The sequence below is a fragment of the Sylvia atricapilla genome, chromosome 7, assembly GCF_009819655.1.
Source record: "Sylvia atricapilla isolate bSylAtr1 chromosome 7, bSylAtr1.pri, whole genome shotgun sequence".
Taxonomy (NCBI): Eukaryota; Metazoa; Chordata; class Aves; order Passeriformes; family Sylviidae; genus Sylvia; species Sylvia atricapilla.
The window spans coordinates 805,778-929,569 of NC_089146.1; the positions used below are offsets into that span (position 1 = coordinate 805,778).

The 123,792-nt window shown below is 47.0% G+C and overlaps 5 protein-coding genes across 5 annotated transcripts; 2 read left to right on the forward strand and 3 right to left on the reverse strand.

The window, feature by feature from the left end:
* Positions 1–24,610: 24,610 nt before the first annotated feature.
* ASB1 (ankyrin repeat and SOCS box containing 1) lies at positions 24,611–32,116 on the reverse strand. Its single transcript, XM_066322351.1, has 5 exons — positions 32,045–32,116; positions 31,819–31,965; positions 29,869–30,171; positions 26,422–26,807; positions 24,611–24,995 (listed from the first exon to the last, which is right to left on the reverse strand). The coding sequence occupies exons 1-5, from the start codon at positions 32,077–32,079 to the stop codon at positions 24,862–24,864; spliced, it is 1,005 nt and encodes a 334-aa protein (XP_066178448.1). The 5' UTR covers positions 32,080–32,116; the 3' UTR covers positions 24,611–24,861.
* A 19,021-nt stretch (positions 32,117–51,137) lies between these two features.
* On the reverse strand, positions 51,138–77,245 carry TRAF3IP1 (TRAF3 interacting protein 1). The gene is made up of 15 exons (XM_066322359.1): positions 77,096–77,245; positions 76,482–76,550; positions 74,999–75,160; positions 74,027–74,167; positions 73,443–73,895; positions 72,706–72,783; positions 68,167–68,242; positions 66,130–66,225; positions 64,379–64,460; positions 64,056–64,139; positions 63,624–63,735; positions 63,091–63,127; positions 62,487–62,563; positions 52,939–53,162; positions 51,138–51,546 (listed from the first exon to the last, which is right to left on the reverse strand). Exons 1-15 carry the CDS (start codon positions 77,216–77,218, stop codon positions 51,381–51,383), a joined length of 1,980 nt encoding a protein of 659 aa, XP_066178456.1. The 5' UTR covers positions 77,219–77,245; the 3' UTR covers positions 51,138–51,380.
* A 2,028-nt stretch (positions 77,246–79,273) lies between these two features.
* USP40 (ubiquitin specific peptidase 40) lies at positions 79,274–103,832 on the reverse strand. Its single transcript, XM_066322352.1, has 32 exons — positions 103,778–103,832; positions 101,713–101,929; positions 101,423–101,490; positions 100,544–100,657; positions 99,665–99,829; positions 99,096–99,242; positions 97,701–97,844; positions 96,633–96,761; positions 96,283–96,381; positions 95,614–95,721; positions 94,761–95,082; positions 94,254–94,335; positions 93,239–93,410; positions 92,680–92,764; positions 91,846–91,916; positions 90,677–90,996; positions 89,771–89,897; positions 89,374–89,431; positions 89,042–89,095; positions 88,567–88,655; positions 88,085–88,171; positions 87,574–87,610; positions 87,031–87,095; positions 86,860–86,934; positions 86,325–86,451; positions 85,150–85,244; positions 83,899–84,017; positions 83,351–83,416; positions 82,913–83,123; positions 82,694–82,789; positions 81,806–81,900; positions 79,274–81,308 (listed from the first exon to the last, which is right to left on the reverse strand). The coding sequence occupies exons 2-32, from the start codon at positions 101,909–101,911 to the stop codon at positions 81,203–81,205; spliced, it is 3,732 nt and encodes a 1,243-aa protein (XP_066178449.1). The 5' UTR covers positions 101,912–101,929; positions 103,778–103,832; the 3' UTR covers positions 79,274–81,202.
* Positions 103,833–106,675: 2,843 nt separating this feature from the next.
* Positions 106,676–110,280, forward strand: LOC136363784 (UDP-glucuronosyltransferase 1A9-like). The gene is made up of 2 exons (XM_066323266.1): positions 106,676–107,585; positions 110,212–110,280. The coding sequence occupies exons 1-2, from the start codon at positions 106,737–106,739 to the stop codon at positions 110,278–110,280; spliced, it is 918 nt and encodes a 305-aa protein (XP_066179363.1). The 5' UTR covers positions 106,676–106,736.
* A 9,221-nt stretch (positions 110,281–119,501) lies between these two features.
* LOC136363785 (UDP-glucuronosyltransferase 1A1-like) lies at positions 119,502–121,336 on the forward strand. Its single transcript, XM_066323267.1, has 2 exons — positions 119,502–120,341; positions 121,325–121,336. The coding sequence occupies exons 1-2, from the start codon at positions 119,502–119,504 to the stop codon at positions 121,334–121,336; spliced, it is 852 nt and encodes a 283-aa protein (XP_066179364.1).
* The last annotated feature ends 2,456 nt before the right edge of the window (positions 121,337–123,792 follow it).

The window sequence follows — 123,792 nt, forward strand, 5'->3', positions numbered from 1 at the left end:
TTCCGGCGCTCCCGTCGGAATCACGGCCTGGCTGTGTCATGTGGTTTCCACAGCAGGATGAGGTGGTGGAGCTGGGATAACTGCCTCGGGATGAGGCAGCAGATAACAACTCAAGGGCTGCAGTGGGAAGTCAACCCAAATATTCCAGCTGGTACCACCTGATCTGGATTTTTCCTTCCTTATCTTGGGCTTTTGCCATTTTTAAGGCAAGCTTCTTTCCCCCTACCAGGAAGCCCTCAGACTCTGGGGTAACGTCAGGTTCCTGCAAGTGCCTGAGATCTTCCTGGTGGCCTGGAGCTCCCAGCCAGCCCCCACCCACACTCGTGGTGCCTTTGAACTACTTATAAATAGCTCCTGCTCCATGTGCAACCTCAGATCCTGGCACAGAGGACAGGCTCTGGTGTCACCCCAGCCATCCATCACTGCTCGGGCCCTTATGAAATCCAGAAGAGATCCTGACATGCGATTTTCCCACTCCATCACGGGGGGCTGGGAGATTTTTTTCTTTTTTTTTCTTTTTTTTTTTTTTTTCTCTCCTTAGGAAAGCAGGCGAGCGAGCGAACTGGCAGAGCTCCTGCCACAAGGAATGAATTTGCACACACACTTTGATCCCTTTTATGATTTTTTTATTTGTGTTAGCCACATCCTCTTCGCTGCACCACTCAGCAAAAGATGCTTTAAATTAGATTGGGCTTGGAAAACACTCTCCCCATGGCTGCCTCCCCCCTTGCCTCGCCTGCCCCCGAGGCCTCGGATTGGTCTGGTAGCCAGAGCCTTGCCTAACATGAGGCTGGCACCAGCCAAAAGGCGGATAAATAAACGTCCAGGAATCTTGTTTGTCATATTTAATCCATCACATTTCCCAAACAGCCCGCTCCAAAAATGCTGCAGCAGTGTTTACATCATCCCGATTGAAGGCTACATCCGTGCATGCAAATGTCCTTGCTGGATGTAGCTCCAGTTTCACACGAAGGCAGCCCCAACCAGAGCAAAAAATGTTTTGCATTTCTTCTGTCTCTCATTCCTGCCCAATCCAACCATCCAGCATTTGCACATTCTTTTTTTTTTTTTTTTTTTTTTTTTTTTTCCCTCAACTTTTCTGGTGAGTGTTACCTGATTCTGTGATTTCTTGCTAAATGAGCAAGTGGAATTCACCCGGGGGCCATGAGAAGAGGGTTGATCCCTGTGCCAGGGAAAGTGGCACAGTGCAGGTGCTCAGACAAAGCAGCCTGAGAGGGTTTGGCATTGCCACCATCCATGCCAGGGGCACTGGGGCTGGGAGCATCAACCTCCCAAGTGGGGAAAACCACGGGAATCCACCTCAGGCCACTGCAAATGGGAGATCCTGACAGGTAGGTGTGAAGGGAAGAGGGAAAAAGCTCTTTTAGCTCCAAGTCAAGAAGTAGGAAATGGTCACTGAATCCACATGAAGGCAATCAACCCAGGCAAGAGATCATTTCAGCAGCTGGACTGGTGGAAGGTCTCCCTGCCCACAGCAGGGGGGTTGGAATGAAACAAGCTTTACAGTGCCCTCCAACTCAAAAAATTCTGGGATTTTCCTGTTCTGTGGTGGTGGAGCTCAGAAAGGACCACAGAGGGTCCAACACGCCACATGCCACTCCATGAAACACCTCCTGACAGTTCCAGCTCTTCAACAGATTGAACAGCTAAGAAGAAACAAAATTAAAAATAAAATAAAATGGCATTTAACCTGCTTGGGATCAGACAGCAGTTTGTCTCATCTAAAATTACATTTTGTATTTGTTTCATGAGCTTTCCATGCGAAAAGGAAGACAATCAAAACTGTCATTTTCCATTCTCACCTTCTCCTCCATCACCTTTTTTTCGTCCCATGCCCAGAATCACTCATTGCACAGGATGCAATTCATCCACTGCAAACCACATTTTGCCATGGGAAATGTCACCCTGTGCTGCCTCCAGTGCTGTCCAGAGGCTGGATTTCTAAAAGGACTGGAGACAGACAATGTAGAAGGGCTCTGATTTGGATGTCCACTTGGATTTGGGGATGGCTTTTGAACCCTCATCGTTGAAAATCTCCAGCCCCAAAGGAAACAGCACCTGTTTCATCCAGCCAAACAGCAGAGACATTTCCCAGGTGGCTCCTTGCACTCCTTGGAATAAAAATAAGACTGTCAGGTGATGTATCACGGAAAGATCAGTATTCTGCCTGTCAGAAAATACCCACCCCTTTATTTGTAAGTGCTTAGCACCCCTAACTCTGAAATTAGGGCCTTGCAGCAGACTGGGACAGACACCACTCTCTCAAGCAACAGCAACCCATACAAATTGATAAAAAAGCTTTTCATCCCTGTAAAAAAAAAAAAAAAAAAAAAAAAAAAGAGCCTGTAAACCCACTTTTCCCCTTCCTCCTTCACCTTCTGCCTGCTCCGAAGCAGGAGCTGCTTCTGGCCTCCAGATGTCAAAACCCACTAGCTTTTCCCCTTTTTTGCTATTTTTGCCTTGCGCTTTGATCTTTAGCAACAGCTACCCCAGGAGGAGGAGGAGAGGCACGTGGGGTTTGGGGGCTGGTTTGGGTTTTGGGGTTTTGGTGCTGCTGTGCCCCCTCCAAGGCTTCACCCCCTCACTTCCCTTTGTCTTCCAGAGGGAAATCCACCCACTCCCAGAAAAAAAATACAAAAAGATAGGGTGGAAAGTGAGGGAATGGCAGGGCTGGGAGGATGGGATGAGGGCAGGGTGATGGGCAGGGAAGGATGTGGGTGGGCATGGCTGGGCAGAAGGGGGGCAGGAGGGCACCTCCTGGGGGTTCAGCACTGAGGCCTGAGTGGGGATGGGTCCTGCGTGGGGTGAGAAGGAGTTTGATCCATTATTTTGGGCCAAAACAGGATGCAAGCTTGATGGCAACCTCACCTTGAGCCACAGGGGAGCTGGAGGTGCAGAAGGCAACAGCCCTCTGCCACCTCCTGCCCCAGTCAATCTCTCCTGCTTCAGGGACCTCCAGGCATCTCTAAAAACCGTGGAATTCCCTTCCAAAGGCAGCTGAGTCATGCCCAGAGCACCATTTCTGTTATAATCCACTGTCTGATCAATGGGCTGCATCACCCCATGCTGTCTTAGCCCCACTAACACTTTGCAACTCACCCTCCCTCCCATTAAAATGAACAAATAAATCTGTTTCATGCCATAATGCACCAGGAAAATGAAACTATATTGCCAGTGAGATTCAGCCCTGGAGCAAAGGAAGCAATCTTACAGCTGGAGAGTCAATGTCCAGTTGGAGAGTTGTGAATATCTTCTTTTTGCTTCCCTGCCAATTTTTTATTGTTGTGGTGGGTAGTATCAGGAAGCTCACACAGCACAGCTCAGCCTCACTCAGCAGCTGCAGGCTGGCAAAATATTTCCCAGAGGATCGTGTGGCTCAATGCTTTATTGCCAAAACCCCCAAAACAAAACACCAAAACGCGCGCACACACACACACGCACGCACACAAAAAAAAAAAAAAAAAAAAAAAAAAAAAAAAAAAAAAAACCCTGAAGGAAAAATTGACAAATTTAAAAAACTGTGGGGACAGGAGGTGGAAATTAATGTCTGTGACCAAAACAAAACAAATCCCATCAGGTATTTTGCGCAAGTTCTGCATCCCGTGTACTGCTGGATGAGAGCTTGGGAGCTTGGGGGCGAGGAACTGTCCATATTCCAGAGGATGCCTGGGCATGGCACTCAGTGCTCTGGGCTGGTGCCCAAGTGGGGATCAGTCACAGGCTGGGCTCAATGGCTCTGGAGAGCTTTTCCAACCTCAGCCATCCTGGGATTTTATAAAACGGGTGCCTTGGGATAACACTTGTGATGGACGCCCCAGCACAACGTCCCCTGGCTTCAAGGGATGTGTTACAAGGAAAAACACTTGAGTTTGTGTCGTTTCCTTTCCCTCTGCTCCCCAGCACCCACCTGGCTCCTGGTTATCCCCCAGCCCTTCCCTGCTCCTCCCACCCCGCTCCCAGACACCGTCACCTCGTTGCTCATCCTGGTGACACAGGGGTCACACAGCAGAGTTTGGGCACACTCAGAGCCCCCTCAGCTACCTCCTCGTGCCCAGAGGAACTCACCTTCACCTGGAGAGCAAAGTGCCACACCTTGGGAACGCTGCCAACCTCCATCTACCCTTCTGCTGGACATTCTGGGGCCTAAAAACCTAAACCCAGTGTCAACAGCAGGAAAACAGGTGTTTCCTCTCTGTGTACACATAAACAAATGCATATTCCTGGTGTGGCACCGAACCTGCTGGCTGCTTTCTGTTTAAAAGCTTTGCTTCTGCCCCGAGGTGCTTGCAAGAACAAGGCCACGACGCACATTATGGACAGAAATCTCCTTTCCTGCAGCTGCAGCGCCTCTGTCCCTTGAAAATGGATCAAAACTCGCTGCCTCCAAACGAATTCCTGCATCCCCATGAGCTGCATAGTTGTGGCTGTTTAGTATTCCCAATTTAGGCATTGGCAGAAACAAAGAGTGAGTGAGTCTAAGAACACATTTGCTGAGAAAGGCAGTGCTGAAGGGTATCCCACCCCCCATTTAAACGGGAGAACTAAAATATCTGTCTCTGTGTGTGTGTGTGTGAGTGTGTATGTGTGTGGAGAGACACAGGCACAGCATTTACTTCTCCCGTGCCCCATTTGGAAAAGTGTTAATGCCTTCTGGGAAATATGGAGAAAACATAAATATCTGGTTCCGAAGCAATGCAGTTTGTCACTGTGCTTTTCTGACTTCCCTGCTGCAAAACAACGAGGGAAAGAACACCAAATTCTCCTGCTGCCTCCTGGTCCAAACTTGTTCTGTCCCTTTGGAGCAGATTCTTTCCACACGGGATTATTTTTATGCTTTACAAATCACAGAATTGCAGACTGGTTTAGGGGCCTTAAAGCTCACCCAGTTCCACCCCTCACCATGGACAGGAACACCTCCCACTATCCCAGGTTGCTCCAAGCCCCAGTGTCCAATCTGTACTAGGACACTTCCAGGGATCCAGGGGCAGCCACAGCTTCTCTGGGCACCTTGTGCCAGGGCCTGCCCACCCTCACAGCGAAGATAATTTTCTTCTCACCAAAATTTCCCCTCTTTCAGTGTGAATTTCCTTTCTTTCAGTGTGGATTTCCACCCTTTTGGTTTGAATTTCTCCTCTTTTGGTCTGAATCATTGATTTCTCAATTGAATCACCAAACGGTGTTGCCTTGGGGTAAAATAACCTCTGCCCCAGGCGATTTCCAGGGAAAGGGCTCTAGATGTAAGAATTGGCCTCAAATCCTCTCATTTCTTGGCTGATACTCAGACCATGAGGGGTGGCATGGTTCCTATTCCAGAATGAGCCAGTTCAGGACAGGTGTCCCTCCTCTTGAGGAGCACCAAGGACACCAGAGGGACAGCCTCTGTGACCCCACACTGCAAATGACTCAGCAGGTGAGGAGATGGAGAAATGCTCTGTGCCTCCATCTTCAGGGAGAAGCTGATGGTTTCTCCATGGAGAAACACAGCTCTGGAGGGTGAATTTCATCAAAACACCAGGGCAGCCCAAAAACCCCCTAAAGTTTTGCCATGGAAATGCACATGGAGATGATGGAATCAGACCAGGTACAAAACACTTTATTAACGTGCATATAATTAATTAACAGCTTCCCACCACACTGCCCCTTATGGGACCCACCTGTATTATGTGTTTGCCAAAAGTTCTTGTTCCCAAAAGGTTGTTAGTCCCTCAGTGGCTCTCTCCAAGTGCTGGGGCTGTAAAAGGAGATATCCCAGCAAGGGCAAGCAGGAGGGCATCAGTTTCTCCTGGTTTGGTTGGGTTTTGTTTTTTTTTTTTCCTTGCTGGCTCCAGCTGGTGGCACTTGTGACCTGAGGATCTGATGTGTCACACAGAGGTTTAAAAGGAAATGAGCCACGAGCAACAGGTTTGGGAGAGGTGGGAAATGGAGGCATGAATTTTTGCTGTGAGGGAAGATCTGAGCCTGAAAGGCAGGATCCCTGCTCCTGGTGGTTGGGATGGAAGTCTCCAGTAGGAAAGGATTGCTGACTACCTCCTGCAGCCCCTGGGCTCCCTCTTCCAGCTGCCTCTGCTCAAGGTGTTTGCACAGGAGCACGGCAGATGAGGCACAGATGACCAAAAAAAGAGACTCTGTGTAAACATTCACCCCAAACACGCTTTTTCCCAGAGATTTCTCTCCTCTCTAGGTGGAGGTGACACCCAGTGTGGTTGCTTGCCACAGCCTTTGGAGCCAGCATGATGGGGCAGGGTGGCTTCTCTGGGACAGCCAGCAATCCCTCGGGATGAGGCCAAGGAGGGTGAAAACGCACAGGGGAATATTTGCCCTGAATTTATGGACACCAATAAAACTGCAAGGGGGGGGAAAGACAATCAGGGCAAACCGAGAAGTGTTCCAGCATTCACATTCCTCCACCTTCCACCCCAGGGGCGGGGAGACGCTCTCCCTCATGTCCTGCCAGGAAAAGAGATGGCTGTAAAACTGCTGAGATCATTTGCAGTTCCCCCCCAACCACTTCCAATCTGCAAACCTCATCCCTGCTCCCCTCTCAGAGACTACGAAACGGTTTGGGCTAAATTAGCATGGAAGCTGGAAAGCCTGGGATTGGAATCATTTCCCCGCTAGCCTTCCAGGGGCTCCGATGGGAAAAGCCCCCAGGCACAACTGGAGTACAAGATCTCCTGCCAGATCTTCTCCTGCTTACACCTCCCCATGCTCCACCTCTGGGATCTGCTTTAGTGCTTAGGTGGTGGGGCAGTGTGGGGGGAGAAGGTTATTTTTCTTCCCTTCAGTCTTTGCAAATGGACTTCCAGATCCCAAAAAAAAAAAAAAAAAAAAAAAAAACCAAAAAAAAAAAAAAAACAACACAAAAAACTTGGCTCTGCCAAATGCAGGAGCTGAAAGGCATCTCTTGGCAGGTGGAGGTGTCGCTTCTCCCATCACTCCTTTGGTTTTTAATTGCAAATGCAGCCTCCTCCTGAAGGGAATGGTGAAATGCTGAATGGCAGATGGAGAGAGACTTTGGACAAGGACAAAACAAGGGGAAATGGCTTCCCACTGCCAGAGGGCAGGGAGAGATGGGATATTGGGAAGGAATTCTTCCCTGGGAGGGTAGGGAGACCCTGGCACAGGGTGCCCAGAGAAGCTGTGGCTGCCCCTGGATCCCTGGAAGTGTCCAAGACCAGGCTGGATGGGGCTTGAAGCAGCCTGGGATAGTGGAAAGTGTCCCTGCCCATGGCAGGGGGTGGAATGAGATAAGCTTTAACTCTCTCTTCCAATCCAAACCGTTCCATGATTTTATGATTCTGTGTACTCCTGGCCTCCAGGATTATTATCTGAAAGATGGTGGCACAACCCATCCTGCATGTTTTGGGGTCGAATATGCTCCAAACAGGCTTGGGAACCACAGAGGAACCAAAGAGTGCTGACTAGGTGCAGTTATGCTTCAAAATGCAGCTGAAGGTTTCCCAAAATCACCTGTGAGGATCCATTCCTGTGTGGGTGGGGACTTTGCTCCCCCAGAGCCCAGGAAAATGCCCTTCTCCCCACCTTTCAGGACTACCTCACTCTCTGGAGCTGACGCAGGAGCCTGCAGCAGAGGTGGGTGTAGGACCCAGACTCCAGCAGTTCCAGCTCTGCCTGTTAATCCTTAAACCAGCCTTCCCTCACAATGAATAGGAGGCAATTCCAGCGCTCTGGCAAAGCCACTTGGGGAGAGGTGATGGAGCCCTAAGGCTACTCCTAAATCTGTCACACAGCACGTGCTCCTTCCCTCAGCACTTACATATTGATATTGCTGGGGGAGAAAAAAAAAAAAAAAAACACAACCCACAAAAAAAAAAAAAAAAAAAAAAGCACAGCCCTGGCTGTCCCTGCGGATCCCAGAGGAAACGGTTTTATGGGACTCTGGTGGATGCAGAAAATAACTTCCACCTAATGGCAGGCGCTGGCTCAGCATTTGCTGGCCCGAGACAGATCAAACACTTCAGAGCAATTCCCAAGTTATTGGTCCTCCAGCTCAGGGGTTCCCAGCCAAACCTTTATCCTCTGCTCCTAAAAGCTGGTTTTACTTTAATATTCGGGAATAATATCCCTTAAAACACACATTTATGAATGAGCAATACTTTCCTCACCTCTGCAAAAGCCCGGCACCAGGCTGGAGTCCAGGATGCAGCAGCAGCATCTCCTGCAACAAAGGTGCTGAGTGGTGGTGTCCAGACCCCTCAAGAGTTTTGGGAATCAGATCCAGCCTGCCACTGGTACCTTTGCAAGCTGAGCGTGGGGAAAATCACCCCCAGCCATGATGTTTGGTTAATGAGCATCTGTGCAATGCTTTCAGTCATTGTGCAAGGACATTTTTAGTCCTTGTGGCCCTTCATCCCTCATTAGCCAACCAGCCTGTAGGGATGAGACTTGGTTCCCCAGGCCAACCAGGCTTTTGAATGGACACTGCAATTCCTGAGTGCAGCTTGGGTGGACTCTGGATGTTTGAAAAATGAAACGGCACCCAAGCTGGATGAACCTTGGCGGCCAAAACCTTTGTGCTTTGGGAAAGAGCATGTGCAGCTCAGGGAAAGAAAAACAGCACAAGGTAAATGGAAAACTCTCACCCAGGGCTTTGCTAATCAGCACCAGCTGGTGCTCTGCTAATATTTTGATAAAGTCCTGTTTTCTCTCCAGAACAGAAACTTTACAGAGAAATTTTTTTTTCCCGTCCCCCCCGCCTTCCCTGCTCTTTCCTTCTGTCAGAGTTCTGGCATGGTGTAAAGGGGAACATGTGTAGCAGAGAGAAATGCTGGATGAAAGGAGAGAAAAAATGAGGAGGGTAAGAAATCCCTCAGCTCCATCAGTACATCAAAATGCAGGCTGTACTGACACAGTCCTCTTCTCCCTCCATCCCCACCCCAGGCTCCCACAGCCTCCCCCTCTCAGCACTAAAGAGGAGCAGAGCCCACACAAACGGTGGAAGATTCTCCTTAAAAATCTGAGGAACCAGTTCATTCTATATCCTCTGCTAGATTCCTCTTCCCAGCCAATGGCTAGAGAAGCTCTGGAAAAGTTGCTGGGCTTGGTCATCTCAAAATCCAAGGGAGGAAGATTTCAGGTGTCAGACCCAAGGGAGATTTCAGGAATAAGCCAGTTTTATGCTGAATGAATGTGTGAGAAAAGGGGGAGGAAAAAAGAAATTATGTCAATGTCAACAGATTGGATTTTGTGATCTTGGAGGTCTTTTCCAGCCTGAAGAATCCCATGATTCCAGTGACCCTCCCAGGGAGCATGGGGGGTTTTGTTTTATTTTATTTAGCCTGCTGTTGGATAATAAGACAGATGTCCACACTGTGTCTTACTTTACATAGATCTAAACCAGAAACAAATGTTTAAATGGGATGAATGAATGTGTGGAGTGCACCTTGATCCAGGATGTCTGATTAAGGCAAGAAAGAGTCCCTGACTCTTTCAGGTTTTGTTTTTTGTTTTGGTTTGGTTTTTGGGTTTTTTTTTTTTGTTGTTTGTTTGTTTGTATGTTTGGGTTTTTTTTTTTTAATAAACCCATTTTATCATTTGAGGGAGCTGCTTTCTAGATGGAAAGTGGGAGTACCCACACAAAGGAGGGATTCTTGGAACACTCTTGGAATACAATACCCTTCTTGTAGGGGAGAGTAAACCATAGGTGAGAGAATATAGCTGAAAACAGGGAAAATGCCGGAAAATGCCGGAAAATGCAGGAAAATGCAGGAAAATGCAGGAAAGGTGTTGGCTCTGCCTCCTAGTTTGGTCCCCAGGGGGATGCAGAAAAGAAAAGCCTCCTGGGGAATGCTGAGTGTCTGGAGGAAAGAGAAATGCTCAGATGCCTGTGAAAATTCCAAGCGATAATTCCAAGGTGGAACAGAGCTCAGACTCACCTCGGGATAGAAAAGGGAGAAAACAAACATGGAGTGAAGCGGAGCAGCAGAGGCTGCTCGGGTGAAGATCAAAGGAGAAGGGTGGGTCCAGGGAAGGAGCCACCTCTGGAGCCAGGGATGTCTCTGGCTGCCCTGGCCTTCTCTGCGCAGGTGTCCCCCTGTTTGGACAGCTGTCCCTCCTCTGGCTGCTCCTGGGAAGCTCCTGGGGTTCTCCAGGGCAGCCCAGAGCCTGTGTGTGGTCAGGGCACTGCCTTCCTTCCCTCCCAGAGCCAGGCATTACACAGAGCACAGCTGAGGAACTCAAAATGCTCCAGAAGGAGGAGAAATGGGAGCTGGGAATTCGGCACTGCGGCTGCCCGAGGCACCACCGTCAGTCAGGAGGGTTTATTTTCATTTTTAAAGCAGATATTAAGGATGTATATGTACTTAATGCCTGTCCCAAAAGTCTTCATCCTTTCTGAAGCTGAAACGGCAACCAGAGCAGCCCAGATGGCCCCAGCTCACTCCAGAGCAGCAAAAGCAGGAGAGAAGAGCCATCATTCCACGGGAGTGAAGAGTTTATCCCCGCATTTGTCACCTCTGGCAGGCAGGGCTGGGGCTGCCATCTTAGGACAAACAACTCATACTGGCTGCTCATCTTCCTCAAGGCCAGAGTCACCTTCTGGTCCTCCTGAGCCCAGAGAGCAGCTCAGCTCATGAGGCCACAGTGTCACCCTCAGCAAGGTCCTGCCTGAGACTCCTCTCGCCCTTTTAATTTCCCTCAGCACATTGCCCTGCCCTCAAATCTTTACTTCACTTGTTGGGTTTGGCATGTCTTTTGTACTATTTTTGGAGGAGTTCAGGACATGTTTCTGACTTTGGCCATCTTCTTCCTGTAATTATTAGTAATATTTTTCCTTCCAGACACTGGCCTCATTCCCATGTTGGCTGCAAAGCTTCAATCATCATTTAATTCAGTCTTCCTCTCTTTCCAGGAGCACCTTCTCACAACACTGTTAGTGCGGTAAATCCATGGAAAATGAAAACTTGGGTAACCAGGGGTTGGGACTTACAGAAAGCACCTTGAAATACATCCCTGGGTGTGTTTTGTCTCAGAAATGCTTCCTCTCCCTCTTCCACGAGGCCTGATAGGACTTTCATGTGCCTGACAGGACACAGGGAGACCCCTAGGTGCCCCAGAAGGCTTAAAATGCAACTTTTTTCTCCCTCAGAAGTTGGGATCTGGCAGCTTCCTGCAGTGGGGATATGCATGTTTGAACACAAGGGATCTCTTGACTGGATAACACCTCCCACATTTGGGACCAGCCAAGGGCTCACGTTCCGAGCCCCAGGAACCAAGACAGGTCCCGAGGTTCCAGCAAGGAAACAAGAGGGGACCTCATAAAACACAGGGAAATCCCGCCCCCCCGCCCCCCACCCCAGCATCTTAGAAGGATTAAAATACATTTCTTGCTTCCTGAAAAGCTGGGATCTGGCAGCCTCTAGAGTGGGATATCCTTGTTAGAGCAGAAAGGATCCCCTGAACAAGCCTCCCCCATTTGGGACCCGACAAAGGGTACTGTTTGGGAGTCCCAGGAAGCAAGGGAAGACCTGAGGTCCCAGGAAGGAAAAAAAAAAGATAATCTAGTAGAAGCAAGAGGTATTCCTGAGCCTGACAAATATTCTTTCTCCTCTGTGGTACTGGCAATCTGTCTGCTCTCCTTTAACCCTGAGACTGTGCAACATTCCCAACACACATCCCTCTCTGTGTTCCTCAGAACTCCCCACCTCTCCTGCTCCTACACCTCCACCTTTTCTCCTGCCTCTGTGTGTGTCCTTACAAAAAATTAGCAAGCAGCATCTTGGGGAGAACCCTAAAGCCATTTTAATGGGATTGACGGGAAAACAATGTCCTTGCCAAAGGAGCACAAGCCAAGTGATGTTATTCCCAACAGGCTTCCCAGGGGCAGGGGAGTGCTTTCAGCAATGAAATAACACAGCCTGTGTTGGGACCCCCACCCGCCTTCTCTGGATTGAGAGCATGATGATATCCTAAGGCACCACTGGGTTTTGCAGTAATAAAACAAGGGAAACCTTCATTTTCCTGGGCATCTGGGGTCTGACCCAAGGCAGGCTCCTGCCTCCATATAAGGGCAGCACAGTGCAACTGGGAGAAAATTCCTTCATTTGTTTGACTTTGATATTCCTGTCTGCTCTGCCAGAAGCTTTCCTTGCCCTCCACGGTCTTGCATTGCACAGCAGGTGGTGTTACATAGGATGTCAATTAAAATATCCAAGGGGATTTATCCCACTCAGTGAAAACAAGATGAAATTCAGGGGTTTTCCCATTTGAGCTTGAAACGAAGCAAATTTTGCCTTCTCTTTGAGGTGAAACTGAACCACAAAGAAAAACCGGGGTGGGGAGCAAGGTAAAGAAAACCAGGTAAGCAGGGTGGGATTTTCCCTGAACTCACGTGACCCCAAACCACATAAACCAAACACTGAACTCGGAGCTGAGCTTCAACATGGCTTCAACCACATGCAATTATCCCAATTAAAGGAATTTTTTTAAGGCCCTGTTAGGTCCTGCCAGCATTTTAAGTGTGAGCAAACTTGATTTGCCAGCAGATGTTGCCACTTTTGCAGTGGGGCTGGAGTTTGGGGCCACGTTCTCGGAAAAGTTGCGTGCTCAGGCTGTGAGGAAAGGCAGGGAAAAGGTTCCCTGTCAAGATGAAATACATTAAAAGAAGCTCACATGCTCCCTGATCGTGCTGTGCCAAGCATCAGGGAATGTGACCAGCTGAAATTGCCTCCCAAAAAATAAAAGCAAGGGGCTGGTGGGACTGCTGGAACCCAGGATTATTGAAAAAGAAAACAAAACCTGGAAACGTTTGCCGAACGAAACCAGATTTTGGTGATTATTTTGTAATTATTCATGGTTGGAGGGACAGGAAAAAAACTCAGGATTTAAATGGCTTATTTGTTTGTTTGCTTGAGTCCAAATGCTAATGGTGATGATTAATGGAAATTAAAAAAAAAAAAAAAAAAAAAAAGGGACAAAATGTGTATAACTGGCATGTAGTACATTAGTTCCCAAGTCAACCAGCAAAATTGGTCTTACCACTGAGGGCCCTGTGTGGATTTTATTCCTAAACCTGTCTTTCACATCCTGGGTGCTGTCCAGGAACTACTCCAATAAAAAAAATAAAATTAAAAGATATCCTGAAGGTTTAGGAAATACATTTCCCTGTACGCCATACTCCATCAATGATGCTGGCATGGAAAACAAGGGAAAAAAACCCATTTTTTCTCATTTTTTGGTAAGTAAGTAGATTTAAGGATCTAATTCTAGGCCGCTCTGAAATTGCTCTGTGCCCCTTGGAAGTTCTGCCTTTAATCTGAAAGTGATCTCAGGAGTCCAGGAGTGCTGGTGAGCAACAGAACTGGTGGCTTGACAAGCCCAAGGTAGGATGTGAGGATTCAAGGTTCCCCTCATGCTCCCTGGAATCCTTGTCTGCTGTTTGTGAATATCCAAGGACAATTATTCTGCAGGCTTCCCAGATAGGAAAGGATGCTGCTGCCCTGCAGGACAAACCAGCAGGACAGCACACACCAAACACAGAATCCCAGAGTGGTTTGGGATGCAAGCCCTAAAGCTTATCCCATTCCACCCCTGCCATGGGCAGGGACAACTTCCACCGGCAGGGACACCTTCCACTATCCCAGGCTGCTCCAAGCCCTGTCCAACCAGGCGTTGGACACTTCCAGGGATCCAGGGGCAGCCACAGCTTCTCTGGGCACCCTGTGCCAGGGTCTGCCCACCCTCACAGGGAACAATTCCTTCCCAATATCCCATCTATCCCTGCCCTCTGGCAGTGGGAAGCCATTCCCTGTGTCCTGTCCCTCCGTCCCTTGTCCAAAGCCCTCTTCCATGGTCAACAACAAAACAACTAGCTCAGACAATTGTCCTGATAGCCTGGGAGGAGACAAGTCTTCCCAACGTCCATCAGTGATTTACTAACGCACATTCCCCTGACACCTCAGACATTTCAGTGCCTCTGAAAGTGCCTAAGCAGGAATGGAAAAGCCCAAACTCTGCTTCTCAGAGCATGGCCTTGCACTGACTCAGACCGAGACCTCACAAGGTCCCAGATGTGATGTCCCAGACATCCTGAATGGTGGCACAGCCATTCCTGACCTCTCTTGACTCCTGGAAGAGCAGCCACTGCCTGAGGCTGTTCCTGTTTCCTGTTGGAAGCAGCCCTAGCCATGAACAAACACCATGGGTGGGCACTGAAACTTCCAAGCTGAGACTTTTTGGGTTCCTTCTTAAAGATGGGAGCGCTGTGCATGGAGCTGCCCCTGGTTACTCCAGACAGATGTGCCAGAGGCCCCAGATCCTTCTGGAGCAGTGCTGGGAGACTTGGCAGCCCAGCTCACCAGGCCTAAAGTGGCAACATCTTTGAGCAATTCACTCCAGTCCGGGATGTCTGAAGCATTTTTTCCATCCAAAGACCTCATCCTGGCCCCTGCGGATGAAACACTTGGAGAGGGCTGTGTCCTGCTCCTGCAGCGTGGCATGAGGGAGAGCTGGGAGTGCAGCCACGGGCCAGAAAGAAGGGACAATTCCCTGTGAGGAAGGACAAACAGGTACAGGGATTCATTTTCTGGAGACATGGCCAAAAAATCCTCCTTCCTAAGAAAAGATGGAAAAGGACAGTTTTGGGGGAAAGGCTGAAGGAGCCTCATGGGATGGCAGGTGCTGACCACAGGAGCAGCAGCCTTCTCTTTTGTCCCTACCCAGGGGACAGGGCTTGCCTGCCGCCCCAGGGACGCTCCGTTCTTTCAGAGGGATCCAGAGCCACCTGGTGATCCTGGCTGGTGGGAAAGATCCTGTTCAGGCCCACTGACAGGGGCACTTTAACAAACCCCACCTTGCAGCTGCCAACAGGCACTGGCATTAGCTGGATTTATAACCAAGCTTTATCTGTTGCCTGGAATTCTAATTTGTGGCTCATAGGCCATAAAATTCCAAGTTTTCCAGGCAGCGGGAAAAAAAAAAAAAAAGTGATGATTGACTGTTACTGCTGCCTCTTTTTTTTATTATTATTTTTTTTCCACTGGAGCTGTTCCTTATGCAGTTGTAACCAAATGGTAACCAAATAGATTCTCTAATGGCCAGAGCTGTTTATTCCAAAACAGTATGGATTTTCCATTTGTGATTCAAAAACCATAGGGTGTCACTTTCCCTGCTTGGCATGAAGCAAGGTCAAGCTTTGGGGATGCGGAAGGGATTCTGAGGAAAACTCTCCCTGCCTGAAGGAGGATCCCTGAGAATTAAAGTGCATTTCACTGTGGGCGAATGATGGGTTTTTAAAAAGCATCTCCAGCCTAAGCTGCAAACCAGCCACTTGTTTCCCAAAGTGAGTATTTATTAGACTCTGCACAGCTCAATGATTTTTATTCCCACTTCAAAATCCATTTTTCTTGGTCAAGCTTCCATTTACACTGGAAACTGGATTTTGAAAAGAACTTCATCAATAGTGCCCAGCCTACCACATGCCAGGGATGCTTCCTCTGTCATTCCCACATGGAATGACAGAGCTATGCTGAGTTCCACCTGCTTCCATCCTGCAATTTGGGGGCTACGGAGCAAAGTTCCTCTCCCTCTTGATCCAGGAGAAAATTTGGCAGCATCTTAGAACTCCAAAAACAGTTGCAAAGCTGCAGGAACCCAAAGGAAGATGGGTGGGGGGAAACGCAGCAGCTCAGAAAAACGGGGTTTGTCAGGTGGGGGATTTTCCACATTCCCATGAATTCTGAAAGCCTGGAAAATGCTGGCATGTTTACCTTGCAGAGTGGTGGAAAGCATCCAGGCTCTGGTGTGTTATTCAGTGCAGGTAAGATCAGGGATTTGGGGTTGGATTTCCAGGAAGGTGTAGAGCGATGCAAATGAAGGCTCGTGAGAAAAGAGCCAGGTCGGATCAATTCCTACCCTCACAAATTGGGAAAGACTCAGCAAAAAAGAACAACCTCGGTAAGTGCAAAGGAGATTTGGGGAAGCTCTTTTGTGAGGAGCACCAAGAACTGGAATAAAATGCACGGGAAGAGGGTGGGGCTCCTGAGAAGGAGGCTCAGTGCACATCCCTGGGAATAGGTTAGACCAGGAACACGGCGAGCGTGCAGGAGAGCGCTGGGCTGGGCTGGGCAGAAGAACAGAGTCCAGCCCAGGCACAGCTCAAGGGACCACAAAGCATTTTGGCAAGCAGAGCCTTCCCGGGAGCCAAAGGGCAGAGCAGGGAAGCTCCCTTGCAGGCCAACTACCTCGGCAGGAATCTAAAAGATATTCCCATTGCCTGCAAAGCCGTGCGCCAAGTCTGGTGTTTGTTTGTGTCTGTGTTTATTTCTCAGAGCATTTCTTTCCCTGCACCCCAGGGAACTGGCTGGATGCAAGCTCTGGCCTTCTCATGGAATAAGAATTAACTCCTGGATCTTGGCAGCGCCGGCAAGAGACCGGCTCCTGCTGAATTGCAGCCTGACGCAAGTCCCATGAGCCACAACATACCCAAAAATCAAATTCTGCCTGTGCCTCATCTGCCTGAAGACCCAAAAAGCTCAGGGCCCCTCTGTCCTCTGGTTCTGTGCTGCAGCCTGGGGCTCTCAGCACTGCTTGAGCACCTGCTGTGTCCAGGCCACTCAGAACTTGAAGTGCCCACAGTCCACGGCTCTTTGTCAATTTTACAGGTGAACAGAGGGGCAAAAATCAAGAGTGAAAGGTGCAGCACTGCCTCACACAGCAAAATAAAGTTTGCACAAGTCCAGTTTCTCACTGGGCTTTGGAAGTCCTGAACCAATTAAAATCTTCTGGTACAAACTGGTTTTGCTTCTCCAGTGGGCGACGTCACCTTGCGTGAAGGGAGGCTCTGACCCATCCTTTGAGCAGCTACTTCTGCTGTTAGGAGAGGGTGACTAAGAGCTGAAACATGTAGGGACTTCAGCATTTGGGGCCATTTGGTGAAAAAAATCCTCTCTCCCTGTCCCCAGTGGGGCTAAACCAACGTCAGTGCTCGGCAGTTGCAGGGAAATGAATCGCTGGGTTGGACTTCCCGCATGCCGGCGGTGAATCACAGCCACCAGATGTGGCACTCATCCATGGCAACCAGCTTGCACTCAGGGAGTCTGGGCACAGAGATGTGATGGAAAAACCCTGAATACAAGGAAAAAATGGGCCTGGCTGCACCCAGGCTTAGATGATCCCATGGGATCCAAGCCATGTTGAGCCAGGGAGTTCACTGCTCGATTCCCTTTGTGGTTGCTGGATGCAGAGGAGGCCAAGAGGCAGCTTCAGACACTGGGAAGGCAAAATGCTGATGCACTTATGGAGTCACCTGCACAGGAACACAGGGAATCCTGTCAGGAGGAGGGAGCTGTGGGCCTGACCCCTGAGCAGCATCCCGAGCTGTGGAACCAGCTCCATCTGGGAGCCCGTGCATGCCTCGTTTTACAGGGAGGTGGTCTCAGAAAGCACGAGATCCATCTGATTTGTAATCTAATCCTCGGGTGACATTCATGGCATGGGAACTGTTTTCCATGGAAACCAATCTGCAGGAGGACATCCATGCCAGATGCCTTGATTTAATCAGCCCATGTAATATCCTCAGTTATGTTCAAACATCTGACCTCTGCTAACCAGATCGGGCACTTCAAAGCTGGGTGAACTGTTTTTTCATGCCGGAGAAAAGAACCATGGAATCTCCAGAGCTGGAAGGGTCCCACATGAATCACCAAGTCCAGCTCCTGGCCCTGCCCAACAATGGTACCCTGTGCATCCCTGAGAGCATTGTCCAAATACTCCTGGAGCTCTGGAAGCCCTAGGGCTGTGCCCATTCCCTGGGGAGCCTGGGCAGTGCCCGGCACCCTCTGAGGGAAGAGCTTTTCCTTTAACTGGATGGACACCACAACTGGGAACCAAAGTGAAAGCCCAGCCAAGGCTTTCCAGTGAATTCTATGCTGGTTCAGAGTTGGCATGATGCATTTTCACCATGACTCTGTGGCATTTGGAATGATCTCTTGTGGGAAGCAGGCACAAACCTGCAGCTGTTCACAGCAGCACAAAGCTCAGAGAAGTCTGAATGCACAAATAATCTCTAATTCTCCCATTTTTTGTCTATGGATAACACAGAACTATGGGATTTATGTTTACCTGCACCTTTTGGCCTCTCTTGATGCACAGACACATCCACAGAGAGAAGAGGAACAAGATTCCCAGCAATAGGAACTGTAAAACTTCCTGGCCTTGTTTGCGTTGGCACAACAGCTTCTGCTGACATCTTTGCATCCTTCACGGTCCACGATGCATGAAATATCCCGGGTTATCACTGAGCTGAAAGTTTATGGATCCAGCCCAAAGTTCACTGAACACCCAGCAAGAACCACTCCCAGCAAGAGGGACCAGACATTGTCTCAGGCTGCTGAGTTAAAAATAGCTCTCAACTGTCAGGTCTCACAGCTGGCCCCCAGCTCTATTTGAGCGACAGCCCATGGCAAGGGGTGACCTTTCAGCCCAAATCCCTCTGGGATTCCATAATGCTTCAGCTTGAAGAAAGTTTGCACTAATGGAGGTTGGTAATTAAAGGACCTGATACTAAATGGAACTTAGAGGACAGGAAATTCTGTTTGCTTAATGGTATTTATAGGATTTATTGATATAGGCAAAGCCTTGAACACCTTCAGACAACAGTCTTACAATCTATTTATTATAAAGCCAAGTTCTTTTCCAGCCCAGTAAGATGGACCTGGAGGTGAATGTCCAGGTGCCATGGGCACCTTCCACTACCCCAGGGTGCTCCAAGCCTTGTCCAACCTGGCTTTGGACACTTCCAGTGATTCAGGGGCAGCCATAGATTCTCTGAGCAACCTCAGGGCCTCCCCACCCTCATATGGAAGAATTCCTTCCCAATACCCCATCTATCCCTGCTCTCTGGCAGGGGGAAGCCATCCCCACCTTTCCTGGAACTCCAAGCCCCTGTAAACACTCCTTATCTAAAGATAGGATCAAAAGGAAAAAACTTACAGAAGCTGCTCCCACACTGCTATAAAATGCTCAATTGCTAAAATTATGAAAAAAAATTTTTGGGGGGTAAAAACTGCATTTTGTGGGAAGTGAAACAAGGGGTGAACCCATTAATACATTCCAACTGCAAACAAAAGCAGGCTCAGAAACACCCACCAAACAATCCAGCGCACTCCCTGTGCCTCCTAAATCTCCTGTGCCTCCAACGGGTACCGCAGGCTAACAATGATACCACAACATGGGGCTAAAAGCACTCAGTGCTATTAAAACTGTTTCTTAATTTAACTTCCAATTTATGGAGGCATTTTACCATCCTTCAACTCTCATTTTCTCTGAGGAAACGCAGGCCCCGCTTTGCGAAACGTTAAAATAAATGGATGTCGCCAAATTATTAAAATGAAAGGCAAGTGCAGGGTTGGCCAAGCAGATCATGGCTGGAGCCCAACTTCCCAAATTCCCTGAGTAGCTTTCAGCTGATTGTGGAAAGGCGCCATCAGCGGGAATGCCGTGTCTGCAAGCATCACCTCACCCTGGTATGTTTGGAAAGCTCATGGACAGCCTGTGCCACAGGGAGGGGAGCGTGCATGGATCGTCCATCATCCTGATGCCTTGAGGGGAATGGCTGGAGCCATAAATCAACAATGCTGTCCTGCTCCATCCTACCCACCCTGCCTTTATTTATCTCTCCGTGCTGGATCATGGAATTGCAGAGCACTTTGGGTCGGAAAAATCCTAAAACTCGTCCTGTTCCACGCCCTGCCACGAGCAGGGGCACCTTCCTCGAGGCTGCTCCAAGGGTTGTCTCAGTCTGGAGTTTTTAGACCCTTTTTAGGAGCAAGGCTGTGGTGGCACACGTGGACTCCTGGCCGGGCATGCTCGGGCTGGCTGAGTTCCTGCTGGAAAGCTCCATGTGCCTCTCACGAACAGCAGATGCTCCAGGCCAGGGAAACAAAGAGCACTTTCCTGTAAACAACAGCACACTGCAGCCCTCTCCCAGGCACGAACAATGGGAACCAACAAAACCAGTGAAAAGAGGTGGAAAACAGAACAGTGCACGTGTGTGGGGAGGGGGAGAAGTGCTGGATGCAGGTGGGAGAATGGGAGAAGTGCTGGATGCAGAGGGAAGAATGGGAAAAGTGCTGGATGCAGGTGGGAGAATGAGCTCCGTGGGGGCTGCAGCCTCCTGTCACTGTGCAGGACGGGTGGGGCACAAGGCTTGGGCAGCCACTGCCCAGCATCTCCATGAAATTTCAGAAAGTTTGGGTGGGAAGGAACCTTAAAGCCCATCTCATCCTACCCCTGCCATGAGCAGGGACAACTTTCACTATCCCAGGCTGCTCCAAGCCTTGTCTAACCTGGCCTGGAATACTTCCAGGTATGGGGCAGCCAGAACCTTTTCCTTCTTTTTCTTCCACGACCCTTTTCTTTCTTTTCGTTCACAGTTGCAACTGGCAGGGATCACAAAGAGCTCCTTTGGGAAGGAAGACAAGGGTGGAGGAGCTGATGGGGAACAACAACAACAAGTTAAATAACTTGGGGCTTCCCCAGCAGCGCCTGGGGAGTGGGAACAACAAATCCTAGAGGAAATGCTCTGAGAGTGCCAGAGATTTGGTCAGTTCTCATAGCTCAGAGAGGATATTTGGGCATCACACAGCGTAAGAAGAAATATTTTCCTTGCTGCTGCAGATCTTAGTACGAGATTAACGAGCGTGAGTAATAAGGAACATGTTGCAACACTGTTATATAAAGTAAGGATGAGCTCTCAGGTGAGTCTGTCACATAGTAAATTCAGAGAGAGGAGACCAGAAATCCCAGCTTGTCTGTACTGGAGGGGACAGGTAAATAACACGAAATTCCTTTAAACAATTCCACATTTATTGTCCCCACACTGGCAGCTCGGACACACAGATCTCTCCCGTTTGAGGATAAATCTCCAGTTCCAAGCTGCTGCACAGAGATGTTATCACTAACTCATGGGTACCAATTCAGGGTGGCATGGGGGGAGATGCACGGGGAGGCAGGAGGGAGACACTCCAAATTAGAAGAATATCAAGGCTGGAAGTGTTCAAATTTAAGATTAGGGCTTGTTCGGCTTTGTTTTTCATCACCATAATTCCGGACCATTTGATCACTTTCTTCCAATTTAGGAAAAACTCTGGTTTTGCTGTCAGAGGAGATGCTGGCACCAGATCAGACAAGCATCTCCTGAATGAAAAAAGCAGGAATCCTAAAAAAGAGACTGTGCCCTTGCCTGGAGGCAGCTGCAGGGATTAAATCCTGAGGTGCACCTGCTAATCCTCAGGAAAAACAGAGCAACTAGTGAAAAGTCCTGCTGCTCAAGCTTATAGGGAGTTTTCCAGTGAAAACGCCACAAAATAAAAAAGCTGAATTTTAAGAATCAAAATATTTAGAGGAATTACATCTACTTGCATGCCAAGACAAACTGAGGAGCTGCATTTCCAGAGCTACCAAGACAGCAGGAGCAGAAATGAGAGGTTTAAAGAGCCCTCTTCAGTCTGACGTGAGGGTGGAAAATATTCAGGATGCCCTGAAAATCGCCCAGGATGAGCAAGGCAGGAGGTGGCATCGGCGCTGTCGCTGTGACCCCCGTGCAGGGACAGCTGGTCTCCGGCCCCCTCCAGTGGCTGCAGGACCGGGAGAGGTCGGCAGGATCCGGCTTTCTCAAACCCAGAGCCATCCTCCTCCTCCTCCGTGCTCTTCACTGGGCTGCACATGGACCCAGGCTCACCACAGGTATCTCCCACCTGCCCTCAGGTCTGATCCTGCTGCTGTCCCAAACCATTCTGAGCCTGGGAAAAGCCAACAGGCACTCAGGGGCACTGCTGGAAGTGGAATTTTGTCCCCTCTGTTGTGTCCTGCCACGGTTTTCTTCACTGGAAGAGGTACTGTGTAACTTAAGGGCTGGTTTGGGGCAAAAAGGGCTTTACTTGACTTTGGGGACTAAAAACCAACAACAAAAAACACCCCCTCCAAAACCAACCAAAAAACCACTTCAACCCAACAGATGCCTTTCCCCCACCTTTTGCAAAATGAGCAGGAAATTATATTTGGATCCCAGCTAACAGCATCCCATGCCCTGGAAATCCTCCCCTAGCAGCAAAGACAAGAAAGCCAAAGACAGCTTTGGAGCAGCTTTGTCTGATTCTAGATCTGGTTTGGTTCTTCAAGCATTTTCCAAAGCTTCTTATCCTGTCCCATTCAAGCCTCCAGCAGGGCCATGCCATGCACACTTTATATATTCTGCAGAAATATAGTGGGCATTTTTCAATGGATGGGATGTACACTGCAGGAATGTTTAATTTCCCCCCCAACTACACAAAACTCGACTTTTACTCACATTATCTGAGCATGCCCCATGGACAACACGGATAAAAACACCTTTACAAAAGGGAATGCTTTGCTACAGAGGAGGGAATGGTGAAGTTGAAGCCAAGGAAAGACAAGTGCTGTTCATACAGTATGAAAGGATAGAAATGCATGAATTGTTGAGATTTCATGCTGGAAGACTATTGTTTCCTGGGTTTAAAAGGACAGGGTAAGTCAGAGGATGTAGGGTTTGGCCCCACAGGACAAGACAATGAAGTCTATGAATATCCTGAATCTAATTCAAGATTATTATCTCTCTACAGTGCAAATTCCAAATTCACTGTGTAGTCTCTGTGTAAATTCTCTGTGTATTCCAAATTCTCTGTGTACGGTTTAAGTAGCCACAGCAACCAATCTCCACAGGGACTTCATTCCAACAGAATCCTGTTCTCTTACAGATTAATTTTCTGCAAGTTGTCCCCAAGCTGGACTCATTCCAGGCCCTCAAGCCAAAGGTTTGGCCTTTTCCAGAGGCAAAGACCCTCAGTGAAGATGGAAGTTGGATGGATGATCCAAGCACTCCAAAGCTTTGATTCTGCACAACTCCAAGTCATTGATGAACCTCAGGCTGGTTTGCTACTGGGCTGGGAGAACCATCCTTAGATCCATGCTCAGGGGACTCCTTTGGATGGGATCTCTAATTAACATTGTAAACAGACTCCGCTTTAATTAGAGAGCAGACTTACATCAAGCACCGAGTTGAGTTGACTCTCTCAATTCCTTTGGGCCACCCTCTGTCCCACTGAGGCATTTCACTGCAGGTGAAACCACCATCCAGAGGGTGGTTGAGCACAGGAACCCCAATGGTCGCAACCCCAAGGCTGCCAGAGCTTCAGGAGCATTTGTACAACACTTTCAGGGATGCACAAGGTGGGATTGTTGGGATGCAAGGCCAGGCCTTGGATTCCATGATCCTTGTAGGTCCTTCCAGCTCTTCCCACATCCATCCTACCACCTTCACCCCAATGGGGGTCCCACTTACAAACCAAGTAAAAATCCTTAGGGAAAAACCAACCCCAAAAGCTGCTCCCCATGGCATTTTCTCAAGACAGCCCATTTCATTTTTTGCCTCTCCATACTGGAGCTCGGGAGCATGGTGAGCTCCTGCAAACCATTATGGATCCCCCAGCAAGGTGCCAAGAGGCTTTACAACCTGTTTGCATCTCCCAGGCATGTTCACACCTCTATAAAGCCAGTGTACAACTCGCTGCCAGCACCAGGAAAACCGAAACCAGCTGCAGGCTGGGAAGGGAACGGTGCAGAACTCCTCACCTGCCCACAGCTCCATATGCATCGCATCTCACCTGGAGAAGGTCTGGAAATATCCTCCATTTCGGTTTGCTATTGCATTTATTTAAGCCTCTGGGAAAGGAACATTTTGGAAGCAGTGTTGAGGCCTATGGGGTGAATCCATAGGGGCCAGGGGATAGGGCTTGGAGCAACTTACGATAGTGGAAGGTGTCCTTGCCTATGGCAGGGGCTTGGACCTAAGTGAGCTTTAAGGTCTCTTGCAAGCCAAACCAGGCTGGGATCATCTGATCTTTAAGGCCACATCTAGAAAATTACCTTTGCCAGCTGGATGAGCATAGGAAGAAGAGCTAGCAAAGAAAATAATTTTAAAAAACATCCAAAACAACAACAACAACAACAAAAAACAAACCCAAAAAAACCCAAACCAAAAAACTTATAACACAGTGACTTTACTTAAATCAGCAAAGTTAAAGCAAAGTCCAATCATCACCTGAGATTTTTCCCAAGATCTTGAGGCACCATCATCTCTATCCGACTAAAGTTGCTGTTTTGACAAGTCCTCTGCACTGACCACGTCACTGGCTGACCCTGAGAACCCAACAAAAGGCTGCTGACTCCCTGCACAATGACTCTTCTGGGAGTTTGTGGCATGAAGAGGCACTGGAAATCAAAGAAGCCCAGGCTGCTGGACGCGACACTGTGATTAGAAGCACAAAATCTCCAATTCCTCAAAAAAAAAAAAATAAAAAGAAAAAAAACCAACAACAAACAACTCAAAAAAACCACCTTTTTCTCCCTTTTTAACAATGCAAACAAAACAGACATGTTATGTGGATCTGGGTGGGTTTTCTCTGGTCTGACCATGGGATATGGAATAAAAATGTAGGTAGGAACTTCTGGTTTTATGTGCTGTGATGGGAAAAATAGTTAAGTAGAGACACCTTCCCCACACTGAAATGCCACAGACCCCAGGCGTGTGTGTGACACAGATCAGTAACAGAGGTTACACATTTGCCAACAGCTACAGGATATATTGTATTTACTCCAGCAGCACCCACACACCTTTAGCAGCCCCTCCCCAGGGAGATAAGACACACAGAACTGCTGCACCCTAAACCTGGAGGGGGAAAAAAATCCACAGGAGCAGGGAATTATGCGCACTCCATGAGGTGGAAAGAGGCAGGATTGACATCTGACTCCATCAGGGCACTCATTTACCAAGGCACACCGTCCCCAAAAGCAGCCAGTCGCCCTTTAACTGTGTTCGTGGAGTAAAAATTGTTTAATGGGGTCAGGGATTGGGAGGCTGCGGATCAGATCCAGGCGGGATTTGCCAAGGACTCTCCGTACAGTTATGCGGCACAGAGACAAGAGGCTCCGGGTGCGGCCTGCAACGAAAAACACAGGGAAGGATTACTGGGGAAAAAGAGAGGGAGAACAGCAACACCGAGGCGGGGCAAGGAAGCCAAGCGCGCACAAATCCTGCCTCATGAGGAGGCCAAACCTCCTGGATTTGGAGCAGCTTCCACATGGGCAGGTTGGAAGGGGCAGCTGGAGGCTGGATGCACTGGTGAGCACGGAGGCCATCACTGCCCAGCCCGCAGCTGGAGCTGTGTCAGGGGGTTTAAGTTGGATATTACATAAAGGTTCTTTCCCTAGAGGGTCCTGGGGCACGGCCCCAAGGCTGCCAGACCTCCAGGGTGCTTGGACAACACTCAGGGATGCACAGGGTGGGATTGTCGGGGCGCCTGTGCAGGGCCATGGGTGCTGGACTTTGATCCTTGTGGATCCCTTCCAACTCCATGGTTCTATTTGGATCATTTTAGAATTATGTAGATGGCTTTTTTTTTTTTTTTCCTCACCCATCCCCTGGGAAACAACAGCACTGACAGCCAGCTCAGGCTTTATCCCAACTTTCCTTTGAGTCCATGGAGAGGTCCTCCAGCACAGGGACAAGAGGATGGTGGTGCCCATGTTGATTCAAGAACTCGACCTCCACGGCATCACTCCATTATCCCATATGATCCACCTGAGTACCATCTGCCTCCTAAACCCAGGCCTAGTGGAAGTCCAACTTATGTCAGCCTCCTTCAGCAGAAGCCCAGGCGGGTTTGAAAACCAGGCCCATGCAGAACTGAGTAACCTGGGGATGTGAGTTGTATCCCACAGCCTGAATCCCTTTGGAATTTCTCTGGAGTTCAAGAAAGAACTTCCAGTCACTTCCCATTTCCACCCCTGGTGCAAAGCTGTGGCCTCCACTAGGTGGGTTTCCAAGGTGCTGCACTTTTCTCCACCTTTTTTCACCTCCATCCTGCCCCTTTTTACCACCATTGGTGGCTTTCCTTCCCAAGCAATCGGTCCAGATCAAACTCCCTCTTGCATCCAGAGCCCAGGCTCACAAAGGGAGAGCTGGGACACACTTGTGTGGCTCTGGAGGACTGGATGTCACTGGTGATCCACAGCTCCAAAGCCCAGCTCGGATAGGACCCCTAAGCCTTGCCTACATGAGTAGGCAATGGAAAAGAGCTGGGAGAGATGAAAACGGTGGAGTAACAGACAGAGGTTGGGCTGCTGAAGGACTCAAGAGGGGAAAACACCGTGTGAAGGTACAAAACGCAACAGGGCAAAAGCAGGGAGCGGAGAAGTCATTAATGCTTTGCTTGTCAGCTTGTTGGACCCCATTATCTAACTGCTGAAGAAGTAAGGACAGCAACACCCGCCCCACCACCTCAGCAGCACCTTCCCTTCCAAACAACCCCTCCAAAGAGCTCTCCCGCATCCGCGGGGCCGCCCCAGGGACCCAACCCCACTCACCCCTCGCTTCCTTGAACACCTCCAGCGCCTCGGCGTTCACCTTGACCCTCCCCGTGGCCTCGACTCCCAAGGCCTCCACCTTGACGAGGTTGAGATCCGCTCCAAAGTCAATGAGGAGGCGGACGAAGGCGGGCTCGCAGCCGTGCCGCAGGACGGCGTCCAGCACGCACACGGGCGAGCCCCGGGAGAAGCCCTGCACGTTGATGGGCCCGCAGCAGTTAAAATCCGGGTTGGCTCCCGCCTGGAGCAGCAGGCGGAAGCAGGGCAGGTTGTGGTAGGCAGCGCTGATGTACAGGGGACACACCACCAGCGTGGTCAGCGGCCGCAGCGCCTGCCCTGGCCCGCGAGAGGCCAGCTGGTGGTTCACGTCCACGTCCGCGCCGTACCTGCTCCGGGGAGAGGGAGGGAAGGTTGGGAATGGCAAGGCGTGAGGCCGAAGGACTCGTGCAGAGTGAGAACTTCCAGAACCCACCCATCCCTGCCCTCAGATGGGCCTGGCAGCGCTTCTGAGCAGGGACAAGGCAGCCAGCACAGTACGATCTCCTAGAAGCAGAGCTCACGACAGCCCGGGATTTGGAGAGAGGAGGAACAGCAGCATCCTTGCCTTCCTGATGGATTGGGTTTGCATGGCCAGGTTTTGGTAAGTGGGAGGGCAACAGGGGTGGCTTCTTTCAGAAGCTTCCCCCTTGCTGGATGAGGAGGAACAGGTAGAGCTTGGGGGAAGGTGTTTTTTAAGATTTATTTAAGATTTATTCCATTTCTCATTACCCTGCCCTGGTTTTATTAGGAATAAATTAAACTGATAGCCCCAAGCTGAGTCTCTTTTGCCCGTGATGGCATTTAATGAGTGATATCTCCCCTTCCTTTATCTCTCCCCTCCCTTATCTCGACCCAGGAACCTTTAGTTGAATTTTCTCTCCTCTCGTGTCTTGGCACCAGGGATGGCTCAGCCTCGCCCCAGCACCACGTAATGCTGGATGCTAAAGAGCTGCCTGGGGAGCAGGGATGTTTCCAGATGACTCCACTGAAAAGGGATACTGAAATAACTTCCCTACCAGGATAAAACGGGCTAAAAAGGCAACACAGACACTCAATCCCAAACAGCAGGGAAATGGAAACAGGAATCTGCACTCCACAGTGAAACATCCCTGATGAACTCCTGCTCCCAAAGGAGCTGGAGGGGCTGGAATCTGCTGGGAATTCCTGCAGGCAGTGGGGACAGTAATTCCATGTTCCTCCCATGCATCTCGGATGGGAAGAAGGAGAAAGTCAACACAATCTCTAAGGAGTAGCTGGTTCTAATCGCAAAACTGTGTTCATTTTACCTACAGAGGGAGAAATGGTTCCTTCACCCACCAGTCCCCATCCCCAAACTGCAAACTGAGCACTCAGAGAACCGGGTTTTTCCTAGATAGCATTATATTCCTTTCAAGAGTTCATAAAACTAAGGACAATACCCGGGAAAAATCCTACCTCAAAGCAGGCACAGTTCTCCCTGAAACCAGCAGGGACTGCTCCCTGTCTGGCAAATATATAACAAAATTCTTCAGTTTTGAGCATGGGAAGAGTCTCATTTAAATTAAGCACACCCAGAGCAAGGGTTGAGAGAGTCCTCTAAGAGCCACAAATGGCACAAAGTGTATTTTTCTCCCTTAAAATCAGATCACACAAGCATTTGGACAGAGCTCTCAGTGCTGCTGTGGGATTTCCATAGGGCCGTTGCAAGGCCATTGCCTCCTGAGCAGACAACAGATCTCCCTTCATTTCAGTCCTTTCTTCCCCCATTATCACCACCAAAATTCTCAGTGGAAGCCCTCAATTCAAAGCAAAGCCCCAAATTCTACTTTTAGCAGGGTCAGGCATGCACCTGAGGGATGGGGGTGATCTGGCAGCTCTCTTTTTCCCAGTTTTAGCCTGGCAAAAGGATCCTCTCATCCTTGCTACCCTCAGTTCCATTGCAGGTAGCAGTGGATTCCACTACAGCATGACCCCAAGTTATGAGGAATGTCATTTATACTCTGGCATTAGAGTCCTAAATATTTCCAGCAGCCTCCCAGTGAAATGGATCTCCGTTCTATAGCCACGTGTGGATTTATTATTCATGGATGGGATTTCACCTCTTGCTTGGTTCAGCACTTGTAGGAATGCTCAGGGATCCCAACGGTGCTGCCATGGGACTTTCAAACCAGGTGATGTTTAGACACCTGCAGCACACCTGACTGGGTTCAGGTTCCCTCAAAATATTCCCTCCTGTCTCAGGAAAAGTGTCCTCCTCATTGCACTCCCACTGCCAAATCCTGTAGATCCAGCATTTTAAAAATCCCTGCAACATAAAGGCCGCATTTTTCACTAAGTAACTCTGCACAGATCTGTGAAATCCCTACTCCGAGATATTTGAAATTTTGGGCAATCTGACAATTTGGTATTAGCTTAGCAGCCTTGGGAGAGACATTGCCTAATAAAAAGAGATTGGACAAACTCCAGTTAATTTTTAATCCTGAAAGTTGTCCAAAATCTTGCTTTTAATATTACTGGTGAGGTATCCCAAGGAGCAGACACATAAATCAAGGCATCAGCTCTCCCTGTGCTGCTGAAATACCATTTGCTACATTTCACCCTGCCTGGGTGGAGAGAGCAGGGGAGATTTTTGGGAATACAGCGAGTTGAACCCTGTATCAACAAGCCCGTGCTGATGGGAACATTCTCCTCTCAGCTTGTTGGGAAAGGAGCAAGGAGGGGGGGATTATCTTCCCTTCTTCCTCAAAGCTGTACTTGTACAAAAATTCAAAAAAAGGAAGAAAGCCCCCAAGGGTTTTGAATCTTTTCCTATTCAAATCCTTTTGTTAATTTCTAACATTTGAGGTCATCAAGGTGATTCCTTCAACTTTCTTCTCTTTCTCTATTTCTCCCTACAACCTACATGTTCCCATTATGATCCCCCTTATTATTTGGCATCCATGGCCCACACAGCTGTCCAGCACGATCCCTTGGACAGAAACCTTCCATTTTAAAAAGAAGGAATAATCACGGCACGCCACAGAAGAAGCAATTTGAGTTCCCACAGCCTCCTGCTACACCCTGAGCCCTGCTGGTGCTGCCAGGGGAGTCTCCTGAGGGAAGACCCAGCTCCCGGAGAGGTTTTTTTGGGGAATCCACCTCCCTCCTAACTCCAGTCTGGAGCATGGTGGAAGTAGGGGGGGATGGTAAGGTTTGGATCTGACTGGATGGTGGGCTCAAAACCAGAGACTCCTCTCTTGGGCTTGGACTGGAACGGGTGGGAATAGACCCACTGCCAAGGCCAAGCGACAGGAAATCTCTTTGGGCACCTCTCCACCCGCTCCTCTCCAGTTCAAGACGTGTGGAGGCTGTGACCAGTGAGGAGGGAAGGGATCCCAAAGGGAGAAGGAAAAGGGAGATGCAGCCCTGGGCCCGGCCCCGAGCTCTGACCTGATGAGCTCCCGCAGGATGTCTGCGCGCCCCACCCGTGCCGCGTGGTACACCGGGGTGCTGCGGTGGTGCCGGCTCCCGTTGGGATCAGCGCCGGCCTCCAGCAGGATCTTGGCACACTCCAGGTGCCCGTTGACCACGGCCACGTAGAGGGCTGTCTGCCCCTTGACGTCCACGAGGTCGATCTCGGCTCCCTTGCGCAGCAGGAAGTCAACGCAGGGGCCGTGGCCGGCGGTAGCCGCGATGCGCAGCGGCGTGCAGGGCAGCCACCCGCAGCACCACACCGACTTCTCGTTGATCCGGCTGCAGGGGGGGGAACACGCCGTCAGAGGGGCCCCCGTTCCCTCCAGGAGGGTGCCCCATGAATGCTTGGGCACTGAAACAGGCTTCCCAGGGAACGGGCCCGGCCCCGAGGCTGCCAGAGCTCCAGAAGCGTTTGGACAGTGCTCTCAGGGACGCACAGGGTGGAGTTCTGGGGGTGTCTGCACCCCTGGTGTGTAGGGCCAGGGGTTGGACTGGATGATCCTTGTGGGTCCCTTCCACTCAGGATACGATTCTCTGATTTCTGGCACTTTTAGCAGCCACAAAAAGCTCCCGTCAATCACCTGACAAATGCTGCCCGGACGGATAAAGAAGACCAGTGCTTGGATGGTGGGCTTTAATTGTGCCAGGGGCTGCACACCTGCACAAACCCTGCCTCAAAAATTGCCCATTAATAAAAACCCAAAACTAACCTCTCCCTTTTGTCCTTTTTTAAAGGGAGATGTCTCAAACTGGTAGCCCAGAGAAGCTGGTACCTGCTCCGTTCCTAGAAGTGCCCAAATCCAGGCTGGACAGGGCTGGAGCTACCTGGTCCAGTGGAAGACGTCCCTGAGCATGGCAAGGGTGAGATGGGATGAGCTCTGAGGTCCGTATCTACCTCCAGATTCAAAGACCACTTCTCTGCCCATTCCTCACCTGTGGAATGGAGCTGTGCGTCCTACCCTCCTCTTCCTGTCAAACTCTGCTTTTTCCTACAAAAACCCCTCAGCCCAAGGGACCCCAAGAGCCTCAGCTGCACAGGTAGCAGAATAGAAGGGCTGGTTCATTCTTGTTTTTTGCTGAAATAACACCTTTTTTGAGGCTGGGAAACATTTAGCACTCTAAGCAGATTTCTCCGTGATGCAGGAAAATTAATTAACCATCCCCGCAGTCACAGGGTTAGCACTGGGCAGATTTTGTAACATGGGGTGTTTCAAGTTTATAGTTGATTGTAATCCCTTTTGTATGTTTTTCCCATTATCTGTAGGCTCCTGTTTTCCTGGTATCACATTCCTATCCTGATCTGAAAAGAGTTCATGCACAGCTGCCACAGCCTCATGAGCTGCTGCGAGATTTGCCTCCTGGGAAACCAGTGGAATGATCTGGGGGAAAGGAGAGCATCCTCCCACCCTGACACCTGTCTCATAAAAACCCCCATCCCTGGAATTGTCCAACTGGACAGGACTCGGAGCAACCTGGGATAGTGGAAGATGTCCCTGCCCATGGCAGGGGGTGGGATAAGATGGGCTTTAAGGTCCCTTCCAACCCACACCATGCTATGAAAAAAACGGATGAGAGGGTGGGTCAGCAGAAGGAGCAGGCTGTGGGGACAGCAAGATCATCCAAGGAAACACCTCTCCCCAAAAACAGTGGGCGGGATGGGAGCCCCCAAAAGGCGCGGCTGCGGGGATGACGAGCTAAGCATCCTCCCTGACACCTCTCCCAAAAAAAAAAAACCCCGTCCCTGGCAGTGCCCAGGGCCAGGTCGGAGGGGGCTTGGAGACACCTGGGATAGTGGCAGGTGTCCCTGCCCGTGGCAGGGGTGGGACCGGATGGGCTTTAAGGCCCGTGGGAAGCGGGTGGGAAGCGGGTGGGCTGCGGGGGGAGCAGGCAGGTGGCGGGGCCGTGTCCCCAGGGCTGCATGCCCACCTCTGGAAGCTCTCGTCCTGCAGCAGGCTGCGCAGGGTGGGCAGGTCCCCCACGAAGGCCGCGTCGTGCAGCCGGGTGTCCTCGCAGTGCTCCAGAGGGTGGTCGCAGAACTGCTCCCGCAGCCATTCCTTCAGGTTGCGACCTGCGCTGGAGAGAGGCACACGGCGGGATGAGGAAGGGCCGGGCACGGGCGGCTTCACCCCGCCGAGCCCCCTGCCCACGGTACCTGCCCGGGGCGGGCCCGTCCCCGCCCTCCGCCATCGCGCCCCGCCGGCCGCGCTCGCCCTCCCTCAGGCCTGCCCCGGCTCCTCCCTCGCTCCCTCCTTCCCGGCCTCGCTTCCCGGCCTGATTGGCCCCGCTTCGCTTCCTGCTCCCGTTAAGGTGGATTCCCCCCGCGCCGCCGCCTTGTTTTCCTCAGGGAGCTGCGGCTCCTTGCTGCCGCTGAGGGCGCCGGCGGAGCTCGGGCGGCTGCGGTGGGCATCGGGCAGTTCCCCGCAGCTTTTGTGGGCTCCTGTTGTTCTGCCCGTTTCTGGTCGTTTTACTGATTGTTGTCTCGGTTTTTCCCGCAGCTCGGCTTGCGGGATCTTCACTTGGAAGGGATCCACGAGTATCATCCAGTGCAGCCCTGCCCAGGATGGCCCGACAATCCCACCCTGGGCATCCCTGAGAGCCGCTTGGGCTCTCTCAGCCTGAGGCTGTGCCCATTCTTCGCTCTCTGAGGGAAGAGCCTTTTCCTGATCTCCAGCCTCAACCTGCTCTGGCACAGCTCCAGGAATTCACTTGGGTGCTGTCCCTGGTCACAGAGAGCAGAGATGGGAGCTGTTCTTCGGGAGAAAGATGTAGGCTGTGCTGAGATCTCCCTCTCTCTCCTCCTCCTCCTCCTCCTCAGCTGAACAAGCCCAGTGCCCTCAGCTGTTCCTCATCCCTTCACCATCTTCATTCTCTCTATTCCCTTCACCGTCTTTGTGACCTTTCTTTGAGCACTCTCTAATAGCTTTAGATCCTTATTATTGCTCTCCAAGCATTTAAAACACACCCTCAGCTTCTGAGTGCACATTTTCGAGTCTCCAGTGGCAGCAGGGAAGGGTGGTCATCCCTCCATCCCTCCATCCCTCCATCCCTCCATCCCTCCATCCCTCCATCCCTCCATCCCTCCATCCCTCCATCCCTCCATCCCTCCCCACTCCTGCTGCTCTGTGACAGGATATCCCTCCAGGCTCTTGCTGCAAACCCGGCTTCCTGTAACTGTTGTAATTTGGGCTCGAGGAACAGGAGAGAGGCACAATCTGCAAATCAAACCCACTCCCTTTGCCTGCTGGAAGATCAGAAGGGGGTGGGATTGATGGGAATTTCAAATCCACTGATGCTGCCACCATACCCTGCCTGCAGCCCTTAGGCCACTGGATGAGGCACACCCGGGCCAGGAATTTCTTGGCCCCAATTCACAGCTGCATCTGGAGGCTCTGTGTGCCCCACTCCGTGTCGTCTCCCAGGCAGGGGAGCAGCCATACACATCCCAGTTCCCTGCTGCATCCCTTACACATTTAATGGGAATACATTTAATAAGCTGCTCCAGCTCCAGTGGAACAATGGAGCTCCTCCAGAGGAAAAACCATGTTGGTCCATGGGCTTTTTTTTTTTCTTTTTTTTTTTTAACTTGGAGCTGATTCTTCTCCTGCAGGGAAAGTGTGGACAGGTGAGAAGGGGGAGCAGAGGATGCAGCAATATTTATTTGCTATATATCCATGTGGGCAAAGCAGAGCCCTAGAGGGGAATAAAGAAATGGGTAAACAGGACAGACAAAGCTGGAGTTGCTCATGGTTCGAGGTTCTTTCAGTTTTTGCTGCAATGAAGACAGAAACTTCTTACATACCATATCCCACTAGATTTTCCAGCAGTTTAGCTCCTGAACCAGGCTTTTATTCTCTCCTCTTTTCTTTTCCCTCACTTTTCCTTAAATGCACGTGAAAAGCAGCCCATCCCAAAATGGGCTGGTGAGTTCTTGTACAGCGGTGGTGAGAGGGAGTGACTGTGCAGACTCAGTCTCCAGCTTTGGGAATCAATAGGTGTTCCAGAGAAATCCCATGGGGAAATGCACAAAACTCTGCCAATTTATATCGCTCTAAGTGGCTGCAGCAGGGAAGTGGAAATTTGCAAACGGCTCACCATTTGGTGAAGACCTAGGAAATGCTTTCTCCGAGTCTGGAGAAATCGTTTTGTCCAGCATATCCTGACTGCTCCTGCCAGATGTACCAAGCTGAGGGCACAGGCTGCTGGCAATCCACACAGAAACTGGAGCCTCCAGGAGGAGGCTTCCAGGGTCTCAAAATAGCCACTTACCCAACACATGCTGGCTCACCCACTAGGCAAGACCTGTTCTCCAGCTCCTAACTCTGAAGCAATGTAAAAAAAAAGAAAACAAACCACCAAAATTAATTAACTAATTAAGTAAATAAATGAAGCAAGTAAAACTCCTTCTGCTGCTCCAGAGGACCCCCTCAACCACCCCCTCCACACTCACTAAGATTTCCCACTGCCCCTCCTGAGCAGACACATCCTCCCACTCCCCATCCTCATACTCCAAGCAAAACAACGAGTTCACCATCCTGCTCCTGGAAATAGGATCAGGAAAGGAACCAGCCCATCCATGGGCCCCTGCCAGAGTCCTTATTCCACAGGACCTTGGTCCTGTCCTTCCTTCCTTCCTTCCTTCCTTCCGTCTCCCACACTACTGGAGAAACTCTGCCTCACCTGAACGTGGCCAAGGGGAAAAGAAGGGGCAGGGGTGAACTCCTGTCAATCCACAGCTTTTACTCCCTGGAATAAAGCCAGTGGTTGCATTTAGTGCCAGACTAAGAAGAAAATGCACCTCCCTCCCTCCTTCTCATTCCTGGATAAACATGGACATCTTGGGAGCCTGAAAAGGACAATGATTTATACCTGGTGCTAAAACCAGTGGTTAGTCTCGCCACCACCACCACTTCCAACGCCCTTTTCCAGGGGCACCACACCTTTTAAATCCACCCAGGCTCCTCCCAGACCTTCCAAGCAGCAGGAAAAAAGCTGCATTATGAAATAGTTTGCAATTGCAACTGTTTCGATGCCAGGGTCACAGCGAAGTAAAAGAAAGAAAGGAAGGGAAAAAAAATAAAATGCCGTGACCAGAAGTGTAATTCACGCTTAGCTCAGTCCATAAAACTTCTCCCTGCCTGGATCTAAGCCATCGGCTTGGATTTGTAGTGAACTCTCAAGTGAAGTTGCCCTAGTGATAAATAGATCTGTGGGGAAAGAGGTGAAGGGGGAAAAAATCCCTCATCCCCCTGTTTTTAGTGCAGCCTGAATGTTTTTTCTGGGGAGTTGGTGTAGTTCCTGAAGTGGACATGAAGGTGTGCATTAACAACAGAAAACAGGAATGAGAGATGGGAGGAGAATTGAATTCCAGCATCCAGGATGTCATTAGGACTGGGGCTGGAAGCACAAAGATGACAACAGAAAAGCTGCTTGGAGTCCAGGAAGTTAATTCTGCTGCAAATGGGCCTAAATACCGCTGTCCTGAGGGGAAGCAGGCAGCACTGATGCATCAGCCAGCTGAATTTTAACCTTCCATCAGGTGTCCAGCACTTTGATCCTTCAATCCTGACCGAGAGAAAGTGGAGGGTGTGGAGTGGAGATTATACTGCAACACCACAGAAAGTTAGGGACTAGAAAATCCCACCCATCATCATCATCCATCATCATCATCAGACAGAGCTGAACAGTCACCCCGCTGCTCCCAAAGAAACTGAGACAATTCGTCCTGACAGTGAGAAGGCTAAAATTGAGGGAAGAACTGCCAGGATTGACACCATTAAGGAAAAATGGCCCCCAAAAGGGGGGGAGTGTTCCCTACTGGTTGTGCCCAGAGAGGTGTGGGTCACACCACCGCTGATCCTTGGAATTTTGGTTAGGATTTTCAGCCTTGCCCAGAGGGTGCCTGTTGATAAGGAAACAGGGCAGTGATTGTCCTATGTGCCCCTTTCATTTCTCCCAATTAAATTATGGGATTCCCTGCTTTTCTCTCATTCTTTTCCTATCATTTATTTCTGTTAAGGGTGTGAAAGGCTCTGGGAATCCTTGTGCACTGTGCAGGAACACCTCAGGAGTGCAAAGAACTCAAATCCATCAGCCCAGTGTCTCCATGTCTCCAGCAGGATCCAACCACAGGTTGATCCCAGCTCATGGATCAAGCACAGTTGCAGATATTTTTTCTCTAGGACCATCATCATGAACAAGTTTGAGGCAGGGAAGGAAAATGCCGATGGAGTTTTTATCATCTTTTTCCAGGAGAAACAGCCATCCTTTGATGGCAGATGTGGGAATATCAAGAGAAGCAGGCGCCTCCTTTACCTCAGTCCACAAGGGAAACACCTCCTTACAGGCAGGTTAGAAAATCCAGAAAATCTTCTGAGGACAAGTTTCCATGCACGGCAAAGGGCTGCCCAGGAATGAGTCACTCAGGAACGTTTCAGCCCAACTCCCACTAGGGGATTTGCAGACAAAAAGGATCTATTTGTATTTTTAGCAGTTTTTTGGGTTTTTTTTTTTCCCCCGTCTTCAAAAAATATTCACATTTTGTTGGGAAAATAAGAATGGAAAGGGTTTGTTTCACACCCTCCCCCCCTCTGATTTTTTTGCCACTTCAACTTCTTTCAGCACCCCTGTGGAATTGTCAGAAGAAATAGCTCAAGGAAAACATGAGTGAGGGGGGAAAAAAAGAGCTGGAGAGGAGAAAAGCTCATTTCCAACATGCACAGGAGCTGGACCTTTATGATCCTTGTGGGTCCCTTCCAACTCAGTGATTCTGTGATTCCACATCCCTCCCTCTTCCCTGAGTGTCGCCACTGTCCACTTCATCCCAAACCAGCATTTCTGACACACAGAGAGGTCCAAGAGTGAATGTTTCACAGAAATCATTGAGTGGTTTGGGCTGGAAGGGACTTTAAAGGTGATCCAGTCCAATCCATGAAGACATTCCAGGCAGTCCAGATCCATTCCCAAGGGATGCAGCTCCCTTGGGAGTGAGGTTTTAAACGAGGTCTGCTGCAAAATTTGTTGTGATCAGCACCGAGTAACCCTGTCAGAAACCTGCAGTAGTGACAAAAGGCTCATCAAGAACCCCACAGCAGCATCTCCATCTCCACACTCCCTCAGAGGAGCTGGTTTGTGAGGTGCTTCCATCTAGGAACAGGCATCAGGAGCTGCACAGCTTTGATGTCTACGGAGAAAGCACAAAGGTGACAAATTCTGTCGGAAAGGAGAATATACAGCAAGCAGGAGACTGTGCAAAATAGGAGACATAAACAGATGAATTAAGCTGGCTCTCCAGGCAGCTCTGGCCTTGCAAGTGCTTGACTTTCCCACCTTAACACCATGCTCTCAGCACACTTATTTCGCCCCCGAAATTCCTTGAAAATACAGCTGCCCACCCGCCTGCTCTGCAGCTAGAGAATCCCAGTGGTGAGTGAGCGCAGGCACTTAGGGCTGCCCCAGGCACAAGGGTCTCTTTATGGAGCGGCTCTCCAGGCACACAGGACCTGGAGCAGCCTCGCTGAACCAGCAGAGAAAAATAAACATCCTTCTCTTGGAAGTGCCTCGCACAATTTCATTAAGCCGGGCTGCAGCGGATGTGTATTTATTGAATGGAGCCCTTGGAGAAACAAAAAGGGGGAAAAGAAGCCCCTGGGCTGTTCTGCTGAGGGGAGATTTAATGAAACCCAACAAAGCAAGAACCACCTCCGCCCTACTCGAAGCCCAGCACTAAAAAAAGAACCCCCAAAGTCATTTTTAGCCGTGATTTCCGCGAGTGTGCTGCGGGCTCCAAACCATTCCCTGAGGAAGGAAAGAAAGGTGTCTTTGGGAAGGAGGGGCACAGGAATTCCAAGCGGGATTCCAGGCAGCAGCATTCCTGCCTGTTTTCCAGCAGGCCCTGGATGCTGGCCCACCTCCGAGGTGGGGTGTGAACACAGAACACTTCCCCCGTTGTTTGCCCGCTCCCATCCCAGCCTGGCTGCCACTCGCTAATTAAGAAATTGAAATTAACCCTCAGCTCCACACGTTCCCTCCCAGGGAAGGGATTTCTCTTTCAAGGTATTCCAAGTCGTTTTTCTCTGCTTATATTGTCACTTTTTTTTTTAAAATGGGACGTGGCTCCAGGGGTGCTACTTAAAATGTTTCAGTTACCAAAATTCAGCTCCCAGTCTTGTTGCTCGGAGAAGCTGTGGCTGCTCCTGGATCTCTAGAAGTGTTCAATGCCAGCTTGGACAGGGCTTGAAACAACCTGGGATAGTGGAAGGTGTCCCTGCCCATTGATTGGGATGGGCTTTAAGGTCCTTCCAACCCAAATTCCATGATTCTGTGAAAAAAATAACTGCGATGATCCTTTTTGCAGCATCTCTCCCACCGGTGATGCAACATTTCTTTTAACAAATGACCCCAAGTTCCTGTTTCTCCTCTCAAAAAGAGGTCATGCAGCAGAGATACATTAGAAATGTCACCCTGCTGTGCTTGAGAGACACAGAAAACACAGCCAGCAATGCCTGAAGGACATAAAAATGTTTTGCTTGAGATCAGGGCGGCAATACAGCAATAAAAACTTTAAATGCTGCTAGAAAGGTGTGATTTTAGCTTTCAAAATCACAGAATGCTTTATTTCTGCACTCAGAAAGGTTTGCGAAGGGAAGTGAGCAGTTTTGCTACACATGGCTGGGCTGGGCCAGAGGAGCAGAGATAATCATTATCCCTAATTAGGGATCCCTACAAACCTATTAAGGCTTTGTTCCTCAAGGAGTGAAAGTTAAACTCTAATACAACACAGTTCACTCTTAATTTTGTTTGTTTAATTAAAGCTAAACCTAAAGAAAATAGCAAAAAAAGAAAAAGGAAAAGAAACAAAAAAACCCACCCCAGTCACCAGCACCTCGTTATTGCCAGAATCCAAGGGTATGCAATCTGACTCCAATTGCCTTCATCAGCTCAGGATTTGACAAATCAAAGATTATTTAGATTTTTCAGGGCCTTATAACAGCACAGACAAGCCAAAAGCTGAGCACTCCAGCCTCAGCCTTATTAGCATCCATTTTCACAGCCATAAACCAAGAGAACAATGTCTCATTTTCTAATTAATGCAGATTGTCATTAATAGATCCCAACAAAGCTGCCTTTCATTCCTTTCCTCGCTGGTGCATTTGGTGAAGCACTTAAAGGGGGCCAGCCCAGTGCACGCACAGAACTGTTTTAATTACATCCTGTGAATTTATTTTTCCAGGGAGAAATATTTCTCAGGGAAAACATCTATAAAAGTAACTTTAGAAGGAAAGTAATTTTGTGTGTGTTTCCTATAGGAAATCTGTTTAGTTTAAGTCCCAGGTTCTAACACTCTCTTTCTGCAGCAGCGTAACCTGAAGAATGCTGCTGACAGCCACGGTAAAATCCTGGTATCTCCTTCTGAAATGAAATTCCTTATGGATCTGGGAGCTATGTCTTGATGGGATCTGGCCTCCTCCCCTCTGACTGGATTTTCCTCACACGGGGTGGGGGTCACAGACACGCCCCCCAAAAGGGGCACCTCACCTTCAGGGCTGCTCCAGGTGTGGGTGCTTGTGAGTTTACTGTCATTTGTTTAACCAAGGGGTTGATTGGAGTCTCCCTGCTCCAAGGAGAAGAACTTTATGGGTTTTCCAGCCATCAAAGTGAGAGTTCCCAGGAAATGTATCCTCCAGGAGGGGCTTTGCTCAGGTTTCAGTGTTTATTTCTTTCCCTTAGGAAGCGACAAAGCTGGAAACTCCAGCGCACGGCCCCTTTGTCACCTTTCAACTCTACCTTTCTGTGTTCTGCTATTGTTCCACCTTCCAGCTTCATCCTGATCCTCCAGGAGCTGCACCGGGAGCAGCTTCCCTCACCTGAGGAAAAGGGCCTGGCTTCCAAAGAGAGGCAAAAGAAGATTTTCATCTAGATAACAACAAGGATTTGGACACTCCAGAGTGTCCAGTGTGCGCCCTGCCTGGTGAGGAAATTCGTGTGACCAGGCTGGCCTTCCCAGACTGGAAAATCAGCCTGGGTTTGTGCATGGAAGAATGGAATTGCTTAGTCTAGAAAGGCCCTCTAAGACCATCAAGTTCAGTCATTTCCCAGCACCACCAAGCCCACCACTAACCATGTCCCCAAGTGCCACATCTACACGGCCTTTAAGTCCATGGATAAAAGCCCATTTCAGGCATAAGTCAAAAGACTGAAAGAAAAACCAGGGAATTTAGCAATTCCATCTGCAGAGCACAGAGGAACAGCTTTGCCAGCTACAAAACCCTCTCCTGGTTCCTTCCTCATTGCGGTGATGGAATGTTTCCACTTCTCACTCCAGACAGTGCATTAGTGGTACCACAAATGAGTCTGTAAGGACCAGTTTTAATTTGGGGAAAGCCAGTCTTTCAGTGCCACAAAATGTGCTGCCACATTTCCACTGCCAAACACACGTGGGAAATGTGCAGGGAGTGCTGGAGGCCAATAATGCAGGAGAACCGTGGAATCATGGAGGGATTTGGGTTGGAAGGGAGCTTAAAACTCATCCAGTTCCACTATGGCCACGGGCAAGGACACCTTCCACTATCCCAGGTGGCTCCAAGCCCTATCCAGCCCTACCCTGGACACTTCCAGGGATCCAGGGGCAGCCACAGCTTCTCTGGGCACCCTGTGCCAGGGTCTCCCCACCCTCACAGGGAACAATTCCTGCCCGATATCTGAAATAAACCCACTCCCTTTCAGTTTGAAGCCATTCCCCTGGAAGAAGTTATGGCTACAGGAAGGATCAACACATCTGAATAGCTCCTAAAACTCCAGGAGAGTGGAAGGTGCTGTGTTGAACTGAGGGGACACGGAACAGCAAGGCTGGCACTTCCTAAACGCTTTCCAGATGGATTGGTCTGAAGGAAAAGGCTGATCTTGGGCCCAAATCCTGGCGATCTCCAGATGGATGAGAAGTCCAAGGCTGGACCATCCCATCCTTCTGCAGGAGATTCATGCTGACTCCAGGGGACACCTCAGGTTTGTGCATTGAATCAACTTGCCCTGTAGACAGTGAAAAGATTTAGTGCCTCATGTGAGAAGAAATCATGGAAAACCCTAGGATGCACAGCAGGCTGCAGCTCTCGTCTTTGGCCGAGGCCTTCTTTGAAGGCTTCCATGCACCAGAGGGTTCAAACGACTTTTTCCATGGCTGATACTTCCCAGTTGGCTCTCCTGGCAAAGTTAGGGCATCCAGCTGCTCTGTGGCAGGGGACAGAGGAGGTGTTCTGGCTTTATGTTCCATCTCCTAGGCTTCTCCCTGGGTAAGAACCACCTGGTGAGAGAGCTGGGATTTCAGTCATTTCCTCCTTCCTTCTCTCCGGGGGTTTTAATTAGCATTGCCATTGCACTCCTTAATTTGACCACACTCCTTGCTTCCAGTTTAACCTCCCCTTTCATTTTTTTTCCCCTTGTTCTGATCCCGTTAAGACTCAGCTGTAAAACTCCGCAGACCTTGTGTCATAACACTTCATAATCACACTTTCACTGTGAGTAACCCGACAGAAATCAGCTTGTTCCTGGTGATCCAGGGGGATTGGGAGCAGCATCTCATTCCTGGCTGCTGGATGCTTCCCACTTGCAGGTTTTCTTGGCAGGGCTCTGTGGCAACCAGTGGGTTGAGCTGAGGCACCTTGTGCAGGGTCCTGCATTTCTCTGGAGAAGGGTAAGACAGAAAGGGAAAAACAAGATTCTTTTTGTGTCGTGAGTGCCTAGGAAAGCAATCTGTGCGTGAAGGGAAGCAGGAAAATGATCTGTGTGTGAAGACAAAAGCCTGCCAGTGCAGAAAATGGAGTCATGAATCCTTTGGAGCACAAACACACACATGTGGGCACATTCATCCACCAAAACTGGCCTTTCACTCACAGGTCACGAAATCCTGGAATGGTTTGGGTTGGCAGGGCTCATACAGATCATGCCATTCCACCCCCTGCCATGGGCAGGGACACCTTCCAGTATCCCAAGCTGCTCCAAGCCTCAGTGTCCAACCTGGCCTGGGACACTTCCAGGGGCAGCCACAGCTCACAGGGAAGGATTTCTTCCCAATATCCAATCTAAACCTCATCTCTTCCAGTTTAAAGCCATTCCCCCTTGCCCTCTCACCGATCATTCCCTTCCTCCACCCTGCAACGTGCTGCAGCCCTGTCCTTGCACATTTTTCCTCCTGGCTGCACTTTTCAGGCACCGATCCAGCCCTCTGAGGAGCTTTCCATCGGCTTGAGCAGCTCTTGGATCAGGTGCCTCCAGTGAAATCTGTCCCAGCCAGATCCCATCACGGGGGTGTCATTTGGGAGCCTCGGTTGTAAGCCTGGGCTTGGCTCCCTCACTGACCTCTGCACAAACCTCTCCTCGTTTTCCTTGGCTTCTCCCGCGGCTCTGCAGCCGCCTGTGGGTTCGGTGGTGGCTCAGGTTACTCAGTGATGGCCCGTTCTCCTACCTCTGCCTTTCAGGAAGGGTTCACTCCAGGATTTATAACGGGTTCTTGGTAGCACCCTCTGTACTTCAATCTGTGAAACCATTTCAGTTTAACCACCTGTTTTCACACGCTCATAATTTCACAAAGCATCCACCTTTTGGGATAAAATTTTCCATGCTTCAGCTCTTGCCCGAGGTGCTAGTTTGTTGGGTTGTTGGTTTTTTTGTTGTTGGTGTTTTTTTTTTTTTTTAACTTTAAATAAAATTCCAAAAGAAAAATTAAGTTTGATCCAAATCCATTCCACATTTCTGTGCTTGGCCTCAGGCAAGAAACTTTCCCCATGAAAAAAAAAAAAAAAAAAAAAAAAAAAAAAAAAAAAAAAAAAAAAGAAGAAGAAAAAAATTCTAACCACACTTCTTGTTGTGGAGCTCAAAGGAAAAAAACATCTGCTAGGGAGCTGCCACAAACACTGTAGGAAAGGTATTGGAGCCCAGCCATGGGCTGAAAACCCTGATCCACCCCAAAGACTTGAAAATGAGGTGCTTCTCCTTGCCTTGCTCTCAGGCTGTGGGTGGTACAAGGCCTGTGGTTCCTCTGACACCAGAGCCCACGGTCAGGCCCTGCCCCAGCCTCTCCTGGAGCCAGTGGGAGCTTTTCCATAAAAATTGATTTTTGTTTTTTTTTCTCATGCTGGCAAGTCCATCATTAATTATGGGAGGCCTCAGAGGGCCCTGAGGTCACGGGGAGCTTCCCAGTGACATCGGCCACTGGGCAGGTTCAAGGGGCTGCTGGGGTCTGGGGGAGAAGCTGGCACTGGTTGTAAAATATATCTCAAATTTTTCCTTGGATTTTTCACTCAGGGCACCTTGGGAAACAGAACACAAAGAAGTAACAGCAGGCTGTGAGATCAAGCAGTTAAAGTAACGAGGAAATGGTTTTTAAAAGCTTTCCATTGCTCCAGAAATAATGTCTCAGCTTCCCTGAGACGTTTGTGTTCTCCCTGGTGTTGACAAACACATTACCTGTCCTATTTGAGCCTGTCCTCATCCCTGTAACCAGAGCATGCTGTCCCAAGCCACCGCAGAGCCCCAGACAGGGCAAACAGAACAGTCCTGAGCCCAAAACAGGGCTCTGGCTGCCCCCAACACAGTTTTTCTCCTCCTGCCTTGGGGAGTTGTCCCACTAATTGCCTCCATGGATTAATTCACCGGCCTTCACTCTGTACTCCAGCTTGAAAATCCATAACCTGGAAGTGTCCAAAGCCACGCTGGACAGGGCTTGGAGCACCCTGGGATAGTATAAGGTGTCTCTACCCATGGCAGGGGTGGGACTGGATGGGCTTTTAAGGTCCCTTCCAAGCCAAACCACTCCGGGATTCTGTGATTCTTGGAGTGCAGAGCCACAGTTCAGCCCTGGCTGGATATTTTTTCCCAATATCCAATCAAAAGGAGTGGGAGATGACCACAACATGTCCACATTGATTAATCCCTGCTGGGAGCACAGGGAGTGTGTGAAGGTGTGGAGGTCACCTAGCACAAGTAAAACTGTGCTTTACTATTTGATTTAACAAAGGGCACTTTGCACTTGAACGAAATAAGGACAAATTTTCTGGCCAGGCACTGGGAATGAGCTGGAAGTGAAACCCAGTGGGCATCAGACACTTTCACACAAACCCTTGGCAAATTTCAGGGTTAATTGGACACTAAAATCTGCCCTTGATAACCCAACATTTCCCCAAAAGTTCAACAGAACCTCCTGCCCACCAGCTCCTTTCCCACAGGCACTGCATGGCTGTCGCTCCGTGAATTTGGGAAGGGCTTCCTGCCTTCTGGAGAGGCTCCAAGCACACTTTTCTCCACGGGGGAGCCATCCCACAGTGGCTCCCCACAAAGCCCAGCCTGATGCTGAGGGCAGCAGTGGAAGCTCCCACACATTCCCCACCTCTGGAAGCAGCTGGATGCCTTGGGGTGGTCCCGTGCTCCCGGAGCTCTGGGCAGTCACACATGGAGAGCAAACACAGCCCCTGACACCTGAGAAAGTGACACTGGAACAAAATCCCACGTTCTCAGCGTGTTCCCGCACGGCTCCCGGTGGCTCCACTGGCAGGTTTGGAGCCAGCACAATAGAGCAGTATTTGGGTGTGAGGGACCAGGGGCTCCCACCTTGCTCTAAAGACAAGGATCCCATTAATGGGAACTCCCAGCTCACAGCCCAGCGGGGTTAAACATAAAACCAGCCCTTTCTTGACACTTCACTGGAATGCCAGGAGCTCAGGAGTGCTGAAACTGGAGGAGAACACCTTCCCTTCCTGCCAGGTTACCTGAGCAGCACAAAGCTACGGTGGGTGGCCTGGAATTCTTCCAGGCTGCAGGGCTGGTCCCCTGCAGGAATGCTGAGACCATCTCTTGCTCTCCTCTCCTCATCCCATGTGTGGGGACAGGCACAGTTCTCACACTGAAAACCTGTCGCTGTTGGGAACTCTCCACTGGCTCTTCTGCTCAGCAGCTTCTCCCTCTCCAGGTTGCTCAGGATCATGGTTGGATGGGGTTTGGAGCAACCTGGTCCAGTGGAAGGTGTCCCTGCCCATGGCACAAGATTATCTTCAAGGTCCTTCCCAACCCAAACCATTCTGGGATTCTGTGCTCACTTTAAATCCAGGTCTCTTGGAGCACCCTCCAGAACTGATATCCCTTATCTCTCCTCTCAGAACATTTGTGTTTGGACCCAAACTGATGGGACTTTTGTTCAGCTGCCGCCCTGCCAGGGGCAACAAGAAGCAGGAATAAATCTCTTAGTGAGACTAGAACAAATAAACCTTCCTGTACATTGAGCTGAACAGCCCACAAAGGGCTCTGCATCTTTGTACAACCTAAATAACGCTGCCTCTCCTTGAAGGCCTCTCCTCCACGTGCAGCTGCCAGGGAAGAAAACCCCACAGCAGAGCAGGGAGATGCCCAAAGGAACCTCTGGCCCCATGGGAAGCTTGTGCTGGAGCAGGGTCCTGGCAGGATGTGTGACCCCATGGATAAAGGGACCCACACTGGAGCAGTTCCTGCAGGACTGACCCCACGGATAAAGGGACCCACACTGGAGCAGTTCCTGCAGGACTGACAGGACTGACCCCATGGATAAAGGGACCCACACTGGAGCAGTTCCTGCAGGACTGACCCCACGGATAAAGGGATCCACACTGGAGCAGGGAAGAGAGTGAGGAGTCCTCCCCTGAGGAGGAAGCTGCAGCACAGCCCACAAGTGAGGAGTTACCACAGCCCCCATTTTCTGTCCCCCTCTTCCATTGGAGGAGAGTAGAGAAAACCAGGAGTGAAGTTGAGGCTGAGAAGTTGAGGCTGAGGGGTGTGCAGAAGGTGTTTTTAAATTTTGGGTTTATTTCCTGCCCTACTCTGATGGGACTGATAATAAATAAATCTAGTTCCCCAAGTTTTACCCGTGACAGTGATTGGTGAGTGATGTCTCCCAGCCCTTAGCCCAATCCTTGAGTCTTTCCTTACATTTTTCTTTCCTGTCTAGTCGAGGAAGGGAATGATCAAGTGGCTTTGGCGGGCACTTGGAATTCTGGGCAGCCACGGTTAGCCCACCACAGATGGCCAGGGGAGTAACTTGGGTGTTGTAGAGAGGAGCATCTCTTTCTCTTCCCACTGCCACCTCTCCAGTTAAAATAAAATAAAGCAAAATAAAATCAAACAGCATTGTGGAAGTGGTTAAGGGCTGTTTGTCTTTAGCAGGATGTGAGGAGACAAAGCTATTGACACAGGGTGCCCAGAGAAGCTGTGGCTGCCCCTGGATCCCTGGAAGTGTTCCAGGCCAGGTTAGATGGAGCTTGGAGCAACCTGGAATAGTGGAAGGTGTCCCTGCCCATGGCAGAGGTGGAATGGGATGATCTTTAAGGCCCCTTCCAGCGCAAATCCCTCTGGGATTCCATGGAAGCCCAGGTCTCTGTGTTCCGGTCATCAGTGTCACTTGTGGTTGTTTCTGTCCCCTCCTGTGCTCCAGCCCCCAATGCTGACCCAGGCCCCACCTCAGGTTCACTCCAGTTTCCAGCCCTGTAACGTGCACTGGAAGTTCTGCCGAGATTATTTGAATTGGACAGGGAAACTTCCTTTCTCCCTCCCGAGGTTAAAGCCAGAGCAGCTTGGAACCTCCAGCTCAGAGCAACTTATCCAAACAGCTTCTCCTTCCCAGACGTGGATCCCCAGCTCCTCCCAAGCTCAGCTGACACTTGGGCTCCAGCAGCAGAAGATGCTGTTCCAAAAAGTAGAGAAAATCTGAAAGCACAGGAGAAATGAAGCACCTCTTGCCACGGAGCTAATCCTAGGGAAAGCTGCTGGCCAGGAAACAATCCCTGTGGCTGGGCTGCCAGCCCAGGAACGAGGAGGCACTGGGCAGCTCCCGCCCCACTTCCCATCCCTTTCCTTCTAGATCCACTTAATCCTCTGTTAGTTACCAAAGCTCTCTGCTGAACTTCGAGGTTTGTTTAGAATAGTCGGATAGAGGTGGGATGCTGTCGTTTTTTCCTGGATGCAAGAAAATCTTTTCAGTTCAATGTAAGTAAAGGAACCCACACTGGAGCAGTTTCTGAAGGAGTGACCCCTTCAGAGAGGGTCAGAGGTCCACTTCTTCAGAGAGGGGTCAGGTCCTGTTATGCCCTGGCCATGCAAGATCTGCTGCCCTTCCCAGGGAAAGGAAATTTCCTCCTGTTTGTGTCTGTATTTGGGCTGGATCTGTTACTTCAGGTATTTTAATATTTTGTCCTTTTCCTTCTCTGCCAGATCCTGCACAGGGCAGAGTGAGCCCATTGCCTTCTGTCTGATGCTCCTCAGTAGCAAAAGAATGCCCGAAAGGTGGAAACAGCTGGAAGGGCAAAGCCCACCTTGCACATTCACTACAGACCTGAACACATCCAGCCAGGAGCCTCAGTGACCCCGGCAGCACCTGAGCACACAAGCAGCCTGAAAAAAGCAGCCAAACCCATCCATTCCCTGCCCATTCCTGGGCACACAACAAAGCCAAGCCTGTGGGAGCCAGCAGGGCATAAAACAAGGCCGACCTGAGCAACCCCTGCCTCACAAGTCATAAATCTGGAGGGAGAATTCCTCTCCCTTTTCTCCTGGGAAGCGTTTCCCTCCTGTGGTTCACTCTCAACTTGTGGATTTGGGTAGGAGGGGGTGGGAGCTAATCCTTTTTTCATCACATTAAATTAAACTATAAACCATACCTCTTAATTCCTTTTAATTAAATTTCTCCCTGGAAAACGGAAATGTTATTTTGCCATGTTTTTTCACAAAACAGGGCAGGGAAGAGACAGGCCTTGGTGTTGCAGGGAGTTTTCCAAGGAGTTGTGGGGGGTGCCTGGGGCTCTCCAAGAGCTCAAGGCTCTCTCTCCATGGCTGGCAGATCCCAAATCCATCCCTTGTGCTAGACCAGCTCACCTCTGCAAGGGTAAATCTGGGAGGAGGGAAGAGCACAAATTCATCTGAGGCAGAGTCCAGCCATTTTAGGTAGTAAAGTCGTAGTGCCAACCCATCCCTTTGGATTCTCCTGCTGGAGAAAGGACACACTCCCAAAAATCCTTGAAACACTTCTACACAGCCACAGTCCTGCCTTTCTCTCCTACGGCGTCAGCCTGTGGTGGTTGCTTCCCCAGTGGGTGGATCCAAGGGTGCTTTGTGGGAAAAAAAATTTTAAAAAATCACTGTAATATTTCATATTTCAAGCAAAACTGTTGGAGCAAGACCAGCAAGAGCAAGCACCAGCTCAAGCAAGTGCAAAACCCAGACTGGACTTAGGGACATCATGGCTGAGTTAGAGGTGGGGTGTTCCACACATCGGAAATTTCTGATGTCAAGGCAAAAATAGCAATGCTCATGAGGATAATGAGACTGGAGCAGAGGTAGCACTCTTTTCCCAGGTCAGCAGACAGCCTGGAGCCACAGCCTGGGAAGACACAAAGCCCTCAGCGTTCACCTCTAAGGCCAAAGCTTCCACACCACTCCACACGTGTTAGTTCCACAGCCTCACATTTCCCAGCAGGACCGTGTCCCAGCAGGGCCACAGCAAGAGTGAGCCCTGTCCCCACTGGGGACACTGCAGGGCACCAGGGGAGTGGGAGTTTGGGGGTAAGGGCGTCCAGAGTTCAAAGGACCCACAAGGATCATTGATCCATCCCCTGGCCCTGCCCAGAGCCCCCAACAAACCCAGCCTGTGCACCCCTGGCAGTGCTGTCCAAAGGCTCCTGGAGCTGTGGCAGCCTCAGGGCTGTGCCCATTCCCTGGGGAGCCTGGGCAGTGCCCAGCACCTCTGGGGGAAGAAGCTTTTCCTGATCTTCAGCCTGACTCTCCCCTGGCACAGCTTCAGCCATTCCCTCAGGTCCTGGTGCTCAAGAAATCAGCTGGATGTGGAAGCAGCTCAGATGAGCAGCGCAGCTGGACTCGGGACACTGGGCACTGGTGTCTCTGGTTAGGTCCCAGGTGAGCAGAGGGTCCTCACAACCCCACCTGGACCCTCTTGTACCTAAATTCCATCCAAATCCCATGTCACACACTTCAGCCCTCCAGCCTTCCCTTCCCTTGCACTCCTGAACACAAAATTAAACCTCTGCCATTCCCACCCTGAGGAGCAGCTCCAACACCCAGAGCACTCACAGGTGTCTGAGTTCCAATGGAGATGTCTGAGCTCACCACTGTCCCCTTCCTTCCAGCCTCCTGTCCCCGAGTCCTCCTGGCCTGGGGAGGTCCTGTCACCCCGCAGTGTCCCCCCCTGCCCAGCCATGGCGCTTTGGGATCCTGCCACCAGCTGCACCTTTCCAGCTGAGACACATTCCCGGCCCGAAGGCAGAGGCGCTGGCAGCCCCCTCCCGACCTGCTACACGGCACAGGAATGTCAGGCACGTCGTGAAACACAAATCCTGCTTCCCAGAACTGTCAGGCTCCATTAGCGCCGCAGGGGCTGACAATGAGAAGGGCTTTCAATCCCAAACCACCGCTCCGGCGAAGTTTCCTTTGCTAATGAACCACCCACAGGCTGAAATACAACTCCCGGGCCCTGGGTGTGCACACACACGTCCCCTGTCCCCTCCTCCAGGCACAGCTGCTCCGTTCGCTTTTTTGGTGCTGCATCCTCAACCTGCCTCAGCTCCCGGGCTTTGTTCCATCCCTGGAAGACAGAACAAATCCAGAAGGTTAAGGCTGCGTGATGTTAAAATGCCATTAAACCTCAATACCAACCAGTTCCTGTTTGAAGTAATAGTTGGTCAGCAAGCACAAGAAAATGGGCTCATAAAAGGAGCCCAAAGTCATCCCTGAGTTCTCCCAGGCCTCCAAGCCCAAGCTCCCCACTCGGAAGAGGGACAAGCACTTCTAACACCAAGGACAGATGGACACGAGGGTCATGTCACCGGGCAAAGACCAGTCAGAGCCCACCAGCAGGGACACAGTGAGGGGAGGATGAAGGGAATGTCGTGGAGCAGCTGAGGGAAAGGAAAAATCATGACTGAAATCCTGTTTAACCCAGAAATCCCTCTGTGTCTCTGGGGAACACCTGCTGGTGCTCCCATTCTGTTTTCCTGCCAATCCTAGGCTCCAGCAGCACCACCCTACATTTTGTGCAAGAAGAGAGGTGTGGGAGGGCACCAAGGGGTGACAAAGGTGACAGAGGGGGCAGGTGAAAAATCTCTCTGTGCCCTTTAGGGGTGGCTTGGAGCAGTGGGAAGCTCATGGGGGCAAACACCACCTGAGCAGGAGTCTGAGCAATCCCACCAAACCCTGTATTGTACAATCCAAGTATTTAATGGGAAAAGGCTTTCAGCAATGGTTCTGGGCTCTGGGGGTGCTGCTGGACATCCTGAACCCCTTTTCTTTCACGTGATGAGACCCAGGATGCAGTTCAGGTATTGGAAAAGGGCCATGCAAACACAAAGAGCTCAGTGTTGCAGGCTGTTGTTACCAGACATCAAAAAATTTCTCCTCTTCCTTCCCAAGCCCCCAAATACTTCTCCACCCCCTCCAAAACCCCACACAGCAAAGCCTCCCAGCCTTCCAAACATCTGTATTTAACACCCTAAACACTCAGGTTATGCTGATGATCCTTTGATAGATTTTTAGCTCCAGACACCAGATAAAGAAACCATGAAGGAAAAAACCCAACAACCCCAAAAAACCATAGATACACCAATCAAAGAAGGAAAAACAAGGCCACTAACACTTCATCCACAACCCAAACAACACCATAAAATCCTTGGCAACAGCCTTGCAGGGGACTAAAGCCTCTGCACCCAGCACAGAATCACACAGTTCTGTCTGCACTAATACTCTTTGCAGATTTAGGAACCACTAACGCTGGACTCTCATGGGCAGAACACTCCAAGGGTCATTAGGAAAATGCTCCAGACATCTGCAGTTCACTAAAGAAAAATCAGTGGAATTATTCCCCTAGAAAAAGCTACGAAGACATGCATTGGGGAGGAAACAGGTACTTAAATTAATCCTTTCCAAATGAACATATGCAATAAAAATGGAATTAACACCTGTGCAGATAAAACACTTCAGCTCCCTTATGTGGTGATGCTCGAATTGCATTTTCACTTGGTTCTAATCAGATTCCTGATAGCTCTGAACAGGATTCAGGAACCTTTTGACCTGCAGGAGTTTGGAACATTTAACGGGGGAAAAGAGTTCTTTAATACCCATTTATCAGGACACCGTGTTCAGAGGGAATTTCAGAGGAGATACGGAGAAGGAGAGGAAGGGAGAAGTGGCCGGGGAGGGAAAGGGAAGTGAGAAACAGCAGCTCATAGTTAAACAAACAAGTTCTTTTAATAGCTCTGCAACCTGAGCTTTCAAGTGAATATAATTTTATCCTCCATAATATCAACATCTAGAAATCAATGCAATAATAGGGTTTTGTATATAATTTTTAGGGTTCTGGTCCCTAAACATTTTATATCTGAACAAGGCATATCTGCTACTTGGGTTTTGGTTTTTTGGTAGCAATGTCAGTCAGTGAGTCCCAAGGCTCTTTCATTTCTTTTCCCTCGTCTTCACCTTCTTGAAGACAAGTTTATGCTAAGAACCATCCTCTGGATTTTTTCTTCATTACTTAAAATATTTGCTTTTACAGCACAGATCTTGTCTTGCTGGTCTTTAATCAGCTGCTCCAGTTCAGCCAGGTCAGCTTTTAGTGGTTCCACAGCACTGTCTGTGATGCTGGAAGAGACACAAGGAGAATGAAGATGTTGTTGGAAACTTTCAGGCTGCTTCAGGTTATGTAACCCTCCAAGAAAGTACATTTTAATACCTGACAGGCTGCAAAGCATTTAATGGAATCACAGAAACCCAGGACCCAGGATGGTTTGGGCTGGAAGGGACCTTGAAGCCCATCCAGTCCCACCCCCTGTCCTGGGCAGGGACACCTTCCCCTATCCCAGGGTGCTTCAAGCCCCCTCCAGCCTGGCCTTTAAGTTGTTCCCACCCTTCCTGAAAGAAAGTTTGGAATAAGAAGCACAAAGAGAAAGCTAGTAACATGGATAGAGGGGAATATTGTTCAGAGGAGATCACCCATAATTCAACAGTAAAAATCACTTGGCTCATCTGGTTCTTCTGCTAAACTCTGAAAGAAAGGACAGAGAAGCTGTGGCTGCCCCTGGATCCCTGAAAGTGCTCAGAACAGGGCTGGACAGGGCTTGGAGCACCCTGGGATAGTGGAAGGTGTCCCTGCCCATGGTGGAGGTGGGACTGGATGAGCTTTAAAGTCCCCTCCAACCCAAACTATGCCATGATTCAGTGATGTAGAAAAGGAGCCATCAGGAGCTGCTGACAAGGACAGGCAATGCCACACTAGCAGAAAATTTCATAAATCCTACACAAGTTGCATCTTAATAATAATTTCCATAATTTTGCTTATCTTCAGGAACACTGCACAGCCAGGAAATGCCAGTCTGCAGGAGCCTGCTGTCATTATGAATTACCCAGTCACTTGAGGGCTCACCACCTAAAGTTCAGATCTCCAAATCCTTTGGTTTTCCCCTCCTTTCCACCACAGAAATCACCAACCAAATCACTAGGAATCACATGGGTATTCGCTCACTGGGATCCTGCAAGTGTTCCCCAGCGAACAGGGATGAACTTCTCAATCCCAGGACATGTGGAAGCATTGTCTTCTCCACAGCTGCTGCTCTGTAATCCTGTCCTGAAGGATTGGAAGTGCCTCACTGCGCTGTACCAGCAGAGAACTCAGCTAAGAATCCCCCTATGCTGCTTCTGCACACAGATTCGGGGAGCAGCAAATCTCTTTGGGCTGAATATGGCTCCAAAAATATCGATCTCTACCTCATGTTTAAGAACACAGCACACACAGCTGGAAGGCAAGTTCTGTTTTCAAGGAGTGTACAAACACAGAGGTGAGACAAGTAAGGCCAAAGAAGCTGTTTCAACCACTGTCATTGACACCGGAACACGAGGAACCCATGGCACAAAGAGCAGGCTGGGATTTAGGAATCCACTCCTGCTCTGGGTTCAATGTTTATGTTGTTTGTAAGTTTTAAGGGCCCCTAAAATCTGTCTCAAGAGACAAGCCCAGCTGGCCCTGGCCACACTCACCTCTGCTCCCTCTGCAAAGCCTCCGCGTGCTCCCTGTTCTCCTGGCGCCACGTGTGCAGCTCGTTCCTCATGGCATCCATGTCCTCCTGGATGTAATCCACGATTCTGCCCAGCCTGAAGGCATTCTGGCACACACTCTGAATGGACACCTGGAACTTCTCAATTTCTTTGGCTACCAAGTCTCTCTCCCTCTTCCTGGATGCTTCTGAGACAACTGGCATCTCCTAACAAGAGGGATGAAGAGGGAAAGCATCAGAATTAGGGAAAACTGTTGCTGCAGGCTGAATGAAAGATGTTTGGAGACTGCAAACTGAGAAGTAGCTGGAGAAGTGTTTACGACAGCCTGAAATGGAAGAGAAGAATCGTGGAACCATAGAATGGTTTGGGTTGGGAGGGATCCTAGAGCTCATCCCATCCCACCCCCTGCCATGGGCAGGGACACCTCCCGCTATCCCAGGCTGCTCCAAGCCCCAGTGTCCAACCTGGCCTGGGACACTTCCAGGGATACAGGGGCAGCCACACTTTCCTGGGCAAGCTCTGAAAGCAGCAGCAAGTTCTGCTGCTGTGTGGGAGCTCCAGGGCACAGCCCTCTCTGAGTTATCTACATCAGCCCCTTCAAGATGCTTCTCTCCCTTCACTGTCCATATCTGGGTTTCCAGCTCCTAATGCTGCTCCTAACAAGAGCACTTCAGAGCTAGAACAGCCCATGCTTATTCCCTGCCTTGCACTCCTGTTCACGGCTGTTAAGCCATGCAGGCTGCAGGTGTGGCCTCCATGAACTCCACTGCTCCAAATGAATTTGGGTTTGTGCTGCTTCCCTCATGTGCAGCCAGCAGAGTCTCTGTGGTGCAGCTCCTGAGGCCTCTCAGCTCACTGCAAGTCAAACTCAGAGTTTGCTCCAGAGGTAAAGCCAGCAGGAGCAAAAGGATGCTGTAAAAAGAGCAAAGTGATGCCACGCTGCTAATACACTGGAATAATCTTATTCCAGCAAAGCCATTAAGGAAAAGCCCACAGCGATTTTCTCCCCAATGAAGAGAAAACAACCTCCTTTTTATTTCTTTCCAACACTCCTGCAGGTCAAATTCCCAAACCCAGACACACAGAGCTTGAAGCAGAGTTTATTTAAAGCCATTTTGGTTGTTTATTATATGCCAGACAACTAGAAAGGCCTTTCTCTGCCAGCCCAACCTGAGGGTGATCCAATTCCTAGGCACAATTCCTGCTAAACACAGAGGTGGCAGTGCTGGGACAGGGAATCCATCCTGCTGTCCCCTCCTGCCCTCCTCCCAACTGCCTGGCTTCCTGTGAAGCTGGGGGCTGCTTGCTCAGCTGGCTTTTTGGAGGCTGCAGGGCCTCCTGCCAAGCACATTTCAGCAGCCCCGGGCTGGCCAGAGGACTCGGGGACACGGAGAGATGTGTTTGAGCAAAACACTCTGCCGAAGATCCGAAGGCTGAGCCTCGCTCGGGGCTGCTGCCCGTGCTCTGCCACACACGTGGAGCAGGAAATCGCCGGATTTCTGACTTCACTGGGAGTTCACCTTGGAGTGGTTTAATTAGGAACTGGGCTGAGGTGACAAACGCTCCTGAACCCATGCCCTTCGCTGCCAAAGTCACTTCAGGAGCGCTGGCTGAGCTGTTAAAAACAACAAGGCCCCAAATTCCCTCCTGTTCAGGCTGTGCCTCCCTTGCAGCAGCAGGTGTTTCATTACACCACACCACACCAACCACAGGAGTCAGCGCTTTCCCGGAGCCATCCATGCATTTGCTGTCCTTTAGGATGGAAGAGCTGCAATCTCACAGCTTTCCAAACCCTTCTCTCTCTATGCTGAGTCTTTTCCCACTCCTTTTGCTACTCTGTGCTCCACCAAAGCCAAAGGGAAGGTTTAATCCACAGCATGGGATTTTCCACATGGGGCTGGGAAGTGAACTATGCACACAAGCACCTCCAGTCCATCAGCACAGTTGTATCAGGTCCAACAGCTTCCCAGGAAAAAAAATCCCACTCCCTTGTTTTTCCTCTCCTAAGTGCCCCAAATCCTCAGCACTCTCCTCCGCGCCATCCATTATCCAAAGGCTCAGGCAAGAAATAAGGAATTTCACATACAGCACTCTCAGAAGGGAAAACAGCCATTATCTGAGGGTTGGTGTGTGAAAACCTGCTTCATTTCTATTTTCCAAATGCCAAGTTTTGGAACGCTTCCCAAGGCATTCTGCTGGAAAAGCTAGCAGTCCATGGTTTGGATAAGTGCACTCTTCATGGGATAAAAACTGGCTGATGGCCTGGCCCAGAGCAGGGTGGGAAATGGGGCCACATCCAGCTGGGATTGGTCACCAGTGGGGTTCCCCAGGGGTTGGAGATCTTTTCCAACCAAAAGGATTCTGTGATTCCATTTCCCATCCTTGTAATGGTGGCATGACCTCTCCCACACCTAGGCAGACCAAGCAGCCACACTTCCCTCCACAGGGAATTACAGGATCAAAATAAAAAATAAAAGAGAATTGGAAATCCCACAATTCAGTAAAGAAGCAAACCAGAATTGTATGCTTTAGATACAGAATATATCTATGTACAGATCTATAAATACATAGCTCTGTAAACACAGGTCCAGCTCACAATTTGAAACATTCCAGGCTAAAATACACAGTTGCTTGAAAAGCTCAAGTGAAAACAAAAAAATTTGGAATATTTTTGATGAATCAGTTATTTAAAGTGTATTAGTAAATACTGAAAATTAATTCTAGTGTCCCTGTAATTCCAGTTCTTTGTGCAGTTGAATACTTCAAAAGTGAGATTAAAAGGAGAAAATAATATCCCATCCAAAGTCAGTCATGGAATTACAGGATTGTCAAAGTTGGAGAACACTTTTAGGATCATCAAGGCCAAGTGGCATTGCAAGAACTGAAACATAACACCACTAAAATCTATTACATACGATTTGAAATAAAAATCCAGTAAATACTATTCATAGAGGTTCATCAATACGCTTGTTTAAAAATGAAAACAACAACAAAAAAAAAGAACTTGATAACTGTCTTTGAAACACTTATATAATATTAAAGTGGTGTAAGAACTCCCAAGTTTCAAGAAAAATCCAAGAAAAATTTCCTCCCAAGAAGGATTTCCCAACCTGAAGGCTGCTCAAGGGGCACCTTGTGTCCCTCATCCCACAGGTTAGAAAAATCACCATCCATTCTTTCTTTGTCTCATTAACACCTGTGCTACCAAGATCTCAGAATCCCAGAGTGGTTTGGGTGGGAAGGAACCTCAAAGCCCATCCAGTACCAAGCCATGCCATGGGCAGGGACATCTTCCACCATCCCACGTTGCTCCAAGCCCATCCAAGCTGCCCGTGGACATTCCAGGGATGGGACAGCCACGATTCCACATCCTGCGGCTCAAGGCTCACAATTGTCACCATGACACTCTCAAGCTTTGCCAACTCATGCTGATTTTAAATAATTAAGGAGCGAGAAAGCCATTAGTGCCTGTTCCCAGCTGCACAGTTGCAGCTATGGGTTAAAATCCCAGGAGTGATGGCAGATGGTTTCCCACATGCAGCGACGTGGGCGGTACGAGCCCTGAGTGCCACCTCTGCTCACTCTGCACAAATGCGTAACAGGAGATTTTCAGCCAGGAGGAAAATGCCAGAATCCGAATTGTTCCAGGCTTCTTCATTCGGCCCTACACCTCAACGAACTCCCCTTTCACAACAGCCCAGAATCAATAAATTATCCCCGTATAAAAGGCTGGATCACTTCTGTAGGCCCAACACGTTTCCTTTCCTTCATGCTTTTCATAAGGCACCAAGATAAATGTTTACTTTGGATTCCTGGAAAAAAGGCTGCTTTTCCCATTACCTCAATAGGAGCAGAACACAATGTGGACTTGGGTGCAGGGACCTGAGAAATCTGAAAGCAGGAATTTTCTTTTTTAATCAAGAAGGGGGAAATGATCGACAAGGCTCCAGAAACCACCAGAATTTCAAGAAACAGCATTTGCTTACTTTTATATACCCTCCCTTTGTTTCTTTTTTTTTTCATTAACGGTTTTTTAAATATGAATCAAATTAGTACAAGCATCTATCAAGCATTTTAATAGTTTCTACAGCCCCTTTTAACTCTATTATTATGTCCCAATAGGAAAACAGACCCAAGTAATCACAGTTTTATTGAGCTCCACCATTTCCCCTACCTCTTTCTACAGGACAGGGTAGAAACTTCATTTTGGACAAGTAACTGGGATATATCCAGTGCAAAACCAACAAGGTGGGGTGCTTTTTTATTGTATAAAATATATTTTTTGATCATAAAAGGGTGTTTTCTTTTCCTGGTTTTTACAGAGTCTGTGTTTTAAGTAGATTGTAACTATCCACCAGGGATCCCCATAAGAAACTCTTTCACAGAACCAGGGGGGAAACAGCAAATGTTAAAGCATTTCAAATGAACAGGATGCTTTTTCTGCTCATGCCAGGTATGGGGTTCAGGCACAGGCCAAGCAGTTGGAGACACAATGTTCTTTATCACTGCATTTCCCAGAGTCAGTCTGACCTGCTCCTGAGCTGGAAGGCTCCACCAGAAAATAAAAGAATGGCTCTTTCAAGAGAGCTTTTTCAATCTCCTTTTTCTTTTTTTTTTTTTTTTTTTTTTTTTTTTTTTGGAGGGTGGTGGTTTTTCCTTCAGTTCATATTCAATCCTTCCAAAAAGAGCTGGGCTTTTCACCCACCCCAGCCCACATACCCACCATGCTTTCCTGGTGAGAAGTCAGTTCCCAAAATCTGCTGTATTTGGGGCAATATTCAGCACACAAAGCAAAATCGAGGAATGGTCTGACTTGTAAGGGACCTCAAAGCCCATCCCATTCCACCCCCTGCCATGGGCAGGGACACCTTCCACTGTCCCAGGTTGCTCCAAGCCCCAATGTCTATCCTGGCCTTGGACACTTCCAGGGATCCAGGGGCAGCCACAGCTTCTCTGGGCACCCTGTGCCAGGGCCTGCCCACCCTCACAGGGAACAATTCCTTCCCAATATCCCATCTCTTCCTGGCCTCCTGCACTGGGAAGCCATTCCCTGTGCCCTGTCCCTCCATCCCTTGTCCCCAGCCCCTCTCCATCTCTCCTGGAGCCCCTTTAGGCACTGGAAGGGGCTCTGAGGTGTCCCTGGTACCTTCTCCTCTCCAGGTGAGCAGCCCCAGCTCTTCCAGCCTGGCTTCAGGGCAGAGGGGCTACAGCTCTGTGAATCCTGAGCCAGAGGAGACAAGCCAGGAGATGATTCCAGGTGTAATTAGTGGCAGCAGAGACCATTAATTCACCCACAATGCCACACTGGTGCCAGCTCTGCCCAGCATTCCCTTTCTCCTCACACTCCCTGTGTCCAGAACTCCTTCCTCCTGAAAGAGCAGCACCTTTCCTGGTGAAAAAGGACTTGGAATAAACCTGTTCCTTGTGTTAAACAACTTCCCTCTCCCCAGGCCATGCCCCAGCACCTTGAAATACGTGACAGGCCCCTGTGCTGTGTCCTTTACACACTGCACCCTCTCTCAGGGGGCTACCATAACTACCTCAACACTTTTACAGATCCCTTGTGTCCACAGATCCATCTGCTGTCTCACTTGGATTTATACTGGACGCACAGGACACGAATGCCGTGGTCTGGGGCACAAAGGAGCCCTGACACCAGGATTATCCCGAGTGGCCCTGTTCCTGTGTTCACAGCTTGTAGCACGACTTGGGGGACACATTTTTGCTCCCTGAGAGATGGGAGCACTGGAAGGACCCTGGAGCACACAGTCTCCATTTGAGCTCCTGTGCTGCTCAGCTGCTGAGTTAAAAACCCTGTTTTTGAGGAACTGTGTGCTTGCACCAGAGATTTCCCACTGAATTAGTGTCACCTCACCATCAACAGAGATGTCAAGAGAGGTGAAAACCCTTCCATAGGTAATTGTCAGCATTCCTGAGAACACACCAAGCTGGCAGGATGCTGTGGTGGGAATAATGAGCCTCCTCCAAACACCTGAATGATGGGATTTCTGACTCCAGCTGCTTAACACAGCACATTAATTGCACGGACTGGAAGGGCACAGCCAGAGCTGTAATGTAAAAATGTAATTTTTTAATGTAAACATCAATAACCTGCAGCTCTTCAAACAAACAGAATCAGCATTGATTGGATCTGTCCTGAGCTCTGAAGTGCATAATGTACCCCACTGGTAATTCAAGTTAATATTGCCCAGGTGCTGAGCTATTCAATACCACTTGTTCCTCCCAGAAGCCTCCAAGCTGCTGCTTTTCTGAAGCCCTTTTGGTAGTGCAAAGATGGGAATTCTGTTATCCCACTTGCTTCAGCTGTTTAATAACCTGCCTACGTTTTTCCACACGTCAAATAAATGAAGTGGAATACAAAATGGAACATCTGTTTCTTTCTCTGGTTAACATTAGAGGCTTAGATTCTAAACAAATACATTTAGGAAGTTTTTTAAGGAATTTGTTAGGCTGAACACAGCTAATCAAGGCAGTAAAAATCTTGTGTATTTCCAGAATGACCTCTTTGTTTGACCTCAAAATTGTGTATATTATTTTAAGTTTCTGCACATGCAAAACCTAGATGATGAAAGTCCCACTTTTCTTTCCTTCTCCCTTCTTTTCCTTTATTAAAACTCCTTAAAAAGCAAATGCATGTTTGGGAAACACAGCACAGAAAGGGTTTTGGAGGAACGTTTTTAACATAAATAAATGTTCCCCAGCCATCAGCAGCTGGAAGGTGTGAAACATCCCTGAGAGGGCACCACTGTTACATTTGGATTAAGTATTAATCCACCAGCTTCACCTCATTTCTGGTTGATTAATCTGCAATAAATCAGGTAGATCCACTGATTTTTAATTTTTTTTCTGAATACTGGAGTTAATAATGTATCAACAAAAGTTCCAGCACTCAGCCTGCTATTTTTTTCCCCTCTTAATTTTCCCAACTGGCAGAAGATCAAGGCTTTAAAGACTAATGAATAGAAGTGGGAAAATATTTAATTTCTTTTGGATGAATTGAATAGTTTAATCAAATGAGGGAAGATCAACATTCTAGTGATAGAGGGAAGATGGAATTTCCCAAAGCAAGTTTTCTGTCAAGTATTCCCTGGATTTTTGGATAACTTACTCCAAAAATATGGCAGTACCCTTAATTTTACTCTGTGATGCACAACACAGTTTGGAATACAGTTGTATCCTGATGCAGAAGATATTTCTCCTGGAGAATTTGATGGAAAACAAATTAAATAGACAGAAATATTCCCAGAGGCAAGGCCACATTGAGAAATTTGTGTTTTTTTACTTTTACTGTCACAGCAACTCTATTCTCTAAAATCATTTCCCACGATTCAATTGTGTACCTAGCTCTTGTTTTCTGAACTGTCAAGTGCCTGTCACACACCGCAAGCATTTTTCACCATCTCTTCCATTCAACTCTGCTGCCAGGAAAACCACACTCCTGTCTGGATCACAGTTCCAGGAAAACCACACTTCTCTGTGGATCACAATTTCAGGAGAACCACACTTCTCTGCAGATCACAATTTCAGGATAACTAGCCTCCTCTCTGGATCTTCCATACCATAATCTGAAAAGCAGTAGCAGCAGAGGAACCTCCTGCAGTAGCAGCCAGCTGCTTGGACAGGCGATCCCATGGTGTTCCAGGAGCTTGGGCAGGTTTCCACGTGATGGACTAGGAAGTCAGCAGGTTTTTTTCCAGAACTAGTTGTCTATTCTCGGCACTGCTATTGCAGAGCAGGGCTTCAAAAGTGCAACAAAAGCCAAACAAGCACTGAATTAATGTTTCAGGGGCTGAAAACCAGCAGTGGGACTCAATGGTGATTGTAGAGGATCACAATTGGCCATTTAAAAATATTTAAGGGGTTAAAAAGGGACTGGATTAGTTACCCTCAGTCAGGGAAAAGAGCCAACCAGAAAATTTAGCACTGACACCAGAGGAAGCTTCCTGAGCTTGAAATCCACGTGATTGTGTGAATCCTCACCCATTATCCTGTTCTATGCCCAGTGCTGGACAGGAGACACCACCACAGTGAGGGAGTGCTGAGAGACAGCATTAATGAATTCCTAATGCTCTTCCCAAACGGAGCCTGGGAATTGACGATCCAACAGCACCATCTAGTTATAAACCCGGGAAAAGGAACAGCTGCATGGCTGGGGCTCAAGTGCCAGCTCAGGAATGAGCTTTGGAGCTGCTGCACAAACAGCAGAATCAACCTAGAACCCTTCTTTGTCTCCAAACAATTCTCTAAAGGCAGAATTTTGGCAAGCAAGCAAATTTTCCCATTGGATAAACTCATGCCAAGCAGCCACAGGTGTTTCAGTGACCACAGAGACCACAAGAAGCATATTTCTAACAAATGGATGTAATTCAGCAAGTTGGGTAAAGCTAAAACCACTCCTAACAGATTATGGACAGCAATCTAAAGGTGTATTCCTCATTTTAGAAGGATTTGGTTTCTGAAGTTATAGAATCATCCCAGAGGAATTTGGGCTGGAAAGGACCTTAAAGTCCATCCAGTCCCACCCACTTCCAATGGGCAAGGACACTTTCCACTGTCCCAGGCTGCTCCAAGCTCTGTCCAACCTGGCCTTGGACACTTCCAGGGATCAAGGGGCAGCCACAGCTTCTCTGGGCACCCTGTGCCAGGGTCCCCTCATCCTCACAGGGCAGAATTCCTTCCCAGTATCCCATCTAACCCTACCTGGGCTCATCAACCACAGTCCTTGCAATACATGAAAGGAATTTTCTTCTTCTCAAACTTCAGAGGGGAGGATATTCCCCCAAGAGTCAGATCTGCCATCCCAACTGGAAAAGAAAGGAAAGCCAAATGAGGCAGACAGGAGTCTGCCTCAAGAGTCACCACTGATTTCACAGAGCTCCATCAATAGCTGGTCTCAAACCCTACAGACCATCCCTGAAAAGAATACAGGTAGGAAAACCTGCTTTTCTTTTACATTAGTGAATTAAGATTAAAATAAATGTGATTGGAAGATATAAAGCTCACGAAATGCATTCACCGCCCCAAAACATCACTTGTCTAATTTTATAAGACTTTTATCACAGCAGTGCCTCAATGCCTCTCCCCAGCACACCAAAATGGATTTAAAAACCTTCCATGGGGCCAAGGGATCAGCAGAGTCTATCTCAGTGTCTTGCCTTTGCTGCCTCTCACACCAGGAGCTCTGCAAGGCAGACAAAGCCAGAGCTCTCCGTTGTAACAGAAAGACACTCAAATATGGGGGGTTCAAGCTCTTGCTTCTGGTTTGTGATCACTGCTAGATCTCTCCCACACACTTTCTAAGTGATCAAAATGGCAAAAAAACCCTACGAAATCTAGCAAAAAAAAACCTACCCTCCCTTTCTCAACTGTGGAAAAAATCACTTAAGCAAGACAAGACATGACAGAGAAAAGTTTGATCATAAATGGAACTAAACATGTTTAAAGCAAAGGAAAAGGTCACAATTACAACATTTAATCTCCCAGTTCTTTGAAGGCCATGGCCAGCTCACCCTGTTTGTGGTCTGTGATGATTTCTGTGATGCCTCATAATCCTTCTTTGTTTCTAGGATTCTTTTCACCAGCCCACCTGTTGAAAAACAGCGATTTCTCTAAGCATTGATGGACACTAAACACTTTCAAACATTCAGACAATAAAATAAAACCCAACCGTTTTGGTTTTTAATGCAGACGATTTTTAGAGCAACATAAACAGCATTTTATTCTGTATTTTAAAGACTGACACACAAGGTATTTGTTATGTGACCTTTTTTCTCCTAAGCTTTTCTAGAACTTGTCTTTAAATCCAACCTCGTATCTCAGAGCTGACAAGCTGTACCTGATGCTTGAAGAAACATTAATTTATGAGCTTTATGCAGAATTTTAAATCCTGCTGACATTGAGTATGCATAGAAAATGTGTCCTTAACAAAGCTGAAAATCCAGCTGCACAGGAAAACAAGCCTGGGTAAATAAGTTGGTTTTCCTGCAAACGTTGCAAACCCCTTCCCCCAGGAGGGATTTAACTGCTCTGTTCAGCATTTTAAGTGTTCAGCATTTGGTTTAAACCCAGGGGTTGATTCTAGATCTGTATAAATATAGATAAAAGCAAACGTACCATGCTTTTGATCTTCAACCAGCTCCACTTCTGGCTCCTACACATGCAGGAAGAGAGCTTTAGTTGCAAAAAGTTGGCATTGCTGTCATATGGAACTATTCAAAAACATTCAGCTGGAGGATAGTTCAACAAGTCAGGGAATCATGGAATGGTTTGGTTGGGAAGGGACCTCAAAGGCCATCCCATTCCAACACCTGCCATGGGCAGGGACACCTGCCACTGTCCCAGGTTGCTCCAAGCCCCAGTGTCCACCCTGACCTTGGACACTGCCAGGGATCCAGGGGCAGCCACAGCTTCTCCGGGAATTCAGCCTAGGCAGGAATTCCTTCCCAGTATTCCATCCAGCCCTGCCCTCTGGCAGTGGGAAGCCATTCCCTGTGTCCTGTCCCTCCATCCCTTGTCCCCAGTCCCTCTCCAGCTCTTCTGGAGCCCCTTTAGGCCCTGGAAGGTCTCCCTGGAGCCTTCTCTTCTCCAGGCTGGACATTCCAAATGAAATATGGAAAAAGGTTCAGTAAGATGCATCAGGAACAGACCTTTGACATCACTGGCAGGGGCACTGCTGCCTCCACCACGAACTGCTCATCCTCCTCATCAGAAAGCTGCTGCTCCCTGATCACGTTTGGGGCTGTTTTAGCGCTGCCACTCCTGTCAGGGACACAAGGAAAAGGGGAATGAATGGAAATACTGAGAGACCTATCGAGAATAAACAAAACTCAACTAAAAGCCATCAAAAGGTCACAGAATCCCAGAATCAGTGAGGCTGGAAATGCTCTCCAAGTCCAATCTGTGAGCATTCCCCACTCACAGCATGTGGACTGCCACGTCCAGGCCTTCCTTGGACACTCCAGGGGTGGGAACTCCACATGTCCCCACCATGAGGTGACCACCCCAAACTGGTGATGCCAGAGGAGCTGGGAAGGGTGTGCTCCAAGGAACACCCACTCTGCATCTCCCTCATCCCTCACCTTTCTGGGATTAGGAGCTCGGTGCTCTCCTGATGTTTCACTCGTGGAGGTGCCGGCCTCGCGCTGCCAGGACGAGGAATCCTTCTGGAATAACAGTGGGAATGGGGAAAAATCATTTTCACAAGTGACACAGCAACACAAGCCTTTGCTGAGCAAAAAGGAAAAAAAAATCAAACTTTCAAATTAAAAACCAAGTTCACCTTATCCATAACACCATTGCTATGGAATGCACAGAGGAAATGCAATGTTCTCCTCATAAACTTAACTAACATTCCATGAAAGCAGTTTATGGATAAAGAACAGAATAAAGGATGGAAACACACCTTTGGGCAGGCTGAGGTGGGACATCAGGAGGTGCTTCCCTATTTTCATGCTTTTCAGGATCCATGTTTTCCGCTTCTCTTTCTATTAAACAAAACAACATGAAACTGGGGTTTAGTTGGGCTAGGAAAACGTAATTTTTTTATGACAGCATTTGGAATCTTAGCACTGCATTGAAAAAAAAAATCAGATAAATTTCTTTATTTTTCTAAGTTTCTCAGTATTGTGAAATTCCTCCCTTTGTGAAAATGACATCATCTCACTTAATGCTTTTGTTTCCTTTAAACTTTTATCTTCCCCTACTGGGATTCTTGGTTGAGGTGGTGGCTATTCCTTGAGTCTACTCAAAGCATCTGAGCTCAGCCCAAAACTAAAAGCAATAGAGAATGGCTTGATTTATTAAAAAGCCCTTTTTTCCATTAAAAGTTCTCAGTTATATTTGATGCTGCTCTTTTGTCATTGGAATGCTACTGAGTCTCTGGCAAATTGACCTGTAAATGACAAATATGCTGATTTTTCAGGATTGTGCTTATTCTGCAATCTGATCAAGTTAATTAGGCATGAAGCACACAACAGGAATTCCACCCAGAACCTGGAACTACTCCCAGGGCCAGCAAAATTGGGATACAGAGCCTCAGTGCTCTGCAACAAAACATAACTGAAGCAGACAGAAACAGTGCTCTAAAGCATCCAGGAAAATCAGTTTATTTCAGCTAATAAACAATGTTTTATAATCCTGGGCTCATGGAATGGCTTGGATTTGGGATGTTAAAGGTCCTGAACCTAAAAAATGAAGGGTTTACAGTGCCTTGGTGAATAAACCTGAAAATCAAGATCAGTCAATAAAATAACAGTTGAACTCAATGATACAGGCTGGACTTGATGATTCTGAAGATCTATTCCAACTTTCATTATTCTTCTGATTCGGAATATTTGGTTCTTACACCACCAGAGGATCCAATCCAAATCAATAATGAACCTGGGGATACTGCTCTTACATCCATCCCAAATATAACATAAACTTATTTTCTATCCCAGATGCATTACAAAGGACAAGACACCTTCAAGGGATGAAAGGGAATTCACATGGAAGTTCTCCCAGCTGGGGAAGGTCACAGAAATGTCTTGGCTATCCATCCATATTTCATTAGGCTGCCACAGCCACGAGGCCCTGGAGGACAAAGGTGGGCTGGGAACACCTCCCACATCCATGGGATCCATCCTCCCAACCAGCTCAAGCATGTGGATTTGGAGGGGGAAAAAATGCAGCTTTTTGATGCAATTCCAGCTCCTCCTCCTGCATTTTACTTCCATGGCTCCATGCGTGTTGTAGCTGGATACAAATCCATGTCTTGGGAGCTATAGGCAGCTTGGGGAAGAAATGGAGAAGTAAGAATGCAGGGATGGAATTTTCCTCTGGAATCCTGTAAAATGCAAACACTGAGACTCCCAAATAGTTGCACAAAAAGGCAGTATGCAAAGATTCACTTCTTAGTGAGAACAAGTCACCAAGGGATTCAGGTGCAGCATCTGCCTTTTGGAAAACAGAAGAATAGGAAAAAGAAAATAAAAGTAATTGCTTTATCAGAAGATGGACATTTTTCAAGGCAAAATATGAATCAGATGTGATTAAAACACACAGCAGCAGTTGGATTAAGTGTAAACCACCCTCTTTACATCATTTAGCTGCATGGATTTGACCCAAACACTCCAGCTGGGCTTTCCATGGCAGTCACACTTTAACTCTCCCTACCTTTCTGTTTTTCTGCAAGGCCTGGTTCATTTTTCTCCTGCAGCTCAGCAGCACCATCCTCTGAAATCCCATCTGCCACACTCGTGTCCACAGCTCCTGTAACAAACCAGTTTATAGTCAAATGAAACCCAAGAGCCAATAAAAATTCAAAATAAAAAGCCATGCTAAATACCTGCTAGGATTGCTTTAAGGGCTACCCTACTTTAATAAACCCTCTTCTGTGTCAATAAATCACATTCAAGGTGCACAAAGACTTTTTAAATAAGTGCTGACTGAACTCCTGAAAGCTGAAATATCCAGTATAAACCTCTATGATTTATCTGCCCACAGAGAAGAGACATTCCCTTCTGTTGTACATTGATTCATTTCCAATTAATAGAAGATAAAATAGAAAGCTCGGATCATCATCACTTGTGTGCAACATGCATCAGCACAGCTCCAAAAAGTTTTCCTACCCTCTGGATTATTCACCTATGGCAGTCCCACTGTGTCAGAAAAAAAAAAAAGGGGGGTAATGCCCCAAAATATTCCTGGCTCTGGTAAACAAAAATTTAAGTGCTGCATCAGGGAAAGAGAGATGTTTCAAAATATTCACCCTAAAGTCATCCCCTGTATTAAACTTATCAGGAAAACTGGATTCTGGTTTTAAAGGGACAGTCCCATAAATGGGGTGTGTCTGGTCCTTGCAGTTTAGGGTCATATAAAACAAATATCAAAATCCTGGGAAATAAAAGAAGTTATAGGATCAGCTAAAGATCACTGAGTAGTAAAATAAGGCTGCAGTTTTAATGGAATCCAGACAGGGGATTTTTCCAGCTGCCAAATTATTCAGACTTCACAGCACAGGAGATGTGACATAAAAATTTCAGTTTTCTAGCACTGACTTGAATGAGGCTCCTAAATTAACACACATTCAGATCCCAAGTGCCATGGTTTTTCCAAAGTATTTATGGTGCCCAAACAGGGCTATTCATTATCCTGAAAGCAAGACTGATTTAACTCCAGTATTTTGCCTCAGACCCACAGAAACCTAAACCAGAAATCCAAAGAAAACCCCATGGGTGATTGGGAAGACACCCAGCAAAGCATGATCTCTTTATACAAATTATTAATAATGAGATTGGCAAATGAAATGTATGAAGATCTTCATCAGATTAAACAGCACCAAGTTTTAACCAGAACTGGCTGTTTTTAGCAGGCATCAATTCACAGGTGTCACTGAATCTTCTGAACAGATACATTAAAGTGATTTATGTACAGTGACTTCTTTAGGATTAAAATGCCAGGGGCACAAAGCTCTGAAAGGAAATTAGGAACAATCACCGAAATAAGAGGAAGGGGAAAGGCACTGAAATACAGACAGAGATTGCAGTTCTACTGCTGCTCTCTGAGCTCTGGGTACCAGCCACTTTTATTCCTTATCCAAGAGTTTCTCCAGGCTCTTCCTCTTGGTTTCCTACACAAAGGGATGGCAGTGCTAAGCTAAGTTTTTTTTCTTCCCAATGTGCAATATTTGGGATATTCTGAAGATAATACACTTTCCAGTCAGTCTGTAAATACAATATTTAGAGACTGAACTACAAAAATTGGTGACATAATTGCAAGGAAGCACCTCCACAGAGAAATAATTTATTTGGAAAGCCTGGCCCAACTGCCTATTAAACCCAATAAAAATCATTTCAAGACTCAAGCCTTCACTGCGCTCTGCTGTAAACACTTAACAAATGTTAAATGTCAGAAATAGTTGCAGACAAGTCCAAATGCTCATTTAGAGAGTAATTACACAGAAATTACCAAAAGCAGGCTGAATTTTTATCTGCAACTGTGCATGGGGAACAAGCGCAAACTGAACTGAGTCTTGCTTCCTGTATCCCAAATCCAGGCAGGAAAATTGCCTCTTGGATTCACAAATGCAAGCTGGGAGTACAAACCAAACCCTGACAATAATAAACAGGGATATTTAAGTATTTCTGTTATTCCTACTCAATAACCCTCCTGCACATTTGATAGAAATAACAATATCCTCCCTGTGGTTACCTTCTCCTCCGGGCTTGGAGCGATGCCTTGATCCTTTTGCTGAAGGCTGCTTTGATATCCTTGCAGGAGTTTCCTTCTGGAAAAAAACCAAACCAAACCAAACCAAACCATACAAAAAACAAAAAAACAAAAAACAAAACAAAACAAAACAAAAAAAATTAAAAAAAGAAAAAAAAAGAAAAAAATTTATATAACAGAAGATTAAAAAATTATATCATTATATCTAAAATTTACTTCCTTGTGTTGCTTTTTTAAGTATTACACAGAGCAAATATGGACCACACATTTATGCTGAATTTATTTCCCTCAAAGCCTGTGGATATTTTTTCCTGGGTAAGTGCAGCTATTTTCTTTCACAAGAATTTATTTGATGGAAAAATAATTTCCAAATGAGAACTAAGAGTATCCAAACTCATGGAATAAAATGGCTATAAAAATGAGGAAGATTCCTACAATCACCTCTGTGTTTCAGCTGCATCAGATACACGGCTCCTCTTCAACCTACTGCAAATTCTTTTAGATTTCATTCCAAAACAGAAGCAAGGATTTAAAAAATTGTACCAGGCTTGCACAGTCCATTACTGAAATGGCAACTTCCCTGGATAAAAATCCTGCCTGTTAGCTAAAATCCTGAAATGTGATCAGCACCTCCCGGGATCTTCTTCCTTATGTGCTTTTTTGTCTTGCAGTTTTCATACAAGATTTTGTGTCAGCCCTGCTGATCATCATTAGGTTGGAAAAGACTTCCAGTGTCCATACTGATAACCTGAGAATCACAATTTTTGCCATTTTTATGCCATCAAAGAATGGTTTGAGTACAAGGGACATTAAAGCTTAAAGCTCATCCCCTTCCACCCCCTGCCCTGGGCAGGGACACCTTCCACCAAAGGAAGTGTTTTTCCTCTTTAGGAAATTCTAGCATGTTCTAAGGAAATAACAGACAGGATTCCAATTTTCAAGTGGTTCATCTTAATTTTAATTTTTCATAATTACCTCCACAAGCCCAACACTATGGAAGGAGGGAAAAGAAAGCTCCTACCCCATCAGGAGCACATCTGGCACACTCCAGCCCCAGCAGCTCTCTGGGTGAGGTCATTATTAGCACAGGTGGGGAGGGAGCTGGGAATAGGTGCTGAGGCTGCTGCAAAAGGGGACTGGGGCATTTATTTATGTGGCTACAAACAGAACTTTTATGGAGCCACATGTACAGCCTGGCAGCAGGTACAGGGTGAAAGCTGACGTTGACTCACTATGGCAGCACACAAAAACAGAAAACCCCCAATATTTATGATTGAGGGACTTTCCAAAGGGAGATAAAAGAGGTTATTCCTCTTCAAGACTTTGAAAAGCAGCCACTGGAGCCATTAAAGGGAAATCTTGCACTTCATCTCACACCATCCTGGAAAAAACACATTACAGTGGAATCCTTGATGGATGCATGCACGCTTCCCAGTCCTGGGTAATTATGTTTCCACATGGAGAGAATCCAGAGCCTTCTGCAAACCATCCAGGCTGCTGCTTTGTCCTCATTATTAACCTTTAAAGAGGCCGAATTTCACTTCAAGACAGAAGAAAATGTTTGCTGGTGTTTCAGAGCTCATTATAAAATAAGCCACTGTGACTTCCCCCTGTAATTCATCAGCTCTACTGACGGTTCTCTAATAATAAATAAGAGTTAAGTCTATGAACAGCAATTTCATTCCATCAACCCTCCACAGTACTCTTCTTTAATTAAATCCATAGTGTCAGGAGGTATCTTTCCATCTCTACAATAAAATAAAATGTGTAGGTATAATTTTATATAAATAAAACCACATAAAATGAAAGATCTCCACTTGCTAAGGCAAATTTGAGTGCTGTGCCAATAAGACTTATTAGGAAAATATCCATCAATTATCTTCTCCTCACCTAAAGTCTTGCAAGATGATGTTCTGTTGGTATTAGATTCTGCAAATTAAAACTTCTCAAACACAAATAGATGAGGAAAATCTCTGTTTTTAAAGCAGTTTAAATGCTGGATTTCTGATGTAGTGACACCAAAGAGATAGGGACATTCCAGCTCCAGAACTAAAATATTTGAGCCACGTCCTGAAGATTTCCATGGAATGATCATCTCTGCTGTCCTTTTTTTTTTTTTTTTTTTTTTTTTTAATTCCACAGTTTCATTACATAACCTAAATAAGTTCCAAGAGGAACAGAAGTTCATTAGGTAGGACTTGGAGGCTGCTTCAAGTGGCCACTTCCAGAGCAATAGAGCTTGCAGGGCAAAAATCAAACCCATTCTGCAAGTGGCCAGAAGTGACAGGATATTACAGAAAGCTTTAGCCAAGAGTTCCAGCTGCCATAGGAAACATGGAAGAGACTTTTCCAAGGTGTTTGGCCTCGGGGGGAAATGATTTACCTGTTCTGCAGCCACTTCCAGCACCAGATGCTCGGTGATCCCCGCCCACCTCTTGTCAAATCTAAATAATAATAATCTTCACTATTTAGAAGGTCCAAAAGGCCATTTTAAATCTGATTTTTCCCTGAGATGGATTGAGAGTGAACAGAATACGACTCAACCCTGATCCCAAACTGTGGGATGCAAGAGCCAGCCTTGAGGCAGCTTTAGATTGCCATGTGGTAGCCAAATGTTTCTTAATTCCTACTTATTCCTCCTTTCTTCTAGCTCCAGAAAATTATGGATACCCATGTGATGACTACTGCACACTGGGTAACACAAAGAATTTCTTTAGCAACAGAAAATACATTTAAATTACTAAAAGGAGTCAGCCTTAAGTAGATTTGAAAGCTGGCGTTGATAATTAGCAGCAAGAAAAACTGAACTTTGCATGAATAGAGAAAATCTCATTAAGCAAAGCCAGGGACTAAACCTTAAGTGACAGCTTTGCTGTACATGTAGAATATTAAAAAAAAACCCAACAAACAACCAACTAAACTGATCTGTTCTCTAAAGTAAATGCAGTAAGAAGTTAAAGATGTTAATCCTAAAGGAAAAAAAAAAAAAAAACAGTGGCTGACTTGTTGGGCATTGCCTCAGACCATTTCACTTCTATTATGGTGAATATATATATTCTGCAACTATCTATAGAAAAAACACATATAAAAAGCTAAAGAGAGATGCTGAAGATTTATTAATTCTGCAGCAGAGACCACAAAATATGATTCAATATCCTTCATGTGCACAGAAAGTTGTTTGCCTTCTTTTGAATACATTTGTTTCCCTGCCACGTGACTCTAGTGGAACCACTGGTTAAAGTGGGGTAAATCCCTGGAAATAAAGGTTGGGAAAGTCTTGAGAGGATCAGAAGATCAACCTCAATCCAGGAGGTGCAATTTCCAATGACTTCCTGCTGGAATTCCCTCGAAATCACTTTGTGCAGCTATCTCAGCTCTCAAAATTCACTGGGCATGTTTTCATGTCATCTCTCCCTTCCACAGCTTTAAAACAATGACATTTGCCATGCTCTGCTCTAAAGTTTGTGTTTTCATCACCTCAGAAGTGAGCAGCCTCCACTGTTACGCAAGCAGGCAGAGGCAGGAATGTCATTTAGATTTCAGGTAATAATTCCAAAGCTTTGGAATCCCTCCCAAAAGCACTTAGGAGGGGAAATGAAACTTTACTGCTCCACGGCATTATTGTGGTGCCCAAGAGCACGACAAGAGTTTGAGATGAGGCTCAGAATTTCCATTAGAGACCAAATTTGCAGGAAGTTTGACTTGGCCATGAACACTGGCTGGAGGCTACAAAAACACCCCCTCTTTTATAAGCTCTCCCTCCCAGTGCCAATAACTTAAAGAGTTTGGTTGGATTGGAGTCAAGGAGAGCCATAAATTTGTCATCTCATGGGGAAGACACGATAATGTCAGTGGGCCCAGACTCCTGCTAGACTTGGGATCCTGCCTGGTTTTTCCTCAGTTTGTGCTGCTCTAGGTTCATTTACTGAAGCCTCCCTCTTTAAACATTTGGCCACATGGCTCTGTAATTCCCCAAATTGCCTCAGGTCATCAGGAAGAAGCAGATGGAGGCACAACAGTGTGTCACGAGCAGCAGCTTCTGTGCAGAGGCACTGAGCTGCTCTTCCAGCTGCAAAACATGGACCCTGAAACAACACTGGACTCATTTTCTTTCCAAAATAGTAACTTCTGCTAAAATTCAAAAATAAATACAAAACCTCTATCAGCTTTCCAGGAAAGATTCTGAGGAATAAAGAAAATTCATGGCAGGGGGTTAGAAGAGATGAGCTCTAAAGTTCCTCCCAACCAAAACCAGTCTGTGATCCTAAGAAGTGTCCAAATATGAATATACAGAAATAAAACCTGCAAAATGAAATAAATTGAGTATACTTTTTCTTGGCTCAAAGCTCAGAGAAATTTTTAATAAATAAACAACCAAAAAACCCAGGGAAGCATCTGTTTCATTTATTTCCCAGCCCTAAAACTTGCCATTTACCTGCCTTTCAATCCCACATTGTTTTTGAGCAGATACCCAAATCAAAATGCAACACTTTGAATATTCCTGCCTCCTCCACTACTGACCTCAGTGTCCGGCTGGCACTTGCTGTCTTTAGTTGGCCTCTGTGGTTTTCTAAGTGCGGATTCTTCGGGATCTGAGAGCTGGAAAGAAATGAACTGGTTTAGATTCAAGAGACGCATTTTGGTGCCCATCAATCCTGAATTTCTAACAACAGAACAGAACAGCAGAATAGGAAATATTTAGAGAGGGAGGAAATAGAAGAATAACAAAATGAAAAGCGATGAAAAAATGGCACTCAAGGGAGTTTAGGACTTAAAATCCTTAGAATATCCAGGAATCCCAGACTGGTTTGGTTTGGAAGGGACCTTAGAGACCATTCAGCTCCAACTATGAGAAAGCCCTCTAGTACCTGAAGAGAGCCAACAAGAAAGACAGAGAGGGACTTGGATAAGGACCTGGAGTGACAGAACACAAGGAATGGCTTCCCATTTCCAGAGGGCAGGGTTACATGGAATACTGGGAAGGAGCTGTTCCCTGGGAGGGTGGGGAGGCCCTGGCACAGGGCGTCCAGAGAAGTTGTGGCTGCCCCTGGATCCCTCAAAGTGTCCAAGGCCAGGATGGATGGGGCTTGGAGCAACCTGGGACAGTAGAACGTGTCCCTGCCCATGGCAGGGACTGGGGAAAAGGTCCCTTCCTACTGAATGAGCAGGAACACAAACACGGAAGACCACTGGAACAAACACACTAAGTCCCAACTGCAGCGTGGGGAGAGTTCTTCCCAAAATAACATTTCAATTACCTTTTTCTCTGCTTTCTCCTTTCCATGTTCCCTGAAATGCTCTCCATCTTTTTCTCTGCCCCGATCTCTTCCTCTCTCTCTGTCTTTCTCTCCTTCTCTGTCCCTGCCCTTATCCTTGTCTCTTCCTTTCAGCCTGTCCTTTTCTCTTCCTCCTTCATGTCTTCTCTCTCTTTCCTGTCCTTTATCATACCCAGGGTCATCTCCTCGCTCTGGGTCTCCTTTTCCTTTGTTTTTTTCTTTTTCTCTTCCTTGCTTGCTTGGTCTGCTTTTGCTTCTTTCCCGCTCTTGTTTTTCTCCTTCCTTCGAGGTGTCTCTTTCAGGTTCTTTGTGCCTCTCTTCATTATTCTTCTGTTTATCCCTCTCTTTTTCTCTTTCTCTGCTCTCTTTCAAATCTCCTTTGGTTTTTCTGTCTCTGCTGGAGCTTCTGTCTTTAATTTCAGTGTCTCTCCTGCTCTAAAAAGAAAGCAAACACTAAAAATTAATTCCAACACACAGTGACTCTAGAAACACAAAAATGCTAAAAAAACCCCAAGAAAGTAAATCATGCTACACCAGTGTCCACCCCCCAAAAATGCAAATGCTACCTCTTTATCTCTATGGCTTTTTTGTTCTTCTGCTTTGGGCTCTCTGCTTTCTTTGTCTCGAGGTTTAGAGGGTGGAGGTTTCCCTTTAACATCAGCTTTTTCCCCAGCCAAGACCCTTTTTACAGCAGCATCACTGGACAGCTGCAATGAACAGAAAAATACTGAAATGAGTAAATTGTTTCATTAAATAATTAATGTAGTAGTTAGTATTTTAAGGATGTAACAATTCAGTGTAAAAACATAATAATTCTATGAAAGAATGCAATAATTCTGTGTAAGAACAGCCCCTGCAGTCCTTTTCAAACAGTTATCAAATTTCTCCGTTATTGTATTTCCATAATCAAAAAAAGCACAGTGGAAAAATTACTTTCATTCCACAATTAAGAGATTTGACTGAAAGGAGATAAAGTCAAAGGTGAGCAACTGGTTGTATAATTACTGTGTCTGTAGCCCAAAATTTTAAAGGTTCTGAAGCTTCGTTTTATGCTTCAAATCTAATACAAGTTATTAAAAGACAAACAAATGAAGTGAACAACAGTGAACATTAAAATCCTTAATATTCAGAATGCATTTGTGTGGGAAGCTAGCTCAAACCCTTGCTAAAGATCATGAACTCTCTATCTGCTGTTATTAAGAGGTGACAAAGTGTTTCTTACTGTGAAATCAATGACAGCAGAGGGGTAATTAAGGTACAGAATCATTTGGGTTGGACAACACCTCCAAGGTCATCGAGTTCAACCTGTGACTGACCCCCACTTTGTCACTAGCCCAGAGCACTGAGTGCCACATCCAGCCCTTCCCTGGACAGCTCCAAACCTCCCTGGGCAGCCCCTGCCAAGGCCTGACCACCCTTTCCATGGAGAAATTCCTGCAGATGTCCAACCTGAACTTCCCCTGGCTCAGCCTGAGCCTGTTCCTTCTCCTCCTGTCCCTGTTCCCTGTGTGCATAGAATCTGTATCATTCTGTCCTACCTTATTTAAGCAACACTTCCCAATTGCCTGAAGGAATTCATTGGTTTTCTCAGGCTCGTGTCCAGCCACAACTCGTGCTGGTTTCACTGACAGTGGCTCTCCTGTCACCATCACAACAGCATCGATGGCCTTCTGAAGGAAGTTGATTTTGGAATCCTTATCCTGGTGAAAGAGCAATTAAGAGAAACTTTTATCTCCATCATTATCATACTTGATGTGATAGTGTTTTGGTTCCCTAATTATACTTTACAAACAACCTGCCCCAACTGCCCTTCAACAGAGATGATGTCTTCCAGTGATTACATAAAATCAGAAGTGAAAACTAAAAGACCAAATAAACAAAGTAAAGCCAAGTGAAATTTCACAGAAGTCCTCACAATTAAGGAATCTTCACGATTTCAGTCCCCGTTACAGCTCTCTCCCATTGATTACTCGGATAAAAATTATTCTCCTGATCTTCTACAACTCCAAGAGATATCACAGAAAGGAACCAGCCAAGTCTTCTTCCTGGTCAGTTTTGGGAAGAGGAACTCAAGGTTGAGACATTTTCCCCCACACTCCAGGATTTTGATCTCCTCTACCTGAGCTCTGGAAAAACCCCATGGGCTCATGGGCTGTGAAAGAAATTTGTGAAATGAATTCTCAAAGGGATAGCAGCACGTAGATGCAACAAAAGACTTGCTCAGGAGCTGCTGGGAAATCTGCTTTTTGGGTCAACAAGGACACTATCAAAAAAGCCAACAATTCAGTTATAAATTACTCCATTTTAGTTATCCTGAGAGCAGTAGGAGCAGTCACAGAAATGAACACACACATTAATCAGTGACTAAAATGTGCAAGAACTGGCTGGAGGGATGAGAAGTCAGGCTCTCATAGCTCGTTCAGTTGCTACGTTAAACAAACGCCATGGGATCAGCTGCCTAAGTGGCAACACACAAACACTGCTTTGTTTGCCAGGAATCAGCAACCAAAGCTCCCAAATCAGGCTGGGAGTTGGAGAACTTGGCATCAGCTCAGCCAAAAATCAGGGGAAAGCAGCAAACAGAGAGTAAAGTTACCCTTGGACTTAAGAAAAGGAATTTTCAGTAATAATATTAGCCTCCTCTTTCAATAGACAGCCAGTTTTATACTGCAATAAAGCTACTGTGGAATGCAAATCCTAGACAGGTGAATCCTGAGATATTAAATAAGGATATTTAATGTATATATTTATATACCGTATTTATATGTATTTGTACATACACTCAAATATATAAAGTTATATATTTAGGGCCACAGGTTCTGCTGAGAGATCACAAGACTCTTTAAAACCTATCTGTGCACAAATCTACAGGAGTTCACCCCATGGAATGCATAATATAACCCACAGGCAGGAACTTTTACAACTTCTTCACAAAAACAACAACAGAAAAGACCACAAGAACCTTGTGGCAAGTTGCAAAGAACACTGAGAGCTAAATAAATAAGGAGGTCCCATGCCCACCTTGACATTATCTGACTTCAACTCGAAATCCGTGTAAAGTCCTTTTAGAAAACCTGTCACTCTGATCACCTAAAAACCAGAAGAAGTTGAGTAAGTTAAAAACATTTAAAGCCTCTGTTCAATAAATCTCGTGCGGCAGCAGGAAATGTATTCTTCCCGGACAGGGTGGTCAGGCATTGCAGTGGAGTCTCCATCCCTGGAGGTGCCCAAGGAACCCTGGACGGGGCACTCAGTGCTCCAGCGTGGGCATCGGACACAGGCTGGACTCAGGGGCCTCGGCTTTTCCAACCTCAATGATTGTGCGATTCTGTGATGTTTCACTATCCCACGCTGCTCCAAGCCCCAGTGTCCAGCCTGGCCTGGGACATTCCAGGGATCCAGGGGCAGCCACAGCTTCTCTGGGCACCCTGTGCCAGGGCCTGCCCACCCTCACAGGGAACAATTCCTGCCCCAAACCCCATCTAACCCCGCCTCTGCAAGCGTGACCCCCTTTTCCCACTACTTTCCCACTCCAAGATCCCAAAGCTCACCCAGCGCCCCAAAGCCCCAGTGATTTACCCCACACTCAGCGCATCCCCCGCAGTGCCCGGGACCCCGCTCTCACACCCACCCACCTCAGAGATGAGGTCGTGCAGGTAGCGGAAGGGCGGCTTGCTCAGCAGCGCGTCGGTGAGCGGCGGCTTGCGGATCACCTGCCCCAGGGTCTCCCGCGTTTGCCGCGACACCGCCTCGTTCATCGCGGCGGGCCCGGGGCCGGGGCCGGGGCCGGGGCCGGGGCCGGGGCCGGGGCCGGGGCTCGAACCGGGATCTCGGCGGGACGGGCCCGGCCCCGGCCCGGCACTCCCGGCGTGCCCTGCGCGGCGCGTGCGCGCGGCCCGTTGCTAAGGGGCGCCGCGGCCATAGCAACCGGCCCGCGCCGCCCTCAGGGGATAAAACCCCCGGGAACAGCCCCAAAACCCCGGGAACAGCGACAAAACCCCTGGAAACAGCCCCGAAACTGCAGCCCCCTGCCCCTCAGCGCAACAGGCAGCGAATAAAATGTGTTAGGGAGAAATGCTGTGAGGCAGCACGAGGTGAATCGTACCGGGAAAAGTTGTGGGGTTATTTCGCTCTGTTGTTAAAGGGTGACTGTAAAAACCAACACAAGAAAAACAGGGAGCGTGTGGAGCACATCTAGAGGAGGGCAGGGAGATGCTCCAAGGCTCTGGAGCCGGGCTGGGAGAGCTGAGGCTGCTCACCTGGAGAGGAGAAGGCTCCAGGGACACCTCAGAGCCCCTTCCAGTGCCTAAAGGAGCTCCAGGAGAGCTGGAGAGGGACTTGGGACAAGGGATGGAGGAACAGGACAAGGAAGAATGGCTTCCCATTGCTGGAGAGCAGGATTAGATAGGATATTGGGCAGGAATTGTTCCCTGGGAGGGTGGGCAGGCCCTGGCACAGGGTGCCCAGAGCAGCTGTGGCTGCCCCTGGATCCCTGGAATGTCCAAGGCCAGGTTGGATGGGGCTTGGAGCAGCCTGGGACAGAGGAAGGTGTCCCTGCCATGCCAGGGGTTGGAGTGGATCACCTGTTCATTCCAACCCACACCCTTCTGTAAAGGAAGAATCAGATTTAGGAATAAAAAGTGGCATTATAAAGCAAATTGATCTGGTCTTAATGCAGGCAACGAAATTTTTCCAGCCAAAAGGAAGCTGCCACTTCCATGCCAAGCAGGTAATTTCACCTGGGCTCCTCGAGGGAAGTGAATTTTACCTCGGCCCAGTCCACTGCTGCTGAGGTTCCCAGACAGCTCTGACTCCAGGATCTGGTGATCCTGGGAAGAACAGGAGGTGTTGACAGCTCCCACATCCCAGGGCATCGGAAGAAGTCTCAGAGGAAGCAAGAAGACTGGGAAGAAGCTGCTCTGGGGAAGAGGGATGTTTATTTTGGGTTGGTGTGGTTTATCTGGGTTTTTCCACTGATTCTCTATAAAGCATCTGAGATGCCTGAGGAGAAATCTCCGGGGGAGGACTTTAACTTTGGCCTCATTTGCTCGTTTTCCTGCAGAGGCAGCCCGAGGAAGCAATGCTCTGTTTAAGTGAAGACCCAAAAGCCAGGGGCCAGGGCTTCACCCCCTCACAGGAAAGAGTTTCTTCCCAATATCCCATTTAACCCTGCTAAACCTTGAACTCTGCACCCCACTTGTCAGGAAGGATGCTGGGAAAAGTGTAGGAATCTTTCAGTTCAACTCTGGGAGATTTCCCTGTACCTGAAAACACCCAGTCTCCAGGTCCAGAATCCCAGAAAGGTCTGAGCAAGCTGGGATGAGCCAGATGACCAAAAAGAAAACAACAACAAAAAACCCACAAGCCCCTAAAAATAGTTAATTTCCCAGAAAGTGGTTTAATAGGCTCTAGAAGCTAATTGCTAATTTCAGTTAAAACCTCTTGCTCAAAATAAACAGTTCAAACAACTCATTAAAATTGGGATTAAATTTTTCTTCCAAGGCTTTTTGTAAGTCTAGGCCTCCAAACTGGCTTTGTGTTCTGATGCAGGAACCTTCCTTGCCATCCTCAGTGCTTTCTCCACAGGGACTGGAAACACAGGACAAAGCACAGCCTGCTCCTGCACTCGGAGCCCTGAGCCAGGGCCAAGCCAGGACCCTCAGGAACAGACAACAGCCACAAGGAGTGGGGAAACCTCCCCCAGAGATGGGAATGTTGGTTCCGGAACATAGGAAAGTTAAAGCTAATTAATGCTCTGTCAGAAACCATTTTGTGCTGTTCCCAACCAGTGAGACATACACAGACAACCGAACTGGGCAGACAAAAGTTTTATTTTGTGAAGAACACTTGAAAAATAAAGATGAAAGCTCTTCCAGGCTTTGCAAATAACCATCAGAACTCATGGAGTCACAAAGACTCTGTTTCCAAAAGGTGTTTCCTCTCCCCAGCCCTGTTTACCATGAACTCACTTAATGTGGAATGGCCTACAAGAGTTTTAAGGAAAAAAAAAAAACAAACAAACCCAAACTTGCATTTGGAGCCAACATTAGAAATAATCCAAGATTGGTTCTTGCAGGCGCTGCTACATTACACTTGAACAAAGGCACAATTCCCACTTGGAATTTGCATTTCAATTTCTCCAAACTCAGTGTTGTCAGGGAGAGACCAGTTATTCAAGAGAGGAAGGCTGAGCTCAATCCAGCTCTCCAGCAGGAACCAGAGGAACCAAAGTGACAGCAAACAAATCCAATGGGCTGGAACCATGTGGGAACACAAACCTTTGGAATCAGCACCTCTGATCCCTGCCGTAAACCCAGACTCCCAAGAACACCTGATATGGAAAGAAGGCGACACAAATTAAGATGGGAAAACATCAGCTGCCCTCCCCTCGGGCAGAAAATATATCCATGAAACCGGGATTTCAGGATTCAAGTGAGTGAGGACATTAAAGAGCCCCTTCTGCAGAGCATCAGCCCCAAAAAGCACAGGAACACCTGCTGAATTCTAAAGATATGCAAAGAAATAAGTAACAATCATGTGTTTCAAGGTGCTTTTCACTTCCTTTTTTGCTGATGGTCAGTTTTCACCTTTATGCTGTCTGAAGCACCAGAATAGTGTTGCCCTATAAAAGGTACATGAAAAATCTCACCTTAGCCAGAATTTGAGAAATCTGCTCAACTGGCAGCTCCTACTACAAAATCTACATATACAGCAAATAGGTCAAATATTTACTGCAGCCCCCAAAAGCAAACTTGTGTTTTGCCCTGCCATTATCACAGATTTAACTAAGGATAATCAGGCTCACTTTGAAGTTAATACTTCAGAGCCTTTGACCTGGAGTCCATCTCAGTGAGCTGCCTAAAGTCAACTCAGGACACCAAGAGAAACAGGTTCTCCAATGTAACAGACTATCAGAACAGCTGGAAAGATGAGAAATGAGGGAAATTCCTCTGAAGAGGAGCACTGAAAATAAATACAAGCCCTTTTCCTGAGTACAGTAAAACCCACTGAAGATCAAACATCGGATCTGTCCTTTTTTCCCAACCATTCTGTCTGTTAATGAAGTTTAGGGACAACAAAAACACCCTAGAAACTGCAAAATGAAGTTCTGCAGGCAACAAAAGAAGTCTCAAACTTCAGAATCTAAGATGACATCCTTGTTGTTCCATATCACTAAAGGTCTCCAGGTTTTACATCTTGACAGATCCTGGCCTGGCTCTTTTTGAGCCGATTTCCTGCACTTTTTTCAAAGATTTCCACATTTCTTTAATTCTTAGGGCTGACTCCAGCTCTTACAGACTTAGGTTTAGAGATAAAGAGAGAAAAGCAAAATTCTGGTAACAGCAGCAACTTCAGTTATCAGAGATGGGGAAAAAATTCTAGAGATGATTATGGCTGCATTAAATGTCAGTAGTGATGGTGCAAGAGGTCAGATCTGACCCAACAAAGCATTTTGGGTGGTTACAAAAGAGTCATTGAGGGATTATACAATATATTAATCCTTTTTCTCCTCCATAAAGTGCATTTACTCAGCCTGAGAGTAAGTACCACACTGAGAAAGAGACTTTAAAGCACTTCCCCAAAAGCGAGCAGAAGAAAAACCAGAGTTATCCTGAATCCTACAGACAGTTTGTGCCTCAGGGATCCTTGAAGACACTTTGGGAAAGGCGCTCTTGCTGCTGGAGCTGAGGCCCTGCAGGCCAGGTTAGTACAGGGTGGTGTGGGCAGAGCAGCTCCTGGTGCTATCTGAAAACCCCCACGTTGATGGAAAGAGCCACTTCTGGTTTGCGGGGCTTCATGGGGAACTTCTCCTCGGGAAAAAAGGGATCCTGAACGCACTCCTGGCGGCTGGAAAACAGAAATAATGCGGTTAATGTTTAGGACTGGGCCTTGGCAGGGTGAGCCTAGCCTGAACTCTGAGCTCCAGTGAGCTGTGAAAACAGCCTGTGCAATGCCAGGCCAGCCAAGGGTTCATTTTCATCTCCACAGTGCATTCCAGGAGGAAGAACCGTGAGGCTCAGTGGAGGAACACTGAGAGCCAGGAGTTTGAATTATCCAAGTGCTCCCTTGCAGGATTACTGGAATTGTGTGCTCTGACAGCACCCAGCTACCACTGGCCTCAAAAATTATCCATTTAGGCTGAATCATGGAATAGTTTGGATTTCAAGGGAGCTTAAGGACCAACCAGTGCCACCCCCAGCCATGGGCAGGGTCACCTTCCACTATCCCAGTTGCTCCAAACCCCATCCAACCCGGCCTCCAGGGAAGGTGCAGCCACAGCTTCCCAGAACAGCAGCAAACACTTTGCATATTTCTAAAGGAAAATGAAACTTAATGCTCGCTACCTCTTCCTCTTTTCCAGAGCCAGCTGTCTTTGCTTCTCTTTCCCAATGTCATCCCTGACAGTGCTGAAGTCCTTGGTGTCATCAAGGAGAAGGTTCTGTTATTAAAAGGATTGGAGAGATCCGAGTCAGAAGGTCAAACTATTTTCCAGCTGTTCCTCAACTGACACAATAAATTTCCAAACTTTTTCGTTTGACTAGTTTTGCACTGATTAATTTCAAGTTAATTAGAACTGCAATCGTTTGAGTTGGAAGGGATGTTGAATATGATCCACTCCCACCCCTGCTGTGAGCAGGGACACCTTCCACTATCCCAGGTGGCTCCAATCCCTGTCCAGGAAGACTTCCAGGGATGGATTTCTTCTAATAGGCTAAAACAGCAGGACAGGACATCACATTTTATTCCTATGCTCAAAAACCCAGCCAGAATGGATGGTCCTTCCTTCTAACTAAGCCTGACTGCTAGCTCAGACCTCAATACTGGGTAATTATTTTTCATACCATGAAATAGAACTGTCACAGTTCAGTAATCCATAATATGTAAGAGGTTTGTATCTATGATGTGATTTTTAAAGGGCACTTCCTTGGATTTTATTCAATTAAAAAAAAAAAAACCAAACAAAAAAAAACCCCAAGAAACCACCCCAAAACCAAACAAAAACAAACAAACAGTCAAAAAATGAGGGGAAGAAAAAAGATCCAGGAGAAAAAAGAAAAAGAGCAGCAGCAGCAAGAAATTTCCTATCAACACAATGCAGTTTCCAAACCCGCATCCCAGTACACTCAGAAATACAGCAGGATGAGAGAAAAACAGGAAGAAATGAAGATACTGCCAAGGGGACATTGCCTGAACCTGATCCTCGTGCAACAATTAAATCCAGGGAAATTTACCTTCACCCCAATGATGTCTCCATCCTTCAGGTGATAAGGTGCTGACTGCAAACTCTCCTGCTTTTTCCTCCTTTTCCTCTTGGAGATTTGCTGTGTCTGAACAAAAATAAAGCAGAACAGTTTGGAATCCTCCTTGAATTCAATCCCTAGGCAATAGCAACCCAAACCAACACGTGCTCCTCTCCAACAACTGTTGGATTCTGTCATTCCAGATCTTACCCAGCTAGATATTGGCAGCCACTCAAATCTCTCAGGGAAGTATTTGGCTATTTCAATTTTATCTACAGGGAGACAATAGTGAGAAGCCACTCTTTGCCTCAGAGCCCAGGTCGTGCATTCCTTGGAGATATCCCACACCAAATCCCGGGAGTCGGAGTAGTCCCTCTCTCCTGGTATTCCCATCTGGACTCTCAGCAGCAGCTCGTGGGGGCTGGCAGCAGGATGAGAGAACAGAAATTCTTGTGAGCCATGCTTTCATAATTCCCAGCTCTCCTCCCCCCTCTCCTGCCCTCCCTCACTTTGTTTGTGGAAAACAATAAACAGCTTCCAAAGTTTTCCCACATCCTGAGAGCCCTGAAGTCAATAGCTGCTCAGTTAAGGCTTCTCTCAAATGCAGAGCTGTAAGAAACAAGAGAAATAAAGATCTTGAGGTCTTACCCCAAATTCTCCTCTTCTTCCAATGGCTCTATGCAGATTTCCACTCTGCCACCCAGCCTGTAGTCACTGAAAATAGAACAGAGCTTGTCTGCATGGCTCTGGAGCTGGGCTGGAAGAGCTGGAAGTGCTCACCTGCAGGAGAGAAGGCTCCCAGGGAAACCTCAGAGCCCCTTCCAGTGCCTGAAGGAGCTCCAGGAGAGCTAAAGAGGGACTTGGGACAAGGGATGGAGGAACAGGACAAGGAAGAATGGCTTCCCATTGCTGGAGAGCAGGATTAGATAGGATATTGGGCAGGAATTGTTCCCTGGGAGGGTGGGCAGGCCCTGGCACAGGGTGCCCACAGAAGCTGTGGCTGCCCCTGGATCCCTGGAAGTGTCCAAGGCCAAGCTGGATGGGGCTCGGAGCAACCTGGGACAGTGGGAGGTGTCCCTGCCCCTGGCAGGGTGGGACTGCTCCTCTTTAAGATCCTTTCCAGCCCAGACTGCACTGCTGAATCTCCCCACAACCATCCCACATCCAGTCTGTTGCACATTCCCCAGGAAACCCACCTGAGTCTCCGCTTGTTGTCCCGGAGGAGCTTCCCGGGGCGTTTGCTGTCCACTGTCCAAGCTCTGAGGAATGATGGCAGGGGCACAACCTGCTCCTGGCAGCAGGGTAAAGTCAGAGCCTGAAAAACAGAAATACTTTGTCCATAATTTTAGCAGCCACTCTCCCTGGAAAAACAGAAAACCACCAGATTAACTCTCTCAAAAAAAGAGGGCAAGGTATTGAGATTTATTCTACACCAGCTCTTGCTTGTGGCTATGAGCAAAATACTCACTTTTCAGCCTCCAAGGGAGTTGTATTTCTCTCCCTCTCAACAATTCGCAACCCAACTTCCATTTCCAAAGTACCCAATTTCTTTCTTTTAACCAAAATTTGAACAAGTGGGAGGGAATGTGGCTGTTGCAATCATTGCCCCAGTCTCTGGCCAAGTGCTGAACTCCTCTAAACCCTTCCCAAGGACAACACTTCCATGCTCAGCCAGTTCTCCTTGTTCAAGCTGCAAACAGTTCTCCATAGCAGTAGCCTGGCAGAGACCCAAACTGAAGTCATAGCCAAAAAATAAGTGTTGGTATGGAGCAGAATCAGGTGAGACATCCTTCCTCATGCAGTTTAAGTAGAACAATCCACTGCTTAAACCACACAGAGCCTTTTCGTAGGACTGGATTATACATCTTTGTGGGTTTGGGGTGGGGTTTGGGTTTAGTTTTTTCTTTTGGGTGTTTTGCTTTGTTTGGTTTTTAGTGTATTAAAACCATACAAACATATTTTAGTTTCTGGCCAAACAAAATGAGCCAGACCTTCCTGGCTGTCAAACCTGTGCACCCCAAAGCAATTCTTCATTCATCATATTCCACATACAGAAATTAAAAAAAAAAAAAAAAAAGATGTAGAAAACTAATACAATGTGGAAATGGTGAAGTGGCTTTTTAGGAGGTGCTTGTTATGTTATGTGTTTGCTTCCCATGGAGATTTTACACTGAAATGAAGACAAAAGCTGCAAGGCAGAGCTTCAGCTGAAGTGCAATGAGGCTCCCGTGGGCCAGGACATGTGACAGGGAGGATGGGGACAGCAGGGACACTAAGGAAGTGTCTGAGCTATGTGCTCCAGCTGCCTCTTGGTACTTACCAGTGACCATGGCATAAATGCCATGGCACAACAGACTGGCGACAGGGGAAAAGGAAATAAAGAGCTGTTAATAGATCTCATTTCATCACAGCGCTGCCATACAGTCCAACACAGGAGAACATCTAACCTGCATCTTCAGATCTTCCAGAGAGGCCTCTCCTGCTATCTCTATCCTGCCAGCATAACAGAGATCCAGGCCTGGGTGGGTCGGCTCTGGTGGAGCTTTGAAGCGAGGGAGAGGGAGGAGGAAGAAACAAATAACGGAAGAGTCAACATGATTTGTATAGTCCTGAGAGGTAACAGTTACTTCAAGGTCACATTTCACTTAGAGGAGTCTGGAGTCCACTTAGAATATCCAGGAATCCCAGACTGGTTTGAGTTGGAAGGGATCTTAAAGGTCATCTCATTCCAACCCCCTGCCATGGCCATATCCAGCACACAAAATACACCCCGGTAATTTCCAAGCAGCTCCTACACAGATCCTATACTGCAAATTTCAGAACCAGGAGCAGTTCTTCCCATTGATAAACAATGGTGGTTATTGGTTAAACAAACTGCAAGTAAAGCTACATTGCTCTTAGCTCCACTACTGAAATCAACAAGAGAGAAAGTGGAACTCAGAAAAGGTTTGGGGCAGAAGGAGAAAAATGCAAAAACTTCTACAAGGAGAGGGGCCCTGCCCTGCAGCACAACTGAGCATCAGAGGAATATTACTTTTAATACAAACTGAAAAATCAATTTGTTCCCCATTTTCCAATTCTTTTATTTCCACTTCATTTTCTTCTCCCTTCTCAACCCTCACTTGATTTTACTGCCCCGGCTGCTTTTGGATTTGACCTTTAGGAGAACAAATAAGAGTTAAAACACTGCATTTAAGGTCTTTGATACTATGCAAGCTTTACCCATCCCTCCTTTTACAGCTTCCCAAAAAAGTAACACAGCCTGAAGGGAATTAAATGTGCCATCAGGAGTCTGGCATTTGAGGCCAATCACCTCTATGCTCATGAAGGAGATGCTTTACAATGCTGCCACTGCCTCCAGTACAGACAATGACAAATAAAGAGCCCATGCTACAAAATTTAGTGGGGTTTTGAGCAAATGCAGCTGAGGAACACCCCTACAGCAGGATTATCCAGCATTTATGTCCAACACCGTCTCCTGAGTTGGTCCTTTCACCATAACCCTGATGTAACTCATGCAGCCCCTCCTGTTTCAGAAGGGTTTTAAGGCTTTGGATTAAAATTTGGGTTTGACTCAAAGAGCAACCACAGGTGATTCCTTTCAAAGCCTGGCCAAGCGCACCTGCTGCAGCAGACACCTGCAAAGCTTCCATCTTCCAGGTGATCCCATTCACTTGGTCTTGTGCATTCTCTCCATGTTTCTTATGGCTTGCAGGCTTCAGCCACCAGATGGGGATTTTCAGGAAACCCTGGAACAGAAAATACCAGGTGGCTCAAGTGTGTGCAGACAAGGAAAAATTTCACCTTTAGCACAGGAAGAGAGAAATGGTTTGTTTAAAACTAGGCTTTTGGAACAGGCTGCCCAGGGAAAGTGGTAAAGTCACTGCTTCTGGAAGTGTCCAAAGAACGTGTGGATGTGGCAGCTTGGGATGTGATTTAGTGGGGAACACGGCGGTGGTGCAGAAATAACGATGCTACAATTTTGCAAGGGACAACCTGTTCAAGGCCAAGGTTGGACAGGGCTTGGAGCAACCTGGGATGGTGGAAGGTGTCCCTGCCCATGGCAGGGTGGCACTGGATGAGCTTTAAGGTCCCACCCAACCCAAACCACACTGGGATTCCAGTGCTACTCAGCACTGCCCACACTCTCCTTTTACCTTTTCTGGAAGCTTTCCTTCAGTTATAACCAAAGTGTCTCCTCTGCAAACGTTGAGTTCCTTCAGGGTGGCATTCTACAGGAAGAGAAAGCATGGGATCCCTGTCAGCCCACACCTGCCTTTCTCCCCAGGGAGCAAAGAACCAGTGGATTAAAACAGGGCTCCTCTTACTTCCTGACTTAATGCTTCCCCTGCTTCATAGCACCAGTCAATCCTTCTCAAATGCCAGTTGTCACCTACCAAAACCCAAAAAAATACACGCAGAAAACTAATTAGTCAATAACGCCAGTGTGGGAAAATATTACAAAACTCTTAGGAAGTGTCAAGGGTTCTTTTTCTTTTGTTCTTTATTTCTATTTGCATTTTAAACACAACTGACTAAATGAATTATCACTTTCATTATCTCCAGACCTCTTGCTGTATGAAAATAATCTTCTATTTGCACAGAATTCTCTTCCTCACCTATCTAATTATCTTCCCTGGTTTCAGAGGAAAGAGGTGGAATTCCCATCTGTCAAATTATCATTTGAATCTATGAAAAGCTCTTTAAAATAAAAAATCTCTACTATAAAGACTTCACATTTAGAATTCTTTCCCCTCCTCACATTAGAATGACACACAGATCACTGAAAAAACTTACAAGGTTTAGGGTAGGAAGAGCTGTCTTAAAAATATTAAAAGTTCCTTTAAAAATATGTAAATAACACAACTAACCTGATAATCCGCATTTCTCCAGCATAAAATTGAGACACTGAAAAAATAAACACAGAGGAGAGCTGTGTTAATGCTGAAAATGGGAAATAAATCTTTCAGCAAATCCATGTTAGAATTTTCTGACATAAAAAGCGACTGCATACTGTTCAATTCTTAAAACAATATAACTAAATAGAGAAGATGTATTTGGGGTGTATTTCAAAGATATATTAAACTCTTCACAGATGAGATGGTTTTCAGGCAAGAAATTCACATCAGCTGAGCTAGCTTTCACACAAACTGGTAGAAAATGAAATCTGTGCTGTCAGTTTGTTCCTTCAACAAATTCTGCCCCAGAGTTTGCAGATGCACTTTAAAAAAAAAAAAAAAAAAAGCTGCAAATTCAACACTGGACTGGTAGTACCAGAGCTTCCTTCACTCTGTGCATGGCTCTTCCCAACTCCTCTGCCTCCAGTTCAAGGAATGCTGTCCAGGAGCTTGAGAGCAGAGCTGCAGGAGCAGCCAGCCTTACCTCTCTGACAGAGGCAGTCTCCTCCACAACTATCTCCATCTCAGGTCTGTAGTTTTGGTCACTCCCAACCATGAAGTACAGGAAGAGCTGAAAATCCAAATGCAAACTATCAGAATAAATATGGAAGCGTAAGAACAGGTCCTGTGGCAAGAATGTCATTGAACAGCACTAAAATAGCACAGGAAGCAAAGAGTTACAGCCATGAGCAGATCCTGGTTTCTAGAAATGCACAACTACTCCTTCCCCTGCACATCAAGGCCAGGTTGGACAGGCTTGAAGCATCCTGGGATAGTGGAAGGTGTCCCTGCCCATGGCAGGGGCTGGAATTGGATGAGTTTTAATGTCTCTTCCAACCCAAACCATTCTGGGATTCTGGGATATTTACAACTTGCACATTCTAAGAGCACTATACCCCCTTTTTTTTCTTTATTCTCTTTAGGAAAGTCACTGCACCACGTTCCTCCCATCCCATACTGATGTACCTGAGTGGATGTTGGAGCTTTCCCACGACACAGCCCAAGCAAGCTTCCCATTTTCAGTTCTGCTTCCTTGACTGTGTAATCCTCAGGCACTTCATAAATAAAATAAAATCAATAAAAACATCAATTTTATAATCCTCAGAGCAAGCTAAAACCCTTCAGTGCCCTCTGAGTAGCTTAACTTGCTCAGCCCTGACTGCAGATTTGTGAGTGTCCTATGAGGAGAACAAAGGCATGGAGCTGTCCCAGAGTCCATCAGGAGCACAGGTGGATTATGGATGTAAGGAATAAAACCAAGCTGAACATTTCAGTTTAACCCCTACCTTTGTATTGGTACTGTTAATTAACTTTAAAACTGGAAAAAAAAACCTCCCACACAACTGGTTCAGTGGGTACTTCTCCCAGGAAAGGACAAACAGAGGCTCCAAATCTGCCCAGCAAATTTCTTACAGAACAGTGATACAATAAATCAATTTACCTGGAGACAGAAGCTTCCCATTGCCACCAACTGGTCTAAGACAGCTCTCATTTGCTGCAGCAAAAAGGGCAGAAAAGAGAGAAGTATTAAGTAATTCAAATATGAATAAAATAGGAATTTTAGACAATTAGAATTTTAGACAATTTCAACACCTTTAAGATTATTTACAACAGATTCATCCTAGAGGCTTCCCTCTGTGACATCAAAAATGTAACTGGAGAGAGACTCCTCAAGCCTCCATCAACAGTCTCAGATTTTATTCTTTAACTAAACCCACTGAAAAGCCAATAAATTGTAACATTAGCAGATTGATAAAGCAGCTGAACACTTACCCAGTTCCTCCTCCAGCTGAAGCTCCCGGATTGCTTTCATTTTGATATCTGCCATCACCTAAAAGACAGGGACATTAAAAGGGATATGAACACCTCCAGCAGGAATGCCACCAACACCCCTGCTTGTTCAAGTGCCAGTGCACAAAGATAATCCTTCCCTCCTCTTTTAGCTTTGATTACTGACACCTTCTCAAACTTCCATTCACAGGATGGTCCAAAGAGAAAACTGTTTGACGCTAAAACACTGCACTGGTTTAAGCTACCTGCAAATATCCCACGGATTGTAACTCTGAGCTGAACACTAATTTCAGCAGGGAAAAGCTCCACCCCTGAGGCTAAATCAAATGAGCTGGGCCAAGTGCAGTGGCCAAGCTGTTCAGGAAAGCAGAGTCCTTACTGTTTCAATAGTGGCAGTGATTTTAACATGTTTCTCCTCCTCTTCCACCCCACAGAAGTTTTTCACTTGGAGCCAGCTGATGTCATAGGTGAAGGCAGTCAAATTCCCACTTGCCACGTCTACAAAGCTGTGGGAATCAGCAGGGCAAAGACAGTCAGAGACAGGAAAACTAAACATTGGCAGGGCTACATCACTCACCAGCACAGCTCCCAAATAAACAGATGATGCCAAAGCTGTTCGCAGTGATGGCATCTCATAGGACAAAGGCCTCAGGGAGCACAGAGTGTCATGAGATGGTTTTCAAAGCAAATTATGTCATTCACGCTTTAGCACAGGCCTTTTTAGGCATTTTCTCTATTTCTTCCTATTAAATATCTCTTGTCACAAAAGAGTATCAACATGAAAAAGAGAAAGGATTTGTAAAGTGCCACATTCAGTTACAGATCCTCATCCAAGGTAGCAGTATGGAGCTCCTTTCTTTGTGTCATAGCCATCAACAATGCACTGTACACAGATTTCCCTCTATTAAACAAACTTGTACTGTGTAATATGATTAATCAACTGGCCCTAAAATCCATTTGCCTGTGGCTGAAGAGTCCGGCTTGAGCTTCTTTTTGTTTCCACAGATTTGCTCCTGGCAGCGTTGGATTCACTAAGCATGAGTTGTTCCCACCAGGTTTTTCCCCCTTTCTAAGTGTAAATCAAAGATTGCAAAGCATTTTGAGGGCAAGAAAAAAAATCTAACAGCTGATAAATAACTGGTCTCCAAAACTTAAGATGAAAATACTTGTATTTGTAAGCTCAAAGTGAAATTGGTTACAAGAATATATGCTGTTAGTATAACCTGAATGAAAAGGTTTTGCCAAAACTGCTATTTTTAATTACAATCATAATCAGAAACGTTACCTCTGGTCATGGCTGTCTAAGATCAGCACAGAGCACCCATCCCTGAGCCCAACACTTCGGACTGTTTCCTTCATGTCTTCCTCACGGAAAACTTCCCAGTTCTTGGCTTCTCTGTCTGCTCCTGGGCCATTTTTGAGGATGATGCCTCCAGCTGGAGCCAAGGCTGAGTGCAGCTGCTCCAGGCTGGTGCTGCAGGAGAAGACGTGCTGCGCCTCGCTGAAGTGCTGCCCCTTGCCACCCTCGTTGTGCTCGGCCAAGCGAAGCACGTTGAGCACCACGGGCTCATGCTCAGGGCCCGTCAGCACCTTCGTGCCTCCAACCTGAGGGAAAGGAGGAAGGAATGGCAGCTTTGTGTGGGGCTGATCCAGAAAATACAGGAGAGACTGGGCAGTGAGAAAACTGAGACCAAAAACAGACACTCTCCCCTCACAAAGAAACCACCTCAGACCAAATTCTTGCTGAACAAACAACCAGAGTAACCCAAAGGTGGTGGGAGGAGAAAGCACAAAGTTGTCCAGAGCATCAGGGCTGCCCCTGGATCCCTGGAAGTGTCCAAGGCCAGGCTGGAACCGGAGCAACCTGGGATAGTGGAAGGTGCCCTGTCCATGGCAGGAAGTGGAATGAGATCCTTAAGTCCCTTCCCAAGCCATTCCATGGTAACAGCAGCTGGGAAAACAGTGGGCACTTAGCAAAATCTAGAACACAGGAATTTAGCCCCTCAGGATGTTCAAAAATTACCCAAATGTGACTGAATATTGTTACTTTACATTTTAAAGGCTTGATCTGATGTTCAACCTAAATTCTTTGTTGAAGAAAATTTATTGACACAAACGCTGCAATAGAAAAAAGATATCAAAAATAAACCCAAGACAAACCCTGACTCTGTTACTACGTGCTTGGGTGGTTTTGTTCGGTTTGGGGTCTTTTTTTTTAAGAAAGCCAAAATAAAGTGGATAGTTTTACAATAAAAATCATTTAAAACTAGCATTTTATACTACTAGAGAGACAGAATAAAATGCTGTGCTTCACAACCACTATCAGGTTAAGCAGAGGCCTTAATGTTAAAAGGAAGATGGAAAACTACAAAAGCAGCACCGGGATTTCCAGGAGACCTTGCACAGTCTTATCTCTTCAGAGCTGACAAGGAAGGAAGTGCTTGGCTCCTTTACCTCTTTCCCATTCCAGATGAAGATGTCTACCCCATCAGCCAGCCCAATGCCATCCAGGGTCAGCTCATCTCCTAAAAAACAGGAGCAAATCATCAAGCTCTTGCTCCCCACAAAACACACAAACAGGGTCAGCAAGTTCTTAAAAGTCACTGCACTTAGTAGAGGCAGGGGGAGGAATACTAGAGCAGCTCTGAGTGTCTATTTTGATGTCAACATTATGTAGAGTTGTGTTATGTGCTGGTTCAACACTGATTTTCTGAAGCTGACAAAGAACATAAAATTTGAAAGTTACTAAGTTTTTAAAGGCTGACATTTAGAACTGCCTAACAAAGCAAAGCTGGAAGCAAAAATGATGATTTGAAAACCTGCTGTACCCTTAATAAATTAATGAACTCTTTATGTGAGCATTTCCCTTTACAAATTGGAAACTCCTACTTCAGCTGAAGGCTAACCTACATTTTCTTTTGATGTCACCCTGGCTCCTCTCTTCTATCCTCTCCTCCACCTATTAGGCCAATTCTATGAAAGCAAACATCCACAAGCAAATCAAGGGCAAGACACAGACTGATAATATTCTTGTCAGCAAATGTGCTTAACTTGCTTAAGATCTGAGGTATTACTGCATTTCATGACAAAGATTTCACAGCAAAGTCTCAAAATTACTCATTCCACTAGTAAGAGTGAAATAAACAATTTAAGTAACTTAACATGAGTTTGAGCTGGAAGAGTCTTCAGTAATACACATCTCCAGGATGGTTTATAGATGAAATCTTTGATGTCTGCAGGAATTAAAATACAGCAATAGCATGGAAGCCTGGCATGCAGTGCTCTTACCATCAAGCACCTGGTATAGGTGTAATCCTGCTGGTAAAGGCTTGGCCATGCTGAGAACCATGTCCCCTTCCCAAGACTCCAACATCTAGTTGGGGAATAGTAACCAGAAAAATCAGGTAAAGCAACAGAGAGCAGTAACTCACAGCACTCACAATAATTACAATCTGCTGAAAGCTGCCCCAGCCTGGCTCCCAAGCTCACCTGGTGACTCCTTGAAAAGACAAAGACAACTCTGTCACAAAGTGAAATATTAAGAATAAGCCTGGAGTTGTGCAGTGTCAATCCATGGCCATGCTATGTGCTGCCCAAATATAATTAATTGAATCATGTGAACTTCAAAGTCTCTATAGTTAAAATTCCAGCAAATTCATGGCTTCAAGAACAGACCCCTCACCACTCTTTCCTCCTGTGTAAACTCATATTACATTTTTAGCCACCCGAACTCCATTTACAGTTGAAAATTTCTCCTTGACACAAAGATTGCAGCATGAATGTATTTATAGAGGTTGCAGTGACTCAAGTAAAAATGAAATTTGAGTTTATTTGATAGAGCAGGTACCTGGAACACTGCCTGCCGAAGGTCTCCCAGTGTTTTCCTTCTGTCAATAGTCAAATCCACCACGCTCTCTTTCCAAGAAAGTGAAGGATGCAAAGCCCCATTGTGGAATTTATAGCAGGAGCTCAGGTGGAGATGTAAATCAATGCCATTGTTTGCTGAGTCACATTCAGCTCTTTGGGAGAACAACACAACAAATGGTGAATTTACCACCAAACAGGTATTTCTGTGTAGCTGTCCTGGAATTGATCCCCCCGGCGCTAAATTCCCTGTCACATCCCTTCCTCTTTTATACCTGTCCCTAGTTGTAGTAGCAAACATTTAAAAAACATAAAAGAGTGGAATTGACTCAGAAACAGAATCCTAGGATGGTTTTAGTTGGGAGGGCCTGAAAGCTCATCCAGCTCCCCCCTGGAGATGGGCAGGGACATCTTCCCTACCCCAGGCTGCTCCAAGCCCCATCCAACCTGACCTTGGACACTTCCAGGGAAGAGGCAGCCACAATCTTGTGTGAAATATCCCACAAATTGTCACTCTTGTGCCTGTATTTTGATATCTTACCTGTGATTTAGGTGTATTAGCACTTGTGTGCCTCAACCCAAGGGAAAGTTTTGTCCAACCTGAATACCACAAGCTCTTCACTTTTCTGGCAGAGAATATAATTCATCTGTAAATTCACTGTAAACTAAGTCTTTCTCCCTTCTCCTAGAGGAGAACTCCCTCTATAAACACAATAAAAGTAATGCATTCCACTCTCTTTCCAGAATTGCAGTGACTTTCACCAGAAAACGGTACAATCTGAAACTCTAAGTATGCTTCCCTAGAAATTCCACGGGATGCCTGCTAACAGGGAAGGCAGAGAACCAGCAGGATATGGATACAGAAATTATATTCTTCAATTAACCTCTATGACACTGAACTATTTCAGTTCTGACTCTGCTCAAGGAATTTCTTTCCTTTTGGATCCCTCGGGAGTCCTGCAGATGGGAGCTGTTTGAGTACAGTGACACCAATATACCTCTTTTTTTGCAGCTCTGTATTAGCAGCATTCATTTCATTCAGCAAGTGCTCAGGAATTTGGTACTTGGGATTTCCTCGTGCTGAAACAAAAAAAAATATAGGCTTCAAATGTAGTTTGGCAAACAAGAAAAGTGATCAAGAGGAGACATTATGATACCATAATCACTGAAAACAACTGCAAGATGATATAAAGAACAAACAAATGCTTTTAGTCCTTCCCATCAACCTTTCCTTAAGGGAAATTAACACATAAATGCCATTAACAACAACTTGTATTTGTTTCAGCTGATGCTCTGCCATTACTTGTAGAACAGGGTAAAAAAAAATTAGTCAGCTACAGCCAATTAACAGGTCACCACCTCCTCATATCTTCATTTAACTCTTTTTTCAAATAATCACTATAAGGAAAACTGGGGAAAATAAAGCTTGGAAAGGACAAAAAAGCCCTCCAGAAAAAACGTCAAAGCAGGAAGCCCCACAGAATCTCCAGGTGAGCTTTGTGTACCTTCAGGGGGCCTTTTCAGCTGAGCTTTTCTGTAGAACAGCATGTAGGCACTCTCTTTACCCTGGAATTGCTTCTCAATATCCTTCTCCTTGATGGGCTGGACTTTGGAATCATTCAGATCAAACCAGTGGCACCCAGTAGAAGCGGCCCTTGGCCTTGGGGGATTTTTCTCACAGTTCCACTGGACATTGTTTTTCTGGGATGGGCTCTGGAGATTTTGTCCATGAGAATCCAGCTTGAACAGGAGCTTGTGTGTTTCCTTCAGGCCGACCTTATTTCCATCAGGACTCAGCTGGAATACCTGAGGATGATTCTGCAAATACTGAAAGGGAAGCAAGGACAGGATGAAGAAGATACCGAGTTTTAAATGCAACAGCCTCCATTAAGCTGCTCCATCTAACTCTCCTCAAAGTGAAACACAAACTCCATTAATTCAACCCTCATGTTATGCTGCTTCCTCACATATTTTCTCAGTTTCACTCTGTAAAAACCTCACATCTACACTACACACCTACATTTTAATATTTCTTGTGGAAACTGCAGGTAGCTCCCTTCAAAAAACAAGCAAACATCAGTTTCCTACCCATCTACAACACAAATGCTGAAGAATTTTCCTTAAGACATCATAAAATACAGCAACCAATTGGAAAATTGTTTTACTGGGAAAAAAAATACAAAGTCTCAAGCAGACAATTCCTTGGGAATCTTATGTTCCCTAGCCTGCTAATCCACATTACAAACCTCTCCTTGCACAAGGGTCCATATTCTCAGTTTTCATCCTTCTGACTATTCAGTAAGAATATAAATGATTTCAAAAGTTATCTAAAACCAAAACTAGCAAACCTGTGATTACCTTCCGTAATGCTCCATATTGTTTTCTGTATTTCTTATTCCAGGATACCCCTTTCTTCTCCAGTAATTTCTGTCCTATTTGATCTACAGGAATTTGTTTAGCTTCTTCCTGCAAAGAAATAAAAACTTAAGGTAACAAAGGCTACAAAAGTCACTGGGTCAACACAAAGAAGCAAATTTTTAAGTGTTTTAATCATTCCTGGTTTTTAATAAGCTGCTGTAACATCATCTGGAGCTATGTCAGAGGGGGTTTAGGTTGGATATCATAGAAAGGTTCTTCCCCCAGAGGGTGTTGGGGCACTGCCCCAGGCTCCCCAGGGAATGGGCACATTCCCAAAGCTGCCAGAGCTCCAGCACAATGCTCTCAGGGATGCACAGGGTGGGATTATTGGGGTGTCTGTGCAGGGCCAGGAGCTGGATAAATGGAGTTTCCAATTCTGGATATTCTGATTTCTTGTGCAACAGCGTTGGTGAGCAGCTTTGGAAATACCCCAAAAGGACCTTCGTCTGTATGAAGAGCCACTGTTAATATTAAAGCCAAGTTTTAAATGCTTCACAGCCAAGTTCAGAAGAGCCCTGGACACTTAAGCCTGCCCAATCTCACGAACACCAACCTCTTGCAGGTTCTCTAACTCCAAAACCAATGCAATGAACTCCTTACATACCATACCTCTGATAAAATCCCTTTCAAGACCGCCAGTGGGTTTTCTGTTTCTTCGGCATTCTCAGTGTCTCTTAAAGCCTTCTCTTCAAACAGCCTATCTTCTTCCTGGGTAAGAAAGACACTCACAAATATTGTGGTTTTACACACAGTCAGAAGATTGTTCTGTGCTGACATCATCATGCACAATTTAAGAGTGGGAAGGACATTCTGATAAACTGCCTTGATCAGTGAAGCAAAACACACAAAGCCTCTTTAAAATATTAATTAAGTTTGGATGCACTTTCATCCACTACCTCTTAAGACTTTTCTGAAAAGTACAATCTCAAAAGCAAAGAAGAAAAGCCTTTGGGACTTACTTGGAGTTGCCAGTTGCCTAATTCATCCACATCTCTGATATAAACATGATAGTGTCCTCCATAGCAGCCACCTTTGTGTATAATAACAGAGAAGAGCTCATACATGTACTCTGAATCATCCATTTCAGTCTTTAAAAAGAAAAACAATAATTGTAACAACAACTGAGGTCAGTCTCTCACACAAGGACAGCTTTACACCCTCAGCATCACTTCAGACATTTCTCAGTGTGTGTTTGCACGTGCAGAGACTGACATGGCTTTTGAGGGCTGAGGACACAAGGAAGGAGTGGCACAAGCCACGGAGCAAGGGACAGGCAGATAAATCATAAAATCCCAGAATGGTCTGGGTCAGAGGGACCTTAAAATTCATCTGGGAAAGGGACAACTTCCAGGGATGGGGCAGCCACAGCTTCTCTGGGCAATCTGTACTATTAAACAAGCAGCAATCTGAACCATACTGGAAATTCAAAATATTTTCAATTTCAATGTTTGTTCACAACCAAGCTTTTTTGTTTAAAAGAGGAGAGAGAAAAGAAGCAATACCTACAAACACTAAAACTGGGGCAGGCAGGGGAAAAGCCTTCCTCAAATGCAAACACTGAGAAATTTCCAAGCTTGCATAGCAAAAAGAAAACTGTCTGTTCCATAACAGTGCTTCTGTTGTGTTGTTTAAGGATCAGAATTTGTCATCAAGCAATGGCATAGCTCAGTTTATAACCAGAAACATATTTATGAATGCAAATAGAGATTCCTGAGAAAAATGGAATAACTGCAGGCACCTAAAGCACATAAAGTTCAATTTATACATGATGCTATCAGAGAATAACCACACAAAAATAAATTTCCATTTCCATATAATAATCTTCCAATCAAGGAAAGGTTCAGTAACTTTTGCATCTTTTTTTTACCCTTCCCCCTTGTAGCTACAAGAGAGCTCAGCTCAGAAGTGGAGGAGGACACCACAGTTACCCAAATACCTGACAATGCAAAATAAAAGATAACCTTGGGCTGTAGGTTCCGAGCATACTGAGCATACAGAAACGTTTAACAAATGTTAATAATGCTCACCTGCTCACAGAAAGGCCTCAGGTTGATCTGGATGGGGAACGTGTAGCAGCTTGTTTCCTTGTACCTCTCACACTTCTCAAAGTCAAAGTTGAACCTCAGGAGGGAAATGGTGAGGAAGGGAGGCAGCTTGCGTAGTTTAGCAGACTGGGAAGGGATTTAAAAAACACTTTAAGCACAGACCTAGAACAAAATTGCGCTTCCACCTTGCTGTGATCAAATCCTTTTTCACCAAAGCTTTGTTATCACCAGAGAAACCAGTGCCCTCATTTTTGAAATGTCTTCATTAATTCTTGATTTCCCTTCCAAATACAAGGCCTAAAAGTGATCCAGATCTCTTCCTGTTGAGCCCCACATCCTCCTGGTGATCACCAGTCCCATATTTGATCCTGCCACAGCAAAACAAGGACACTGGTGAAATTCCAGTCAGTAATGACATTTCCATAGCCCATGGGCTCTATATAGGCAGTCACAGAACAACCAGGAGCTAAAGTCTCCCTCGTTTCTACCAAGGAGCACCCTCCAGGTAGGAAAGCCAGGATAATCAATTTTAATGATTCTAGATTAATCCAGATCCAACCACTTGATGGGTAAGCACATCAAGAACCCTCATGGAAAGTAAAATCAACCATCCTGTACCACCTGTGACAGCAGGTGCAGTTTCCATGGCCACGTTTCTGAGACTTTCCAATGTCTCTGTCCTCCTCTCCACTGGCAGAACCATAACAGGAACACACACAGGGTTTAAGAAATCCCCTGAATTAGGAATTCCATTTGCATCCACAGCCTGGCAACCCCCAGCACTGGGATTTCCTACCAAAATACAGAGTTCCCACTCTCCTCCTGCATGGATGAGCACTTGCGAGAGGCAACTTTACCCTGCCTTGAACCCAGCCCAGTTAAACCCCAACCAGCCCCTGCAACAAGACACGTGAAGCACTGCTCAGTGTTCCTGAACTGTCAAGTCACTGATTAACCTGGCCTGACGTCAGCTTCCCTTTGAATTACTCCCTCTCAGAACAAGGTGCAGTAGAAGAGTTGAATGAGTCAGTACTCTCCAAATTACACCACACTCAGCGTTAGGGACAAAAAACTGCAACAACATTTGGGAAATGTGCCACAGGAGCTTTTCTTTACATCCCTGCTGAGGTTTCATAGAATCCCAGAACAGTCTGGGTTGGAAGGGACCTTAAAGCCCATCCAGTGCCATCTCTTGCTGTGGGCAGAGATGCCTTCCACTACTCCAGGTTGCTCTAAGCCCCGCCTTGGACACTTCCAGGGGATGGAACAGCCACAGGTTCTCTGGGCACCCTGTGCCAGGGCCTCCCCACCCTCACAGTGAAGATTTTTTTCCTAATATTGCATCTAACCCTACATCATCACACCCCAAGGTGTTACCTTTGAAGCTTCAACCAGTTTATCACAGGCTCCACATCGATATAAGTTGTCATTCTCAAAGTATTCTTCTTCCACGTACATGTTCCACAGGGCCTCCTCCAAGCCAGCCACACCTTTCACTGCTACTGTGAGGTCTAAGAAATCTTCCTGTGCAGAAAGGATGACAAGAAACGAGGTTCTGAGGAGTGTAAGTTTGTGGTGATTAGAGAGATACCCATTCTATTCATCACAGTGATGGGCAAAAACCCCTCAAACGGTCACAGAAATCAGTTGTTAAAAATTGATTTTTTTAAATTACAGAGAGCGTAAAAGACTGTCAAGATATGTTTTGCTGTTACCTCACTGCACTTTGTGCTAACTACATCTACCATCTACTCAGAAAATGCAAAGCATTTGGCTTTTCTACGTCTCATTTAGAAAGTGCAGCCAAAGACTTACAGTCCAACACTTATTACCTGGATTCAACGTGGCACTCAACAAGGATGACATTATTTTTGGACTCTAAAAGCAAGAACATTTAAAGTCAACAGCCCGAAGAGAACCCACCAGAGGAAGATCCCTGGCTTTACCTGTCTCTCGCTGACGTTCTTGCACTCCTTACAGACAATGTGGTTGACAACAATGCCATGGTACAGGCGGTTGATGAGGTCATGGCCCGATGTCCCCACAAGGGAAGACTCCAGAGCACTGAACAGGATCCTGTTCAATTCCTGCACATCGTGCTGCCTCATCTCCTAAAAATAATACATCAGGTGTCTCAGAGCCTCAACAACTACCTATGCATTTATTTCTTGAGTAGTGAAGTACTACCTTTACTACTGTTATTGGTAATTTGGTTAAGCTACAACCCACCTAAGACACTTTCACCTGGGTAGAATCACAGAATTCCAGAGTGGTTTGGGTTGGAAGGACCTTAAAGATCATTTTGCTTCACTCCCTGCCATGGGCAGAGACACCTTTCACTGTCCCAGGCCGCTCCAAGCCCTGTCCAGCCTGGCCTTGGACAATTCCAGGGATCTGGGGGCAGCCACAGCTTCTCTGGGCACCCTGTGCCAGGGTGTCCCCACCATCCCAGGGAACAATTCCTTCCCAATATTCCATTTAAACCTGCTCTCTATCAATTTGAAGCCATTTCCTAGATTTAGATTAATCTCTGACTGACACAGTTCAACTTGGGTAAAAATCTAAGTATCTGACGACAAGAAAAACACTACTGTAAAAACAAAGGAAAAGCAACTGGAATTGTATCTAAGAGAACAATTATCTTCTGTTCCTCCCTGTAAACAACTGCCATGGACTTCATGTGGAGATCCAACAGGATACACCAAGAGCTGACCCAATTCAATGCCATTGCTGCAGCTTAAAGGATTTTAAGGTATTTCCTAAACATCAGACTTCCAGAACCCATCTCTACGCAGGGAGAAGTGTGCAGGGATGGAGACTGGCACCTCCTGGCTGTTCCAGCCAAAGCTCTCGGTGAGGTCTGTGGTGGATGCAGCCTGCTGGTCCAGGAGCAGGAGCTGAGCAAACAGGCGCTGCAGCTGCAGTGGGATTATCCGAACCTGGGAACAACAGCAAGGGAACACAGCCACGACATCAGACACGGCCTTCAAACCGGCCATGTCAACAGAAACAGAAGCAATTTACTACAAAGTTGGTGGTAAACTACCCCTACCTATTTCATTATGCACATTACTCAATTCACACCAAGCAGTGTCTTTTGGGACTTTGTTCCCAAAAATCTACAGCGCCTCACCTTACACAGCCAAGTAGAATGGTTTGGGTTGGGAGGGACCTCAGAGCCCATCCCATTCCACCCCTGCCAGGGACAAGGACACCTCCCACTGTCCCAGGCTGCTCCAAGCCTCAGTGTCCAGCCTGGCCTTGGACACTGCCAGGGATCCAGGGGCAGCCACAGCTTCTCTGGGCACCCTGTGCCAGGGCCTGCCCACCCTCCCAGGGAACAATTCCTTCCCAATATCCCATCTCTCCCTGCCCTCTGGCAGTGGGAAGCCATCCCTGGGTCCTGTCCCTCCATCGCTCATCCCAAGTCCCTCTCCAGCTCTCCTGAAGGGGCTTGGTGGTGGGGTGGAATGAGGTGGGAGGGAGAACATCTCTGCCGAAACAAATTCCTGATCTGATTTCTGAAGCAAAACCTTATGGCAATGAAAGCTTAGAATTGTGTGAAAGATCCAGTATCAGCCAGACCAAACTGCCTCTCTGTGTCAAATTTAGGGTTTTACTCATTTTCGTAAGTTTCTCATGAACTGGAGCCATATTCCTCCCAATCAATGTTGGACAGTGACAAACAGGAAAATTCCCAACACCTTTGCATCTGGTTTCCTGCTGTCATCCAGAGTCCCAAGTTCTTCAGGTCCCAGGGAGAACAAAGCCTCTGCAATAGGTAAAAAATTATTATTTAAAAAGACACCATCCCCTCTTTAAAGTTTTAATGTATTTTAATGTCAAACACTATGACTTTATTCTGCAATAATTTATTTAAAGTGAACTGTGCCCCAAAATCACCTGAGTTCACTACTACATAAATTATCAGAAGTTCCTGTCTCACTAAAATATCAATCTCAACATTATTTTAAGAAGGTTTTGAGCACCTCACCTCTAAATTCAGGAGTGAAAAGCAGAGTCTGCAGAAGGGAATTGAGGTAGCAGGTCCCACCCTGATTTTTGATTCCACTGAGGTTGGTAAAATCCCTGGGAGCTGGAGGCTCAGACTCTTTGGGCTTTGATTTCTTCCCTCTCCCACAATGATTGTTGGAAATAAAGGAAAAATCCTCTTCAAATAAGTCCCCAAACATTGTGAAGGCAGAAGAGTCCTTTAAAAAGATAAAGCAAGAATTTACTGGAAAAAAATGCAGTTGAACCCACCTACCTCAAATCCTTCAAGATAAACCTGGAAGCCCTGATGGAAGAATTTGTTTATATTTTTCCCACCTTATTCTGGTCATTCTAAAAATAAATCCATGTAAAAGTGTAAATTAAAGTAACAAGAAAGGGTGAATTAAAAGCATTTCTGTTACCACATTCTGAGCAGACTTTTCACCAGAATCAAACCCACCACAATTCCATTTTGCGCAAAGCTGTTATTTATTTCTACAAGTGAACTGTCCCCTACCTTGGATTATCCTTATCCACCTCCTCCAAATCCCTGGGACTTCTTCAACTGAGATATTAAAGCAGAAAGGTTTTAAAGCTTCACTTTCCCAATGAACATAAATAGGAAATAAACCACTTTGCATCAGCTTTTCCTCCTTTGATTACAGCTCTTGACAGCCTTCAAATCTCTGCAAAGGCCCCTCCTCCCAAACTGCTGGATGGAATTCCTGAGCTTGGCACTCATTCCAAGCTGTCTCCCAGCCCTCATTTCTGTTTCCAGTCAGGCCTGTTGCACTTTAGCATTTAGATTCTGCTCCTCCCTGGATGCCCAGCAGCTCCTAAGTGGATCGTTTGTCCCAAAAAAGGGGCTATATCCCAGAGACACCACCCACCCACCACTCCAGAGAGGCGCTTGAGTGCCAAATCCTCCCCCGCTCCTTATTTCTGGATCCTCCTTCCCTGAAAAACCCCACAGGAATAGCAACTGGAAGAGATTCTGGATGACCCAGTGCTTTCACAAAGCAGGGACAGCTCAGAGCACAGGGCCTCAGGCTGGAATAAATCCACGGCAGGAGAAACCAAACTCCTGGAATAAATCCATGGCAAGAGAGCCCAAAACCTCTCTAATAAATCCTTGACAAGAGATCCAAAAATTCCCTAATATTTCCATGACAGAAGAACCACAAATCCCTCTAATAAACCCATCAGATTTCCAAACCCCCCTAATAAATCCAAAGCAGGAGATCACAAAATCCTCTAACAAATTCATGACAGGAAATCCCCTCAAAACCCTTTGGGATATCAATGACAAATGATCCTAAACCCCTGTAATAAATGCACAGCAGAAGATCCCAAACCCCTCCAAAAAATCCATGCCACGGGTTCTCAAAACCCTCTAATAAATCCATGGCAGGAGATCCCAACTACCTCTAATAAAGCCCTAAAACTCCCAAAGCCTACTAATAAATCTATGGCAGAGGTTCCCAAAACCCTCTAATAAACCCATGGTAGGAGATCCCAACTACCTCTAATAAAGCCCTAAAACTCCCAAAGCCTACTAATAAATCTAGGGCAGAGGTTCCCAAAACCCTCTAATAAATCCATGGCAGGAGATCCCAACTACCTCTAATAAAGCCCTAAAACTCCCAAAGCCTACTAATAAATCTATGGCAGAGGTTCCCAAAACCCTCTAATAAATCCATGGCAGGAGATCCCAAAACCTTCTAGTATCCTATGGGAGGAGATTCCAAACCCCTCTAAGAAACTCACGGCATCAGATTCCAAACCCTCCTAATAAATCTGTGACAGGAGAGCCCAAATGCCCCTAATAAACCCATGGCAGGAGATCTCAAACCCCTCCAGTAAATCTGGGACAGAAGATCCCAAAACCCCCTAATAAACCCATGGCAGGAGCTCCCAAACCCCTCGAATAAATCTGTGACAGAAGATCCCAAATTCCCATGGCAGGAGAACCCAAACCCCTCTAATAAACCCACTCCAGCAGGCTCCCAAGGCCGACAGTCACCCCCGGGCCTGCGGTTCCCGGCCCCTCAGGGCCCACCACTCACCGTGCCCAGCACGGCCCTTACAGCCACGGCCCCGTGGCAGCCGCCATATTTGTTGTGTGGCGCCGCGCAAAGCACGCCGGGACCGGCGGCCCACGGAGAGGGCGCGAACCCGCGCGGGGCATGCTGGGAGTTGTAGTTTTCCCGGCGTTAAGGCGGGGGGTGTCATGGCAATCTGTGGGACCTCCATCCAGGACACACTCGATGAGGGATTGGAGCGACCTGGGACAGTGGAAAGTGTCACTGCCCATGGCGCGCGGTGGAACGCCACCCTTTAAGGTGAGCTTTAAGGTCCCTTCGGATCGAAACCATCCTGACATTCTACGGAGACGAGCTCCCACTTTCAAACGCCCAGTTCTTTTGTGTCATGGATTCGTTACAGGGATTTGGGATCTCCTTTAATAGAAGCGTTTTGGGATATCCTGCCATAAGTTTATTAAATGATTTGGGGATCTCCTGCCGTGGGTTTATTAGAGGGGTTTGGGGATCACCCTTCATGCATTTTTAGAGGGGTTTGAGGATGTATTCTCATGAATTTATTAAAGGGTTTTGGGGATGGCTGGATTTATTAGAGGAGTTTGGGATCTCCTCCCATGGATTTATTAGAGGGGCTTAGGGATCTCTTTCTGGATTTGTCAGAAGGATTTGGGGCTCTCTTTTCATTAATATATTAGGGGGGATTGGGATCTCCTGCCATGGGTTTATTAAAGGACTTTGGGATCTTCTGGCACGCATTTCTTCAAGGTGTTTGGGGACCGCCTTTCATGGATTTCTTAGAGGGGCTTGGGGATCTATTGTCATGAAGTTATTGGAAAGATTTGGCATCTCCTGCCATGGATTTCTTAGAGGGGCTTGGGGATCTCTTCTGATGGATTAATAGGAGGTATTTTGGGATCTCCAGTCATGGATATATGCCATCCTTGGCCTGTGTGTTGGAGATACTCTAATAATTCCCTCCTGAGCCTGGAATGGCCCAGCCTGCACATGACAGAATCATCAATCTTAGAAAAGACCTTCCAGGATCACCAGGCCCAGACTCAAACCAGAACTGCCATCATCACCCCTAAACCGCATCCCCAAGTGCCACATCCAGGCTCCTCTTGGACATTTCCATACACAGCAACTCCACCACCTCCATGGGAAAATTATTCCAACACTTAACCATTCTTCCAGTGATTTTTTTTTTTTTTAAACCCACTCTGAACATCCCCTGGTGCAATGACTTGATGCGATTTCCTCTCATCCTTTCCCTTGGGACAAAGCAGGACAGCCCAATCCCACCCCATCTCCCATCAGGGAGTCATACACAAGGTCCCCCTGGAGCCTCCTTTTCTCCATAAACACCCCCAGTTGCCTCAGCTCAGGACTTTTTTTAACCCCTTCCCCAGCTCTGGACAGGGCTGCCCCCAAATTGGTGACTTTGCACCAAGTCCAGCCTTCCCACTGTCCCTTTCCTTATGTGTGAGCAGGGAGGGGCTTTGATCTTGCCCTGCCTTGAACCCAGTAAATTCCAGAATTCCTGCACGGGATAACCTGGAATAACCAGGCCAAGTGAGGGAGATTTTGGCAAATTCACAAGCACTGAGGTACTGATTAACTTCACCTGTCCCGGGATTACCTTTTCACCCACTCCTTAGGCTGAAGGTTTGGATGGAAAATTGATCCTATAGCAGGAGGGAGGGGAGGGCAGGACATTTCCATGCCAGCCCTCTCCTTTATCCCACCTCAGCAAACACCTGGGGTACCATCACAAAACACACAAATTAACTTCTTTTTTGTAAGAAAATGCTTTTTGCTAAAAAGGTCAGCTTCCCACTGGCCAGTTCCGACTGTGCTTTATAAAAATCTGAACATACTGAGTAGTTGTTCCTATGATTTTCTTTTCTTTACAGTTTAGAATAGAAGATTCAGAGGGTGTCTTAGTCTCTTTTACCACAGAGCTTCTCTCTCTTCTCTGACGCTGATAAATTTTGTTTTCTCAAAACCCATCCTGGCATAAAACTGCTCTCTGCCACCATCCCAGGAGAAATAATCAAAGGCCTTAGAAAAACAGGAAAAAATAAATAAGACTGATCTGAGGAAAACAACATGCAGTTCATTGTGGTGCACTGACTGTGGGATGAAGGGAGATGAGAGAATTGTGTGCCTGAGGGATGGAGGCTGCATGGCTGAAAATATCCTGGGGTGCATCATTTGCAATTCTGGCATCAGTGGCAATGGAGTGAGGCTGGGGAAATCACATCTGTGCCGAACCTGCCCCTTGGCTGAGTCAGGTCTGAAACCTGAGGCTGCAGTGGTTGCTAAAGCACATTTAGTGCTGGTCTTCTTCCTGGTGGGCAGGAGTTGTCAGCCACCTGAGGGCCTGTTTCCCTGGCTGGGAAACAACTCTGTAGAGTGAGAACTTGGGCGAGACAGAGAGAGTTCAGACTCTCTCAGCACCTCTTTGTGCTGGCCCTGGCACTCAGGAGATTCCTGGCAGCTCAGAAGAGCCTGAGTCTTGTCCTGAGTGTCTCCTGCGCTGTCCCTGGAGGAATCACCTGGGGATCCATGTCTCCAACATGGAGAGGCTGTTCTCATTTGTTACTGTGGGCTTGGGAGTTGTTCACACCAAGGTTGCCTCCGTGGGTCCAGGCCAAAGTGTAACACAAGACACAACAAAATGAGGGGTCCTGAGGGACCTGAGTAGCAGGTGGAGGATCTCATTGAGCACCGAGGAACTCCAATGACTCAGCATTGAAAGGGTGACCAAATCTTGGCATTCTAGTAATGGGAAAGATAAGATATACCAAGTAAGGAAAAGGCAAGATAAACCACCTACAATCTAAGGCTGTGAATCATTAACAACAGGATTATAAAAGAGCACTGTGCAACAAACCCACCCATCAGTTGCTTTCTAAAGTATCTTCAGGCCACCACCTGCAGGAGAAATCTCTTCCACGGCCCCTACTCCTACCACAGCAACATGGCTTTGAGGCTTTGCTGGGCATGGATTTCCATCCTCCTCCTTCTGCCTGGCCTCTCAGACGGAGGGAAGCTCCTGGTGGTGCCCATGGTGGGAAGCCACTGGCTGAGCATGCAGGAAGTGGTGGAGAAGCTGAGTGAGAGAGGACACGAGGTGGTGGTGCTGGTTCCTGAGGTGAGCTGGCAGATGAAGACGACGCAGGCCTACAAGGTGGTCACACACCCCGTGAGCCAGACCCTGGAAGAGCTAGATAACTCCTTCAAGGAATATGTCGCTGTGCACCTGACAGAGAAGCCTTTCCCCTTCAATTTCATGGCAATATACAAGGCCTATATGCACACTTACAACACCTTCTTTGGGCAGTGCAAGGACCTGTTCCGCAGCCAGGAGACCCTGAGGTTCCTCAACCAAAGTGGCTTTGATGCCGTCCTGACAGATCCAATCTTCATGTGTGGGACCATCCTGGCCCATCATCTCTCCCTTCCCTTTGTGTTCTTCATGAGGGGATTTGGTTGCAACCTGCACTTTGCAGCCCCACAGTGTCCAAGCCCTCCGTCCTATATCCCAAGACTGTTCAGCTTCAACTCAGACCACATGAACTTTTTCCAGAGGGTGGAAAATGCCCTGATTTCCATGTTGGAGTTTCAGTACTGCAATGATTATTATGGAGAAGCACTGAAGCTTTCCTCCGAAGTTCTTCAGAGGGATGTGTCCCTCATGGAACTTGTGAACTCCGCTGCTGTTTGGCTCCTGAGGTTTGACTTTGTCTTTGAGTACGTCAGGCCAGTGATGCCCAACATGGTCTTTGTTGGGGGGATCAACTGTGCTAAGGACAAACCACTGCCTAAGGTAATGTCCCTTTGCCTACAGACTGTACATTTCCCAATGAAAAGTCATCATCTTGTTTCAGAAAGTTTATAGCTATTGGTTTCTTGGTTTTAACCAAAGAAAAAAGGGATTTCATCTATCAGATGGAAATTCCTGTCCTCAGTGAATGTGTATTAACCACCAACCTGATTAAGTTCTAATTTCATTTTAATGGCATCTGACTGGTATTTCTTTCATTGGATCAAAAGCCCAAGAGTGATCCTTTGTTTTTAACTCCAGGCTCATCAGCATCAGTTTATTCACTGTAGTTTTGTGTTCATGACAAATTCTTCCCAAACTGGCTGTCTGTGGTAAGTTACTCCTGTTTGTGGGGGTGAAATATAAATGTCGTGATGAAATGGCAAGAAATTATCTTAGAATCGTGGATTTGGTGAAAGACACTTGAATGCAGAACTCAGATAAGTTTTCATCCCTATTCCTTGGCATCTGCTTTCACCAGAATTGTTCTGCAGGATTTTTAAAGCTATTGTAGAAATCCAAATCTATTTTGATAGTCACCATGTCTTCTCTGAAATGGTAACTGTGGACACTTCTTTCCAGGCACAAAGCAGGGCAACAATCTCTTTCCTAGGAAATTGCTCCCTCACTTCTCAATTGTGGTCACGCAATATCTCTGCACGGTATCTTTGAGCTGAGGGGCTGGGGGATTTTCTTTCTTCTTTCAGATTTCTTTTATGCTCTTTAACAGGCTTATGGAGAGCCCTGTAATCCTGATAAACAAGGCAAAGGTTAATATTATTCACTAGAATATTCAGAGAAACTTTTATCTAAGGCATTCTATCATGATAGGGCTCACAAGAGTGGGGACAGTTTGCCATTTAAGAGGCAAATTATTGCTGGTCACACAACATAGGTCTTTGCTTTTATATGCTGAAGGTGTCAGAGATGCAAAGCATTTGTAGTTTTGCTACAAGGGTAGACACATCCTGCCCTCATTTTGTCCCTGCCAGCCCCTGTCTTCAACACTCCCGAGAGGTGCAGACCACATGTTCCATACTGGGAAAAAATCTTGTGTATTTTTCACAACTTTCTTCAGTCTCCTTTTCTGACTATGTTTTTTCGCACAGCAGAGGAATTTCTCCTATTTTGCCTTTGAATAGTGCCCAGGAGCCAAGTGTAAACGAGAGTGAAGTGAGTCACAGGGGAGAAATGAAATCTACCAGCTTTACACCGGTAAAGCCCTGGGCTGGTCATTACTGTTCAGAAACATAATCCTATGAGAAGAATAAATAGTTCTTCAAATCCTATTGAACCCATTGCTCAACAGGTAAGGAAAGAAAAAGGATTACTGGGAGAGGGAGAGAGAACAAGAGATTCAAAATGCAGATTCTTTCTCAGACAAGGAATCCACAGACCTTTTTGTTACACCACTTCCATAGTTTTCCACAGGCTGGGGAATGGGGCACTGTGGTCTCATTCCAGATGAGAGCTCCTCTCTGCTGTATCTGATGTGGTCTTGTGGAGGCAGGAGCTACTCTGAGCTGAAGGAGCTCAGGATGGTGCAGAACTGGCCCTACTTATTGGCCATTGATGGAGAGATGGGAAGACTGATTCATGATCAGAATTCGATTTTACTGAGGTTTTCCAAGTCTTATATACCATTTCAGTGAAGTTACTAATTTCTACTACAGTAATTAGATTAGATGATCATACAAGCAACTCATGCATTATACAACATCTTTATCGTAGGGTGTTGATTGAATCTTTTCCCTTAAACAGGTTTTAATCTCATCTCATAAACTCAAAGTTCTGTTTGTCCTTGCCACAGGCATCCTAGTCACCAGACTAGTTATGCTAATTACGTCTGTCTTACTCTCAGACTTGTGTATTCCCACATCTCACCCTTCTGTATTAACCAAAAATACTCCATTAACAGCCTTATCGATCTGTCTCTGCACACACTGAAGCAAACAAGATATCATAACTTACACAATTAGTATTAAAATCATAACATGCATTCCTATTCTAAGAAAATCTTTTAGCCAAGGTGTCAAACCCTAGCCACTAAACAAGTTATCTAGCCAGGATCCAGATTCTACCTTTAGTTTAAACACACTATCCTTCAGCATCTGAATGCATTTATGGATATATTTTGAGTGATCAGAAAGATTCACAAATAAGCATAGCATCTGATTCAGTCCCATGGTTTTTTACTTGTTTGTTTTGATCTGTGTTGTAGAGAGAAAAGGATTCCTTTTGGCGTATTTTCTTTTTAAAGGATCAGTCAAATATAAGGCACTCACTTAATTGTTTTGTCTGCATTCCAGTTTGCAAATATGGCTGGTTTTGGATTTCCTCAATACTTGCCTCCTGAGAGTAGGGAGGTGAGGACTATCTTTTTCTTGTGCCCTGGTATAATTAAAATTTCAATGGCTGTTTGCCTGAATTACACCAAAAGGACTCCATATTATCTCTAGTTTTCACACCCTTCATCCTGACACATAGCTCAAAGTTCACAGTTTCCTACACAGGACAAAAGAACATCAGCTGCAGTCTGGGTGGGGTTCCTCCTCTTTCTCCTCTCCTTTGGACTCGGTGGAGTCGGCTGCCAGTAGAGGTTCTCAGAAAGGCTTCACGTTCTTTGCAGGAATCCAGCGAGGTCCTTTTTCTGAGGAGATACAAGCAGAACCTCTCCCCCCAAGTGATCAAGGGGTAAGGGCCCAGGATTTTACCAGATTCTGGGTCACGGATTAGTACTGGTGGTTTTTCCTTGCAGGAAAGCGATGTGGATGATGCAAAATGCCTAGTCATGGGAGGATTCAAGTTTGTTACTGAACAGTTTAAGAAATTAAAAACGTATAGGGCTTTGCATAACCTTTCAGCAGGGGTGTCTCCAGCTCCCCCCTTTTGTTGTATGAGAAGGCGTTTGAGACCTTCAGTGAGATAACCTGGGAGGTTGGAATGTGACCTAATATGCATAACAAAGGAAGGATCCGTCCTCTTGTCTAACAGAGTAACCAGCAGTTTCAACCAGGAAAAAAGAGTGTCATTTTTAACATTTTTCAGAACAGAATTTTCTGCTCTTTGAACAATACCTGAAACATACACGGAGTCAGTAATCAGATTAAAAGGTGTACTGAACTTCTTAAACACTCTGACCACAGCGGCTAATTCCACTATTTGTGGAGACCCTTCAACAACAGCAATATCAGATTGCCAGATTCCAGTTCCAGAGTCTTTCCATACAATCACTGATTTATGGCTTTTCCCAGAACCATCTGTGAATATTGTCATAGCTCGCAAAGGAGTCTCACTTCTCTTTGGCTTAGGGGGTGAGTTAAAGCAAGAACTTAACAATTTGTGTTTAGGTGGATGGATAGATATCTGTCCTGGGTAATATGCTAAAGCAATTTGCAATTTTTCAGACATCTGTAGCAACCAATTCAAATAAAACATAGTGAGAGGCAGAAAGATACAATCAAAATCTTTCCCAGCCAAGGAGGTCAGCCTTTGACAAGCCTTGATAATTAACATAGCCATAAGTTCATCCTGCATGGAAATAGTCCTGGGCATATTATTAGGCAAAAAAGACCCATTCAATGATTAGTAAAGGGTCTGCTTTTTCCGAGTCCCACTGAAATATTAAAGCATGGGGTTGCTTGCTGGGGTTCAGAACGATTAACCACTATGGTAATTCAGGAGCCCAACGGGCTGATTGTCTCTGAGAGATAGCATCAGCCACTTTCTGAAGCGCAATCTGTGCTTCTTTGTTTAAATGCCTAGGCGATAAAAGGTTGGGCTCTCCCCTCAAGAGGGCAAACAATGGCTCTAAATCTGCATTTGAAATCCCAAGCAGGGGACAAACCCAATTTATTGTTCCCAGCAGTTTCTGTGCATCATGTAAAGTTTTGATTTCAGTTGAAATTTGCAAGAGTTGTGCCTAAATAGAATGCATGCTTATTCGCCAGCCCAAATATTTCCAGGGAGATATCTTTTGAACCTTCTCAGAAGCCATGATCAGGCCCGCGGATGTAACAGCTTGGCAGACCGCTGGCATTGCTTCCTCCACACAAACCACAGTTTCTGCAGAGATGAGGATATCATCCATATAATGATACAACAGAACATCAGGCATTTTTTCCCGTACTGGACTCAGAATTTTTGCCACATACCATTGGCATATGGTCGGGCTGTGTCGCAATCCTTGAGGCAGTACTAACCAATGATATCGATCAAGCGGTGCCTGCATATTAATGCTTGGCACAGAAAAGCTAAATTTGAGTGCATCATCTGGATGCAGTGGTATATCAAAAAAGCAATCCTTTAAATCAATCACTATTAGATGCCAATTTCTAAGGATCATAGAAGGAGAAGGGAGCCCTGGTTGTAGGGGCCCCATTCCCTCAATTGCCTCATTTATTTTCCTCAAGTCATGCAACAGCCTCCACCCCCTAGACCGCTTTTTAATTATGAACATGGGTGAATTCCAGGGACTATTTGATGGGATTATATGTCCCTTTTTTAGCTGTTCTTGTACAAGTTTCTGTAATACGCGCAATTTTTCTAATGACATGGGCCATTGATCCACCCAAACGGGATTGGAGGTTTTCCAGGTTAGTTTGGGGGTGTCGCGCGCACCAATGACCCTTATGCAAAATTTGACTGCATGAAAATCCCCCACTGTGATAAAACATCTCTCCCCCACTAGATTAGGGGAGCTGAAACCACAAAGGGTCTGACCATGGCTACTCTCCTCTCAGGCCCTATAATTTGCACCAAGTATTGGCTGTGGTAGCTTTGACTGTTCCCACCCACCCCTGAAAGGACTTGGGGGACCGGCATCAATGACCAATCATTAGGCCATTGACTTCGAGAGATAAGACTAATGTCTGCGCCTGTATCAATAAGTCCGGTTAAAATTAACTCCTTGCCTTTCAGAGACACTTTGCATTGGCATGTGGAACACTGAGAAGTGATACAGTTGTGTCCAGAAAATCTGTGGCACCCCTGTGGAACCAAACCCGCCCCCCCTCTGTGTAGCTATCGAGGGTGCGGACAAAGGGGCTGTCGAAAAAAGTACAAGCTGAGCAATTTTGCTGCCTGCGGGGATCACGCAGGGGGGCTGTGGCGTCCAAGCCATAATTTTTATTTCCCCAACTGCATCAGAGTCAATGACTCCTAGCAAAACAAATAGACCTGTTACTGAGGTAGAAGATCTACCTAAGAGCAAAGCATGGTAGCCCTGTGGCAAAGGACCACCAATTCCCGTGGGGAGACAAAATACAGGGCTGTGGGTTAACGTTACTGTGTTGCTGGTTGATATGTCCAACCCGGCGCTTCCTGGAGTGGCTGCCCGTAGTTCTGGGATGGTCCAAGTGGTGGGGGCTGGGCTGGCTGGAAACTGAAGGGTGGTTCTGGCAGCTGTGCCTGGGGAGGCTGTGGAACTTGTGTCTTCACGCGTCGCCATCCCGCGCTGCGAGATGAGTTTCCCTGCAAAGGCTGCCCATTTTTGTGAAATTTAGAGCGACAGGAATTAGCAAAGTGAGGACCCTTCTGGCAGCGAGGGCACACATTCGGTGTTTTTCTTTTTGCGCCTTTCGGCAGTCTTTTATAATGTGTCCCGGGCTCCCCGCAGCCGAAACAAACCGACTGCTTTCTGGGCAATATTTTTAAAGCGGTAAAGGCATCAGCTATACCTTGCCCCACAGCTTGGTAAGTAACTGCTGTTGTGTGCTGCAATGTCCCCAGGCGATTGCAGGCCTCAATCATTTGTAGCAATGTGAGCTCTGGTTCTGGAGGCAAAGTTTTTAAAAGACATTTGCAATCCTCATTAACATTTTCAACAGAAAGTTTCAGTAGTACAACTTCCCTGGCTTGATCATTATCAATTTGTCTTTCCAGAGTTTGTTTCAGTCTGTCCACAAACTGCATATAGGGTTCTTGTGGAGCTTGCTTAATATTTATGAAGGATTGTTGCGGGGTTTTGGCATCAGGCACTTTGAGAAATGCATACCTGGCTGCCTCAGTGATTCCTTCCAGGGCTTCCCTCGGTAAGGCAGCCTGGCCATTAGGATCAGTATGCATCCCCTCACCAGCCAATTGGTCAATAGTTAAGGCAGCTAGGGCTTGGGTTGCATGCCCTGCATATGTTAAAATTAAGTTTCCCAGTCTTTTTTTCCATTGTGCCATGAATATTGCATATTGCGTTGGGGTGAGCAAAAGGTTTGCCAAGAATTTAACGTCATGAGGAGTCATCAGGTGGGTAGTGAAGGTTGCTCTTAGTAAATTACTGAAGTAAGGGGATCCCAAACCATATTCTGTCACTGTACAGCGCAGTTCCTTAATTTCCGAGTGGTCTAAGGGCTCCCATCGTGGATTCCACCCCCTGGGGCCGAGTTGCACGGGGGGCTACAAAGATTTCTGCCGCAGTTTCAAAGTCTCTGTCCTTAAGGGCTCTCTTTTTTATCCGTAACCAATTCTTATGCATATTTGGAGGGAATAGGTCCGGATCTTTTTCGGGGCTGGGGTTGAAAGGCTCCCCGTCGCTACTAGAGTCACTGTCCCCATAATCCATTAACGTTTGGCGGCTCTGCGGTCGCTGGTGGGATAGCGGCAAGGCTACAGGTGGAGTCTGTGCTGTATCCCTGGCTTTCGTCAGGGAGGGGGTGCAGACGGGAGAGGGAGCATGGGACCTGGGCCGATCAGGGTTAACCACGGCTGCAGGGATCCTCTCTGCGGTTGCCTCACAGGTTACCTCGTCTCCTCCCTCTTTTTTAATCGCGTCCATGACCGCCCTCCAAGCAGGGAGCAGGCGAAGCTCTGGCTCATGGCCAGGCAGCGTAGCCAGGTCGTAGAGTTTTACACTGACCTTGTCCCAGTAGCAGAGAGTAAAAATAGAGGAAGCAGTGGTATCGGGAAATATGCGTGACACCCATCGTACAAGTGACTCAAGGTCTCTCTTAGGGATGGGGGATCCATGCTTGCTTAGGAGGCGTAGCATCGTTTCATAGACGTCTCTCTCAGTGGACATTCCCTGTCTCATATTTTCAGTTCCCCTGGCTCACCTGTCACATCGCAGCGTACAGGGATTGCGTGCCCAAACACGGTTCTTTCACCGTCACGATCAGTTCCAGGGGCGTTGCCGATTGCCGTCAGATAGACGGTTCTTTTCCAGGCACAGGGAACACCAATTATCGGTGATTGATGGAGAGACGGGAAGACTGATTCATGATCAGAATTCGATTTCACCAAGGTTTTCCAAGTCTTATATACGATTTCAGTGAAGTTAATAATTTCTACTACAATAATTAGGTTAGAAGATCATACAAGCAACTCATGCATTATAAAACATCTTCCTCGTAGGGGGTTGATTGAATCTTTTCCCTTAAACAGGTTTTAATCTCATCTACTCATAAGCTCAAAGTTGCATTTGTCATTGCCACGGCATCCTAGTCACCAGACTACTTATGCTAAATAAGTCTGTCTTACTCTCAGACTTCTGTATTCCCACACCTACTTACCTTATCCAACTGGAAATCGAATCCTAAATTGTGTAAGGATCATCCAGAGGTTGTGGGAGAACATGAGCCAAAGGGCAGGGCCTGGGGGAACACAAACTGCACTTGCACCCTGACTAAGCTGCCTCAGGCTGATTTCCTCTTGTCCTGTACATCTTTTACATGGGCATCTGTCTCAGCAGCAAGTACACCTTCATTAACAGGCAAAGAAATCCCAAATTTCCAACTCCTCAAGTGTCTGGAAGTTCAACACAAGGCTTGCAGAAAGCAGAGCCAGTATCTTGACTCGAGAATTACCTGAAGGCTGGCATGGTAACATTGGAAATGAACAAAAACTGTGAGGCCTCAGGCACTCTGGTGACAATCTCACCTTTCACCAGAGTTAATGCAAAGTTGCTTTTTTGGCCAGCTTAGAAAGCCAAAATTAGTATGATTTAATTAAACCAAAGTTCAGGAATTTAGGCTAAAGCCACGTCTCAAAGTTTCCCGTTTTTTTTTTCTAACCTAAACCTCCCAGTACTGATTTCAACAACTAGTTGACTGGAACCATTAAATTTACCCCAGGTTTGAGTAGGTCGCTACTCAAATGAAAGAAAGAGTGTATCTGAATAAGCACCTTTTTCTCACCAGCACAGGTCCTGCGTTAACACCCTTTCCTTTTCACAAGGTTTCTATTTGTGGCTTAGGAAAGAGCTGCCCTGGAAATGATCTGTGTTCTGTGATTTGCTTCTTGCTCTCACAAATATTTCGATTCCTTTCCAACTCATATAATTGCTCTTATGGGTTGTTCCATCTCAAAAGATAGTGTATCTCCACACTGTGAAAAACCTGAGGGGGCATCAGGCAGGTTCCTGTCAGCAGCCACCAACCTGCATTTCCCAGATGCTGCTTAGCACCAACAAAAGGGTCTGGCTTTAATGACACAAGGATTCCTCCATGGACAAGCCTGATCCTTCAAACCAGGGAAATCAAGTTACACAGAATCACAGGCTGGTTTGGGTTGGAATGAATTTTAAGGCTCATCCCATTCCACCTCCTGCCATAGACGGGGACATCTGCCATTATGCCAGGTTTCTCCAAGCCCTGTCCAGCCTGGCCTGGGACACTTGCAGGGATCCACAGTTTTGCTGGGCATCATCCCCACACTTTGGAGCTGAGCGACCTCTTCTTTCTTGCAGGACCCAGAGCCTAAGTGGGTCAACAATCTCACCTCGCAGTAGGGAAGCAAATCGAGTGCATGAAACCAACACTTCCAGGCTGCCACAACCAATATTGGCTGTTTTTGCTTTTGTTTCAGTGGTCCTGAGAGTATTTGTTTGCTACTCTTTTTCCTTAGTGCCACTCAGAAATCCACACATCGCCGCCTGTCCCACTTACAGGTCTGAGAAAGTTTTAGTACCTTTTGGAGCTGGAACAATCATAGGGTGAGGGGCCCAATTTCTGCAGAGCTGCTCCATCACTCCCTGCCAGCTCCAAGAGACTCCCTGGAATAACCTACACAAGCTTTCTCACTTCGGGGAGGAAAACAAACCTACAGGCCGGGCTCAACCAAGCCTTGATGTCCTTTAGTAAGCGGTGGGGAAGGCTTTCTTCCAAGCAGGCACCAGGCTCTCTCACATTTGGAATCCTAAGTTCCTCAGCTCCTTTTTTGCACATAAAACAGGAGCTGGTAATGAGCACCACACCCTTCAGAGCTAAGTGTGGTCCAGGTGCCCTTTGCTACTCATCATGAAAAACAAACACATAGAAACTTATCTGTTGCTTTGAAAAATGAGTCTGGCTGTTAATTTTCTCAGTAATAATTACCCAGCTTACATCTGACCTCAGCTGATCCTGTGCTAACCTTAGAACTTCATCCTTTCTTTCTCTTTCCCCCACTTTATCTTGAATTTCTCTTGCCCTTCCTGTTGCTGCTTCACATTTCGCAGAGTTTTCACTCTGATGGTCCAGTGCAAAAAGTAGGGAGTCTGTGGGGTCCATGAGAAGGTGTGGCCTATCAAGAGTCTGTTTCTGTTATAGTCAAGGGAAATGAGCTTCTTTCTTTGTTTTCAGCCGAGTGGTTTTGCCATTGAAAATCTGACTGAGGCCAGAGTAGAAAACACACCAAGCAGCAACTTGCAAGTTAATTTGGTCACCTCCTGTCACAGCAGTTGCAATAAACTCTTTGCATCCAGATATCCTGCATTTAATGAGAATTAATTATTTGTACCTCTGTTAAGTCTCCTTCTTTCAGTCTGTGCTGTCTCTCACCTCTCCTGTGCTGGCCCTCTCCAGAAATTTGTTTTCCATGTCTAAGGATGGTTCTTCCATGTCCAGTGTGACAGAGTGGAGCTACTCGCAGGCAGCCACAGCATCCTTTGGGTGTCATGAGACAAATCCCTTTGCCTAAGGCTGTAAGGATTTGTTTCTCTCAACTGAGGATGCTGGGAGTCCCACCACCATTTATAAAAAGAAGGGAAAAACTTTGTGTTGATGATAGCTTCTCATTACAAGGACTTCTTCCTTAGCACCATCCCAATGGCTTTGCCCTGGCACTGCTTTTACTTGTAAAATGACACAACATCTCTGCAGGGGGATTAGTGGAAGGTGTCACACTTCGTCCTAGATTTTGTCTTGCTCACAATACATGAAAAGGGTTTTCAACACAGCAGCCAAAGACCAAATCTCTTTTTCTGTGTCCCTGGGCCAGCCTCCTTTCCCTTTGATTGCCCTGAACCCATCTATAGGTCAACTTTTTGGTGTAATGCCAGGAAGAAAAAAGCCAAATGGGATTGTTCTCCTCAGGTTTGGGATTGTCTTGGTTTGGGAAGACAGGTATCTGCCAGGGAAAGCTGGAGCTTCCCTTGGAATGGAGAATGTAAACCACCACCACCACCACCACCACCTTTTTTTCCAATTATAATTTTTCAGTTAAAAAGCTTTTAGGCAAAAGATTTTGGAAATAGAAATAGCAGTTCTTTACTAGTATGTATAACAAAGCAAACAAAGAAACAAAAACAACTACAGCATTGATAACAAAAACAGTACCAAGAACTTCGAGGACTTTGCTTCACAAAAACCCAGGGCTGTTTGGTCTCACTGCCTCTGCAGGATCTTGAGAGCACCAAGCTGGGAACAGTGGAAAAGTCCCGGGCTGGTAGCTGGAGTGGCAGGATGTCCCAGCAGGGCAGGGGCAGGATGTCCTGGCAGAAATGGGCAGGGTGTCCCTGCAGGGCAGGGATTGCAGTGTCACTCTGTAGAAGAAGAGCAGCGCTGATGGAACTACGATGGCAGGGCAGGGATGGCCCAGCTCTCGCAGAGCGGTAGAGAAGCTCAGAATTCCTGGGCGAGCAGATGATGGCAGATTTCTCAAGACTGGACTCCTCCAACGACAGTAAAATCCTCCAGCAGGAGTACCAACCCAGCCGTGCTTTCTCCCTGAATGCCGAAAACCAGAGAGACAGGCTGCTTGAAGCTCTGTCCTTTACCTGCCTCAAACACCCACCCCCCCTCCGAGCTTTGACCACACCTTTGTTCTGTTAAATAGTCTTAAGTACGACATTTAGTCTCCTTGGTAACTTATGGGGAAAAAATTCTTTAGAGTAAAAAGGAACGAAACCTAACCCCCAACAGGGATTGCATGGTACATCCTGGTGGCTGTGCCATCTTTGTAAGAAACGCAGGTTTGGCTGCTGCCAGGAGCTGGGAATTCAACATCAGCCTCGTGTCCTCAGGAATGGAGTTCCATCCATTCTCTGGGTGTATTTTTACTATTCTCTCGCCGTGTATTCACCAGGTCAATTGTTTTACCACGATTATTGTTAACATGGTCTCCCTGCTCTTGGTGTCACGAACACAGCGCTGACAGTGACTTAGTGCTGACCAATGTCGAAGTTAAACATGAACAAAAAGTACAAATGTTTTTCTAACATTTTCTTTCCCTTTTACAAACATAGGCAAAGTCACAGGCTAATCACAACTGTATTGGGAAGTTAAATATTAATTTCTGTAGCAAACAGATTCCCAGCTTAGTCTGCATGGATCCTTATATAAAAGACTGCCTGGATCCCTCTAGAGCAGAATCCTCTGCATGGGTTTTCCCTGCATTTTGTCATGAGACCTTGGGTGTGGTAGGCAGGTGGCAAGAAGTGCCACAAATCTGGGGTCCTGCTGAGGGAAGAAGATGGCACTGAGGTAATAATCTTAGCATGGTGTGTGTGAAGGTGACACACCTTTATTGACTCATGCAAAGCCACCTTTGAAGTCCAAACCTACACTGATTCTTTCCTAATCATTTATTGCTTTCTGTGACCTTGTTGCAAAGGTCCGAGGACCTGAAATGGGAGGCAAGTCAAAAGGCAAGAGGTGGAGCACAGCTACAAAAGCTGGCAAAGCACCCCTGGCCTCTCTGGTGCGAGGGTTCCTCTGCACAGACCGCACCATGCTGGTGGCACTGCTTCTCCCTTTCTTGTGCCTCCTGAGCCCGGCTGCTGCTGGGAAGCTGCTGGTGATCCCCATGGAGGGCAGCCACTGGCTCAGCATGAAAAAAGTGCTGCTCGAGCTGAGCAAGAGAGGGCACGAAATCGTGGTCATTGCACCCGACAACAAAATCCTGATCGATTCAACAGATGTCTATGAGCTGAAAACCTACCCTGTGCCATTGATGAAGGAGGTTGTGGAAGAACACGTACGCACCCTTACTGCTAAATCTTTCAGCCAAGAGCCTTTCCTGGTGAGATTCTGGAAGCTTTTGCTAGAGTACCGGCAGAGCGGGACCATCTTTCATGCTTCCTGCAAGTCCTTGCTGTACAACCAAGAGCTGATGAAGTACATCGGAGACAGTCACTTCGATGGCCTACTCACGGATCCCGTGTCACCTTGTGGGCAGATCATTGCCCTGCATTTCTCCATCCCCAGTGTTTTCTTCCTGCGGATGGTTCCGTGTGCCTTGGAGGTTCGTGCGGCTCAGGGCCCAGACCCGCCGTCCTACGTCCCACGCATGTTCTCACAATACACCGACCACATGACCTTCTCCGAGAGGGTGAAGAACTTCCTGATTGCCCTTTCCGAGTCCTTCATCTGCAATATTGCCTATTCTCCATTTGAAGATCTGGCCTCAGAGTTCCTCCAAAAACCCATGACAATGACAGATCTTTTAAGTCATGGATCCATCTGGCTGAGGCGAATCGACTTTGTCTTTGAGTATCCCATGCCTGTCATGCCCAACATGGTTTTCATTGGAGGCATCCACTGTGGAGAGAAGAAGAAGCCATTATCTCAGGTCAGTGGCTGGCTGGAGAGATTGTGGCAGTGTGATGGTTTTAGTTCAAAACCAGGCAGATACATGCATTTATGTAGTGGGTTCATGTTCACCAATTGCTGTTTCTCAAAATTAGTGTAGTGGCTTGGTTGTCTACCAGAATCATTTACTCTTTTTCCCTGTGAGATAGGACCAGGAGAGAAGCAAAGCAGGCTCAAATCTTAAAGGTATAAAGCCAGGTTTATTAACAAAGCTACAAGAAAGAAAGAAAATTACTAAGAATCAGAATGAAACTTTCAAAACATTTCTCGTCCCCCCATACTGAAAGTCAATTCATTTTCCCACTGACAGCATTAAGAGACAAAACCTGGGATTATCAGCCAGCTTCACCACTTTAAAATAGTCTTTCATCAGTTCTTAGGAAGAGGAGCCTCTCCTAGAACGCCCATGGAGACATTGCCACAAGAAGCAGTTCTCTGGTGGCTCCCATGTCACAAGTCTGCAGCCACCCAGGGAATTCTGCAAACACTGACGTCCCTCCCATTTGGCAGCCTTCCCACAGCTGCACTCATGGGCGTATCAGCTTATTTTAGGCTACAGTTCTAGAATGACTAGTTCTAGTCATTCTAGTATGCAACAAAAGTTCTCTTCATCTATCTCAAAATCACCTTCATCTCAAGAAACAGAAGTCTTCTTTATTTACCTGGGGGCAGAGGGCTTAATTTCTCTTTATCCTTCTCTGTTCAAAATTCTCCATTGGATCTCAGCTGTATCACTCCACGGCTATGACTAGAACTTTGCATCTCCCTAAAAAGCATTTTGTAAGCCACAGGAATATTTTTGTCCATTTTTCCATGGCCTCACAACAGAAGTCCAGCCCAAACTAGGACACTCCTCGCTCTTCTTCCCACCTAGGACTTTTACATGCGCTCTCTCTCTCCACTGATTTAGTCTTGTGCTGTGACTCTCCATGTCTTAATTGCTCTGTCTTCTCTCTCTCTCAGAGTGAGGATTAGTGCTTTGCAAGTTTTGTCTGTGAAGCAAAGAGTGAACACCTTGCCCAGGTCTGCAGATGGCCATGGGATCTCTGCTTGGCGGCGGCCGCTCTGGCTGCATGGCTGTTTCTGGTCCCTGCCACATTCAGTTCCAGTCGTGGGGCTGCTTTCTGTGCAGGGCTACAGGGCTGCCTCTGTTCTCAGCCCTGTGACTGTCAGGATGAGCAGGATGTCTCTGGGGCTCGCAGCTGGAGCAGAGTCCGGCTCAGCCGTGGTTGGAACTTGGCGGCAGCAGACTCTCAGCCGAGCCGTGCCAAGGGCTGTGCCAGCCGGGCTGCAGCTCAGTGGCAGGAATGTTTTAACAGCCGCTTTGAACCCGACCATGGCGGGGACGGGGCCTCTTCTCCTCCACTCCCCCTGCCCTGCAATCACTGTCCCGGCAGGCTTCCCGGGAAAGGCCTGGCCCGGGAAAGGCTGGACAGCCCGGCCACCCCCGGCCCGGGGCAAGGAGGGAGCCGGGCTGCCTTCTTACCTCTTCTGAGGCTGGAACGAAAAAGTGTTCTTCTTAGGACTGCCCTGATTTTTAACCCTGTGTGTTCGCAGAGGCGTGTCACCTTTCTAATGGCTGTTTTAGCTGTCAATTTTCATGCCTAGTAATTAGTTGGTTTGGCTATAACTTCCTCGGAAGAATCACTTCCTTGCTAAACCACCAGCGGTGGTCACACACCTGCATGATCCAAGTCAGGTATTTGATAGGGATGTCTCTTATCTGTCTTGGAGGGAGACTATTTTGAAGTGGTGGCACAAGGGCAATTACTTTAAGCCAGAGAAAAGGATTAGATGGGATATTGGGAAGAAATTCTGCCCTGTGAGGATGACATGGCGCTGGCACAGGTTGCCCAGAGAAGCTGTGGCTGCCCTACCCCTGGAACTGTCCCAGGCCATTTTGGATGGGGCTTGAAGCAAGCTGGGATTAGATGAAAGTGTTGCTGGCAGTGATTTTTTTGGGTTTTTTTTTCCTAATATCCACTCTGAACATCACCTGGCACAATTTGAGGATATTTCCTCTCATCCTTTCCCTTGGGACACAGCAGGACAGCCCAATCCCACCCCATCTCCCATCAGGGAGTCATACACAAGGTCCCCCTGGAGCCTCCTTTTCTCCATAAACACTCCCAGTTGCCTCAGCTCAGGACTTTTTTTAACCCCTTCCCCAGCTCTGGACAGGGCTGCCCCCAAATTGGTGACTTTGCACCAAGTCCAGCCTTCCCACTGTCCCTTTCCTTATGTGTGAGCAGGGAGGGGCTTTGATCTCGCCCTGCCTTGAACCCAGTAAATTCCAGAACTCCTGCATGGGATAACCTGCAATAACCAGGCCAAGTGAGGGAGGTTTTGGCAAATTCACAAACACTGAGGTACTGATTAACTTCACCTGTCCCGGGATTACCTTTTCACCCATTCCTTAGGCTGAAGGTTTGGATGGAAAATTGATCCTATAGCAGGAGGGAGGGGAGGGCAGGACATTTCCCTGCCAACTCTCTCCTTTATCACACTTCAGAAAACACCTGGCCTGCCATCACAAAATACACAAATTGATCTTATTTTTTTATGAGAAAATGCTGTTTGCTAAACAGGTCAGCTTCCCAGTGCCCAGTTCCGACTGTGCTTTATAAAAATCTGAACATACTGAGTAGTTGTTCCTATGATTTTCTTTTCTTTACAGTTTAGAATAGAAGATTCAGAGAGTATCTTAGTCTCTTTTACCACAGAGCTTCTCCCCCTTCTCTGACGCTGATAAATTTTGTTTTCTCAAAAGCCATCCTGGCATAAAATTGCTCTCTGCCACCTTCTCAGTAGAAATAATCAAAGGCCTTGGAAAAACAGGAAAAAATAAATAAGGCTGATCTGAGGAAAACAACATGCAGTTCACTGTGGTGCACTGACTGTGGGATGAAGGGAGATGAGAGAATTGTGTGCCTGAGGGATGGAGGCTGCATGGCTGAAAATATCCTGGGGTGCATCATTTGCAATTCTGGCATCAGTGGCAATGGAGTGAGGCTGGGGAAATCACATCTGAGCTGACCCTGCCCCTTGGCTGAGTCAGGTCTGAAACCTGAGGCTGCAGTGGTTGCTAAAGCACATTTAGTGCTGGTCTTCTTCCTGGTGGGCAGGAGTTGTCAGCCACCTGAGGGCCTGTTTCCCTGGCTGGGAAACAACTCTGTAGAGTGAGAACTTGGGCGAGACAGAGAGAGCTCAGCCTCTCTCAGCACCTCTTTGTGCTGGCCCTGGCACTCAGGAGATTCCTGGCAGCTCAGAAGAGCCTGAGTCTTGTCCTGAGCGTCTTCTGCTCCGTCCCTGGAGGAATCACCTGGGGATCCATGTCTCCAACATGGAGAGGCTGTTCTCATTTGTTACTGCGGGCTTGGGAGTTGTCTACACCAAGGTTGCCTCCGTGGGTCCAGGCCAAGGTGTAACAC

Coding starts and splice junctions, on each gene's coding strand:
- ASB1 (XM_066322351.1), bottom strand. CDS start 32,079: ATGGCGGAGGGCGGGGACGGGCCCGCCCCGGGCAG. Junction 30,172..31,818: donor CAGGACGAGAGCTTCCAGAG/GTGGGCATGCAG, acceptor CCCCCCCTGCAG/CCGGATCAACGAGAAGTCGG. Junction 26,808..29,868: donor ATCCTGCGGGAGCTCATCAG/GTCAGAGCTCGG, acceptor TCCCCGGAGCAG/GTACGGCGCGGACGTGGACG.
- TRAF3IP1 (XM_066322359.1), bottom strand. CDS start 77,218: ATGAACGAGGCGGTGTCGCGGCAAACGCGGGAGACCCTGGGGCAGGTG. Junction 74,168..74,998: donor GGAAGTGTTGCTTAAATAAG/GTAGGACAGAAT, acceptor TGTTCATTGCAG/CTGTCCAGTGATGCTGCTGT. Junction 51,547..52,938: donor GCTTTGCAGAGGGAGCAGAG/GTGAGTGTGGCC, acceptor TGTCTCTTCCAG/CATCACAGACAGTGCTGTGG.
- USP40 (XM_066322352.1), bottom strand. CDS start 101,911: ATGTTTGGGGACTTATTTGAAGAGGATTTTTCCTTTATTTCCAACAAT. Junction 99,243..99,664: donor AGAACGTCAGCGAGAGACAG/GTAAAGCCAGGG, acceptor CTTTCTGCACAG/GAAGATTTCTTAGACCTCAC. Junction 89,432..89,770: donor TCACTGCCACTATTGAAACA/GTAAGGACTCTG, acceptor CCTGTCTTTTAG/GTGATGGCAGATATCAAAAT.
- LOC136363784 (XM_066323266.1), top strand. CDS start 106,737: ATGGCTTTGAGGCTTTGCTGGGCATGGATTTCCATCCTCCTCCTTCTG. Junction 107,586..110,211: donor AGGACAAACCACTGCCTAAG/GTAATGTCCCTT, acceptor CGTTCTTTGCAG/GAATCCAGCGAGGTCCTTTT.
- LOC136363785 (XM_066323267.1), top strand. CDS start 119,502: ATGCTGGTGGCACTGCTTCTCCCTTTCTTGTGCCTCCTGAGCCCGGCT.